General features: G+C 46.4%; 2 protein-coding genes and 1 long non-coding RNA gene across 16 annotated transcripts in view; 2 read left to right on the top strand and 1 right to left on the bottom strand.

The window, feature by feature from the left end:
- DGKD (diacylglycerol kinase delta) overlaps positions 1 to 55875 on the top strand; it is a 131665-nt gene extending 75790 nt beyond the window's left edge. For 2 of the 5 annotated variants that reach the window (XM_035006826.1, XM_035006828.1), the window contains 24 exons: positions 16155 to 16259; positions 16518 to 16650; positions 17876 to 17982; positions 18363 to 18488; positions 18618 to 18720; positions 19341 to 19503; positions 22294 to 22402; positions 25391 to 25530; positions 26699 to 26783; positions 27954 to 28048; positions 28154 to 28253; positions 28330 to 28603; positions 29915 to 30064; positions 30914 to 31042; positions 32457 to 32553; positions 34994 to 35104; positions 37283 to 37379; positions 37621 to 37728; positions 38740 to 38853; positions 39912 to 40046; positions 40369 to 40520; positions 42162 to 42273; positions 42358 to 42450; positions 43428 to 44296. In XM_035006826.1, the coding sequence (XP_034862717.1) occupies positions 16155 to 16259; positions 16518 to 16650; positions 17876 to 17982; positions 18363 to 18488; positions 18618 to 18720; positions 19341 to 19503; positions 22294 to 22402; positions 25391 to 25530; positions 26699 to 26783; positions 27954 to 28048; positions 28154 to 28253; positions 28330 to 28603; positions 29915 to 30064; positions 30914 to 31042; positions 32457 to 32553; positions 34994 to 35104; positions 37283 to 37379; positions 37621 to 37728; positions 38740 to 38853; positions 39912 to 40046; positions 40369 to 40520; positions 42162 to 42273; positions 42358 to 42450; positions 43428 to 43997 (3408 nt within the window). In that variant the 3' untranslated portion in view covers positions 43998 to 44296. Of the gene's footprint in view, positions 1 to 12927; positions 13024 to 14487; positions 14621 to 16154; positions 16260 to 16517; positions 16651 to 17875; positions 17983 to 18362; positions 18489 to 18617; positions 18721 to 19340; positions 19504 to 22293; positions 22403 to 25390; positions 25531 to 26698; positions 26784 to 27953; positions 28049 to 28153; positions 28254 to 28329; positions 28604 to 29914; positions 30065 to 30913; positions 31043 to 32456; positions 32554 to 34993; positions 35105 to 37282; positions 37380 to 37620; positions 37729 to 38739; positions 38854 to 39911; positions 40047 to 40368; positions 40521 to 42161; positions 42274 to 42357; positions 42451 to 43427; positions 44297 to 51322; positions 51441 to 52481; positions 52613 to 53784 lie in introns of those variants that run through there. The other 3 variants (XM_035006827.1, XM_035006829.1, XM_035006830.1) reach the window with 3 other exon arrangements.
- Positions 55876 to 61436: 5561 nt separating this feature from the next.
- On the bottom strand, positions 61437 to 136982 carry USP40 (ubiquitin specific peptidase 40). Of its 10 annotated transcripts, none has more exons than XM_035006815.1 (31): positions 136762 to 136982; positions 134169 to 134236; positions 132692 to 132805; positions 129947 to 130111; positions 128171 to 128317; positions 125784 to 125927; positions 123233 to 123361; positions 116415 to 116510; positions 114004 to 114111; positions 105988 to 106288; positions 102632 to 102713; positions 100926 to 101097; positions 98425 to 98509; positions 96409 to 96479; positions 95172 to 95488; positions 92291 to 92414; positions 90816 to 90873; positions 85378 to 85431; positions 84555 to 84643; positions 83047 to 83133; positions 78910 to 78946; positions 77067 to 77131; positions 75303 to 75377; positions 73097 to 73223; positions 71870 to 71964; positions 70507 to 70625; positions 67400 to 67465; positions 65659 to 65869; positions 65430 to 65525; positions 63388 to 63449; positions 61437 to 62002 (listed from the first exon to the last, which is right to left on the bottom strand). In XM_035006815.1, the coding sequence occupies exons 1-31, from the start codon at positions 136958 to 136960 to the stop codon at positions 61891 to 61893; spliced, it is 3675 nt and encodes a 1224-aa protein (XP_034862706.1). In that variant the 5' UTR covers positions 136961 to 136982; the 3' UTR covers positions 61437 to 61890. The 10 variants fall into 10 exon arrangements, with proteins under 10 accessions (XP_034862706.1, XP_034862707.1, XP_034862708.1 ...); XM_035006816.1 differs by having other exon boundaries at positions 125784 to 125855; XM_035006817.1 differs by lacking the exon at positions 125784 to 125927.
- On the top strand, positions 65864 to 93771 carry LOC118011920. Its single transcript, XR_004679566.1, has 5 exons — positions 65864 to 65890; positions 83586 to 83723; positions 86902 to 86976; positions 87784 to 87948; positions 93760 to 93771. It is a non-coding gene; the product is annotated as an uncharacterized LOC118011920 (long non-coding RNA).
- Positions 136983 to 138142: the final 1160 nt, after the last annotated feature.

Raw genomic sequence — 138142 nt, 5'->3', positions numbered from 1 at the left:
TCTTTCTTTCTTTCTTTCTTTCTTTCTTTCTTTCTTTCTTTCTTTCTCTTTCAGAGAGAGAGAGAGCGAGAAAGGGGGTGGGGAGGGGCAGAGGGAGAGAGAGAATCTTAGGCAGGTTCCACACTCAGGGTGGAGCCCGATGTGGGACTTGATCTCACAACCCTGAGATCATGAGCTGAGCCGAAATCAAGAGACGCTCAACCAACTGAGACACCCAGGCGTGCCTCTCGTTTCTTTTTTTAATGCAGTCAGGCTGATGGCAAGGTGAAGTTCCTCATGGATGGGATAAGGCATTGGACATGGTCAAGATTTTGATAGACACTTGAACCTCAGCATGTCCAAAATTGAGCTACAGACCCCTCCCGCAACTGCAAGTCCTGTTCACAGCCTTCTTCATCCCAGGATGGCAGCTCCATCTCTCCAGCTGTTCAGGGGGTAGTTGTTGGCTCCTCTTTGTCCCATACCCCATCCAGTCTGTCCCGAAACCCTGTTGCCTTCAGGACACTTGAGAGTGCAGCAAACCGTTCCCCTTCCCTTCTCTCTCGATGGGATTGCTGAGCATCCTCCCCAAAGGGTACTGATTTCTGCCCTGACGCTTATGTTCTGTTTTCAATAAAGTAACCAGAATGATGCTTTTTATTTTTATTTTTGTTTTTTTAAAAAAGATTTTATATTTGTCAGAGCGAGAGAGAGAGTGAGCACAATCAGGGGGAGCGGCAGGCAGAGGGAGAAGCAGGCTCCCCGCAGAGCAGGGAGCCCAATGCAGGGCTCCATCCCAGGACCCCGGGATCACGACCCGAGCCGAAGGCAGACGCTAACCGACTGAGCCACCCAAGTGTCCCAAGAATGATGCTTTTTAAACCTAAATCAGATGTCGGCCTTCTGCTCAAAAGCACCACAGCTCCCCGTTTCACTTGGCAGAAAGGGCAAAGTTCTTAGCGGTGCCTGCATGGTACCGTGTGGCCTGTTGCTTCCCCGGGTTCATCCCAGGCGCCTCTCCCCTGGGTCACTTGGCTCCAGTCACCGGCTGTGCTCCTGCTTCAGGCTGTGGCCCGTCCCTTCCTTTCCATGTCCTTCCAGTCTTTTCCAATGAGGAAAAGGGTATGTTGACCCTGACCTCCTTTTTCTGATCTTTTTTCCATAGATTTGTCACCAGTCACTACTCTCCATACTATGTAATTTACTTTATGGTAGTATTTAGTATTCATTTCCTGTCTACATTTGAATGAAAGCTCCACGGGAGCAGGGGGCTTGTCTGTTCAAGTGAAAGCTGCTTGAATTTACTTCTGAGAAGAAAGGAAGAATTTGGAGCCCAAACGTGAGGGTTGAGCGTGGGAGAGGAGGTGAAGCTGGCCTGTGGGGGGACCGTTCGCAGAAGGACACATCTAAATGTGGGAGTGGGACCCGAAGGGGCCTGTCTGGTTGGCAGCGGGATCTGTGGGTCTGGAGCTGGGGGGCGGCTTGTCTTGCACGTGTTTCGGGTCTATCCTGAGTGCACCTGCAGTTGGGGCAGGGCTGCTGGGGTCGGCCCACCCAGAAAGGGTGGTGCCGTGTGAGGGCAGGACCTGTGGTTCTGACATCCTCCCTTCTCGTGGCTGACAAGAAACGCAGCTTTATTGATTTTTCAAGCACTGTTGTGTGTAGAAATGAGTCCTGCCATTTCTGGTGCTCTCTCGTGCAGGCTCGAGTACCAGGCCACGTGTCACAGCCGGATAACAGAGCTCTGTGACCCTCATGTGTGCTTGCTTGGACTCAGGCGTATGGAGAGGACTTGATTGGGATTTCTTAGGGAATGTGCACCAGAGGTGTGTCCACATATTTCCTTGGCAGGCCAAATGTTTAATGAGTTTGCACTACCTACAAATGATTTTAACAAGATAAGATTACACTTTTAATTTGTGCCAAGGGAGACCATAGATGCCCTTGTTCTTAAGAAATACCACATTGTTCTGGAGTTACTCCCTATTTTCCCAGTTTAAACATATAAGATATAGAAAGTTGATTGTGGTTACTTATTTTTAATTAAGCCTTCTGAGATCATTGTAGATTCACATGGAGTTGAAATAATACAGAGATCCTTTGTGTTCTCTACCGAGTCTCCACCAGTGGTAATGTTTTGGGAAACTGTGGTACAACATCACAACCAGGATGTTGACATTGATACAGTCAAGAACCAGAATGTTTCCATCTGGACAGGGATCCCTGGGTTGCTTTTTATACCACACCCACTCCCTTCTTTAACCCCGGCAACCGTGGATCTGTTCATTTCTGTAATTTCATCATCTCAAGAATGCTGTATAAATGGGAACATACAGTATATAACCTCTGGGGATGGGCTTTTTTCATTCAACATAACTCCCTGGAGCTCCACCCAGGTTGTTGTTATATGTGTGATAGTTGTTGCCTTTTCTTCCTTGAGTAATATTCCATGGAATGGGTGTGCCATGGTGTGTTCAGTCATTTACCACTAAAGGACACCTGGGTTGTTTCCAGTTTTTGGCGATTGCAGGTAAAGCTGCTATGAACATTCATGGACAGGTTTTTGTGTGAACACAAGTCTTCATTTCTTTGGGATAAATGCCCAGGAATGGAATTGCTGGGTCTTACGGTAGCTGCATGTTTGGTTCTTCAAGAAATTGCCCAACAAACTGTTTGGCAGAGTGGCTGTATGATTTTACATGCCCACCAACAATGTGAGCTAGTTTCTCCACATCCTCTCCAGCATTTGGTGGTGTCACTGTTTCTTATTTTAAGCCATTTAGTAGGTGTATAGTTAATAGCGCATTGTGATTTAATCAGCATTTCCGTACTGGCTAATGAGGTGGAATGCCTCTCGCTGTGCTTAGTTGTTCCGTACATCCATCCTCTGACACCACTGGGGTGTGGCCTGCAGGGATGGACGTTTCTATTTGGTCTTCTCTGGACACTATGCACTGGGGTGCTGGAGTGCCTCATTTCTGCCTGGCACAGTGGGGGTGAGGGCCACAGTGTTTTCTGTGGTATTTGGCTGGAGTAGGGTGGTTATTGGCAACTCTACTATTGATTTTCTGCCTTGTTAGGCTGCCCCTTTCCTGGTCCCATGGCTAGAGAGAGCAGGCTTTTGGTGGACTTTTTAAGCCTTTCTGGCTGCTGGCTTCCTCAGCTCTGCTGTAGGATGCCTGAGGCCAACAGAGACCCCAGGAGCTCTGCTGCATGTCATTCTGAGACCCCGAGGCCTGTAGTTGGTCTGCCCTCTTCTCTCCACCTTCCAGAGTCTTCTCATATTTTTAAAATATCTAGTGTCCAGGGTGTTAGTTGTACTTAGAGGAATAGGAAAAAAATATGTCTAAGCTTCTTCCTGGAAGCAGAAGTCTGCTTGTTACTTTTATTATTTTTTGGACCAGCAAATCTGACAAGAGTGTCTGAGCGGCCCTCAGTCCGAGCTGCGTGTCTGTCCCCCTGCTCGTCGTGGCTTTCAGACCATCTCAAGCCCAGAACTTCGTGTTTATTACTATTCAGGTTGTTTGGTTTGGCCTGTGGTTCCAGCACGACAGAGTTTGCAGGATCTTGATCTTTTTGTCATTTAAGGTCACATTTACGAATGAGAGGCACATCCAGATAAATCTGTGATTAGGAATTGCTGGACAGGATGTGGCTGGTGAGTCAGGGACTGCCCTCGTCATCATCCTCCAGACCTACTTTCTCTACCCTCTGGTTGAACACTCGTGGGGAACCTGGTCAGAGTGGGCGGGGCAGCGGGCAGATGACTCAGTGAACTGTCCCTGTCGTCCTTGCCCCGATGCTCCAGTCCAATGCCCCTGCCAAAAAGGAAATGCACTGTGCCAGACACTGCATGTTCTGAGAGCCCGGGAGGACTCTTGGCGAGTGCCGGTTCCTCCCCTACCTCAGGCCCTCCGTGCCTGGCCGGGAATCCAGGTGGGACGCTGCTCTTGGGTAGAGGTCAGGAGCCAGCCTGCCTGGTGTCTCGACCCCTGCTTCCTTAACCCCAGGATGTAGGGCCTCAGTTTCTTCTCCCAACACCTGCTTTACAAGGTTCTGGAGAAGATGTAGTGTGCAAATATCTGTAAACACGCAGCAGATTTCTTGAGACTACTAAGTGCCCGACTGGTGGCTGCCACTGTCCTCTGGCACTCTGTTGCTGTCCCTGTCATAGCTAGTGCGTATATACTTCAAGTCCACGTTCTTCATTAAGCATCACTTCTGTATGTGTCTGGCACGTCGCCCTTTTCACCTTGGTCTCTCAAAGATCATTGCTTGTAGTTTAATGACCTCCTTGGTTAATTCTTCCCAGGCCACTGGAAGGTATATGTCTGGCTAGGGTGTCTTAGACTTGTTTGGAGAAGCTAAGTGTTTTCTCCTATTTCCTGGAAGATCATTTGTATGAAAGCAAGAGTTCTCATTTCAAATAAAACTTCTAAAGCTTTGTTTTGGAGCCTTTAGCATATATTATAAACTTAAGGTTTTATTTTATTTTATTCTTCATCATGATGAATGTACTTTTTAATCCGCATCACCTATTTCCCCCATCCTCCCATCCCCTTCCACCTCCCCTCTAGTAATCAGTTTATTCTCTGTAGTTAAGACTCTGTTTCTTAGTTTGTTTCTCTCTTTTTTTCCTTTGCTCATCTGTTTTGTTTCTTAAATTCCACACGAGTGAAATCATACAGTATGTGTCTTTCTGTCTGACTTAGGTCGCTTATTAGCATTATATTCTCTAGCTCCATCCATGTTATTGCAAATGGCAAGATTTCATTCTTTTCTCTGGCTGAATAATATTCCATTGTGTGTGTACACCCCCCCCCCACACCCCCCCCCCATCTTCTTTATCCATTCATCTTTCATTGGACACTTGGACTGCTTCCATAGTTTGGCTATTGTAAATAATGCTGCAGTAAACATAGGGGTGCATGTATCCCTTTGAATTAATGTTCTGTATTTTTTTGGTAAATACCCAATAGTGTGATTACTGGGTCTTAGGGTAATTCTATTTTTTTTTTTTTAATTTTTTATTCTTATGTTAATCCCCATACATTACATCATTAGTTTTAGAAGGGTAATTCTATTTTTAATTTTTTGAGGAACCTCCATAGTATTTTCTATAGTGGCTGCACCAGTGTGCATTCCCGCCAACAGTGCATGAAGGGTTCCCCTTTCTCCTCATCCTTGCCAACACCTGTTGTTTCTTATGTTGTTGATTTTAGCTATCCTAACAGGTGTGAGGTGTGATATCTCATTGTGGTTTTAACTTGCATTTCCCTGATGCTGAGTGATGTCAAGCATCTTTTCATGTGTCTGTGGGCCATCTGTATGTCTTCTTTGGAGAAATGTCTGTCTGGATCTTCTGCCTATTTTTAAATTGGATTATTTGGGGTTTTTTTTTGTTAAGTTGTATCAGTTCTTTATATATCTTGGATACTAACCCTTTATTGGAAATGTCATTTGCAGATATCTTCTCCTGTTCAGTAGGTTGCCTTTTAGTTTTGTTGATTGTTTCCTTCACTGTGCAGGACTTTTTTATTTTGATGTAGTCCTAATAGTTTATTTTTGCTCTTATTTCCCTTGCCTCAAGAAATCTAAAAAATGTTGCTACGGCCGATGTCAGAGAAATTACTGCCTGTGCTCTCTTCAAGAATTTTTATGGTTTCAAGTCTCACATTTAGATCTAATCCATTTTGAGTTTATTTTTGTATATGGTGAAAGGAATGGTCCACTTTCATTCTTTTGCATGTAGCTGTGTCCAGTTTTCCCAGCACCGTCTGTTGAAGAGAGTCTTTTTTGCATTGCATATTCTTGCCTCCTTTGTTGAAGATTAATTGACTATATAATTGTGGGTTTATTTTGGGGTTTTCTATTCTATTCAATTGATCTATGTGTCTATTTTATGCCAGTACATACTGTTTTGATCACTACTGTTTTTTTTTTTTTTTTTTAAGATTTTATTTATTTATTTGACAGAGAGAGAGAGAGAGAGAGCACACAGGTATTTGTGGCAGGCAGGGGGAGAGGGAGAAGCAGGCTTCCCGCTGAACAGGGAGCCCGATGTGGGGCTTGATCCCAGGAGCCGAAGGCAAACGCTTCACTGGCTGAGCCACCCAGGCGCCCTTGATCACTAGTGCTTGTAATATAACTTGAAGTCTGGAGTTGTGATACCTCCATTTTAGTTTTCAAGATTGCTATGGCTATTTGAGGTCTTTTGTGGTTCCATACAAATTTTAGCATTAGTCGGTTCTAGTTCTGTTAAAAATGCCATTGGTATTTTAATGGGGATTGCATTCATTCATTCATTCATTCATTCATTCATTCATTTTTTAAAGATTTTATTTATTTATTTGACAGAGAGAGACACAGTGAGAGAGGGGACACAAGCAGGGGGAGTGGGAGAAGGAGAAGCAGGTTTCCCGCTAAGCAGGGAGCCCGACACGGGACTTGATCCCAGGACCCTGGGATCATGACCTGAGCCGAAGGCAGACGCCCAACGACTGAGCCACCCAGGCGCCCATGGGGACTGCATTTAATCTGTAGATTGCTTTGAGTAGTATAGACATTTTAAAAATATTTGTTCTTCCAACTCATGACCCATGGAATGTCTTTCCATTTCTTTGCATTGTCTTAAATTTCTTTCATCACTGTTTCATAGTTTTCAGAGTACAGGTCTTTCACCTCTTTGGTTAAGCTGATTCCTAGATACTTTATTGTTTTTTGATGCCATTGTAAATGGGACTGTTTTCTTTCTTTTTTTTTTAAAACATTATATTTGTCAGAGAGACAGACAGAGCACAAGCAGGGGGAGTGGCAGGCAGAGGGAGAAGCAGGCTTTCTGCTGAGCAGGGAGCCTGATGTGGGACTCATTCCCAGGACTCTGGGATCATGACCTGAGCCGAAGGCACACACTTAACCAACTGAGCCACCCAGGCGTCCCATGGGACTGTTCTCTTAATTTCACTTTCTGCTGCTTCATTATTAGTGTATAGGAATGCAACAGATTTCTGTATGTTGATTTTGTATTCTGCGCCTTTACTGAATTCATTGATCAGTTCTGGTAGTTGTTTGTAGAGTCTTTAGGGTTTTCTATATATGGTATCATGTCGTCTGCACATAGTGAGAGCTTTCTTCTTCCTTACCAATTTAGATGCCCTCTATTTCCTTATATTGTCTGATTTTTGTGGCTAGGACTTCCAGTACTATGTTGAATAAAAGTGGGAGTGGACATCCTTTTCTTGCTCCTGACCTTAGGAGGAAAGCTCTTGTATTTTTCACCATTGAGGATAATGTTGGCTGTGGGTTTTTCATATATGGACTTTATTATGTTAAGTTATGTTCCCTCTAGACCTACTTTGCAGAGGGTTTTTATTATGAATGGTTGTTGTACTTTTATCAGATGCTTTTTCTGCATCTGTTGAATTGATCATACGGTTTTTATCCTTTCTCTTACTGATGTGACATATCACATTGATTGTTTTGCAAATATTGAACCACCTTGCATCCTGAGAATAAATCCCGCTTGATGGTGGTGTATGACTTTTTTTTTAATGTATTGTTGGATTAGGTTTGCTAATATTTTGTTGAGGATTTTTGCATCTTTATTCATGAGAAATATTGGCTTGTTCTCTTTTTTTTTGTGGTGTCTTTATCTGGTTTTGGTATCAGGGTGATACTGGCCTCATAGAATAAATTTGGAAGCTTTGAGAGTTTGAGAAGAATAGGTATTAACTCTTCTTTAAACATTTGGTAGAATTTGCTTGTGAAGCCATCTGGTCCTGGACTTTTGTTTTTTGGGAGAGGTTTTTTTTTTTTTTAAGATTTTATTTATTTATTTGACAGAGAGGGAGACAGCAAGGAGTGGGAGAGGGAGAAGCAGGCTTCCCGCTGAGCAGAGAGCCCGATGCGGGGCTCAATCCCAGGACCCTGGGATCATAACCTGAGTTGAAGGCAGATGCTTAATGCCTGAGTCACCCAGGCACCCCTTGGGGAGTTTTTTGATTACTGATTCAGTTTCATTGCTGGTAATTGGTCTGCTCAAGTTTTCTATTTCTTCCTACTTTATTTGTGGTAGTTTATATGTTTCTAGGAATTTATCCATTTCTTCTAAGTTGTCCAATTTGTTGGCATATAGGTTTTCATAATATTCTGTTATAATTGTATTTCTGTGGTTTGGCTGTTATTTCTCCTCTTTCAATAGTGATTTTGTTTGCGTCCTCTTTTCCTCTCTTTCTCTCTCTCTTTTGATGAATCTGGTGAGAGGTTTTTCAATATTGCTGATCTTTTCAAAGAATCAGCTCCTGGTTTCATTGCTTTGTTTTTTGTTTTTTGTTTTTTTGTTTCCATATCATTTATTTCTGCTCTAATCTTTATTAATTCCTTCCTTTTGCAGGGTTTTGGTTTTAATTGTTCTTTTTCTGTCTCCTTTAGGTGTAAGGTTGGGTTGTTTATTTGAGATTTTTCTTGCTTTTTGAGATAGGCCTGTATTGCTATAGACTTCACTCTTAGAACCCACTTTTGCTGCATCCCAAAGATTTTGGACTCTTGTGTTTTCATTTTCATTTGTTTACATGTAATTTTTGATTTCTTGGTTGACCCATTCATTGTTTAGTAGCATGTTGTTTAACTTCCATGTATTTGTGGTCTTTCCAAATTTCTGCACTGGACCCAGTGGATTTAATAGACATATTCAGAACATTCCATCCTAAAACAGCAGAATACACATTCTTTCAAGTGCACATGGGACATTCTCCAGAATAGATGAGATATTAGGCCACAAAATAAGTCTCAACAAATGCAAAAAAAAAAAATCAAAGTCATACCATGCATCTTTTCTGACCACAATGTTATGGAACTAGAAATCAATCACAAGGCTTTATTTGTTTTAATAATTATTTTTTTTAAATGAATAATTTACATACGTGGTACAGAAATTTAAAGGATAAAAGGTTTATAAAGGAGGTTCCCCGGCTCTGAGTGGTCCCCTCATTAGAGGCAACTAGTCTTTTTCCTTCTTCACCCACATTGTTCCTGCAGTTTGCATCGAGCACTTGACAATACATCTGAGAGGTTGTTCGCTGTAAGTGCATGAAGAAGTAGCTTCAGTCTCTTTAGTGGCTGTGTAGTATTCCATTGTATGAGTGCACCACAATTTATGTAGCCAGTCTCTACCAGGCTTACCTTGATCAGTATTTATTTCCACTCTTACTGTCTTTACAATGAGTGCTGCCATGAATAACCCCGTATATACTGTATATGGAAGTTCTCATGAAGACGTATTTGTAGAAGCACTATTCTAAGACAAAGATATATATTTTAAAGTTTGCTAGATTGGGGCGCCTGGGTGGCTTAGTCGGTTAAGCGTCAGACTCTTGGTTTTGGCTCAGGTAATGATCTCATGGGTCAGGAGATTGAGCCCCATGTTGGGCTCTGTGCTCAGGGAGGAGTCTGCTTGAAGATTCTCTCCCTCTGCCCCTCCCCCTCCTCACATGTGCACATGTGGATGCTCTCTCTCTCAAATAAATCTTTAAAAAAATAAAGTTTGCTTGATTTCACCAATGTTCCTCATAGGGGTTGTACTAATTTATACTATAACATATGAGAGTCAACAGGGCATGTTATCAAACTTTTGATCTCTATGAATCGGTAGGTTAAAAAGAAAAGTATTTAGTAATTTTAATTTGCATTTATCTTATGAGTAAGACTAAACATTTTCCCCTGTGTTTGGGTCCATTTTTTTTTTTTTTAAGATTTATTTGAGAGAGCGTTTGCCGGGGGAGGGGCAGAAGGGGAGGGAGAGGGACAAGCAGACTCTGCACTAAGCATAGAGCTGGTCACAGGGCTTGATCTCATGACCCTGAGATCATGACTTGAGCCAAAATCAAGAGTCAGATGGTTAACTGAGTCACTCAGGTGCCCCTGGATCTCTTTTCTTCCCCCCCCCCCTTTTTTTTTTTTAAGATTTTATTTATTTATTTGACAGAGAGAGACACAGTGAGAGAGGGAACACAAGCAGGGGGAGTGGGAAAGGGAGAAGCAGGCTCCCCGCTGAGCAGGGAGCCCGATGCAGGGCTCGATCCCAGGACCCCGGGATCATGACCTGAGCCAAAGGCAGATGCTTAACGACTGAGCCACCCAGGCGCCCCATCCCTGGATCTATTTCTAACACTATTTTAGAGTAGCTCTGCTAGTCTCTTGTGTTGATTCACACATTTCCATCTTCTTTTGCCTATTTCTTGTACACTTGGCTTTCTAACCAGACTTTATTTAAGAGTCTGGGCAGCTGTGCCATTTTTCTTTTGATTCAGTTATATGGTTGGTTTTATTCCAAATTCTGTATCCTTTTTACTGAAATAGAGCATACGTATGGAAAAGTACACTTACTACAAGTGCACAGCTTGATGGATGTTCCAGATAAAGGAGCAGAGCATTAGCAGCCTCCAGTAGTTCTCCCATGTACCCTTGTTCCCAAAAGCAAGCACTGGAAGCAGCTAGCTTCCAACACCATCAGTTAGTTTTGCCTGGTTTATCTTAACTTTATATATGCGTATGCAATTGTATAAACAGTAAATGTTCTTTTGTGTCTGGCTTCTTTCTTTCAGTATTATAAAATACATTGTGTTATTAGCAGTAGATGGTTTGTTCTCATTGTTCCGTGGTTTTCCGTTATATAAATATATTACAGTATATTTGTCTAGTCTACCAGTGCTGGGTGTTTGGGTTGTGTTCATTGTAGGCCTCTTACCAGTACTGATGCCATAAACGTTTGTGTGTGTTTTGATGAGGAGTGTTTAGGTGGAATTGCTGGGCCATAGGGTGTACATGAGTTCAGCTTTACTGTTTTCCAAAGTCATTGCACCAAATTGCCTTCCTACTAGCCTTGTATGGTTGTTCTAGTTGATGTACGTCCTTACCGATACTTGACGTTGTCCACATTTTTCAGTTCAGCCACCGTGAAAGGTACACCATGCTGGGATTTTAATGTCCAGTTCCTAGATTACTAACAAGGTTGAGTGCATTCTCATGTGCCTTATTGGTTGTGAAATAACTGTTTGAGTCTTTTGTCCATTTTTCTGTTAGTTGGCCTATTTTCTTACTGATTGTTTTTATTTTTCAATTTTTTGAAAAGATTTTATTCATTAGAGAGAGAACAAGCGGGGGGAAGGGCAGAGGGAGAGAGAGAGTGTCTCTCTCTTTTAAGATTTTATTTATTTTTGTGAGAGACAGAGACAGAGAGCGGGTGAGCACAAGCAGGGGGAGGGGTAGAGGCAAACTCCCCACAGACCGGGGAGCCCAATGTGGGACTCGATCCCAGGACCCTGGGATCATGACCTGAGCTGAAGGCAGACGCTTAACTGACTAAGCCACCCAGGTGCCTGAGAGAGAGAGAATCTCAAGGAGACTCCACGCTGAGCTGGGAGCCCGATGCGGGGTTCCATCCCACTACCCTGAGACCATGACCTGAGCCAAAACCAAGAGTCAGACAGTTAACTGACTGAGCTACCCAGATGCCCCTTTTCTTACTGATTTTTAAGTTCTCTTACCCTCAGGAGAATTTCGGTAAGTGTCTGAAGATTCACCTTGGTTTACTGCTTTCCTGGCCTGCCTCCTCAGATTAGGAGAGAAATGCTTCCACCATTTTCTCTGTGATATCCTTTCTCTTTCAGTCTCTCTTGTCTTGCTAGCTTCAAGGTCCACAGTGTGCTTTCACTCTCCAGTTAAGTGGGTTTCCATGACGTGGTCTGTCACCTTCCTCTGTAGTATTACTCTGTCCCCTCCCTCGGTACCAAGTCTGCTTATCATCACTGACTCTCTGTGATGTCACTGGTCCTGTCAAGTTCATGTATGACCCTACTTTTAATTTGCGTTTACCATTTCAGTTGATTTAGTTATGTGAGCCATTTCTTTGCTTGAAAAATAGAGAGCATTTTTGGTCTCTAAAGCCTTTTCTGTGTGAAGGCTAGATTTTGGGAATAGTGGGTATAGTTTCACCTTTTTTGCACCATTCCTTGGTTTCTAAGAGTTGTGGTCTTGGCCGCAATCCAAACAGAGGGACAGTTCAATTATTTCTAGGAACATCTCTTCCTGCCTTCTTCCTGTCCTGTGAGCGGGGTGAGCAGCCAGGAGAGGTCTCATCCAGCACCTGCTTCTCTCTTGGGGCCTGTCCTGCCCACTCTGTCTCCCAAATCAAGGAACTGAATAAGAAACCCTGTCCAGGACAGCTCTTTTATTAGCAGCTGCTCATTTTCCTTTTCTTCTGAGGAGACCCTTCCATCTCCACCTTTCTTGTGCACTGGCCCCAGGCTGGTGTTAGGGAAGCAAAGAGGGACAGGCAGGAGCCTTTGTTGGGGTATTCGACACTGCCAGTTGGTGTTTGGGAAGCTTCCTCAGGGCCAGAAGGCTGTTGAGGACCTTGCCAGGAGACCAGGGTGAGGAGGAATCTTTCAAGGCGATGGAGTCATGACCAGTCTTGTGGACCACTAAGAAATACGGATTCTGTCTCAAAGGTGACAGGACGTGACGGGAGAGAAGCGGAGATGGACTTTTATTTGGTGGGAGTCTTCTGTGACGATTCTCATGATCTGAGACATGGACTGTTGGTACTAGACCGGTCTCAGGAGGGTGGTGTCACATGGTCCTATCAAACAGGTAATGCCCTCAGATCAGGCCCTAGAGCCTGAAGCAGCACTGGTGTGTATGTGTGAGAGCGTGCTTCCACCCTCGGACAACACTGGGGTGTGACATTGACATGACAGCCCCCGCATTCAGAGGGGTGTGTGGAGGCACAGGGAGGGGAGGTAGATGCTCCGGGTTACACAGCTCATCAGGACTTCAGACCTGGAAGAGTGTCCTAAAGCCACGTGTCGGGTCCCGTGTAAGTCCTGTGCACATGGGTCCCTTTCAGTCCCATAACAACCCAGGTAGCTAACTTTTCTCCTCCTTTTCCAGAATAGAAACGATGACAGTCTACCCATGTTTCCTGGCCTGTCAGTGGCTGGGTAGGGTTCAAATCTGTCTGTCTGAGGCTTCTTCAAACCTGCACAAGTAAGAGTTTTTTAAAAAGGCTGAGGGGCGCCTGGGTGGCTCAGTCGGCGAAGCGTCTGCCTTCGGATCGGGTCATGATCCCAGGGTCCTGCGATGGAGCTGCGCATCAGGCTCCCTGCTCGGCGGGAAGCCTGCTTCTCCCTCTCCCACTCCCCCTGCTGGTGTTCCCTCTCTCGCTGTGCCTCTCTCTGTCAAATAAATAAATAAAATCTTAAAAAAAATAAAAAATAAAAAGGCTGAAACCAGGTTCTTGGACATTTATCTGTCAGTGTTTACTCACTGTAAACAACCACACAGATTGAGGAAGTGATGTCATCTATCATTTGTTTCATCTTAACTCCCTGTCTTTAAACACAACAGTTTTGTCTATAACTTGCTGCCCCGTGGTGCCCAGTACTCACAAAGCTATTCCACAGTCGTTCCCCGCCCCCCCCTTCGGCTTGTGGAAGATGCTGGGCCCAAAGATCTATCTTCTCAGACGATACAGCTGAGTTCTGGAATAATGTGAGCACTTCATCTTGTAAAGGTTGTCACAGGAGTAGCAGATGCAAGACCTAAAATAGAATGGACATAAAAAATGTCATTGTTCTCTTCCGTAACTCTTCTGTCATATTGTATAACTCTTAATATAATCTCTGACTTACGCAAAATATATTCTCTTTCTCTAACTATATTTATTACACGGATAAAAATTTTTAAGTATTAGGACTCATCCCAGAATGGATAATAAAGAAATGCTTGCTGAGATTTATAGACAGACCATGAAAATTCCTTAAAGCACCGACCCCAGGCCATTGGCAGTTGCCAGCTCGCCCATGGCCTTCCCTGACCACCCTGTCCGTACAAAGCGCCCACCAGCCGCATTCCCACGACTACTTCGTCTTCAGGGCCTGTGTCTGAAATTGCTTCCTTGTTTTTCTGTCTCTCTGCAGGGTCAGTGCTCTGTGAGTGGGAACCTGGCCTGTCATAGTCTTGGAATCTCAGGTCTAAAGCAGACACTCGGCATGTGCTTTGCTGGGCAGATCCTGGGATATGGGCTGGCTATTCATGGTGCTCTCCACATGTAGAGCACAGCAGCTGCCACCCCCATCCTCGGGAGGGGCACCCAGCTTCTCCAGTCCTCTGTTTTCTCTGTCCTCCAGCGCCGCACCTCCCCCCCCGCCCTGCAGCTTTCCCAGTCTGGCCTCTGTGTAGTTATCCCCGTGACATGGGAGAATGGACCATGCATTTGTGACCCAGTTCTAATTATCCCCTTCTGTGATTAAACCTTACAGGTGGTTCTAGAAATCACCAAAGAGATAATTTACAAAATACCATTTCTAAATTTCCCGAACCAAAAACATGATCATCTAATAATTTGAGTGTTGCTAATATAAATTAAAGCTAAAAGATGGGCCCAAATCCAAAAGTTAAGTAGCATGATTTATGGGTGAATCCTTGGGGACACAGGCATTTTCCTAACACTGCTGGTGGGAATGCAGATGGCACCAGCCCCAGGGAGGGAATTTGGCAGGAAAATTACATATGCGCTTATTCTTCGTCAGGGCAGTTCTGCTTCTAGGAACTTCTCCCCCAAATACACCAGGAAACATATGAGGTCAGTGAAAAAGCTATTCATTGCAGCACTATTTGAGCTAGGAAAGGGTTTTCAACAACGTAAGATTTCTATTAATAGGGAGCTGATTGAATAGACTCCGGGGCTTCTGTCCAGTGGAGCTCTGTGCAGCTGTAAGAGAGAGTAAGGAAACACCCCATGTTGCTAAGGAGAGGTAGGCAGGATAGATATGAAATGAAAAAGCAAAGGTGGAGAAAAGTATGTGTGTGATACTACTTTTTTAAAAAGAGGGAAATTCGAATAGATATGTGTTTGCATCTGTCTTAAAAAGGAAGGATAAACCATACTCGTACTTATTTATTTTTTTAAGATTTATTTATTTATTTATTTGACAGAGAGAGAGAGAGAGAGAGACAGCAAGAGAGGGAACACAAGCAGGGCGAGTGGGAGAGGGAGAAGCAGGCTTCCTGCAGAGCAGGGAGCCCGATGCGGGACTCGATCCCAGGACCCTGGGATCATGACCTGAGCCGAAGGCAGACGCTTTAACGACTGAGCCACCCAGGCGCCCCTCGTACTTATTTTTTTGAAGCTGCCTGTGGGGAAAGGAGGGAACCAGGCTGTGGGGGACACAAGTTGAAGCTGGACTTCTGACTGTACCTATTTTGTAGATTTGACTTTGGAACCATGTAGATATTGTACATCAGTACAAAACAAAATATGTAAAATGTTACGACTTTTTAAAATTTTGGTAGACATTGTCAAATTCTTCCCTCAAAAGTTTATACTCTTTTCTCCCATACTTCTGCCAACACTGGATCACCATCTTTCAAAACTTTGCCAGTCTGATAGGTAAAAAATAGATGGCCGTTTTCATCTGTGTTCCCCAATGACTAGAGCATTTAAGCATCTTTTTATTCATTTATTAGCCCTTTGTATTTCTTCTCTGAGATGCAAGTCCATAGCTTTTTTTTGGTAAGAAAGATCTTTCTATTGATTTGTAAAAACTCTTTATATGTTGTGGATACAGTTTTCATTTATTGATTATTACAGGTTCCTGACCTCATTTCCAGTTAAGTTGTTCAGGCCCTTGAGTGTAGTAGCTGGTTGTTTTTCTCTTGTCACATAGTACAGGTTTTGTACAAGGACATTACGTATGATACATTTGAAATGCTTATATTTCACGTAACTTGGACCAACTTTCCCTAAACTGTTCAGGTGCTGGACCTCAATTTGTGAGCTCTTTGGAGTGATAGCAACTGTGTTTTCTTTCCTTTTTAAAATTTTCCTGTGGCTTATTACCTTGTCTGAGTGGTAGTTGGTCGGTGAATGTCCACTTGAGTTGATTTTTAGTGAACGTATAAACTAAATTTGATTGTTTCTTGGGTTTGAGACTTTTCTTGATTTTTAATGACCCATGATGGTCATTTTTATGTTCTGTTCAATTGAGAATCTGAACGAGTCTGTCATTTTTCATTAAAAAAATATAGTGAAAGTAGATTTTGAAAAAGTTTGTAGAGTTGTTGGCATTTGTCCTTTGTTCATTGCTCTATCGCCTGTATTTCTTGTTTCCTTCTAGGTCATCACTCCATGTAGGAAGCTCATCTTGTGTGCCGATAACAGGAAAGAAATGGAAGAGTGGATCGCAGCACTGAAGACCGTCCAGAACAGGGAGCACTTTGAGGTCCGGAAAGAGAAACATCCCTTCTTGTTACCCGCCCATTAATATTCTGCCATCCAGCATCAACCATGTGTGGACTGAGCAGTCTGGCAGTCACTTTCTCAGCATGTTCCTTGTAAAATTAAGGCTCATCGCTCGTCCTTTTGGCTGACCCTTTCTCTTCTCCTCTCTTGGAAGCTTTATTGAATCCCATTCAAGTTACCACATTCAGGGATGTCAAAGGGACACCTTATCTTTGCCATCCCTCTTTTCTTCTTCCAGCCTACCCAGTACAGCATGGACCATTTCTCAGGGATGCACAATTGGTACGCCTGCTCCCATGCGAGGCCGACCTACTGCAATGTGTGCCGGGAGGCTCTGTCCGGGGTCACGTCACATGGGCTGTCCTGTGAAGGTACGAGTGGCGTGTTAGTCTGCTGGGAAACGTGGCCTGAGGTTTGACTTGACGAAGCCTTAGAAACCCTTGAATAGTCCCCACAAATCAGTCAGATGTGTTTATTTTACCTACTAAGGAGTCTGATAAATTATTTTGTGTAGTAACGGAAAAGTAAAAAGGGAAGTGGTGGTGATAAGGAGGCATGAAGAGGAAACGTGAAAGACACAGAGGGAAAGAGGTTGAAAATCAGTCCTCCCCGAGGTAGTTAGACCCCCTTGGAAAACTGAGCTGTGGATAAACAGATTAAACATGGTCTTCCAGGTCTGGAGGGTGGGTTGTAGTGGTTGCACAAGGGCAGAGGTCAGGAGCAGAAGCCGACAAGCTCTGGACCCTGGGCCAGTTCCCACCTGCTGCCTGTGTTTGTACGACCTGTGAGGTTAAGACTGGTTTGTACATTTTAAATGGTTGCAGGGCGCCTGGGTGGCTCAGTTGGTTAAGCATCCAACTCTTGATTTTGGCTCAGGTTATGATCTCAGGGTTGTGAGATCGAGCCCCATGTTGGGCTCCATGCTCAGCGCAGTCTGCTTGTCCCTCTCCCTCCCCCTCTGTCCATGCCACCCCCCACCCCCCCACCCCCGAGCACTCACATGCTCTCAAATAAAAAAAAAATTTTTTTTTTTAAGATTTACTTGTTAGAGAGAGAGTGTAAGCGGGGGGTGGGGCAGAGGGAGAGGGAGAAACAGACTCCCCACTGAGCGTGGAGCCAACACAGGGCTTGATCTCAGGACCCTGAGATCATGACCGGAGCTGAAATCAAGAGTTGGATACATAACCAACTCAGCCACTCAGGTGCCCCAAAATAAATAAAATCTTAATAAAAGTGGGGGGGAGACAATTTTGTGACCTAGAAATCCTGTGATTTCTAAATTTCGGTGACCGTGCATGTGGCATGGTTCGCAGTGGTGCTTGTGTTGCTGGGCAGGGCTGAGGAGTCGGGTCAGAGCCTGTGTGCAGCCCCCCGAAACGGACTCCCGCTGTCCCGGCTGCTGGTCTCACTGCTCAAACTCTGTGCATAGCCCCGCTGTGTAGTTTACAACACGGGGAGCGCTCCGTGTTCATTCCCAGCCATCCTAGAGGAGCAGGGCAGGTCCTGCGGGACCACCTCCTCAAGCATGGGAAGCACCGTGCTGGATGAGGCTTGAAAAAGTTGAGGCTTGAGGGTCCCGTGTCTGTTCTCTCTCAGTGTGCAAATTTAAGGCCCACAAACGGTGTGCCGTGCGTGCAACCAACAACTGCAAGTGGACCACGCTGGCCTCCATTGGGAAGGACATCATTGAGGACGAGGACGGGGTATGCATGGGGGGAACCGCCCACAGGGCCCTGTGCTGGGGCCGCCAACCCTGCATCGACCTTCTCCACGTCATGCTGGCATCGGGGCCAGGTCCCCCCCCCCACTGGCCTGTGCTCACTTCTCTTGCTCGCACTGGGTGTGAGGGGCTCTGCACGGTCTGCTGTGCCTCTCAGCCTGGCCAGCCCTTGTGAGTCGTGCTGTGCTCACCGGCAGCAGGAGTGGGGTGCCGGGCAGCTCGCTGCAGACCCTGCCTTCCCCCTGCTTGTGTCGAGCAGCAGGTCTTGGTTGAGTTTGTTTCAGAGCATTTTTGTGTGAACGCTTCCTCGCCTGTGTGTGGGGCTCTGGGGACGTCCCTGGTGCACACGTCTCTGGTTTGCAGATCGCCATGCCGCACCAGTGGCTGGAAGGAAACCTGCCCGTGAGTGCCAAGTGCACGGTGTGCGACAAGACGTGTGGCAGCGTGCTGCGCCTGCAGGACTGGCGCTGCCTCTGGTGCAAGGCCATGGTGAGTGGGCGTGGCCACGCAGGCTGGTACCCGCTCCCTGTACGTTCTCAGCCGGCCCCCAGGTGCCCACTGCCGCAGTGGCAGGGAGGGTTCTGGGGCATGCCGGTGACCCCTTGTGATGTGTTTCAGGTGCACACGTCATGTAAAGAGTCCTTACAGACCAAGTGCCCGCTGGGCCTGTGCAAGGTGTCGGTCATCCCGCCCACTGCGCTCAACAGCATCGATTCTGATGGTGGGTACCTCGTGCTCTCCTGGCTCACCCGCGTTCTCCCCTCCCCCGTGCCGGAATGGGTGACCCTGGTGATCTGGGGATGTGGTCGGGAAGTGGTCAGGCCAGGCAGCTGGGGAGAGAAGACGTGCATAGAGGTGGTAAACGGAGTCCTGTGGCTGTTGGGCACACTGGGACGGGAGCCGTGCGCTGTGCTTTCCGTCTGCTGGCTTCCATCTGGCCGCAGATGTGGATCAGTGTTCACCCGCACCTGCTCACCTGTCCAGATGGTAGATGACGATGTGTGTTAACAGGCCTTGGTAGAAGGTAGGAAACTGGGGTGCGGATCTTAGGAACTAGCTCCTCCAGATTGAGAGCAAGAGGGAAGGACAGCAGTGAAGTGAATGGTCTTTTTGAAACCGAGTCATGTAAGCACAAGGTCAAACTGCATGGGAGCACTGTCCTTCTCCGTGGGGAATGGGGATGGGGAAGAATGTTTATTGATCCCTGGCTGGTGACTGAGTGTGCACGTGGAAGTTACAGGTCTCTTGCAGGTGTTGGCTGCTTTTTATATGGTGGAGCCCCCGCCGGGATCTTGAATAGCTTTCTCATTTTCTCCTCTCCCTTTCCATCCTCACATCCAGGCTTCTGGAAGGCCACGTGCCCTCCGTCCTGCACAAGCCCATTGTTGGTCTTTGTCAATTCCAAAAGTGGGGACAACCAGGGTGTGAAGTTCCTCAGAAGATTCAAACAGCTGCTGAACCCCGCCCAAGTCTTTGACCTCATGAACGGAGGACCACACCTCGGGTAGGAAGGTTATAAAATAGAACTTTCTTGGAGTTTTAAAAATGTTTGAAGATAATGCATTGCTCATGAACAAAATGATTCAAAAATACAGACAAATTTAAACAGGAAATAAAAATAGTCTTTGTTGGACAGCGAATAGAGCTGCGTGTTTTTCTAGCTCTCCTGTGTGTAGGTCACTTGTGCAGACGCCCTTCTAAGTCGGGTTCCCTGCCGTTACCCGTTACCTCCCGTTGCACTACCTGCTCTTGGCATCTGTCAGCATGGGCGTGTTCTTATGTCCGTGATTGCAGGTCTGCCCCGTTCTTTGTAGTGCTGCCTGGTGCTGAGGAGGACGTTTTTCTCCAGTGGGGCCGCCAGGGCGAGTCTTCATTTTGGGAGGGCACAGGAGGTCTCTTACCTCACAGGTACACTGTACTTTCAGGTCCCGTGACACGTGCAGACACGTGAAGCCCAGTGTATGGGGCAAAGGAATTACGGCTTTTATTTGTTAGCTGGAGATCTGAGGTGTGTTCTTTCTACTTTTGTACATTGTGTAGTTTGTGGAGAACATTCGCTGCTGTGAGTTGTGTCATTTGAATGAACTCTTAGCTTCCTTGCTTGGCAGCACCAGTTCAAGGTAGGAACTCTAAGAGGCCGCCTTGCCTGGAAGGGAGATTGTCCAGGATATTTGTTGTGGAAGGAGCTTGCAGAACGTGTTCTCTGGTGTGTATTTGCCTTGGAGGCTCCTAGGAGTGTGTTGTTTTGGAGTCAGGTGTTGCTGGAACAGGAGCCTGGGCACCTGGCAGGGCAGAGGAGCATGCCCGCCGGCACCCTGGGGGTCTGGCGTGTCGCTTGTCCCCACAGGCAGCAAGGCACTGTTGGGGAGCGTCACTGGCGGCAGCCTGCCGGCCTGGCCCTCAGAGGCTGTCCTCCACGCATTTCTCCAGGTGGACTGATGAACTGTTGGTCTGTGTGTGGGAGCACATTCACTCTCGGCTTGATAGTCTTTAAAAAAAAAAGAAAAAAAAAGTCATTTTAGTTAAAAAATGGGGCCAGTGGCGGGATCATCAAAAGCCCTCGTATCCCGAGCAAGTCCGGGCCTTTACCCAGCAGGGCACTGGGGTCACTGGGTGGGGGCTGAGGAATGGGCGGGGCCGGCTGGCCGCACAGCACGACCTGAGAACAGCCGAGTGCGCGTCTTGGTGTGCGTGCAAAGCCCCGCAGTCGGCCGTAAAGTCGCGGGGGACCAGCCGGCTTCAGAAGCGCCCACAGAGGTGCTGTGGGTGCTAGTTTAGTAAGTTCCCATTTCTGGGAATCAGCCTTGACCTCCGGCAGTCACCTCAAAACTGGAGATACTGCTTCATTTTCCCGATTCCCAGCCTGGACGTGTCGCATCTCCTTCAGAGAAGGAAGGCCTGAGAGAGGCCAGTGTTCGCAAGGGAACACACGTGGCCATTTTTCTCACAACCTGAGGTGCAGCCTTGCTGCTTCAGGCCCTCAGCCCTGTTGGTAGCCTGAGTCTCGTGCTGTGTCACTCATTCCAGTTTGTTCTCTGAGGACTTCCTCTGGCTGGGACTCTGCCAGATGCAAGGCCAAGTAAGGTGGGGTCCTTGTGTTCAGGGTGCACAGCACGCAAACCGGTAGTCAAGGTCACGAGACAGGGCGATGTACAGATTCTTTAGGAACCCAGGGAAGGAGCATACAAATGAGACTGGAGAGTGTCTCAGTTTCTCTGCTGAGCTGGTGTTGGAGATGAGTGGCAGAGAGGAGGCGGGCAGCCTGCTAGGCAGAGGGGCTGTGTGTGCAGGGAGGTGAGGACGTGGTGGTGCGGCTGGGCGAGCCGTGGGGCTGGGGCAGGTGGCAGGCAGCTCCTGGCCGAGAGTTTTGAACCTTTCCTGGAAACAAGTGGCAGCTTCTAAAGCTAGACACTCAGGGTGCCTGGGTGGCTCAGTCAGTTAGGCATCATACTCTTGATCTCAGCCAGGTCTTGATCTCAGGGTTGTGAGTTCAAGCTCCATGTTGGGCTCCATGCCGGGTATGAAGCCTACTTGAAAGAATAAAGCTAGACACTCAATGAGACTTTTGGGAAGGTCCTGCCGGTGGCATGAATTGGAGGTATCCCGAAGGAGACATGAGGTAGGTAGGAGGCTCTTGGAGGGATTATGAGAGAAGCTATGGTGGCCTGCACTCCGAGGGGATGATGAGGTCTGGCCCTGTAACTGGGTTCATGGTGGTGTCATTCTCCGAGTAAGGAAGCTTAGGACGAGGAGGTGCCCGTGGGATATGGAGTGACGCGTTCTGGTAGAGGGTGAAGTGTTGCCCTTCAGGAAGATCTAGAGGTCATCATGCAAGGTCATTGGTGTCTGTGTGGTCCCTGAAGCCACAAACCTGGATAAGGAGGGTAAGGAATGAGCAGAAGGCTATGGGTGTTCTGAAGGGACATTGTGTGTAGCAAGATGACCAAGAGGAGGAGCACAGGAGGGAGATGGAGATAGATTTGAGGGGAGCTTGGTGGGTCTCACACTTGCGATGGAGGGGCGTGGACAGATTCCTGCAGCCTAGGGCTCCTGAGCTATGTGAGTGAGGGGCAGTGGGTGCAGAGGCAGGGGTGGGTGGCTCAGCGGCGTGGGTGGGTGGCTCAGTGGGCTGAGCCTGAGCACACCTGGGCTCTGGCTCCCAGAGGCCTATTCACAGCAGGGGCACAGGTCAGCCGAGAGGAGTGCAGATGGGGCCTTTTGGCTCAGGACTCATTGGCCATCATTTGTCTTTTAGAATGAACCTCATTTCTTTGACATTCTCTTTTCTCTGCAGCTTACGCTTATTCCAGAAGTTTGATACATTCCGGATTCTGGTTTGTGGTGGGGATGGCAGTGTTGGCTGGGTTCTCTCTGAAATCGACAGCCTCAATCTTCATAAACAGGTACGTGGGTGTGGAGGGGCCCAGCCAGGGGATAGCGATGCTGCGGTTCCGTGATGCTCCTTGTCCCCTCGGCAGGGTGTGGCGAAGGTCTCGGAGGGAAGAGCAGGCAGCCTAATGGTGCCATGGGGCTCAGGAGCTGTGTTGTAGGAATGGGAACTTCACAGGTAGAAGTGAAGGGAGCTACGAAAGAACATTCTAGTCCCTGGAGGTCCCAGGCAGGAGCAAGTTGGCTGGGACTGCCATCCCATGGCACCCCAACAGCTTTCATTGGGTAGTGATAGAATCTGCTGCCTGGGGCCTCCTGCTTGTGGGGAGGGGGCAGAAGTAGACTTGAATGTCAGGTCACAGTTAGGGTTCATTGGACTTAATCTCTCGCGCGTTTTTTTCTTCTTCTTTTCTTTTTTTTTGCTATTAAAAATAGATTTTCCTGATTGGAAAACAAAAAAGTATTCATTTATTTTCCATTCTGCTCTATCGTCTTCATTCCCCACCCCCCAACGTTAACCACTGCCGCTAACATTTTGGTGACTGTCTTTCAGACCTCCTGTCGACATATATATATATAATATATATATATATATATATATTATATATATATCGTATAAGATATGTTGTGGTCTTAATTGAAACCGACCCACATTACCCATGCTGTCCTGTTTCTGCATTTTGTCTTGTGATGCTCATCAGTAGAGAGTCTTGTGATGGTTTTCCATAGGCGGAGCCGTGTGGCCAAGGTCGGCTTGCCTCCCTGCTCCGTGGATGTTTAGGTTGCTCTCGGTAGGGGCTGTGCCAGCTTATCTTCCTGATGCTGCAAAAGCTGCCCCTTCCCCTTCGCTGTCCGTTGCTCATCTTCTTAGTTTTCCCAACTAAGTAGACAGAAAAGGTATGCTTGATTTTTATTTCTTCAATACTGATGAAGGCAAACATCTCAGTTAACTATGAATTTTTAGATGAATTAGATGTTCATGTTTTTTGCCTAGTTTTCTATTAGGGCATTTACCTTTTTTTTTTTTTTTTTTAAAGATTCTATTTATTTATTTGAGAGAGAGAGCACATGAGAGGGGGAAGGGTCAGAGGGAGAAGCAGACTCCCTGCCGAGCAGGGAGCCTGATGTGGGACTCGATCCAGGGACTCCAGGATCATGACCTGAGCTGAAGGCAGTCGCTTAACCAACTGAGCCACCCAGGCGCCCAAGGGCATTTACCTTTTTAAAACATTTGATGTCTAAGGATTATTGTTATATTAGGGATATAAATTCCTTGTTGGTCATATTTTTCCTAGTTTGTCATTTGCTTTCAACATACGTTTTTCAAATCTTCGACCTGACTTGAGCATATTTTTCAGACTTAGCCTTCTCTCCCGACTGTTAGTGTTGGTGGTTTTACTAGGTGGATGGACTTTTGTTGTCTGTGGTTAGCCCTGGACTCGCGGATAATGTTGAGAGGCGGCCCACCTGAACCCGGCCTATGCAGGTGAACTGCTCAGCTCAGGCACGTACTGCCCCCTAGTGGTGAAGGTGGACTAGTACACGTGGGTCCAGGATTATCACTAGTCAGGAAGCCAGGGAGGCCAGTCATTTGTTTACATCCATTCAGCTGAGTTCAGTGAGCATCCATCTCCTTCGGCTTCTCTGTGGCACTTGGTCCTGGTCACTTCCTCACTTGCCTAGCTTCCCTGAGACCCCACCCCCACCCTCTCTCTGTTTCTCTTTTTCCTGGCTGCCCTCCAGCCTGCCTACCTGCCTCATAGTGCCTCAAGCCTGGATTTTTAGCACTGAGCCCACCGCTCAGCCCCACTCACCGTGCATTTCTTCCCTTGGAGCCTGAAAATATTGTTCACCAGACATCCAAGCCAGAAATCTGAGTCGTTCTGGATTCTTCCCTCACCCTCCCTCATTTCTAGTTAATGACTGGAGTTCACTGCCACCCCGGAGTGTCGACACGGGGTGTCAACACACAGTACTGCTGGGTACACCTCAGCTGACCCTGGGCCTCTGTCCGTCCACTTCTCACCGGGGGGTCTTCCCCACGGACAGTTTTGCTCACTCACCTGCTCTGCCGAGTGTTCTTTGGTGGCTCCTTGGTTTTAGGATAAAGTCCAGGCTCTAACATAGTTCATCGGAGCCCCCGATGCGGCTCCTTCTTCATCTCTGCTTCTTTGACTTCCTCTCTCCTGACTTGGCAGGTGGTTCACCTCTCCACCTGGAACACCACTGTGTCTTCAATGCGCTGCCTGCTCCTTTTCTTTAAGGCTCTGGCACCCAGTCCTCTCTGCGTGGTGTGCTGGGCTTCCTAGTCCTTGTGAAGGACCGACTGCTTCCACACGCTGCATGTGGAGCTGGAGGCCGAGTTCTTGGGCATCCAGCGTCTAGGGAGCTCCCTGAGCCCGAACTGGCCCGATGAGAGTTCCAGCTAGAGGGCCGGGCCTGAGCAGTGCACACCGTCACTCTGGGGAGGGTCAGGTGGAAGGCTGTGGGCTGAGCGTGGGGGCATGCTCAGGTTTGGTGACCAGACTGTGGATGTCCTGGCTCCTGTTTTTGATAGGACTTAAAAGCCAGGAGTGAAACGACACTAGTAATGTTTTTGGAAGATGGTCCTGGCATTAGTGAGTAAGACATAGTGGATGGAGAAACGGCGGGGGGCGTGGGGGGCTCCGAATGATTCTCGATAGGAGTTCAAGGATACTCACAGGAAGGGACAGGATTGTGGTCGTAGCAGTGAAAATGGGAAGGAAGGGGATTTTGAAAATCTACATCAGAGAGGACGTAGAGGATTAAGTGTCAAGATGAGAAATGGGCATGGGAGAGGGTGGGTCAGATGGTTCTGTAATCTTCTCTTGGATTAGAAGATCCTCGGTCTTGTCTAGTGGGTTCTGCCTAGACTATGAGAGCCAACGCGTCTTAGAGGAGACCTCTCGCTGAACCTAGCCACCGTTGTAGGTAACAAGGAGGGTGTTTAATGCCGTGTCTTCCCCTCTGTGTCCTGCCAGTGTCAGCTGGGAGTGCTGCCCCTCGGCACAGGGAACGACCTGGCTCGAGTGTTAGGCTGGGGCTCAGCCTGTGACGATGACACCCAGCTCCCACAGATCTTGGAAAAGCTGGAACGAGCCAGCACCAAGATGCTGGACCGGTGAGTGGAGGGCGTTCTCGTGCCACACAAGGCAGGTCACCTTGACCAGGTGTTCTCAGCCTGGACTCCCCGGAGAACATAGGTCCCGTGCAACTGTTTGTAGAAATTGGACCTGAATGAGAATTATTGAATCAGTGTGTTGTATGCCTGAAACTAACATAAACACTGGATGTGAATTACACTTCAATAAGAAACATGAAAGAGTCAGACCGATCTGGGATATAAATCCCTGCCCTGTCACTGAGAGTTGCATGAACTTGAGCATTTTACTCAGTCTCACTGTGTCTTAGATTCCTTGTCAGGAAAAGAAAAATAATTCTAGCTGCCATGCGGGGGTGGTTGAGAGATGAGTTCATTCATTTGGTCAATTCAACTAGAGTTTGTTGGAAAAAACAAATTAGACCTGAGCAGGAATTCTTTTTTTCTGGTAGTTTCTAACTTTTCATCAGATTATGCAGAAGGTAAAAACAACCAGAAGAGGTGAGGAACCATGCCCTTGAGTGGTCGGGATGGGGTGAGGCCTTGGGGGTGTTGGAGAGGGCGGCTCTCTGCCCCCTGCGGACACCTATCAGCAGAGTCGTCCTTACCATAAGGCTGAGTGATCCCATGTCCCCGCATTCTGTTCCCAGAAGAATCTAAGTTCTGGGTAATTGTCCTGGGTAGGTTTAAAAATACTTTGGCATCCTTTTCGAGTGAGCTACTTTTAGTTCTGAGCTAGATGTAGGAAATCCCACTAACCACGTGCCTGTGGTAAATTGGTTTCATTGCAAATGCTTCATGGTCTCGGGAAGGGTCCTGCAGTTGTGATTGGCGGTGTGATTCTGAGCACACTCTGGCCGCCCCTGCCATGTCTTCTCTCTTTAAGGGAGGTGTACGTGCCTTGGTGCCCGTGAAATGCTCACACCCGGGGAGCTGGCTGCTGGCTGGGGGTGCTCATGCTCCGCAGAGGGGGAACCCGTCTTGCAGAAGCAGATGTTCCTTCGTGGGATCCCTTTCCCCTGCTTCGGGGGGGTTGCATGCCCTCCTGGTTGTGATGTTGGTTCTCAGCTCAGTGAGGAGCCAAATTATGGGCCGCAGAGTGGAGATAAAGGGCCTACAGATGAAGTGAGGTTGTCAGCCTTGCCGGGGGGCTGGGCCAACCTGCTGAGAGCTGCCTTTGTATGCACAGGTGGAGCGTCATGGCTTATGAGACCAAACTCCCTCGGCAGGCCTCCTCTTCCATGGGCACTGAGGACTTCAGTGAGGGCTCTGAGGTATTTGCACCATCTCACCAGCCCACTCACAGTTCAGGCTGCGTCCCCCGCCCTCCAGTGATGAGCCATGAGCCACTCCTTAAATGTCCTGCCCGAGGTCGGCCCCGCAGAGGTGCAGGCTCATCCCCGGGGTCTTGCTGGAGCTGAGCGAATTCTGACTACCTTGTGGGCTTTGGGGTCATCTGGGGGTTTCCTGGGGTTACCCCAGGATTGGGGGTTCCTTGTGACGACAGTCTCCTAGGACTTCCTGCTCTCACAGCATACACTGCGCCCCTGCTGCCACTGTCCCCTCCAGGCCCTGGGCTCCCTCTCTGATCCCACCCTTTCTAGAACCCCCTCCATCCTGCCGCCCTTGTGGTTAGCCTATCCTAGTTCAGAATTCAGCTCTTCTCTTCCTTTTACGGTTGCTTCTGTGACTTAATTGTCCCCTCAGGGCCTAGACTTTGCCCAGACTAGTGCAGTGCCAGGCACATAGCCGTGCTCATCCCCACTGGGCAAGCTGGCTGCTGGTTGAGCAGAGAGAATGCTCTGCCAAGGGCTGTCTCTCCGCCAGGAGGGTCAAGGACAATGGGCTAGGGCAGTGGTCAGCAAACGATGACCCCCCAGCTCCAATCTGCCCGGGCCTGCTCTGACCTGGCTTACGAGCAAAGAATGGTTTGTACGTTTTGAGAGAGGAAGAATACAGAGTGTAAAGCCTGAAATATTTCCAGTCTGGCTGGCCCTGGGCTCGGGCCTAGAGGGATTGTCACATGGTAATCCCGTTATCAGCAGGTGGAGGTGAGTGGTGAGGGGGTCATTTACACCGAGAGGAGAGGGGCCAGGGCCAGGTCCCAACCAGAAAGAGAAATGTGTTGTCTGCTGTGAGGAGGCCTGCCTGTCGGCCTTGCTGCCGTAAGGTACCAGGATTAAAGACTGCACCTCCTAGCACAGGGTGGGGTGTGCAGTCAGACTAAAGTAGTGCGAGCTGTCTGCAAGATTGGATCCACGTGGTCTTTTTTGTTAAGATCCGTCTGTCCACAGCTTGATGAAGCTTTTGAAATCTTTCCGCCAGCACTGGCAAATCTGAGATTGGTGTGTGAAGTGAGTGGAGGTCCCAGGCTAGCAGGGGAAGTGGGTGAGGAGTTCACTGGGAGCTTCCAGTCACCCCACCCTGTCTTGGGATAACTGTAGGTGCAACAAATTCTCTTCTATGAAGATTCAGTCGCGGCCCATCTTTCTAAAATCCTGACCTCCGACCAGCACTCGGTGGTGATCTCATCGGCCAAGTGAGTGCCTGGCGGCTTTGGGGGAGCCAGGGGTCGACCTTGCAGGGGGCCCGGTTCCCAGGCAGAACTTTCTCTGGAAGTGTCTTTCCACGTTTCCTCCCATAGAGTGCTCTGCGAGACGGTGAAGGACTTTGTGGCTCGGGTGGGGAAGGCCTACGAGAAGACCACCGAGAGCTCGGAGGAGTCAGAGGTCATGGCCAAGAAGGTCCGTCCCTGGGCCCCTGGGCGGGAGGGCGTAGGACGGAGAAGCACTCTGCCCCATTCCGTTCGTTTTCCGCCAGTGCTCTGTCCTGAAAGAGAAGCTGGACTCTCTCCTCAAGACCCTGGATGATGAGTCCCAGGCCTCATCCTCCCTGCCCACCCCACCCCCCACCATCGCGGAGGAGGCGGAAGATGGAGACGGGACGGGCAGCGGCTGCGGCTCCACGGGGGAGCGCTCGCTGGGGTCGGCGTGCCCCGGCCGGCCGCAGATATTCCGTCCACGGGAGCAACTCATGCTCAGAGCCAACAGCCTAAAGAAAGCCATCCGTCAGATCATAGAACACACAGAAAAAGGTAGCGGGTCTCTTAATGATGAAGTAGCGTTCTTCAACCAGCACTGGGCACTCCGTTTTCCCCCAAATATGGTGACAAACAGGAATCCACTGTGTGGGCCACAGCCAGGACCCAAGTTCACTTGCACCCTATGTAGTGGCAGCGCCTTGTATCCGAGCGCCCTGGGGCACACTCTCCCTCCTCACCACACTTGTGTCTGACGGAAGGACTGGAGGGAGCAGAAGTGGAGGGCAGAGCAGGATGGTGCCCCCAGCAGGAGAGGATGTAAATGGGTCCTTGGGTGGGGGACCCCTCCCTGGAAGGGGCCTGGCCTGCGCTAACTGCCAGACCTCGGGTGCAGCTTGGCACAAACAGGCGGTAGCTGCGGATGTGGAGGGAGCCTCTCGGGGTGGGGGTGGGGGGCCTTGTTCCTGGGGTGGGGGGCATTCCGAGAAGAGCCTCACACTTGGTTGGAACCAAGGAGCTCTGAGGACGTCCCGAGAGGGGGGCCCTGTGAGAGGCGGGCCTGGCCTGGGGTGGTGGGTGAGGCCGTCAGCTGAGGGCTGGAAAGAGAGGCTCGCACGGGGCACTGCTGCATCGAGGGGTGGGAGGCCGGGTGAGCTGGAGGTGGTCAGAGCAGTGGGGGGCACTGCGGGGTCCCAGGCGGGGCCAGCTGTGAAGCAGAGGGTGCTCGGGGCCTGGTGGCCAGGCTGCCGACTCTCCATGATGAGCCTGGGGGTGGTGGGTAGGTGGACTGTGTTGGATTAAAGACTCGCTGGCTGGTCGCTCCCTTTTTCTAGCCTTGGTTTCTAAGCTTTGAAGGGAACACTACAAATACATGGTGACCTGTGGACTTCTTGCATCCAGCCTCCCTCGAGCTGTGTTGTCCTTGATCTGTGTGCTCTCTCATTACCCTCAGAAACCGTTTCACCCCGCTGCCGCTCACCCCAGACCCTTCCCAGCAGACCATCTTCCTCGTCCTTCAGTGAGAAGCATGGGTTGTGACCCCCGCCCCCCTCTGGTGTGTTCACGCCAGCCCTGCTCCTGGCTGACAGTCAGGTGGAGGCCCCGTGTGCCCTCACTCTTCTCACCTTTCCCACGTCTTCCAGCCGCTCGGCTCTCTCCCTTCTCCCCAGCCCGTCCACACGGATGCCCAGTGCCCCGCGTTCTTGCAGGGCTGGTTGGACAGTGGGGACGGGGTGGCCGCTTCCGGCTGTGAGCCTTCAGCTGAGAGCACGTCTGAAGAGAGTTGGCGGAGAGGAGGAGGGAGCCCGCGTTGAGCGGGCCCTCTGCCGTTGCACGCTCAGCTGCAGGTGTTCTTCCCTTGCACAGCTGTTGACGAGCAGAACGCCCAGACCCAGGAACAGCAGGGGTTTGCCTTAGGACTCTCTGAGTCAGAGGAGAAAAAAGACCCGAAGTTGGATGACAGAGTGTGTCCCACCGAGAGCTACGGGGTTACCAAGGGCAGGAGCCTCCGCAAAGGTACCGGCCAGTCCTGAAGACCCCATCACTGTGATTGGGCCCCTGGGGTTGGCCATAGTCAGAACGCTTGCCCTGGGAAGTTTTAGGTTGTGTAAAAAGTCACGAACACGCAGCCTGTTTCCATGCACCACCTCCCTTGTCTGGGGAAGGCCCAGCAGGACCCCCACAGGAAGGAGTGTGCTTTCCTCAGAACCTGCCATGCACCCCAGACCCCAGGGCTCAGGCCTGTGGGTCTTCCTGGTGCACGAGGGGTCCCCCCCCGGGGCTCAGGCACCCCTGGCTGCAGCCAGCCAGACACTGTGCACTTAGGCAAGTTGCTCCGGGCCGGGCTGCCTGGCATTTTGGCCAGGGTGCCACCTAGCCCTATGGGCTGTCCGCCTGGGGGCCTTCCTCCCTCCCTGAGCAGCCCCCCAGCCCAGGCACCGCCTCCCCCACTGACTGTGTGTAGCCCCCTCCCTCGTAGCCTATACACCCGCTGCGAGGTGTCTGTCTCAGCATTTCCTCCGTGATCACTACTGCTCTGAGCTCCACTCTGCACATGCAGGGACGCCCGCAGCCCAGACTGACCGGGACGCAGCCCGGCCTCCCCAGCCCAGTCTCGGCAGCGCCTGTGTCACCCTCTAGAGGGCGTCCAGACCCTCCTGCCTCTGCGGCCCCTTCCCATTTCCCCTCCTCTCTCCTGGGCCCCTTGATGTGTCTCGCACACTCTGCCCGGGGCTGGCCGGGGGTTGACGACCCTTCCTCACTCCCCTCAGTCCTTACAACGGTTGTTGCTCTCATGACCTCTCCCAGTGCTTCAGTAATGTTCTATTTTAGATGGTTTTATGGCTTTCTGTTCTGTTTTTGTAGTGTCCAAATCCCCATGTGAGAAGCTGATAAGCAAAGGAAGTTTGTCACTGGGCAGTTCTGCCTCTCTTCCTCCCCAGTCAGGAAACCGGGATGGCCTGCCAGCCCTGAACACCAAGATCCTGTTCTCGAGTGAGTGTCCCCTGTAGGTTGGCCATGCGTGTCTGTGGGCCGGTGCGGGTGGGGCGCTAACCTGCCAGCTAGCGAGATCAAGGGCCTGTCGCTTTGCCTGGCACTGAGTCTGTGGGAACGATTGAGACCACGTCCTTGCCCTTCAAGAGCTTATATATAGGTCTGTGGGAAACAGAGATTGGGTTTCAAAGTTATGTCATGGCATGGAAAGTGCCTTTATTTATTTTAAAGGACAGACAGCACGCAAATCGCTGCCAGAGGCTCCAGGAAGATGTCATTGAGGAGACGATAACTTGAGCTGGGTCCTGAAGGATGAATAGGAGTTATCCTGAGTGAAAAGGGAGGGGCGGGCAGGGTGTGATTGGGCGCCAGGCGAGTCATCCTGTCGTTTCTAGCGTGATTGTAGACACCACCAGGAAAGTGGTGTCTCTGTCTCTGCTTTCACTTTGCCCAAGTTAGGGTCGAGGTAATCTTCCCTCCAGAGGGACTGTGGCAGCTCTGTGTCTGCAGGAGGAAGGAATAGCATGGGGGGTTGAGGGTGCCGGTAAGAGCCCCCTAACCTCCTTCAGGTGACTTCTTGAGGCCTCCGGCAGAGCGCACGCCACACCATCTGTGATTTGGCAATTTCTAGGTGAATCTCAACTGAATAGAAAAAAAATTCCAGAAGTCCTTGGGAGATGAGGCTAATGAGATGTATTTGGTTAATCAGAGACATGATTGTCACCAGAAGGGGTTAATTGGCAGAATGTTTCAAAGCAGAGCTCCATCTCTGCCTTAATGTTTATGACTTAAAATTTGTAAGTTGGGGATGCCTGGGTGGCTCAGTTGGTTAAGCGGCTGCCTTCGGCCCGGGTCATGATCCCAGGGTCCTGGGATCGAGTCCCACGTCGGGCTCCTTGCTCAGCAGGGAGCCTGCTTCTCCCTCTCTCTCCCTCTGCTTGTGCTCTCTCTGTCAAATAAATAAAATCTTAAAAAAAAAAAAAAAAATTGTAAGTTGGTGCAGGTTCCTTGGGGATTCTGGTCGCTTGGGCTGTTCCCTGTTTACGACTCCGGAATGTAGCCTTACAAAGCTGTACAACTGAATGTTAGGATTACTCGTACTGAGAGATCATTTCAGTGGAGCTTCTTATGTGTAATGAGAACAGTCTTTATAAACTGTTCTTTACTGTGTCTTTAGGTGGTGGTTTCTGCCACTCAGTGTGTTTGTTTTTGCTCCATGAATAGGGATTTATGATGGTGATTTTTGACCTGAAACACTTAAATTGTCAAAATTTGCATCTGTTTATACGTTATTTAGAAATAATTTAATTGCAGTAATGTTTTGAAGAATACATGTCCCTCGGCCTGGAAGACACAAGCTTCTCTTAATTCAGTGAATCCCGACCTGCTGTCTCTTCCTGTTTCCTCCTTACAGACGTTCGGGCTGGGATGTCTGGTTCCTTGCCTGGAGGTTCTGTCATCAGTCGCCTATTAATTAATGCTGATCCCTTTAACTCGGAACCAGAAAACCTGTGAGTATGGCGGTAAACCAGGAGAGCATGTTGTTAAAAGAATGTTGGAGCCCAGAAAACAGATGTGGAATTGGCCACAGGAATTCACGTACAGTTGACTAGGTGATCCTTTTCCAGCTTCGTTAGCTGATAAGGAAAACTTAGAAATTGTGACGCCTCAGCTAAGCGTCTCCCAGCTTCCCGCACAGGTCCCGCGTCAGTGGTTCCTGAACATCCCCCAGGGTCTGCGGTTTTCTGTAGGTTCAGGAGCTTCTCCTGGGAGCTGACTTGGCCCTTGTTCTCCATGGTCGCCCCCCCAGGACCCCGGCTGGCCTTGCATTGGCGCCTCGCCCTGACACCCTTCCTTCCCCCGCTTCCCCCTGTGGGTGCTGCAGGGGCCTAGGTTCTGGGGCCGAATCTAGGAGATACAGTCCTGGGTTTGGGATCGCAGGGAAGAAGCCTCCCAGGCTGCTCTGTGGGCTGGCGCTGTGTCCTCTGCCCTGTTTCTCAGGCATCGAGGACTCTGACACAGCAGTTCTGTGTGTGTGGAGGCCATTGGAGACAAACGGTGTTTGAAAGCCTGGTCTTCTAGATTTTCCCTTCTGCTGGCTGATAGCAAGGTCTGGGGGGCGTGGCTGGTGGTAGTGGGTTGACACACTAGCCACGTGTGTTAGGGGTGGTGGAAGGGTGACAGGAATGTGCAGCTTTGCACAGACTCGGGGGTTCTGGAGAGCGGAGCCAGAAGTGTGCAGAGTGGCCTCGGTTCAGACACCTGCTGCCCGATGCTGGCCTGCCCAGACATACCAGCGTCCTCGTCCCGGACCTGACACTGCTGAGTGCCCGCCCCTCACCCCGCCGCCCCGCTCTGATCCTGACCCTCCCCACACCTTTCCTCAGTAAGGCCAGAGCCGTGGCCTTCCATGAGCAGTACCCACACGGCCTCCTGAGCTAGATACTTTGTTCCCTTCGCCTGAGACCACTGAAGTCCCACACCTGGAAGCTTAGGCAACATGTCTTTTCCCCCTGTCGTCTTCCATAGGGCGAGACTCACCTGGGGAGACAGGCTGCTCTCCTCCCTTCATGCGGGGCGGCGTGCCAGGGTCGTGGCTCGGGGGGCCCCCCCGATTTGTGGTCATTCTGCCTTTGCCTGCAGTAGCCTCCGGGGCCTGGCCGCCTCCCACTTCCCGGGTCCCTGTGCCCTGTCTCTCCATTCTCCTTCCCTTGTCCCCATGCTGTTTTTCTGGATCAGCTCCCTCCCTTTTCCCAGGACCTGTAAATACTGGTCAGCACGTGGTCTTTTGCTCAGAAAACGGTTCTGTCCTGAGCTTTGCTCTCGATTAGCTGTTAGGCACTTGGATTAGATGTGTCATAAAAACACATCCATGTGGTGATTGCGTCTCAAATCAGGCTTCAAATGCCTGTTAACCTAAAAGGTGGCAGGGTTCTGACCCAGGCGGTGTTCCCTGGGGTTTTTGTGGGAACTGCCATCAGGAATGCCAGGCATGCACTTTTCTCCTTGCTGCTCTTTCCAGATGGAGGGTCAGGGACTCCTCCTTTTAGCCAGCTGCCCTAGAGGGAAAGGAGGGTCCACAGAGCCCCTTTGTGACCCCTGTAGTCAACGATGATTGCTGGGGGGAGGGGGAGGCTGAGAAGCTGGAGTGAAAGGAGTCTCATCAGCGGTGGACACAGGGAAGGGAGGTGCTGCCATGGGGGCTGGGATGAACGTTTCCATGTTTAGAGACGGCTATGATTGGGTCTAGGGATGTTTGAGGCACGTTCTGAGACCCACAGTTGAAGATGTGTGGATATGTGTGCTGTAGACACCGTCAGGTTTCACATCGCTGTGGGGGTGGGAGATGGCGCAGCCGCCCTGGGAAACAGTCTAGCAGTACCTCAAAACCCAGTTTCCCCGTGGCCCAGACTGCATCTCCCGGGGCCACGCCCAAGAGGAGGGAGAACGTGTCCACCCCAGCATGGGTATCGGTGCTCCCACATCTCCAGGGGCATGCTGCTCAGCCGTTGGAAGGGACGAGGCCCGGGGCACGAAAGGGCCCTGAAAACATTATGTTCAATGAAAGAAGCCAGATGCAAAGGGCCACACACCGCGGGTTCCACTTACATGAAACTTGCAGAGTAGGCACACCATGGAGACAGAAAGCAGATTCGTGGTTGCCAGGGCTAGGGAGGGTTTGGGGGCTGATGGCTAAGGGGGGGCAGCTTGCTTTTGGGGTGATGAGATGTCCTAAAATGGATAGTAGTGATGGTTACATGACCGAGTACGTTACAAATCACCGAGTCCTACACTCTAAATGGGTACGTTGGGTGGTCTGTGAGTTCTAGGTCAGTAAAGCTGCTCCTGAAGGACAAGGCATGAGTTTTGCCCTCAGGGAGAAATGCTTGCAGGTTGGGAGGCTGTGAAGTGACCCGGGTGGTTCTCACTGGTCTGAAACCCCCTTTGCAGAGAGTATTACACAGAGAAGTGCGTCATGAACAATTACTTTGGCATCGGCCTGGATGCGAAGATATCGCTGGATTTCAACAACAAGCGTGATGAGCACCCAGAGAAGTGCAGGTAGGCAGCGGCTTGTGTGCATACCTGTCCTTTGCATCGTCCTTGCTTCTCGTTCCCGGGAGTGAGGTGACTTCAGGAGTCAGCGACGCAAAGGGTGCACAGAGTGCCAAGGCAGAAGGCACATGTAAAGCCCGAATGCCTTGTTGTCAGGAAGGGAGGTGCTCTTAGAAGATGTGGGTGGAACCAGGTCAGAGTCCAGGAGGCCAGCCTGGAGGAGGCGTCCCCCCCCCTCAGGGTTGGCGTGGTCACAGCAGATTCCACATGAGAAATGAGTGAGTGCGGTCCGTCAGAAGGGTCTGAGTCTGCAGAGTCGGAAGTCCCCGGTGCTGCTGTAAAGGGCTAGGTGACAGAGTGTGCTAAGAAGTGACTGCTCAACACATGAGTCCCTGGCAGCATTGGTGGTGGCTCTGTGTGTTCCTCACCATGGGGCAGAGCTGGGCGGCCCTGTCGGCTCCCCACAAAGCCTCTGAGAGGATGCCCCTCCACAGAAAGATAGCCACATGAGAGGCCCGAGGGGTGTCCCTGGAGATGTTCAGTTTCTTCCCCTAAGTGACCTCTGCTCACCTCTGCCGGCCTAGGGAGGGGATGGAGAGAAATGGGCAGTTTCCTCCTGGGTTGAAGTGGAGATCCCATCTCCTCCATGGGAACACGAGAAGTGAAGCAGGGAGTTAACATCTCCCACCTCACCCCTCAGTAATCCCCTGGAGGAGGAGACTGTTGAGCTTTGACATTCTAGAACGAGCGAGGGAGAAGCTGCCATGAGTTTGGGCAGAGACAGCCAATGACGTTGGAGTCGGGGGGGGGGGGTGCGGTCCCTTGCCGGAGAGCCTGCACACTCGCTCCGTGTGCCCCCTGCTCATTTGGTGACATTATCACTTGGAGGGGTGACACTGGGGGGCCTGGGTGGGAGGGGCTCATACACCTAAGGACTTGCTCTGGTGATCACCCAAGTTCTGTGTAGTTGGAAATTTCTCGGAAAACAAAATCAAGCATAAGAATTCAAGAAACCTTTGAGCGGGGCGCCTGGGTGGCTCAGTTGGTTAAGCGACTGCCTTCAGCTCAGGTCATGATCCTGGAGTCCCGGGATCGAGTCCCGCATCGGGCTCCCTGCTCGGCAGGGAGTCTGCTTCTCCCTCTGACCCTCCTCCCTCTCATGCTCTCTGTCTCTCATTCTCTCTGTCTCAAATAAATAAATAAAATCTTTAAAAAAAAAAAAATATTAAGAAACCTTTGAGCTCTGGGGCTCGTGAGTGGTGGAGACTGTCTCCGAAGCCCCCAGGGACATCTCTGTTCTACGGTTTATGGTGGTGAGCCCGAATCATTTAAAAATACCCCTGTTAGTTCAAAAATAACTGAAAAGGCAGTGCACATAGTTTAACAGTAAAATAGGTGAACAGGGCCATGCATGATACATTTTTAGAACCGTGGGACTCTGATAGGATACTCCTTGAGTTTGTAGCAAGAGCTTTGTAAAGGTCTAAGAGGAATTCCATTTCTAGGAGTCTGTCTTAAAGAAGGAACTGGAAACGTTTGTAAAGAGGTGTGTGCGAAGGGACGACTGCCACATGATTGACAGAGCCCGGGAATGGGAAGTGGCTGGGTCCAGTCGGAGGGCTTAAGTTGTCCGGCGATGGCGGGGAGGTTCCCCACTGGGGTCAGTCCCGCCTCGAGACACAGGCTGCGGGGCCAAGGGAACAGAGTCAGTCAGGAGACTGGAGACTGGCTCTTTCACCTGTAAGTCACATACCTCGGAAAGACTGAGGAAGTACACTGAAGTTTTTTTTATTATCAATACGTACAGAGGTGGGGATTGTGAGGATTATTTGCTCCTTTGTGCTTTTCTGCACTTCCCAAATTTTCCATGGTAAGCATAATTTCATAGCTAGAAAAAATCATTATCGATTTTTTTGTGAGGTTCTGTAATGTCTGTAAGTTACTTTCTTGGGAGTGTTATTTTTCAGCAGCATTTTACATCAACAGATGTGTTTCTTTATGCATAGCTTACGCAGACCTATAACGAGGAAATGTCCTTCCTTCCCTTGAGGTGTCTGTGTTGAGAGTGCCTGCTGCATCTGACCGCCGTGTGATCAGATGCGCTCCTGCAGCTCGCGGCGATGACTGCAGCTCACTGTATAAAGAGAGCTGAGATCCTGTCAGTTCTTTGCTTTCTACCTGCAGGAGTCGGACCAAGAATATGATGTGGTACGGAGTTCTTGGAACCAAAGAGTTGCTGCACAGAACCTACAAGAACCTGGAGCAGAAGGTCCTGTTGGAGGTGAGCGGGAGGGCTCTCCTGCAATTGCAGGCAGTCAGGGGCCCGTCTGGTCTCCTCTTAGCCCTTCTCCTAGCTGGGTGGGGACTCCCTCTGCCCTTTTGGGCCCTCGGTGAGAGCTCAGCTGTGGCCGTGGCCTCCTCAGCCCGGGATGGGGGTGGGAGGGGGATTGCTAGTGAAGAAGGACCAGGTCGATGCTGTGCATCTTTCTTTTTTTTCTTTTTCTGGCATTTCTGCTGCACAGTGTGATGGGCGACCCATCCCACTCCCCAGCCTCCAGGGGATTGCTGTCCTCAACATTCCCAGCTATGCTGGAGGGACAAACTTCTGGGGGGGCACCAAGGAAGATGATGTACGTACTGGGGTCCTGGGTGGCATGGGCCCATGGTGGGTGTGGGTAATCTCTTCAAGGAGTATCCACCACTTCAGGCCCCAGTGGAGCATTCTGCCTCTTAGGGCTCAGTTAGTGGTGCAGAGGTAGGGACGGAACTCCTCGCCTGTGCTGGCAGTCGGGATACAGTGGAGAACAAGACAGATAGGGTCCCCCTGCCCATGAGAAGAGAAGCCGAGCAGGACAGATGTGGTCAGGGGTATAGGCGTGATGCAGAAGCCAGGCCCAACTCCCAGTTTGGGGCAGTCTGGGAAGGCTTCTCAGAGGAGGGGATATCTACACTGAGACCTGAAAGAAGACTTGGGGTTGGCCAGGTCAGGTGGGGGTAGGGTACGGGGTGGGGAGGCTGTTCCAGGGAGTTGCTGGAACAGCGTACGTGAAGGCTTAGTGGTGAGACAGGATGTGGCATGGAGAAAGTTCCTTGACGATGTGCAGTGGGTGAAATGCAGACAGGTTTGAGACCATGTGGGGTTGTGTCATCCAGGGAAGAAGTTTGGAATTTCTGCTAAGAACTGTGGGAGGCCTTGATGGTCCTTAACCAGGGGTGTGGTTTCCTTCATACATAATAGCTAACAGAAATAGTGAACGTGAACTGCACATTTGAGATGTTCTGGTAGCTGTTGAAAGCACTGGGCATGCGTTACGTCGGTCCTCATAAGAGCACACCAGTGTTAGCCTTGGTTCACAGATGATGGGACCGAGGACAAAAGATTACGTTAAGTGACTTGCTCAAGGTCACACTGCTAGTCAGTGGCAGCTCAGAGATTTGATTCCCACAGCTGGTTTTGGGGTTTCTCCTAGAAACCCCCTCAGTAACGCATTCGCCCCACAGCTGCTTCTCAGTTAGGACACACCGCACCCTGGTAGTGCCCCTGTCTGTCTCTGACCAGAGCAGCAGTCCAGAGAGGGAGCACCGAGGGGTGTGCGGGGAAGTTCGGAGCAGAGGTCAGCTCTTAACACTGGTCCTTGCAGACTTTTGCAGCTCCGTCATTTGATGATAAGATCCTGGAGGTGGTCGCTGTGTTTGGCAGCATGCAGATGGCTGTGTCTCGTGTCATTAAGCTGCAGCATCACCGAATCGCCCAGGTACCGGCCATGGTCCTGCAGGTGGGAGGGACCTGGGAGGCAGTCTGGCCCCCGCGAGTTTGGAGAGGCAGGGCCTGGCCCAGAACCAGTCTCCTGCATCAGTGCACTCCTTGCACAGAGCCCAGGAGAGTGGGTGCGTTTCCAGGACCACCCATGGCCCTGTCTCCTGGTCCAGAGCCCTTCCTCCCCTGCTGTATTTGACAGTTGGATGACACTCGTTCAGAATTGGGGCCCCCTTGAATCCTGCCTGAGCTCCCTGCCCTGGCTTTCTCTGTGGGTGCCCACTGTACCTGCCGCCTTCTGTTGAGGTGGGATGAGATGAGACAGGCCCGACCGGACTCGGCACGTGCCTGTGGCTTTCAGCAGCCGCATCCTGAGTTTGGGAACGGAGGCTGAGCAGTGAGCAGTGGAAAAAGCGGGGTCTCACCTGCTGCTCTAGGGCCCAGCTGGAGAGGGGAGACGGGGAGGGGGGCTTATTTCTGGTGATGCGTTGGGGTGGGCAGTGTTTTTATGCATAATGAAGCGGGGACGCTGATAACTTAGCCCACCTGAGGCCCATGCAGTGGCTTTCCAGTCCTTCCAGCCTCAGTCTGCCCCCATGTAGGGTAGGGTGTTTGAGTTTTATGATATTAACTCTTGGGCAGTGTTTTTTGTTGAAAAGAGAAACAGTGCATCGTTAACCACTTGTTGGAGGGGTTTACCCTGTTTGGGGAGTGTTTGCACGTGCGCAGGGCCCGATGGCTCGTGCTGGTCACGAGGGTCCACCCTGGGCCCGGTGCTTGTGTCTGACCCCTGAGGTCTCCTCGCTGTGCTTTCAGGTGCAGTAGCGGGTGAGGGGACGGGAGGGTGGGACAGACCCGTGGGCTTCATGAACTGTGTCCCAGACGAGGATGCTCTAACTGCAGAGGTGGTCGGCAGCGGGCGTGGTATGCCCCCCAGACGTCAGCTGACGTGTGCCAGAGCACGCAGCACAGGAAGGCTCCTGCAGCGCTGAGATACAGCCCCTTAGCTCCTTGCTTCCGCGCAGTGCACAAGTAACAGCTGTGATGTTTGCTCAGTGTCGTACCGTGAAGATTTCCATCCTGGGGGATGAGGGCGTACCCGTGCAGGTGGACGGAGAGGCCTGGATCCAGCCTCCAGGATACATTCGGATTATCCACAAGAACCGGGCACAGACGCTCACCAGAGATAGGGTAAGAAAGGCTGCCTTCGGGGACCCGGAGAGAACACACCGGTCCCAGGGCTCACCTCGGGCACACCTGTGCACCTTCTCGGAGAAGGCCCAGAGTTTCTAGTGTTCCGTTCTAGGAGTTTACTTTAAGTAGTTAGACACAGAGCTTAAGTGAACAGGGCTGTAATTTCCAGGACCATTCCCACTCCTCAGTGTGAAACAGAATTGTGTCTCTCCCTTTCTGGCTGCTGTCCAGCGAGTATCCCAGCAGTGTTTGCTGTTGGACACGTGCCTGCCTCTCGAGAGAGCGGTGCACCATCTGATACTGCCGTCCTTTGCCCTAGGCCTTTGAGAACACGCTCAAGTCCTGGGAAGACAAGCAGAAGTGTGAACTTCCTCGCCCTCCATCTTTCTCTCTGCACCCGGAGATCCTGTCTGAGGAAGAGGCCACCCAGATGGACCAGTTCGGGCAGGCGGCGGGAGCCCTCATCCACAGGTGGGCCCTCGCCTTCCCTGGGCAGTTAGCCGCCTCCCGGCTGGAGCCCCTGGGCCTCTGACGGCCCCCGTTCACCGCTGGGCTGCCAGCGTGCCGTCCCTCCTCCCAGGGCTCATGTGCCAGTCTGCCTCCTTCACCAGGGCCCAGCTGGGGTTTCTGCGGGCCCTTGGCTTTGGTTCATCTCTGCTAACTGACTTTCAGAGATTGCTCGGAGTTCATGTAGAGGGAAGCTTAAAATCCACAGGTGTTTTCAGAGCCAGTTCACAGATGTAAAAACCTATCTTGGATTCTTACTGCCACTTCTGCTTTATCCCAGAGAGCAGGTTTGTTATTAAAAAACAAACCTTGTAGTTATAAGAAAGCAAATACCCCACCAGTACCCAAAGGCGTTTCCTTCTTTTACTCTGCCTTTGAGAAGTGCCTTCTGGAGCCACTGGGGACGACCTTCTGGCATGGTGGTCCCACTCCGCCACTGTCCATTCTCCCCGCCCGCCCGGGCGCCGGCTGCCGTCGTGCCTTGCTCTGGAAGGGTCGTTCAGCTTGTGACCTATGCCCTCTTAGTTGACAGATCCTGTGACCCTCTTCGGCTGCTGTCTGGTTCTGGTTTTCAACGTATTTCCCCTCCCTGGTCACCCCCTGAGGCCGCACGCTGGCCTGGTGCTCCTTGACTTCGCCTCTGTGCTGCCCTGTGGCTTCCTCCTCCTCTGCTCCCGCCGGGAGCACTGCCGCCCTGCGGGCTCTAGGCTCTGCCTGCCCTTCCGGGCGGTTCTTCTCCTCTTTCCCCTCCCCCCGGCATCAGGCTCTCAGCCTGTGGGTTGGTAGCTCTCCCAGAATTCCTGAAGGCACTTCTGGTTCCATGGCTCCTTCTGGGTCCACACCCCTGAGAGCATGGCCTGCGCTGTGTCCTCTGTCTCAAGTAGCCGGCACCACTTCTGCCACCGTCATCCCCCCCTGCCCCGCCCCCCGTGGCCAAATCAGTATCTGGGCTTGATGACTTCACTTCTTACGTTCTTTCTCAGTTCCTGGCTGTATAACAGGCTTCTAGCTTCCTTCTATCTTCATTCTTGTCCCCTCAAGGCCTGTGGCAGCCCAGCAGCTGCCCCTGGTTTTCCCCAGGGTAGGACAAGTGGCTCCTCATCCAGCTCCCCTGACTTGTGTGTCCCCTCTGTCTGCTCTGGTGCTCTTGCTGTGTCTGACTCTGTCACCACCCTATTTCTGTGTGGGTCCCTTGGGCAAGGGGCTCTTGCCTGGGGCCGTGTCCTGGGGTCTGAGCCTTTTGAATCAGGATCGTCCCCATAGAGAAGGGTCCTGTCATCCTCATTTATAGAGTGGGGAGGCAAAGTCCCCTTTCAGGAACGATCAGCTGTCCCCACAAAGCAGGCCTGCAAACCATGTTTCCTGTCAGCTTGCCATTTTATAGGGTGTGAGTCTCATTTTGGGTATTTTCCTCCCTCATTGAGTTTCTGGAAAAACTTGGATTTTGGTGTCACATTTCCCCTTTAAGACCTGCTCTGTTTGCCATTGGCTGAGCTGTGTCTGTGTTGGCCCCCTGGGCTGGACCTGGGCCTGTCTTTGAGCGGGGTGATGTTATAGGCTGCCCCTTCCTCTGGTCTGATGAGTGCTGTGTTTCTTTCTCTCTAGTATCCGGGAGATAGCTCAGTCCCATCAAGACATGGAGCAGGAACTTGCCCACGCCGTCAATGCCAGTTCCAAGTCCATGGACCGAGTGTACGGCAAGCCCAGAACCACAGAGGTGCCTGTGCTTTTCAGGTTTTGCTCCTCTGAAGTCCTCTAGCCCTTGGGCCTTCTACATGGGTGTCATTCTGGTTCCTCTCAGGGGCTGAACTGCAGCTTTGTCCTGGAAATGGTGAATAACATCAAAGCTCTGCGCAGTGAGACGGAACTGCTGCTGGCTGGGAAGGTGGCTCTGGTAAGCCGAGAGGCCGGCCCTCACTCTGCATGTAGTGACCTTTGTGCAGAGGGCAGCAGATCTTAGCCTGGCGTTCCTGGCCTTAAGAATTCTAGACTCAGTGTTGGAAGGGGCTGTGGAGGTCATCTGATCTGGCCATATGGCTGGTTCTCCAATCCTCTGGCCACATCTCAACCACATCATCTCTAGCATGTTAGACTCCTATGGACAGAACCACCTTTGTCATTGCACATGAAATTCTACCTTAGAAATCTGCAGGCATGGAGCCATCTGCCTGTGACCAGGCAGGCAGGCTCCGTTCTCAGACGTGCAGTCACCCTTCCTCACTCAGCCCTGCCAACCTGGCTGAGGAGTCAGCCCTGGGCAAGTGCACAGGTCGGGTTTCACCGAATTGCAGAAGCCAAAATAGGGAAGACCCGAGGGATGGCCTGGCCAACCTTCTTGTTTAAAAAAATGAGGACGTGGAGGTCAAAGGAGGTAGAGTGATTTGCTGAAGATCACTCATCTGGAGAACCACCCCAAAAAGCTAGTTTCCATGTCCTCTATTCTTCATTTCAAAATCGTCTGGTCTTCTGAATGTGACGACTGCTTCTTTGCTGCCTCAGCATTTCCTGCACTCTGGTGCAGGCGATCTGGTCCTGTCCTCTTTCTGACACAGGGGTCTCAGGGTAAACCGAAGTTGGTGAAGTGTCAGCGCCGCTCATTCAGTTTTCAGACGAGCTTGGTTTATTCCAGTACTTATGAAAGAAGAGTTTTAATTCCCTCACCTGATCCTACTTAGAAGGGGAGGTTCTGAATTTGGCCCCTTAGCCAGTGCTGTATGACTTAGTTTCCTTAGGAATTTTTATAAGAACTGTCTGAGAAACAGATCACTTTCCCTGGTGCAGACTGCATGCCTGCATGGGGGCTTTGCTGTGGCCCCAGCTCCTCACTGCTAATAACCAGCTGTGTCTCTCTTTCCTTCCTGCCTGGAGCAGCAGCTGGATCCCCCTCAGAAAGAGCGGCTTGGGGCTGCTCTCACAGAGATGGACCAGCAACTGAGGAAGCTGGCAGACACCCCCTGGCTGTGCCAGCCCATGGAGCCTGGTGATGAAGAGGTATGTGGGTCACAGGGCTTCAGCTTGGGCACCCCTGGATGCAGTGGCTCTCCCTTCAGTACCTGTAATCACTGTGATCTGTGCAGCTTTGAGGTTAAGATGGTGTCCATTTTGCAGCCCCTGATAGGGCTTCTTAAGACTTCTCTATTAAAATGCCTTGGAGGTATAGAAAAAGACTGGCAGGTAGGAAGGAGTTGGGAGTTAGTATTGATGACTGGGCACTTGTTGCCTTCGGAAACAGATGGCAGGGGTGGCCAGGAAGTTGATAGAAGACTGAGCCTAGCCCCACTGTTTGTCCCTGGTGTGAAGACACATTGGTTGGATAAATGGCAGCTTCTTGAGTTTGTTGTTGACAGGGACAGAGTTGGTGTGTTCCACTCATTCACACTTTTCTTTTGCATGTGTTTCGAGACTCCAGCTTGCCATACTCCCTATAGCTGGGACAGATAGGATCCTGGGCATATTGCACCCTGGGATGTTGTTGCAAAAGCCCAGGAGAGGTGCTTGTTGGATGGTCAGTTTTGTGGGCAGCATCTTGATAAAGGCGAACTGTAGATTGTCTTTTTTATCAGGGATAGAACAGAAGTGGGCCAGGAGAAAAGTTCATCCTAGGGTAGAGTACTACAGTCTTGAAAGAGAAAGAACTGTTAGACATTACACATCTGGCACCCCTACCGCCAGTTTTGTTTGTTAGAACCTGTTGGCAGCAGTTAAGGTGAGGGTACAGAGGAAGGCTACATCAGTCTGTCCTAGTCTTCTCTGAAAATGAAGGCATTTGTTGACAAGTGCAAACCCTGCATGGAAAACTGACTCTGAGACCTTCCAGTGAAACAACAAAACTCAGTAACTTAAAATATGAGGACATTTTCGTTTAAAAGGACTGGCCAAGCTCATCAAAATTAAATTGTTAACTATAAATATAAAATTTTCATTTAAAAGAAAATTACTAAGATAATAACATATAGAATGTTTGATAGATATAACAATAATATAGCTCAGGATTTCCAGATTAAGTTATTATAAAGCCTGTGAAGTGGACAGGGAGTGGGGAGGCTGGGAAGAAGACATGGACAGAGGAATGAAGGCACATTAAGGTGGAAGGTTTAAAAAAAAAGGTTCTTGACTGATAATTAGGGAAATGCAGAGTTAGTAATATCTTTAAAAAAACTTAAAGGTAGTTTCTAGTAGAATTGAAAAGATTTATGTTTTTCCAAATCAGTTTTCTAAAAACAAAAAGTATAATCCACACTATAAAAGAAAATAAGGGACTTAAAAAAAAAAAGAGAGGTAAGCAAACCATAACAGACTTTTAACTACAGAGAACAAACTGAGGGTTGATGGAGGGAGGTGGGCAGGGGATGAGCTAGATGGTTGATAGGTATTAAGGAGGGCACTAGTTGTGGTGAGCACTGGGTGTTATATGTAATAAGTGATGAATCACTAAATTCTACTCCTGAGACCAATATTGCATGATATGTTAACTAACTGGAATTTAAATAAAAATCTAAGGAGAAAAAAAAAAAAAGAAGGGACTAAAGGTATAGCTAACAGCATATAAGTAAGATAATAGAAAATGATGTAGCTTTTCCTCTTAAAAACAAATTATTATAAGATTGTGTTTAAATCTAACCACATACCAATCACAATAGTCCAGTTTTCTCTCCCATCCCCAGTAAAAACTTATGACACAGAAAGATTAAAACAATTTTAAGAAAACATACAAAATGTGAAGTAAATTTTAATATAAAAAGGATTATAATAAGTGATAAAAAGATCACTTGATATTGGTAAAATATTTTATAATCAGAAGATTTATTTTTGTCTTTTTATCTATCAATTACTATTGAAGTCTCTCATCATGAATGTAGATATCTCCATTTACATTTGTGGTTTTATTTTTGCTTTCTGTGTTTTGAGGTTATGTTATTGGGTGCGTATAGGTTTTATTGTTATGTAAAGACATTTAGTAATTCTTTTTAAGTTTGTTTGGTATTTTCATTTTCATACTTTTACTCTCAAGCTTTATTTGGAGTGTCTTGCTTATAAATAGCATATTGTCAAATTGAGGTTTTATTCAGTCTGGTACCCTGCATTTTAACTGAAGAGTTCAGTCTATTTATATTCGTTGTGATTACTGATGTATTTATCTGTATATTTTCCCATATTTTGTGCTTTGTATTCCACTTTTTTGCTTCTTTTAATTTCTCCTTTTTGATTGATAAGTCTCTCCTCCCACACAACTCTCTTTGTCCCCTCTAGTAGTTTGGAAATACAAGCTATCTGTCTATTCTTTTAGTGACTACCCCCCAAATTTTAATTTTAATTTACATAAAATTGTAAAGCAAAAACTTCTTGAAATGAGAGAAAGTGACAGAAACCAAATTGTAGTGTGAACCATCACTATCAGTCCATGAGTAATGAAATAAACTGTATCACAGCATACAAACAGAAGAAAATTGAAAAAATATGTATGTGTGTGTGTGTATCATGTTTCTCCATAGAGAGAATTTTATACTCTGTAAAGAGGGAATATGTTTTTTTTTCCCTCTTGCCCATAGGACAGTTTCAAAATTGGATCATATTCTAGATAGCACTACTGACAGTGGAAAACTCTTTGTTATTATATACATTGAGAAGAAGAGTTTAGAAACTTCTAAGCAATTAACAAAAATTTTATTTCTGTTGAAAATTAATAAAAAATTGAGGCTTATACTTTGTCCCTTTTTGGTTTCCTTTTTTTTTTAGTGGTTTATTTTACTGTATTTCATTAAATTATCAGTCCACTATGGATTGGAAATTGTTAAAGTTGGTTCCTTTCCAGGAATGGTTTGAGCAGCACAGTGCTGGGCCACAGGAAACCTCAGATACCAACTCAAAGTAGGAGTGGTACCAGCTGTCAGCGGTGGGCCCTGTGCCCCCATGCCTTGCCCACGGTGGGCAGCTTCCTCCTGTAGCAGATTCCCTCTGAGGACAGGAGGGCTAGGATTTTCCTCCGCTCATGGGCAGTGTAGCAGCTGCTGCAGTGGGAGGCTCGCAGCCCAGTGTCTGGTTGCAGGGTGACCACAGTCAACTTGGTTTGTTTGGGACTTTCAGGTCTTAGTACTAAAAGCCTCTGTTTCAGGGATTGTGGTTCCAGAGCTGTACGCCTAAAAATATTTTCAAAACGAATATCACCAAATGTAGAGCCACTGCAGAAACAAACCAGCACAAGTTTCCCCTGGATGTCTGACCTCATGAATCCTTTAAGCCATGTCTATAGTGGCCCTGGTTTCTAGGGTTCCTAATTGTGGGCTGGTGAGACGGTGCAGGGTAACAGGTGGGAAGTTGTACAGATGGGGCCAGGGGCAGGTTAGTTGCAAAACCAGAAACACTCTGGAGCCAGTTTGGGCAGAGCAGGGTGGGGCTGGGGTAGAGTTATTGCTGGCATTCATCCCATGGAACCTAAGGCCAGAAACTGTAGCCAGGGGTCCTGGGAGGGAAAGGCAAACCACACTTGCTCTTGGGGCCTTCTGGGCTTCCCAGGGCTCCTGACTTCTCCACCCTTCTCTGCTGGCTGCCTCACAGCTCAGCACTCGCAGCCTCTGGGACTCTGGCTCAGTTTCACCCATGCAAGGGGAGAGATGGGGGTGAAGTACAGTGGGCAAAGGGAAACTTGGGAGGGCATGGTGCCACATTTCTACTAGCATAAAAATAGGACAATTATTTCTTTGAAAGCAAAAAAAAAAAAATTGACAAATCTTCAAGTTAGTTCTTTGAAAGTACAGTTGACTTTTGAACAATACAGTTTGGACTGCGTAGGTCCACTTATATATAGGCTTTTTTCTGATAAATATAGTGCAGTACTTTAAATGTATCTTCTCTTAGGATTTTTTTAACATTTTCTTTTCTGTAGCTTTTTTGTAAGAATACAGTATATGATATACATGCAAATATGTGTTAATTGACTGTTTATGTTACTTAGTAAGACTCTTTGGGGAGTTAGAAGTTATTCATGATTTTCAACTTCATGAGTGGGGTTTGGCACCCCTGACTTTTACGTTGTTCAGAGCTTAACTGTAAAGTACAAGAAATTAAATCACTCTGTGGCACCTATAATCAAGACAAGTTTGGACAGTATGAAGTGATAAAGGTTATGTAACAATAGATAAGAGAATAAATCAAGTTATACTATTTTCAAAGAAATGCTAATTTTAAAATCTTGCTGAAACCATTGAAACTTCAGGAAAAATTTAAACTATACAAATTGAAATCTAAAGACATTTTAAAAAGAATGGCCACAGGACAACTTGAAAAAATTATTATCTCTGAAGGGAAAATGTCAAGGAATATGTAATTTCCTATATAAAAAACTTCATCAGAGCTAGGAAAAGATGGACATTGACCCAGTTTGTGTTTTAAATTGTGATAAGAAACACAAAATTTACCGTATTTGTTGTTTTTAAGTGTACAGTTAAAGTAGTGTTAAGCATATTCACATATTGTGAAGCAAATCTCCTGAACTTTTTTTTTTTTTAAAGATTTTATTTATTTATTTGACAGAGAGAGAGGGAACACAAGCAGGAGGAGTGTGAAAGGGAAAAGCAGGCTTCCCACCGAGCAGGGAGCCCGATGCGGGGCTCGATCCCAGGACCCTGGGATCATGACCTGAGCCGAAGGCCCACGCTCAACGACTGAGCCACCCAGGCGCCCCAAACTTTCAAACGGTTCATTTTTTTAAAAACTAGCGCATCTGATTTCAAAATTCTGTATTACCAGTAGATCCGTAAAAACAGTGTATTTATTTTTTATTTTTTTAATCTTTTTTTAAAATAGATTTTATTCATGAGAGAGAGAGCACGAGCAGTGGGAGGGGCAGAGGGAGAAGCAGACTCCCCACTGAGCAGGGAGCCCAATGAGGGGCTCCATCCCAGGACCTGGAGATCATGACCTGAGCCGAAGGCAGACGTTCAACTGACTGAGCCACCCAGGTGCCCCAAAAGTGTTTCTTTAAAAGATTTTATTTACTTATTTGACAGAGAGAGACACAGTGAGAGAGGGAACACAAGCAGAGGAAGTGAGAGAGGGAGAAACAGGCTTCTTGAGGAGCAGGGAGGTCGATGCGGGGCTCGATCCCAGGGCCCTGGGATCACGACCCGAGCCGAAGGCAGACACTTAACGACTGAGCCACCCAGGCGCCCCCAAAAGTGTTTCTTTAAATCAAATAATTGAAAGCAATTTTTTATAAAAGATTCCGGGTGGAAAGTGCAGAGGGATTGAAAGGCCATTTTGCCGCCCCCCCCCCCCCGAGGAAATGCTCGATTTCCGGCGGGTCATGCATGGGTGGCGGCACCTGTGGTGGAAGAAGCCGCTGACCCCAGAAAGAGGACAGCAGGCCTCGCCTGTTGGGAGGCAGTCGCAAGCCTGTGGCACCGCTCGCGACAGCGTCCTGTCTGGAGGCAGGAATCTGGATCCGATCAGCGGCTCCACGCGGGCATGGGGTCGGGCCTTCCGCTCCCGGGGAGCCGCCTGTGGTCAGTCAGAATGGGAGCCGGCTTACGGGGCGGACAGCTGCTTTCTCTGCGGGCGAAGGTCGAAACGGGAGAGCGCCTGAGCCACAGGGCTGAGTGTCCCTCGTGGCCCTCATCAGGGTCCTGATGCACACACACCCGCCGTGAGGATAGACCTTCGGAACGGGCGGGGAGATTCGATATTATCAGATACATACGAATTTTTGCTGGTGTCCGTGTGGTGCTAGTGCTGTGGGGTGATGTAGGGGTTGCATTACTGAAGTATCTGTGGGGGGCGTAGTTTGAGGTCTGAAATGTTCTTAGGGGCGACTAAGGTCACATTGATAATCAGCCTCATTCTGCTGGTCTCCCCATTTTATGAATGGATGAAAATACCCATATTAAAAGTTAGAAGTAGGGGCTCCTGGGTGGCTCAGTCAGTTAAGCAAGTGTCTGCCTTTGGCTCAGGTCATGATCCCGGGGTCCTGGGATCGAGCCCCGCGTCGGGCTCATGCTTCTCCCTCTCCCTCTGCTGCTCCCCCTGCTTGTGTGCGCTCTCTCTTTCTGACAAATAAAATCTTTAAAAAAATAATAAAAGGTAGAAAAAAATGTAATCCTCATATTGCATTAAAAAAAAAAAGAACTTGTAAAGTCAGGCGTAGGATTCTGTTTGGGCTGCGTGGGAGAGCAGCTGCGGGTCCCTGCGGTGTCCCCTCCTGTGGGAGCACGGAGGAGCGAGGTGCCTGCCAGTCTCAGCGTAGAAGAGCCTGGTCGCCCGGGCGCTAATGGTCTTCAGTGGAGCAGCTGTTAGAATCGAGGGTTGATAATTTTGCCAAGTTAAGAAATTTGTTGGGGCGCCTGGGTGGCTCAGTCGTTAAGCATCTGCCTTCAGCTCAGGTCATGGTCTCAGGGCCCTGGGATCGAGCCCCACATCGGGCTCCCTGCTCCACGGGAAGCCTGCTTCTCCCTCCCCCACTCTCCCTGCTGTGTTCCCTCTCTCGCTGTGTCTCTTTCCGTCAAATAAAATCTTTAAAAAAAAAATTGTAAAAATAAGTTCCTAGAGCGCTACAGTCCTCGGTTAGAAATACCATTGTGAGAAGTCTCTTTTCTCGTAGAAAAGCTGAAGCCGGAAACGCTTCCGATCAGAAATCCACGAAGGGGAGGACCTTCAGGGGCACCAGGAGGGTTGGGGGCACCACAGAGCATGTTCCCAGACGTGCGGACCCGTATTCTTCCCCCACTCTAGACTTGGTGTGATTCTTTTTTTTTTTTTTAAAGATTTTATTTATTTATTTGAGAGAGAGAATGAGAGACAGAGAGCACGAGAGGGAAGAGGGTCAGACGGAGAAGCAGACCCCCTGCTGAATAGGGAGCCCGATGCGGGACTCGATCCCGGGACTCCAGGACCATGACCTGAGCCGAAGGCAGTCGCTTAACCGACTGAGCCACCCAGGCGCCTAGACTTGGTGTGATTCTAATGAAAATCCCTGTGCTGTTTTCAGCGGGACCACGTGTCCCTTTCAGATCTGAAAGTGTCCTAAAGCTGCCAAGTCTGACCGTGTGGGTCAGTGTGGGGACGTCGGTGGACAGAGCCCTAGGGCAGAGTCCAGGCCCTTGGGGCGCACCTGGGACATGGGAAATTCTGCTTTATTTGTGAACACAGGGGTAGGACGTGTACGCGCGTAAATCCAGGCTCGTGTATTGTGTGTGCGGAGCATTCTTTACGGCAGAGGCCCCTGCGCCAGCTTCTGTGCTGGGAAGGGGCAGCGTGAGCTCCGCCCGTTTGCTGGGCAGCCCTGTGGGGCCAGGGGGTGGGGCGTGGAAGGGACCCCGTGCCCTGTCCCCCGTCCCTCCACGATGCTGCTTCAGGAAGTAGGTCCCAAGGAAAGAGCGCAAAGTGCTGGAAACGCTTTGTTTAGAAAGACACACACACACACCCTGCTAGTCCCAGCCTGCTCGTGCAGCTCTGGAAGATCGGCTGTGACCTACTGGATCATCTTGGTAGAATGTACTGGTATTTAGGTAATATTCACAAAGCTTTTTAATCACATGAGAAACACATGTTATAAAATGAAGGAAATTGAATGTGAAATTAGACACTGTGTGATCACTGTGGAACCGCCTTTAAAAGGCATTACAAACCAGTCACTGCAAGCCTAGAGACCAAGGGGGACACCAGAGTAAGTAAAGCAGGGACCGAGCCCCGCCCCCTGCCCTGCCGCTCGGCCTGCCGTGGCCCAGGCCTGGCTGCATCAGGCTCTGACTCCCTGTCTCTCGCCTCCCCCACAGAATGTGATGCTGGAGCTTTCCAAGCGCAGCCGCAGCGGCAAGTTCCGCCTGGTGACGAAGTTTAAGAAAGAGAAAAACAGCAAGAACAGAGAAGCTCGCAGTAGCCTGGGAGCCCCGGGTACCTGCCTTCCTGCTGTCCTTGTGGCTGGCCACGCCGGCTGTGGGGACCTTGTGGTCTCTGCTTTCTCCCGTGGCCTCGCGGCTCTTCTCCGTGGTCCCCGACCATGACCCCTTAGCGGCCTGCGCCGTGGTGTCTGTCTTTGGCTAGGGAACTGCCCCTGCGCTTCCGGCCCTGTGTTGTCGCTCCTGCCCGGGGTCGCCCCCGGTGCGGACTCCGCTGACTGACACCACGCTGCCTGCCTGCCCTGGACTGGGGGTGCGAGGGGGGAGGCGGACAGCAGAGGTGACCTGACACTCAGAGACACAGAGCTCACACTCCAGTCTTGTGCGGGGCTGCTGGTCCCCAGCGACGACTGGTGGCTTCCCCAGGCCACCAGCACTTGCGCCTGGGGAAGTCAATAGAAAATGGCACTCGAGGACGTTTTTGGGGGGAGTCCATAAACTGGGGCTCTGAGCATGGCTGTTTCCAGTGCTCTCAGGTGCTGGGCAGCTCCGGGTTTGGATTGGTGGGTAGTGGTCGCTCCCTCTGATTTTTCTTCTTCGCATGTTTGTCCAGCAGTTGGGTTTCTTTTAGTGACGGTGGGTCTTACTACGTGAAATCTCTGCCTGTTTCCCTTCCTGCCGTGGACCGGAAGGGACATGAACCCTCTGGGGAGGAGGGCGGCCTGGCCCTGGCAGCAGAGTCACATTGGTGTTTCGTACTTGGCGGGGTCCGGTCCCTCCTGGGACCTGGGGCAAACGGCCAGGCTGCTGGCCGGCCTGGCAGGAACAGAGCGCAGCTCATTGCCCTGGAGAGCGGGTGGCTCCTCGCTGCTTTCTGCGTGGCTCTGGGTGGCGCGAGTGGCTGGGCGGCGGGTGCCGGCTGCTGGGGGCGCGTGGGGGTCCCTGCTGCTGGGGCACCTGCTGCTGGGCCGTGTGGGTGCTGGCTTCTGGGGCGTCTTGGGATGCCTGCTGCTGGGGCGCCTCAGGCGCCGGCTGCCACCTGCCTCGCGCTGGGCTCTGGGCACTCACTGCGTTCGTGCTTTTCCGTCTCTGACAGTTCACCTCTGGGGGACAGAGGAGGTTGCTGCCTGGCTGGAGCACCTCAGTCTCTGTGAGTATAAGGACATCTTCACGCGACACGACATCCGGGGCTCCGAGCTCCTGCACCTAGAGCGGAGGGACCTCAAGGTACTTCCACAGCGTCTCCTGGGAACCCGCCCCGGGCTTCCCTGTGCTCCCTTCTCTGTCCCCTCCCTCTGACCCGGCCACGTCCCAGCATCAGGGCTCTCCTCATGGTTCTCTTGCGCACGGCTCGGGTGATGCATGGCGGTGGCCGAGAGACCACCTCTGCCCCGGCAGTCATGTCGCCACCCGCCGCAGCCAGACAAGGCCAAAGCGGACGTGATGGGGGGAACCTTGCTTTTCCTAAGCTAATTGGACAAATGAACTATTTTAACATTAAAAATCCTGTTGAGGGGGGCGCCTGGCTGGCCCAGCGGGTAGAGCGTGTGACTCTTGGTCTCAGGGTTGTGGGTTCAAGCCCCACATTGGGTGTGGAGCCCACTTAAAAATAAAAAATCTCTATTGGGGGACACAGCTCTGTGCTAATGAGTCAGCCGAAGAGCTCTGTGTGACGTCGGCCCCCAGCACACGGGGGTCCCTCTCCCTTTGGAGCTGATGCAGGCACCCCACGGAGATGCTGCAGGGTGCGTCCCAGACCCTGCGAGGAAGCGAGTCTGAGCTGTTGGGTTTCCCAGTGCACACGACAGTCACGGTTAGGATACTCTGGCGTCTGTTAAGTGTGCAAGAACAGGACACCTCAAAACTGTGCCTACCGTAGCGAAAAAATCCTAGATTGCTAAAAACCGCTAACGGTCATCTGCGCTTTCAGTGAGTCCTGACCACTGGCCACAGATGACCGCAACAAATTTAATAGCAAAACTGTCTGAAATATGGCGGGAGCCCCCAGTACGTGACCCAGGCTCGAACGAGCGCTGTTGGAGAACCGGCACCGACAGACCTGCTTGGCGCAGGCCGCCAGGGCCCCGAGCGCCGGAGGCGCGGGGTGCGCGCCCGGGCCAGCCTGAGCCCGGGGCTTCCGGAGCCGCGTCCGGAGAGGGCAAGGGCTCCCCGGGGACGCCCCGGACAGCAGCTTCGTCCCGGCCCTGCCTCCACCCGCCGCCGCCGGGCCAGCGTCCCGGGTCTGTCCTGCACGACGGCGGGGCGCTGTGCTCGCGGGGGAGCTGTGGGCGTCTGCACGGCCGGTCTCGCGTGGGCCATCTCCGTCTGGTGTCACTGTCTTCACCTCCCCCGCACGCTGGTGTTCGGAAAGCGGCGTCAGGGCTGTCCTCTCGTTGCAGGACCTCGGCGTGACCAAGGTGGGCCACGTGAAGAGGATCCTGTGCGGCATCAAGGAGCTGAGCCGGAGCGCCCCCGCCCCCGAGGCCTAGCCCTGGCCCTGGCGGCCCGCGCCCCCCGCGCCCCCCGCGCCCCCGCGGCTGAGGCCGGGCCCCGCGCCGGCCCCTTCTCATGGTGCTACTCCCTTCGCTCCACACGGGAGGCCTCGCAGGTGCCCTTTCTGTGACCGCTCCGGGGTCTCGGACCCACAACACAGCTACCTTTGAAATAGCACCCGGCCCCGCCGGCGGCGTGGGGGCGGCCGCGCCACCTCTCCGTTCTCGCTGACCTCGCCCCGGGCCGGGCCGGCCTCCTGGGCCCCGGGCAGCCCGCGTTCGCCGAGCGGCTTCCTCGCCGCGAGCCCCGTGCTCGCGCACCGTGTGGCATCTCCGGGGCGCGCAGACCCTGGCCCAGCCGGCAGCCTCCTGCCCGGGAAAGGTTGTGCCCGCCAGCCACCCTGGCTCTTGGCAGCAGCCCCGCGGGGCCCCCGCGGCTGTCGTCCCGTTTACCGACCGTCGGTCACAGCGACCCTGCCCCTCCTGGCTTGGGAGCGCCGGGACGCGTCGCTAGGCCCGTCCCTTTTCACTTGACCCGGAGAGGAGGCGAACCCGCTCCTCCTCAAGCCAAGTGACCGGGTGGCTGTGATCTTGGGCTGACACATCCCCTGCCCGTTCGCCTGTGGTCCCTTGTCCCGGCTGGTACCCTCTCAAGCTGCTGACGTGGGACGTCTGTCCCCGAGACGCCGTAGCCTCTCCTGTCTCTCCACAGACAGAGGACGTGTTTGCGTGAGCTTGCTGTTGGGGGGAGAGCGCGCTTCCTGGGCGCCGGGGAGACTCCCCTCCCCGTTCTGGGGGAGCCCGGGCTTGGTCCCGGGCCAGCGTCCCGACGGTCTCTGACCACGTGGATGGCTCTGTCTCATGACGCTCTGGCCCACGTCCCCAGCCCTCCTGGGCCCGGGCGGGGGAACGGCGTCCGGCTGCCAGCCAGGGCCCTATGCCCCAAAGTGGGGGTGGGTGGGGGCGGAGCTGAGCGTCCGCAGGCCGTGCCACCCCCCGCCGGAGCTCGCTTCACCCCTTGTTCGTGCGAGGGGACTGGGCTGCCGGCGCCATCCGGTCACCCTTGGGGGCCCTGGGGAACTCACCGCTGAACAGCCTCTACTTGCCACTTGCTTTGCAGGCCCCTGTGCCCCCCCCTTACTGGTGTGCACGGTGGGCCCCTCCGTGAGCCCAGCCGGGCCCATGCCTCTGGTTTGGAGGTGCTCCTGCTGCTGGCCTTCCGGGCGCCCGGCCCGCTCCTGTCCCGAGGGCGGAGTGGCTGCACTGGGCTTGGGGTGAAGAGGCCCGTGCTCCGCAGGGCCACTGTGTGTGGCCTTCCCACCCCGAGTTCCGGTGCCCGTTCGGGACATGGAAGGCAGAGAGGGATCATCTGGCCACCTGCAATCACTGGCTTTCCAGGTAGAACAGGCTGAGGAAGGAGACTGTGGGGACCCGACCCTGCGGTACCAGAATGGCACGTGTGCTGTCCTCTCTGGCAGGGACCAGGGACAAGCACGCACGCGGCGAGGGGGGTGGCGGCGGCGGCGGCTGGGGCTGAAGCTGGGGCTGAAGCTGCGGGGCCACCCCAGGCCCTCCCGGCCCTCTCTCGGGAAAGCCTGAGGGTTGGGTCAAGCATGGTGTTGAAAATTAATGTGTTGTCAGTGATGAAAACAACACTGTTTACGTAAAAACCATTTTTCTGATTCTAGTAAGTTAGAGGTGAATGGAGTAAAAGTGAGTGTCGCGTGGAAGTGCATCGCTGTGGGGCCGGCGCCGTGTCGCCCTCTGTAGGGCTGCTTCTCTGCCTGGCCCGACCCGTCCCCGCTGTGGCTGGGGGTGGGGGGGAATCTTGGAGAAAAGGTTTTGTGCCCTCGGGTGGGGCTTACCCCTCATATTTATGATCTTAATTTATACAGTGCCCGCCGTGGAAGCAAATGTCTCCTGTATCGCTGTGTACATACCCGATCTGGGGGTGTAAATAGGCTGTTCTGTGTATAAATAAAATCTTCCGTTGTCAGATTTCTTGTTGTCATTCCTTGTACTTTGACATAAAACATTAGTTGCCCAAATCTTTCCAAACTGGATTCAGGATTATGGTTTTTACTCTAAAAATAAGGTGAATTGGTGTGGCTAAAGAACAAAATGGAAAGCCATTGTGTTTCTTAGGGTGTGAGTTCTTGGGTCTGTTGAATTAAAAGCTCAGCGAGGAGGTAGGGCACTGGGTAGGGCTGAGGTTCAGACTCTGTCACATGCAGCCTGGACCAGCCTACTGAGGGCACGTGATGTAAGCAAATACTCTAATCCTCCTAAGTCTTTCCTATAAAACTGCAGACTAGAAGTTCTCTGACCTCTCTGCTTAACTCATAGTACCTTTATGCCAAGCGAGCAGCCTCTCCAAGCTCAAGGTCACTCTGTCATCTCCCAGTTCTCTGGGGTGAGGAATGGCGACTGGTATCACAGAACTGAGAATGAGGCTGATGGGGTACAAAAGGGGTGCGTGGGCTTTGAATGCATTGGTTGCCTCCAGCAGCTCGCTCTCCCTCCCTCCTTGCTCATCGGAGCCCCAGGTGTGGTGTATGCCCTCCTCCCATGTGGCTATCCAGGATCAGGCCTCATGGTTGCAAGATGGCTGCCACCACTCCAAGCATCACACCCAAATATGAGCCAAGTACAGGGTAAGGTGTATGTGAGCAGGTGGTTGTCTCTTCTGCATCTCTTTTTAACATAAAAGGAACCAGTTCAGAAGCCCTGGCTTCTGCTGACCTCCCCTTGTGTCTCATTGTCTAGAATTGCACACAAACCCACGTGGAAGGAGTGGGGCCATGCTGCTGAGGACTAATCATGCATGATACCAGTGGCTAACACACTGAGGGTATTTTACGCCAGATGCTGGCCTCAGTGCTTTGCTCATATTAACTCCTTGATTTCTCCTAACAGTCCTGCCTCTTACAGATGAGGAACAGGCTCAGAGAGGTTCCCAACTTGTTGCACGTCACATGGCTAGCAGGTGGCGACGGTGGGAGTCACGGGGCAGGTGGGTACCTGAGGTCATACCTCGAGTGCTGTCCTGTGTCCCAGGCCTGACACCAAGCTCAGCGCACACGACAGGTGAGAAGATCGGGTCCGAACTACCCCACACGGGCGTCCTGGCCCGGAAGCCTGGCTCCGGACGGCTCGCCGGGGGTGGGGGTGGGGGTGGGGGCGCACTGCGCGTCTGAGCCGTGGGTCTGGGGGGCGCTGCTGTGGGCTCCGCTCGCTGCCGGCCTCCACCCTGCCGGGCCACAGAGCACGCAGGGGCTTCCAGGAGACCGTGTTGGGCAGGGGGAGGCCAGACGCCAGCCCAGAGGGTAATGCGACTGCCAGACTGGCCCAGACGGCGTGTGCAGAAAGGGGAGCAGCCTCTCTAAACCGATGCCGCTTGCTGCTCAGTCATCCTCCAGAGAACCCCAGGCGCCCTACGCGGCTGGCTCGACCTGGCCCAGCGACGGAAGTCGTCCCAAGTGGGGAAGGCCAGGCTGCTGGACCGAAGGGTACTTTCTGTTCCGGGGCTGACAGCCTCGGGGCTGTCACTCGGGGATTGGGCCGTCGTGGCCAAGGTGGCTCTGGCCATCACCCTCCCGCTGGGGTGGGGTGGGGTGGGGGGTGCGCGTGAGGCTTCCCGAGCCCCCCTGGACGTAGGTGGTTGGAAATGCAAACACGTGGGGGCCCGCCCGCCCCCGCCATGCCCGGCTGCCGTGTGCGAGCGGGGGGCCACGCACGGACTCTGCTCATCACTAGCCGTCTCTGCTCTGGGGCCCCTCTGCTTTCAGGGCCCCTCGGGGGGAAGGTCCCTCAGTCAACGCACACCTTGCCCTGCATTCCTCCTCCAGGGGCTTCCAGGTATTTTGAAGGAGGGGGGCGCGTATCCCTGAGGGGACGGGCAGGGTGTCCTCGAGCCTCAAGCTGTCAGCAGTGTTCCGCCTGCGGCCTGGGAGGCTCCCCTTGCACCTGGAGGCTGACGTCTGTGACCCAGGGACTGTCCTCGGCCCCAAGCAGCGTTCCTGGTGGTGCTCTCGGGTGGGGGGGTGGCCTCCATCTCCTGAACTCTGGCCTCTGCCGCGGGCCCTGAGGCTACTCTGCTGGCTCCCAGCTGAGCGTCTACACTGCATGATGGCCAAGGGGGGCTTGGGGAAGTTCAGCCTGGGGGCGAGGGGGCTAGAGACGAAACTGAGACACGTCTGGACGCTGTCTCCTCCTCCTTACCCCTCTCTTTGTCCCGCACTCCTTTATGAAATGAGGAACTATGATTCTTGGTGTTTCTCCTTCTGACCCCAACTCAGTGTTTCTTCGCCTGCCGAGGGAGAGCCCTGGGAATGCAGCTGGTTGCGGACGTGCTTGCAGAATGCAAGGACTTAGATTTTTTCCTAAAGATAGTATCTAGGCTTGCATGACTTTTAAGAGCGTGAGTGAGGGGGATGGGGTGAGTGGGGGCAGAGAGAGGGAGAGAGAACCTCAAGCAGGCTTCATGCCCAGTGCAGAGCCCAATGAAGGGCTCAATCTCATGACCCTGAGCCGAAATCAAGAGTCAGGCACTTAACCAGATAAGCCACCCAGGCGCCCGTAGACGTGCAGGACTTTTAACTTGTACTGATCCTGTGTTTAACGTTTTAATGTTTTGTTCATTGTGGATTTTTCTGCATTAATTTTGATTTCTAAAAGTGCTGTTACTAGAAAGTGATCTGTTGACTACTCAGTTTTTTGAGCACCTTCAAATTTTATGCCCAAGGCCCCCACTTCCTGGAGTCCTGGCCCACTGTTGCATAATCTAGTTGTGAATATTAGAAGCTCAGACTCTGGCACTTGTGGAAGCCACTGCCTGATGCCTATAAACATCAGTTTTCTATCTCCTGCACCACTAACGGACGCCCACATCATCTGGGTCATGCACTGTGCCCAAATACACCCCCTGCGAATGTGACCACATTCTCCAGTCTCCTCTGCAGTCAAATCTCCTCTGAGGTCACTTAGTGATGTGACCAAGTCATGGACAAAAAAATCTAAGTATTGAGATTTCCAGAAAGTTTCCTTTAAAACATGGAGATGCCTTTCTTTTTCCTCTTGCTGCTAGGCTGGAGGGTAGACATGATGGGTGGCGCTCCAGCAGCCAGCCTGGGCCATGGGAGGGTGGTGAGCATGGAAACACATGTTGAGGGTGGCAGTGACAGAAGCCCGGTCTCCACGAAGTTCCCGGCCCCCTCCCTGCTCCCGCCCACCACCCTTCTTTTCTATTGAGTGTCTTGTTTTGTCTCTGAGTTAAACCTAATCCCTGTAGCAGTCCTTCCACAAAGATCTTGTACTTGGGAAGGCCAGAGTGAAAGCATGTGGAGACACCAGTTATACCTATTATTCAGGTGTGAGGCCAAAAAAAGGGGCCAGGGCCCTAAGGGGATGGGTGAACCGGTACAAAGAAAACTTCGGGGCAGACGGGTGCACACGTGGGGCAGGTGTTTGTGGTGCGCGGAGGCCTCCCTGAAGCTGTGGTCTGAGAGCACCAGCGTGGGCCTGGCCGGAGGAGCTGCTCACACCAGGGGTGGCAGCTCTGAACCCATCAGCTCAGCCCGAGGTCCTGACCTTAGAACGTGCATCTGTATGGAGCAGGACGTAGGGCACGGCAAAAGCAAACCGGGTTTGCAAAACACGTAGAAGAAAGCCAGCTGGCTGGGAGTTAAAGGCTTTGTTGCTCACGCTGTTGATGGAAACAGATCAACCACGAGCTTCCTGAGCACTCCCAGAAATCGTGTCGCCAAGTCCCACGCTGGTCACTCAGCCCCTAGGGTCATCCATCCCAGGCCTCCAGGACGTGCACACTCAGGAAGACAGAGTCCAAGGGGTGCTACCCCAAAGGGGAGTCCTCTCAACGCCCACGCCGGGACACCAGACATCGAGGTCCTCTGGAGGGCGGCAGGGTGACCTGAGGGGTAAGCGAGGGTTTGCCTCTGGGGCAGGACCGGGAGCCCGGGGGTCTGGCTGCGTGGGTCCTGACCGCGGCCCCTGTGCGCTCGTTCTCCAGAAGAGAGGTTTTGTTGCGGTCCTCCTCATGCCCTTTGTACGCTGGTTCCGGGTCTGATTTACCCTTGTCTTTCAGGCGCTGCTTGCTGAACTGTGAGGACAGACGTCCGCTGGACCCGACCCAGAGCAGTGTGGCCCGGAGACCTCAGACCTGAGCTGGGCACACGAGGGTGGCCAGGCTGTAGGTAGAACAGCGGCCGCAATTACGGTGGGTGCTGTCCTCTTTGAGGCGTCGGAACGGGAGGAGCCCGGCAGGGGGCTGGGCAGCCAGGGTGCAGGACCTGGGGCCGCCGCCCCCCCCGGGGCGACCACGCCCCGCCCCCTCCCAGCTCCAGGGCACGGGGCCCGCGGGCGACAGCCCCCCGTGGGCCTGAGTGCAGCTCTGCTTGTGGGCGCTTGAGGGGCCCCTGGAAGTGAAGGGTCCTGGCCATTACACTGCAGCGAGTGACACAGGGCAACCGTGGCGAGTGGCTGCCCCCGCACGGATGCAGGGCAGGGCAGGCGGGGGAGGGGACAGAGGGCAGTGGGGCAACCGCAGGGGCCAGAAGCCTCTCCTCCTGTGTGTGGGGCTCTCCTCGCTTGACGGCGCCTCGGGAGGTGAGTGAAGCTGGGGGCTCGCTCACTGGCCGGGCTTTGCGCGGTTGCGGCGGAGCACAGGCCGGGAGGAGCGGGGCGCGCGCTCTGGTCCTTCACGGCCGAGTGCCTTCCAGAGAGACACGGGCATCTGCGGAGCCATGGTTTGCGATCATCCGGAAAGTCTTGTGCTCCCCCCGCTTTTTTTGCCAGAAAAAGGTCCTAGTGGAAGAAAGGTTTTCGGTAATGAACTACCCCGCCACTGCTCTTTCCCTAGAAGGAACAGAAAACCAGGTCCCTTCCAGTGTCTTCCGCTACAGTTTCCCGCGGAGTCTGAATTCACCCAAACATACTTGTTATTTCTGAGGCAGCGCCAATACGGTATTTCGGAAGAATAAACGTTTATTTAGCATCTGAAGTGCACTTGGGGGCGGGGGGGGGAGCCAAGGAGAACGTGCAACAGTTGGTGCAGAAACGGGGAGGCCACGACCCGAGAAACTAAGGTGTAACAAACTTAGAGCCCCCCGAGCCCCCCCCCCCCCCCCCCCAGCGAAGGCGCGCAGAGCCGCCCGAGGCTCCCGGCCGGGTCCTTGGAGGCGCGGCCTCCGTAAGGCGAAGGGGCAGACCGAGGGGCTTCGCTCAGAGCAAAGGCACCGGGCGGCTTGCACCCCAGTGCATGGCCCTCGGAAGCCTCGCCCGGCCTAGGAGAGCGAAGGCTCCCCGCCAGGAGCCCTGCTTGCGGCCCGGCCGGACTCTGAGGCCGCGAGCCCCCCCCCGCCGCCCCGGCGCCGTCGGCCGGCCCGGGAACAGGCGCGGGCCGTGCTTGGGGGGAGGAACACCGTCCGGTGTACGTCTTGCCTCCGGCGCGGAGGCGACTCAGGCCGCGCTGGCTCGGCCGCCCCCACCGGGCCTCCAGGCACCGAGAGGCCGCGGCGTGTGCAGGCGGCCAGAACGTTGCGGTCACGGCCGCCGGCCGCGCAGCTGCAGCCGAGGACGCGCCGAGCCGCGCGTCCCCGTCCTTCAGCGGGAAAGGCGGCGGGGGCTTCAGAGCCCGTCTCCACCCAGACCGCAGGGGGCTGGCGCGCCGAGGGGCCGCAAACAGCCCGCCCGCCGGGAGCCGTCGTCCGCTCAGGCCCCCAGGCCTCCCGCGAGCAGGGTAAGGCCGGAAGGGGCAACGTGGGGGCTTCACGCGGCAGACGGGTCCGGGCTCAGCGCTGTGCCATTTTATCCGTGCCCGCGGTTAATGCAAAACTAGCGAGTTTTCCTCTACGAACGGCGGCCGGGGTCGGGGTCAGCCCCCGGATAACGTGCACTTGGGGAGGCCCCTGCTGGTGACCAAGGGCAGCACTCGAGTCCGTGTCTGCAGAAGGCAGAAAACCGCCACGCCTGCCCGCCTGCCCCCCGCCCCCCGCGCTATCTGAAACTCCCCACGTGGATGGAGAGAGAAGCTTCTGGGGCACGGGGCCGGCCGGGCGTCCTGGCATTGGAGGAAAGGTCACTGCTCTGCACACGAAGGGCTTCCTGGCTGTGGGAGACACAAGAGGGGGTCACCGACTCAAACCTGGCCACTGCGGGCCTCACCTGGCCAAGGGCTTTGGAAGGACTCCCGTCAAGTTAGAACAGGCCACAGGGACGTGTTTGCAGCTGACAGGCACTTCCAGACTGTTCAGTCGGAAGACCTCAATTTATACCTCGCCCCCCCGGCCACCCCAAGTCAGGAGTGGGTTCCTGCACCCTGTCCACATGGCGGGTCAGACTTGGGGTCCTTTCCGACCTGCTAGGTGAAAAGGTCTCAAAGCAGAGCATACCTTCACCTCTTATTTTTTTGAGAGACAGTGAAGGGGGGGGACAGAGGGAGAATCTCCAGCAGGCCCCCCACTGAGTGCAGAGCCCGACATGGGGCTCGATCCCACGACCCTGAGATCAGGACCTGAGCCAAAGCCAAGAGTCGGATGCTTAACCGACTGAGCCACCCAGGCGCCGCGTACCTTTTGAATCACAACAGAATGTGCACACGCACGCGCACACACGAAACGTCCAGCCCCATGACTGGCTACGGCTGTGCTCGCCCGAGTGACCCTCCTTCCCCCTTGGCCCGCTCTTCCTCAGGCCCTTTTCTGTGGCCCCGCTGGACTGAGGCAGCGGAGGGGTGAGGAGGGGCGAGGTCCGGCAGGTGCGCATACCAGGGGCTACTGCAGTAACTCAGGGAAGAAGACCCCCCGCCCCCACCAGAAGCTGACTGAGGACTAAGATTTCAGGAGACTGGAGGCAGGGAGCAGGTAAGGAGAACAGGGGCAGCCCTAGTGTGGCCTGCGGTGGGGGGTACGTAGATACAGGGGTGAGAGCCAGGTCCAGGCACGTGGAGTTCGAAGGACTGATAGAGGTGGAATGTTCTGGCAGATTCTGGCAGGTGGATGTGGCCCGCAGCCAGGGGAGAGGGCTGGGCTATGTGCCGAAGAGGAAGGAGGGAGTCCCCACAGGCAGAGTGAGGAGGGAGCCGAAGGACGGGCCGTGGGCTGGGCGTGCCTGTGGAGGACCCCCGGCTGGACGGAGGGTGGCGGGCGGGCGGGCAGAGGAGGGAGCGGCTGGGCACGAGTGATCGCAAGTGCTCGTTCGTTCAGGTGACGGACAGCGGAGGGCGCTGGGGTCCGAAGAAGACCCAGCAGGTGGTGAGGGGCTGAGAGGGCAGGAAGGAAGCTCCCAAGACTGGGGTCGGGGGGCTTCCTCACAGTGAGCGGTCACCCCGTGTCCTGTCCAGGTTCCCTGAAAGCCCGGTAACTTAGGGGGTGACCGAATCCCCCCACGCTGCATTTCTTTCCAGCGCGTCTGGAAAGCAGCGCTCCGAGCGGCCATCAAGGGCGTCCCGGGGGCTTCCAGAAGCAGCTGCGTGCGTGAGAGCCGGGACAGTACCTTTTCTTTCCCAGGTCATCTGCGACTGTACTGAAGTCTTCGTCATCCTCAACCAGGAGATTCTACATTTCAAAACAACGAATGAACGGTGTTTTCAGACATCCTTTCAGTCTACATTTAAGATATACGTAAAAAAGACCTCATCCTGAGGCTGTCCGAATTTACCTAAACAACCGACACCGATGAGCCCAGTGCCGGGAACCAGCTCAGCAGAGGGCACGAAGAGCCGGCACCGGAATGTTCTGCCAGCCCTCGGATCTCTGCCTCCGGCCACCAAGGCCACATGGAGAGCCGGCACGGGGCCACCCCTGGCGGAGCACTGTCACCGTGTCCACAGCTACCCCGTGAGCCTGGGCTGCTAACCCCCTGGCCTCCCCTGCCGTTGTCGCCACGGGACTCTGCAGATGCAGGCCACCCCCACGGTCTCCTGAGGGGCTCGTAGTCGGTTTCATACACGATGTCATCCCCCATCAACACGGGCCGCCCCCAGGCCTGCCTCAGCCAGCGGCGCCCCCGAGCGGCGCCCTAGGAAGGACTCATCACCTCCCTCGGGTGCCTCTGGGAGAGGCGACCGGCTCCCGCGCAGCCGCGGGAGGGTCTTGCTGCGTCCACACGTGGCTCCCAGGGGAGAAGAACGTAACAACCGTGCGGACCTCTATTCCAATCAAAGGTGCGTATGTTTGTATTCCAGCAGCCGTGTGTGCTGTGCTTTCTAAAAAGCGTCGAACGCTACGAAGTAAGAACGTAGAGGTAACGGGACAGACACCCGGGTCCTCAGCGTGGCACGTCACCTCCCCATCCCGAGACAGCCGCCCCTCCCACCGTTGTCCTGGGAGTTCGATGGAGCTACGCGTGTGGATGCGCGTGGTGCTCCGTACAGGAAAAAAACGCTCAGTGGAAGTTCGCTATTAACAGTATTAAGCTTCGACCCTACTTGCTTCATTTTTCAAGGAAAACCCACAGATTCAGCCGCTGGCCTTCTGCCATTCCGCAGGGGTGAGCACTCTCGTTCCCGTCCTCCCCGGGCCTTGACGACTACCCGGGAGCATGACCCTCCGTGACACTCAGCATGTTACAGGCTTTACGTTCGCGGTGAGGGGCCCCGCTGTTTTCGACTGTTTTCAACACTCAGTCACACGCGGTCTGCACGCTCCCACGGAGCTCCAGCGTACTGACCGTGACTGCCCCCGTCCCGAGGGCCACCGTTCTTCCCAGTTGGTGCTGTCACGCCCGGTGCTCCAGAGACGCCCCCACCCGTCCCCTTCCCCGGCTGTGCGCGCCGCACCCTGGGTCTTACGGACGGGGGGACACCGGTGCCAGGCTGTCCGTACGGTCTCCTGCACAGAGAACGGCTTTACGCTTTCCTTTGAGAATCTCCTCTATTTCTCTCTCAACGTTTATTTACTTTTCTTTGGGGGGAGGAGGCTCACGCCACCCGGTTTAGCACAGTGCTGAAGTGATGGTTAAGGGAATGCTTATTCCTTGGTGTGAAAATATCGATTAGCAATTTAATCCTTAAATCAAGGATTAAACTTATTAATTCTTGATATACAAATACCGCTATGTGACAAAGTAGGCTTACCTACGGCAGGCAAGGACGGCTCTGTCACCTTATGTAACAGACACCACACTAAAGACGGACAGCCAGAGAACTCATCCAACAGGTGTAGAAACAGCGGGAATTTTATATGGCAAGTGCTCACTCAGGATTGGAAGAAAAAAAAAACAACTTAAGAGCAAACTAGGCAGGGAAGGAAAGTCTTAGCCTGATGCAAGGACCTACCCCAAACCTACAGCAATGCACTTTGGGATAAAACTTCAAAAGCATTTTCATGCAAGTCCAACCCAAGATTAAGGTTTTGATACTGAGGTTCTACTGGCCTCATGAAATGAGCGGTCTGGCTTTCCCTCGTTTTCCGTTCTCTGAAACAATGTACGGAAGACAGGATTATCTGAACCTTGAAGATTTGATACAACTTCTCTGTAAAGTCAGTGATCCTGGTGTTTTACTGAAGTGGTAAATTTGCTGTTAAATAACTTACCTTAATACCAATTGTGTCTCCGTCTTTCAAGTAATAAGGCGCCCCCTGCAAATTATCTTGCTTTTTCTTCTTTTTTCTCTTGGTAAGTTGCTGGTTCTATAGAAAAATCAAGCATCTTGAATAAAGAAAACTCACATTCTTACTAAGTTCCCTATGTGTGAAAAATGGCCCTTAACCCATTCACTATGCCAGGAAGGCCCAGTGTCCCGGAGAAAGCCTGCAACTTTACCCAGCTCGATATCGGAAGCCACTCAAACTTTTCGGGGAAGTACTTGGCAATTTCAATCTTCTCCACGGGAAGAGAGCAGAAGTGGGCGACTCGCTGCCTCAGGGAGCCAGCCGTCCAGCCTCGGGCCGTGTCCCACACCAGGTCCACGCACGGGGCGTAGGCCCTCTCGCCGGGGAGGCGCATCTGCGTCCTTAGCACCACGTCCTGGGGGCTGTGCCGGGAAACAAACAGAGTAAGTTCGCAGTAACCATGGGGGAACGTGATGGGCGAAGCTTCCCCTCGACTCCGACTCTTCTGGTTTTTAGAAGGACAGATTTGTCCCCAGACCCGCTAACCCTCTTCTCTACTTTGCTTTCCTTCTGCCCTGACCCACAGCTGCGCCCCAGGAGAGGCTGCTTTCAGAACCAAAAGCTCCGTTAGCTGCGGTGGGGTGGCCAAGGAGAAGCAAGCGAGGGCTCAGTGCTGGAAGGGGGGGCCCGGCAGAAAGTCAGATGTATGGAGCCGGTTACAGGACAGGAGGCGCCGGCCGGAAGGTGGGGAGGGAGAAGGGAAAGCGTGTATGTGCGTCTAGGCTGCTGAGACCGTGTGCGATTTTACATGCTGGATTTCAGTTATATTTTGGTTACAGGGGTGCTTTTACCAAAAGAAAGGGTGACACCGATGGGAGAAAAGGAACCACCGGAGGCAACGGCCCCAGGGAGAGAGCAGGCCTGGCTGGGCGGGAGCGGGCCAAACAAGTGCCCTGCATGGTCTTCAAAGGGACACTGCTTACAAGAACGGGACAAAGGGTCAATGTCATTGTTTCAGAAAGCTCTCACAAATTCGACTTTTCTGAGACCCCTTTACAAAAAATGATAAGCTTTTGAGAAAAATGCCCGCTCTTGCTAGCAATCAAAGCACCGAAGCAAATGAGACAACATAACCATTTCCTCATTGATCAATTTAGCAAACAATTAAACAATGAAAATATTCAGTGTTGGTTTGAGGGTGAAGTAAATACTCAGGAACACTGCTTGTGCGAACATAAACTGGAATAACGTACCTGGAAAGGAACCGAGCAGTTTTAAGACGTTTAAAATGTCCATACCAGTTTGATCCAGAAATCCCCCTCCAGGAAACAATTCCTGGTAATACAGTTTCCTGTGAGAACGCACTTTTATAAAAGCAGTGGGGTTAAGTGAGGGTTAGACGTGGCTGAAGGAGAGCTCCTGGTTCCTACACAGCAGCAGGAATGGTATTTCCGTCACATCAGGTAGAGGCAACCTTACTGTTTGGTGATGCTGACAGAAGGTCTTATACAAGAGTTTCGTATAATGAAAAAAGAAATAGGAAGGCTTGACTACGACACAGGTAGTGGGGACAGAGCAGCGAGTGCAGAACTTACGTCACACACGGCTATCTCTGACGTCAGGTGGTGTGACGAGAAGCAGGGTAAGGGGGCGGGGACAGGTGCTGAGAACAGACTGTCTCGGGCACAGATAAGGGCTGGGAAGGAGCATCTTGCTTACACTTTGAGATCATTATGGAGTCAATATGCATTTGTGACTCACGGTTTTCATGGAAAGATGAGCTCCAACTCCCAGATGCCAGACGCACAAACGCATTTGTAGAACAGTCTGGTTTAAGTTGCCGTGCAGCTCAGGCAGTGGGGACGAACCCTTTACTACTGAGCATACTGTTAGGTTTTTCAAGAAACTACCCACCATGATAAGACAAGGACACAGAAGCGGGTCTGACTTACCCCAAATTTTCTTCTTTCTGAAGGAGCTCTAAGCAGATCTCAGTTTTCCTTCCCAGTTTGTATTCCCTGATAAAAGAAATGAAACAAAATAATACTGAGTGATATATTTAATTTTTTAGATTTTTTGGGAAAAATACTAAGCTTTCTTTTTTAAGCAAAAGATTATAGTGAGTAAGAACACTCAAAATCTGAGAGACTACTATGAACAAGTAGATGCTGACAAGCTGGGTGAAATGGATAGATCTTGGAAGGCACTAAGTCATAAATAGAAAATCTGAACAGACTAATTACTAGTAAGGGAACTGAGTAAGTAATCAAATACCTCCCAACAAAGAGAAGTCCAGGACCAGATGGTTTCACTGGTGAATTCTAACAAACATTTCAAGAATTAATACCAATCCTTCCCCAGCTCTTCCAGAAGACAGAAGAGCCATCACAAGGCCAGGGTTATCCTGATACCAAAACCAGACAAGGGTACTACAAGAAAAGTTACAGACCAATATCCCCGCTGAGTATAGATGGAAAAACACTCAACAAAATATTCGCAAACCAAATCCAACTCCTACATCACGATCAAGTAGGATTTATTCCGGGGACTCAAGGGTGGTTCAATGTCTGCAAATCAATCACTGTGATACAGTAACAAAGTGAAGGACTAAAAAAAAAAAAATCATCTCAACAGATGAAGGAAAAGCATTTGACAAAATTCTACATCCTCTCATGACAACTACACTGAACAAACCGGGTAGAGAAGAAACCTAACTGGACACAATAAAGGCCAGACACCAGCAGCTAATCCACTGAGCGCTGCAAGTCTGCACGCCTGTCCCCACCACAGGGAGAAGGCAGGGATGCCCGCTCTCGCCACTCTTTAACGCGCTACTGAAGTCCTACCCAGAGCAATTCGACAAGGAAAATAAAAGGCATCAAATTATAAAGGAAAATGTAAAACTACCTCTACTTACAGATGACATGATAGTCCATGTAGAAAACCCTAAACACCAAAGAACTAAATAAATTCTGTAAAGTTGCAGGATACAAAATCACGATACAAAAATCACTTAATATTTTATACACTAACAGTGAACTATGAGGAAAACAAATTAAGAAAACAGTCCTATTTATAAGCACATCAAAAAAAAAAAATATGCAGAAATAAATTTAACCCAGGAGGTGAAAGATCTACATGCTGTAAGACATTGATGAAAGAAACTGAAGACACAAAGAAATGGAAAGATAGTCCATGTTCATGAACTGGAATATTATTAAAATGCCCACATTACCCAGAGTGATCTCCAGATTCAATGCGATCTTCATCAAAATTTCAATGGCATTTTTCACTGAAATAGGAAACCAATCCTATTGTATTGGTTTGTATGGAACCACAAAAGATCCCAAAGAGCCAAAGCAATCTTGAGAAAGTAGAACAAAGCTGGAGGCATCACTCTTCTTGATTTCAGACTACAGTAATCAACACAGTATGGTATTGGCGTAAAAGTAGACACAAAGATCAATGAAAAGAACAGAGCTCAAAAATAAACATGCACATATGGCCGATGAATTTACAACAAAGGAGCCAAGAGCACACAACGGGGAACAGACAGTCTCAGTCTCTTCGGTAGATGGTGCTGGAAAACTGGTCAGCCACATGGGACAGAATGAAGCTGGACTGCTAGTTTACGCCATACCCAAAAATCAGCTCAAACGGATTAAAGACTAGACTGTAAGGCCCCAAACCATGAAACGCCTAGAAGAAAACACAGGAGGTAAGCTCCTTGACACTGGCCCTGGCAATGATTTTTTGGAGTTGATACCAAACGGAAAGACAAGAAAAGGAAAAATAAGCAAGTGGGACTGCATCAAATTAAAAAGCCTTTGCACGGCAAAGGAAACCATCAACAAAATGAAAAAGCAACCTATGAGATGGGTGAAGAAATCTGCAAATCATGTGATAGAGGATTAGTAAAGAACCCATGCAGCTCAAGAGCAAAAAAACCCCAAACAGTACCATTAAAAAAGTGGGCAGAGGAACTGACACTTTTCCAAAGAAGATCTACAGATGGCCCCCAGGTACATGACCGTCACTCATCATCAAAGAAGTGCAAATCACAACCACAGTGAGAGACCTCCTCCCCCTTGTCAGAATGGTTAGCACCAAAAAGACGAGATCAATGTTGGCAGGGACATGGAGGAAAGGGGAACCCTTGTGCACTGCTGGTAGGAATGTGAATTGGTGAAGCCAATTTTTTGGAGGTTCCTCAAAAATTTAAAAATAGAACTACCCATATGACCTAGCACTTCTGGGTTTGTATCTGAAGGAAATGAAAACAATTTCAAAAGCGCTATCTGCGCTCCCATGTTCATAGCAGCACTGTTCACAACAGCCAAGACATGGAAACAACCCAAGCACCGTCCGTCAATGGATGGATGGATGGATGGACAGGCAGGTGGGGGGAGTATCATTCAGCCACGAGAAAGGGAGACATCCTGTCATTTGTGACAACATGGCTGACCTTGAGGGCATTAGACTAATAGTGAAGTGTGAAGAGGAGGACCAATCCTGTATGATCTCACATACATGTAGAATCTAAAAAGGCCAAACTCATAGAAACAGAGAGTACATGGTGGTTTCTAGGAGCTGTGAGGTGGGGGAAAGGAGATGCTGGTCAGAGAGGCCAGACTTCCAATTACATGAGAAGTAAGTTCAGAGCCTCTCATGTCCAGCATGGTGCTTACAGTTAACAACACCGTGTTACAGATTGGAAAGTTGTTCAGAGAGTAGATCTTGAATGTTCTTATGACAACAAAGGAACGGTAATTACGTGACGCTACCCAGGGGCTGGCTAGCACCACGGCGGCAATCATTTTAAACATACGCAGCGCTGTACGTCAGTTATATCCCAATAAAGCTCAAAAAACTCAACATTTCGTTCATGGTATCTGAAGCATAGTAAAAATACACGGAGCTACATTTATGCTTAATATGGAAAATGAAAGGCCCAGAGTGTGTGACTGGAAGAGTCATCCAGCCGACAGCAGGCCGCCCGACTCCCCCCTGCCGGGCCCTCGCGGCGGAGGAAAGACGGCGCTTCCCGCGAGGAACCTACTTGAGCTGCTGCCGGTTGGTTCGTAAAAGCCTGCCGGGGCGCTGGCTCTCCACGGTCCAGGCTCTGAGGAAGGCTGGGGAGGGGATGACGAACTCCAAGGAGGAGGACAAGGTCATGGCCTAGAAAGGAAACGACATTTCTCCAATGGTTTAAGAAGCTCTCTGAACACACACACTGCTTTAGGAAGACACGAAGCACTACACAGGGACGTCAGAGGGAGGAGTGCCTCGAGGAATGATAAACTCTATTAAAAAAAACATCCCAGGGCTGTCTCTTAAATGAAATCCATCCAGTCACTTCTGTCTTCCTCTCTGGGGAAGGCAGCTTGAGGGATAAGTGGATTTCCCAATGAGCCAAAAGCTCCTTTTAAATCCTATTTCAGAAAGTGAAACTTAGAAATTAATTTCTATGTGAGTATAACTCGCAAGAGCTCTAACGAAAAACGGGGGTTCACCTTCCACTTTCTTTAGTGCTAGTATAGTTCTTCAAAGTTGGCTCTGTCAGTGAAAGAACTTCCATTTGAAGTGTCCCGGAATCTTTGGACGCGACTGCTGTGCCTAAACTTCTGTACTCGGTGTGCAGGGCAGGTAGCTATTTATAGATTGAGGTTGTAATATATAAAATGGCCAATATTCATTTTTTATCCGAAAACAGCAATTTTGTATTTCTCAATCCAATACAAAAAAAAATTTGTTTTTTTAATTGCCATTGTCTCATGGCAACCATTTGCTTCTTTCGAGGAAGGTTATCTCAAACGCTGTGCACACACAGGAAAATCCAATATCGACGGCTGATAACTCGCGTTGTGCGCCCCGACGACAGTAAGATGCTTCTGAAGCATTCTGTGTCCTACGCAGCTCAGCCTTTCCATTTGGACCTAACACTCTCTCTCACTAGGAATGTGAATATGTAAGAAAAGGATATAGTATCTTGTTACACATCCTAGGACACATCTTTAAACTGAAAACATTTAACACATGGATCACAATGATACAAAAACAATGTAAATAAAGGGGTAAAGTGAATGCTTTACGGATGTGTCAATACATCATGTTTCCCGTAGAAATCAAAATGAACATAAGCTGCAAGTCACCGAGGAGGAATTCAAATGAAAGCGCACAGCATGCCCGTCTGAGTGGGGACACATGACAGCCACAGGACGAGTGGCAGAAACAAGCACCAGGGCTGTGTGAGCCGAATGCGGGCGTGCCTGCCGGGTACTTACCACTGAACGTGGCACAGAACACATGCCCTATCAGAACAGACTGCAAGTGAGGGAAAAGGAAATAGAAGAAGGTATTATTAATATCTCACTGGAAGAAGCCGGGCCACCACTACCATGTGCCACAGGAAGAAGCCTGACCTGGGACTTCAGCTCTGCCACGGTGGCATCTTCGGAGATCTCGAGGTCCCCCAAGTAGCGGAGGGAAACCTCCCCGTGCAGGTCACCAGGAGCGCCTACAGAGGACAGAGGCAGGTGTCAGAAAGGAGTGTGGACTGTATTGACTTCCTACTTCTGAAACACACACCGTGTTTTGGGTGTTACAGTTTTAGCACAGCCCCATTCAAGAAACGGGATCTATCCTGTTTGTCTCTCCAGTGCTTGGGATGGTGGCTGCCACACAGTAAACGGCCAATAAATGTTTACGACCGAAAGAATCATTGACAATAAGAAGGACTTTCTACATTTACTTTTAAAAGGTGAAAACAAAATGTTCTCTTATCTAAAATTCTAGATATAAAAATTGGTAACCAAATTTAAAATTCAGAATAACTTCACTCATTTTTGCTCTGTTGATTGCTAGGCACACTGCTAATCCATAACTAAGAAATTAGATGAAGTAAATCAAGTGAAAAAGCTCTCTTCCTGAGTGGTTCTTCTGTCTCAAGGACACCATGAGCTGGCACCACCTGGAAGATACTTTTAGGAAACTCAGGAATGAAAGACTACTTCCCAGATGTTGTGATATAGAAGGACTATCAAAAAATGAACTGTTTACTTTCATGGAGAAAGACACTGCTTTTTAAGTTTATATGCAATTGTACATGTAATTATTATTCTACCACCAAAGTATTTTTAGAATTAGTGCCTGTCTCATGTAACCCAAACAAACAAAAAAACTTAATGCCAATTTCACAGGTAATTGCTCTACACAGATAACCCTAGCTTGACAGTAAAGGGATAAAAATGTGACTCACTTATGTTAATTTCAGTACTGAGGTTTAAAAGGTAGAAAGAAATATTAAGTGTATGTTACTTCAAGGCACTAAAAAGGCTAATTAAGTGAAACATAATAAACAGAAAAAAATATATAAAGTCGGTCCTACCATAAATATATTCTGTTCATTTAGTTAGGAAGGAAATTAATTTGTGTTCTTTTCCTTTTTTTTTTTTAAAGATTTTATTTATTTATTTGACAGAGAGAGAGAGAGCACAAGCAGGGGGAGCGGCAGGGAGAAGCATTCTATGGTTTTAATAGGTTTTGATTTTTCAACCTTACACTTAAGACACAAACTTCATCGGCCTCTCAGAGTGGAAGCAGCCATTCTATTCTTTAAGACATGCCGGCTGCTACAATTCTGTTCTCACCTTGGGTGGAAGCAGCCCTCCAGACCCCACCTGGAGAAGGGGTACCGGTCCTCTGGTCCGGATGACTCTTCCAGTGACCCGTGGGCCCCCAAGGCTGGTACCACCAGACGGGCACCTTCAGGAAACCCTGAAGAATGGAGCATTTCTAACTGTTGTGAGGTACACGGATTAACTGAATTTCTACTTTCACAGAGAGAGAAATATCTTGGTAACAGCAAATGTTCCTGAATTTATTATTTCTCCTTTTAGATGTATTAACTGCCATGTACTATACCTGCTTATTGTTTTTACAATCAAAAATTTAAGGTCATAAAAATTAGTCTTTGGGATGATTGGGACTCAGGGTTCTTTGCTTAGAAGTATCTTCGTAAATATACTAGTTTGTAGGATCTTACTACAATCAGTGAAAAGTCTAAACGAAGTATCAAAACACCGGACAGAACAAACTATACAAATAATTTCAGGCCTGGTAAGGGCACCACCAGCACAATGCTCCAGTCAGCGGCAGTTTTCACTCATTAAAGTTCCTACAGGAACTTTATAAAGAAGCAGGAACCTATTGCTCTAAGTTGGATTCCTGTATAGAAACTACATGAAATAAACCTGATCTACTAGCCCCCACACACAAAACCATAAATGCACACTGTTTATGGTAGCAAAACCCACGAACCAACCTCAAGGTCCCTCTTTAGAAGACTAGTTACATTACGGGAGGCCAGGACTTTTGACAAAGTGGTTTCAGTTCTAGAACTTACCCTATAGATACATACATGCCAAATGGCATATATATATTTTTTGCAGTGTGATTTGTATCAACAAAAGACTGGAAACCACCTAAATCCTTGAAGAGACTGGCTGAAAAAATTATGGTGCCTCCATACAATGGAATATTCCACAGCCACCCAACAGAATGAAATAGCTGTATGTGTACTAACACGACATACATATGGAGATAAATATTAATGGAAAAAGCGAGGTACAGAGTAGGATGTCTAGCAAATAATCTGTGTAAAAAAAATATGTACGTATACAAACGTATATACGTTCTATGTACACGCACATACACACAGGTACCCTGCAAGGTATGTACTTCTGGAAGGATGCAGTGGAAACTGGCTGCCTACAGAGGGAGGACACTGAGGGGCTGAAGGGCGGGGGGATACTTACTTTTCCTGGCCCAGCTTTTGATACACTCCAAATTTCGTATTATGAATATTACCAATTAGTAAGTCAATTTTAAACATCACAGAATAAAATGTAATTCTATGAAGTGATGCAAAAGAATAAGGTAGGCCTGTGTGTGCGGATGTGGGGAGATCCTCAAGATACATGAAGTGAATAAAAACAGGTGTAAAACAACATACAGAATACGATCCCCTGTGTGTGAACTTTAAAAGGGATATGCACGTATTTACATTCTGCATACAAACGCGTCACTTTTCTTGGAAGGATATACAAAGGAAAGTAAGTTAATTCTGACTCACTCTGGAGAGAAAAAAAACGGGAAAAACTCTTCATTTTATAGCCTGCCATGTCTTTTGAATTTCCTAATCCTAAGCCAGTGGTTATCTAAGTGCTGGAATCTGGGGTCATTTTTTAAACTTTCATCTTTACGTGTGTCCGCCTTAAAAATAACCTAATAACGAACGGTCTTAAAAAGTGGTTATCCGCAGTGTTTATTTAAGAGCAGTGAAATGAGTGTTCTCATGTGCAGCTCACAGCGCTATCGGTTTGGTGTGGCTTTGGGAAAACAATGTGGCAACACAGAGCTAGCATCTCGTCTTTAAAAAGTTCATACCTCTGACCTGTTAATTTTGCCTTTGGAACAGTCTTGAGGAGGATTTCTATTTAGGTATGATGCGTAAAAACAAAAGATTTAAAACAAGCTAGATTTCTCACCGGGGGTATGTGAATTAAACTGTGGTAAGTCACACCCTGGATACAATGACTGGTTTTGGATTCTGCAGTCAGGTTTAAAAATGAAATACGAAAAGCAGGAAATAAAACGGTATATACAACTGATTTTAAAAGAAGAAAATCTATAAAGATGTGAAATATGGCAGCTGTCTGATTAGAGAACTCACCCCACATCCTAGCGCTACTCTCCATGCCTGGCTGTATTTCCCCACAAGGAGAATATATCATCTTTGTCATCAGGAAGCACTAACTGTTATTTACAAAATGTCAATCAGAAACAAAACCTTACCGGAGGGGGAAGTTTTCCTTCAATTAAAAGCAAAGTATCTCCAGAGCATATCATAAGTTCTCTCAGGGTTGCGTCCTGGGGAAACAGAAATTCCTTTATGACTTCTGACAGGAAGAAACAAGACCCCTGGATCTTTTCTTTAAACCTCTATAACCTCTATAACCCTTTCAAGAAAGAAAAAATAAAGCAGGTATCAAGGAGACAGGAAATAAACTGACACTACATAACACTATCTCATTCTGTATTAAGTTATAGGGTATGAACCGGAAGTATCATAAAGGCTCTGCAGAGAGGGAGATGGATGGGATGAGAAAAGTAGGATGGAGCTACAGAGGACGAAATATTAGTTAAGCCTGAAGGCTGGGTTGGAGATGGAAAGCTGGAGGAAACGACAAGGAATTCTGATGAAAAGAAGAGCAGGGTTAAGGTGAAGTCCAGAATAAGGGGGAGAGTTAAGAGACGAGACAGACCAGAGTACGAGCTGGAGAGTAACAAGACAGGAAGCTAGATCGGAGGGGTGGTCACAGATGGAAGGGCTGTGAACTAAAGGAATTTTTAGCTGCTTTTTAAAAAAGCCACTCAAGTTTTCTGAGAAGGGGTTTTTAAAGACCAGTCTGGCTGCTGCATGCACGATATACTGAAGTGGGGAACACCAGACCTGGGGAAGCCACTTGGGTGTAATTTAGGTAGAGGCCAAAAAAAGAAAAGATGAAAAAAGCTGGGCCAGGGAGGAGTGGAAAAGCCAAGAGCAAATATAAAGGACCACAGGTGAGCAGGGGAAGCGGCACTGCAGCCTGAAAACACCAGGCCGGGGAACAGCATCATCTCTGCAAAGAGGAGCCAGTTTTGAGGATAGTAAGTTTGGTTTTAGGTGAATTGTTTGATTCCAATTTGGGAATTAGAAGAGAAGAAAATGTAGAAACCACACGACTAGACACATACTCTGACCTCCAAACCTTATGTCTTGGGGATTGTCTGAGGTCTGCGTCTTACTCTGGGCAGTCAGCTTCCCGGCCGAGCCTCAGAGGTGCCTCTCGGCGCGGACTCACTGGGCCCCAGACAACAGAGCGGTTGCGGGGGAAGGCCCAGTCCTCCTGCCTAGATCAGCCTTCTGCTGACGCTCAATGCCACCAGCCGTTACTGGACGGCAGGCACAACAGGACTCGGGGGAGTGCGGCCGACCGCAAGTACCTAAGCTTGCTTTCTCCCTGAGCTTCATCTTAGGACCACTTCTAAGCCCCCGGGTTTGGACCGGTAGGTGTGACGCTATCTGGATCAGTAATAAGATGGTTAACCAGAGTCCAACTATCCTGTGATAATACTGTTCCTAAGGCTACCCGGAGAGTCCGGCTGGATCTAGAGACGCAGTTTCGATCTGAGCCTAAGTGACTGGCTGGTAAGATGAATTCTGCCATCATTAACTTACAGAGATGAAAATATTCAGGTTTCAAAATTCAGAGTGTATCTTCACATTGTTTCCAAATGTCTTTTGTTCTCTGAAGTTCTCTGCCTTCTCATGAGCAACTACTGTTTCTAGGGACATACTCAAGTCAAAAGAGGACTTAACACAGACATGAGAAACGTTCCCATTAGGCTAAGACTTTCCCTCTGACTTCAGCAAAGACCTACCAGGTACAGACTTTTGTATCCTAAAAAAAATTAAAGTTTTCTCTAGAATTTATTCACCAGTGGGGTGAGGGTGAGTATCATGCATGAAACACAAACAGTCATTTCTAAGAGCAAAATGTGTAACAATAATCTTACTTCTTCACATAAAGGCTCTCCAGCTTCGTAACACCAATCCATTTTTCGTAAATGCCACGTGTCTCCTGTGAAAGAATCAAAATCAGGATAAAAAAAATTAAGAATATATTTTTAAGAGTTTGTCAGTAATGACCCTTCTGGATGAACGAGTATCAAATGGGATTTGAGCAAGTAACTATTAACTAATTTTTAAAGCGAATTCTCTCTTCCAGGCATGAAAAAAATTAGGTGGTTCCTCCAGTTTGGTTAATTTCCTCTCTATTCCACCAAGATCTGCTACTTGCAAACAGGTTAACACTTGCTACTATTACATAACGTTTACATTATACTTCTATCATTTACACGTGCACACACATCACACAGAATACAGATATCTGTATGTCTAGGCACAGAATCTCTTCTAAAATCATCATGAAGTTGTTTTATTTCATGGTCTTGGTTGAAAGTATAGGCTCATATGTCTTAGCAACTGATAATGTGCACAACCAAACTGTTCCTATCCACTTATCAGTTAATCTAGCAAAAATAGTGTTTTTGAAATAGCATTTTAATGAAGTTGGTATAAATGAACATTTATGAATGTTAAACAGTCTTTAATTAGACTTCTCTCAATATGCTTGCTATACTGATGAAATGGGAAAGAAATTTTTTGAAGCGGTGACAGAAGCTGAATAGAGGAAAAGTTGGAAACCCTGGTTATTGGGGAAAAAAAAAGCAATGTCTTATAAACAGCCACCCCACCTGCTACAGCTACAGCCAAAAGAGTAAACACAGATCTAATACTGATCCCGCCCAGACCACACAGATCTGAAATCCTTACCATACTGTTCTTTGCAGGCCCTCTCTTACCATTAGTTCTAGTTTTAAATGCAGTAAGAACTGTATTAATATTTAACTTAATCTAAGTGTTTTTGTAAGACTTTATTTATTTGAGAGAGAGAAAGCACGAGCAGGGGGAGAGGCAGAGGGAGAAGGAGAAGCAGGCTCCCAGCTGAGCAGGCAGCCTGACATGGGGCTCGACCCGAGGACCCTGAGATCACGACCTGAGCCGAAGGCAGACGCTTTAACCAACTAAGCCACCCAGGTGCCCCTGTAAGTGTGTTTAAAACACAAAACAAAACCCCACCAATAAGTTAAAGGTGAACACCGTTCCTCCTTCGCAGCATAACGTGGAAGGAAGAACGCGGGTCCTGAAAGCAGAGGCTTAGCTACTCGCTGTACAACTCTGGGTAAACCCTGAACCATTCTCGGCCTCTGTCTTGTCATCTGTGGGACGGGGATGGGTGGTCCCCGCACGGAGGCCTGCTGGCTCCTAGAAGGGTGCCCTGTGTGCAAGGCCTGCAACCTCCCTTCCAGTAGTGGCGCCTCAGGTTTCAGCTCAGCGCAGTCTGCTGACAGCCAACACTCTAAGGAGCGCGGCGGGACGCCCCTGGGAGCCCTCTCGCATGATTCCCCCCCGGGGAGCCACTTCAAATACAACCTGGATTTTCCCTATTACATTCCCTAATGTACACCACAGAAACACTGGCACAAAACACAATGCACTGAAATTCTGAATCAATGAGCTTAAAAAGAAAAAATCAGCGAAGGGCCTGGAAATTCCAGAGGGCAGAAATCCTGGCTTCGTCTCTTCTGAGCCTGTGCTGGAGCCTGTCTAGGTTCTCTGTACTCACAGCAGCTCATGCATGGCGAGCTTTCTGTTCGCTCGCACACAGGAACCAGGAGAATGCACCGTGTGTGTGCAGACAAACCTGAAGGGCTGTCATCAGGCCCTTATTATAAAGACATAACTTATAACTTATTAGGACAGAGAGAAGTGACATCGTCATGGTCTGGAACTTACCCGGTAGGCCAGACTTCTCCAGCATGAGCTTCAAACACTGTTCAAAAAAAAAGAAAAACCACATTCATTAATTCTCTGTTTCTGAGGTACAGTATTGGGAGAGATGCCCCCTTTAGACCCTGAGCCTATCTGTCTTATTATATTTAATAATTCCTGCAGGGATAAGGATGTACACAGTTAAGATGATTTGAGGAAGCTCAGCTTCCTAAGAGCTAAAAGGGCCAACCCAGGAGGGGGAAGAAGTTGCAGGTGTCTGCATCCGAGACATAGATGCGGCTCACCCACATCCAGGTCAGCCTTCTGCTCATGAGGACCAACACTGCGGTTTGGACCGGATAGGACTGATTAGGCTGGTTTCATAGATCTATATTAACCTCTGAATCCTACAAAAGGAGATTAGCCTTTACACAGCACCCAAGAGATACAACTGGCTGCCTATAAACTCAGGGAGAGACCCGTGCGGCGGTGATCCCACGGCAGAAAGCAACAGTGACACACGACTAACCGAAGTTTAAATAACAATAGTAAAAATCAGAAACTCCCAACTTCCTTGGGGGGAAAACCTACTCTTTTGCCTACCTATAAATCTACGGCAAGAGTAAATATAACTTGAATTGTACTACACTAGCACAGAAGGAAGCAAGAATAAGGAAGATTACTACTGTACTGCTTGGAGTAAGAAAAAGAGCAAAGGATCAAAATACCCACGAACAGAGGAACACTTTATAAACTATGAGAGGTCTTAAAAGATAGAATGGATTTATACGTACTCTTTTTTTCTTTTTAGAATTTATTTATTTATTTGACAGAGGCACAGCGAGAGAGAGAACACAAGCAGGGGGTGTGGGAGAGGGAGAAGCAGGCTTCCCGCCGAGCAAGGAGCCTGATGCGGGGCTTGATCCCAGGACCCCGGGATCATGACCTGAGCCGAAGGCAGATGCTTAACGACTGAGCCACCCAGGCACCCCTATAGTCTTAAAAGACCTCTCTAAATTTGCAGTGAAACAAAGTTCTAGTACACATGCAGTGTGATCCCATTTATGATTTAAAAGAAAGCATACGAACAAGTCCAGCTCATTTGTCCCCGAGCCAGTATGAGTGCGTCAAAGGTCTGGAAGGACACACGCTCGCTGGTGTGGTCAGATCTCACCATCCCGAGACCATGTAGACGTCTGGCTGAGGGGCTAGGGTAGGCTGGGGATCAAGAGGATTTTTAGCTATAACCCACCCCACTGGAGTTTAAAGAATAAGTCCATGATTACTTGTATGATTAAGAATAGAAAAGACTTCAATATATACCTACAGGTTGTTTAGAAAAGGCCAGCAACGAGAGCACAATCCAGTAAAACACAGGGCATGGGAGCAAGGCTGCAGCCGAGGACAGCTTCCGTTACTTAAGAAAACGACCAGGTGGGCATTCACCTCAGCTGTGTGCTGGGGAGGACCAGAGCATGGAGGCCGATGTGGCTCAGCAGAGCACGCGCTCGGGGCCTCTGGCTGGGACCCCGAGACACAGGGGGAAGCACACAAGGGCTGTGAGAACAGGAAGGGAAGGGACCACTCAATGTCTCTGTAAGAACAGACCCTGGGGAAATGCCAGGCTGGAAAGAAAAAGATCCGTCAGGAAGCTGCTGGAATAATCCAGAGGAGAGGTGACCAGGGTGTGGCAGTGGAGGGAATGAGATGTGGTCAGATCCTAGAGGAACTGTGATGGGAGGTTTCCTGAAAACCTGGATGTGAAACAGAAAAGAATCGAGGATGACTCCCTGGTGGTCTGGCCCGAGCGAGCAGAGAAATGGAGCTGCCACCAGCGACTGACGAGGGAGACGTGAGGTGCGCGCGAGCCAGGACGGGGGTCACACAGCAGGGGGAGGGCGATCAGACAACCAGGAGCAGCTGGTCACACAGGCACAGAGTGCAGGGCCGGGGTCCAGTCTAAGGGAGACAGAAGAGCACAAACTGTGGAGGGCTGGGCCTGTGACGTGGGGGGACCGTGAGGAGCTGGGGTCTTCCTGAGCCAAGTGACAGAAGCGTTTCAAGGCCCAGAGAGGCATCGATCGCGTCAGAGGACAACGGAGAACTGCTCACGGGGCGCAGCCACGTGGAGGGGAGTGAGTCTGCCCGCAGTGGGCTCGAGAGCAGACAGACAGACACTTTGCTCCTCTGAAACGTTCTGCGGCCTCCTGTCTTTGACATGAAAAGCACCAAAAAGTTAAAAGCTAAATGAAAAGCTAGGAAAATATTTACAGCAGGTAACAAAAAGTAGAAAAAAAATTTTTTTTAATGTTTTATTGTGGACAATTTCAAACACATGCAGAGAGAGTGGTAAACGTGAGCCGTCGGAAGCCACCACCCAACATCCGTGACTGCCGTGGCCCGTCTTGTGCGCCACGCTCCCACCCACTTCCTGTCCCGCCCCCTGCCCCCAGGTGCTTTGAGACAAGAATGTCAACTATCATATCATTTATTAATATTTAGCACTCATCTCAAAAAGATCAACATTCTTTTAAAAAACATAAGCCTGAAACAATTACGACATCTAAAAAACTTAAGAATTCCTTAATAACAAATACCCAGTTGGTGTTCATATTCCCCTACCTTTTTTCAGTAATCTCTATGCCTGACATGGAGCTCCAACTCACAACCCCAAGATCAAGAGTCACACGTTCCACCGACTGAGTCAGCCAGTTGCCCTCAGCCCCCCTTTCCCTTAGTCTCTCTTACACTGTAACTAAGGTTTTCCTGGTTTGTACCAAGAGCCAAATAAAAGTGCACACACTGCACCTGCCCCTCTTGTCTCCCGAGTCCCTTCAGGACTGTGCAGACGGTGGCCCTGGGCTGCGGTAACACGTCCCCTCTGTCCCCCTGTACTTCTTAGAAACGGACCCTCAGACCTAGGAGGTCAGGTCCACTTCGTTTTGTTTTATTTTGGCAAGAAGAGCATGGGTATCATTTTGAACTACTGTAATGTGTGTGTGTTACTCTTTTTGGATCGTTAGCAGTCTTTCCGGATCATTGTTTAGACACATTAATTCATTAGGAGTTAAAATAACCGCAATAGTTTAAAATTCTTTCATCTTATTTATTAGCTGAGATATGTTTATCAAAACACCTTCTCATTATCTATCTGGTTACCCTGCAGTATAGCTTCCAAAAGAAAGACCCTTCTCCTTATGGTTCCCCAGCATCCACTCTGCGTAACCAGTGAAGATGGTCTTTTTAGGATCACTTATGAACTCGTGGATTTTAAGTATGCATAGTAATCAGTTTTATTATTATTCCCACGAAGGCTCAAACTGTCTCATCTGTGACTAGCAGGAGCCTCTTCAAGTTGGCTCCTGAGTTTCTCCGCAGATCCCAGCAATCTTGGCTAGCGTTACTGCTTCTGTCAGGATAAGATGTTCCAGGCTCACCTGACACGTTCCTGACCTAGATACAGACCCAGCCGCTACTCCAAGAAGCCCTGATTCCTTCCAGTAGGAGGCTGTATTTAGCAACCACAATCTGGGTGCTGGGGTGCTTGCTCCCACCAGGTTGGTCACTGTGTCTAAGCTGTTTTAGGGGAAAGAGCTAGAAAAAATTTTGAAAAACAAACATCAAGTTCATTCTGACTCTTCTGATTCAAATTCAGGAGTACAGGCTCTACTCAACTACCCCAATGCTATGTGTCTCTCCATTTTCCAAGACTGAAAGTCCTAGTTCTCCATGATGCTACCATAATTATTACCCCATACATACACACACACACATTCACGCCCGGGGGTGTGATTACGTATGTGTATCCCTAAAAACACCAGTAGGAAATATGCCAAAATGTTAATATTAGTGGGATAAAGGATAATGAGGGGTTTTAATTTTTTCTTTTACTCCATTTCTGTGTAGCCCAAATTCCTATAATAAACAAGTATTACTGATAATCAGAAAAAAGAAAGATAATAATCTTATTTTAAAAATTTGGGCTGTTCACCAATTTTCAAGTTCCCAAAACTACTCATTTAGTGAATGCACAGAATTCTCTAAAGTATATTATGTGAACCCTAGCCTCAGGACCTCAAAATCCAAACACGGGTTACCATGGCTCCCCATACCAAATGCCCACAGACCTCTCCCCAGACCAGAAAAAGTAAAATTACTCACATCTCTCACAGATATTGTTTCTTCTACTATGATCTCCATCTCTGTACCAGGCTGAACATCACTCCCCACAGTGAAAAACAGGAACAGCTAAGATCAATGAATGCAATTTAATCTAAATTTTAAAATTCTATAAATGTATTACCTGCTTCCAAAAAAGAAAAGCTAATGGTCCATGAAATTTTAATAAAAATCTTATCATATAAAAATAAAGATGCTGGGTAATTTAATGTTGCAATTTAAACAATAATCTCGACGACCCAGAAACGTAAGATGCTTCACACGTGTTTCCACTCCCACAGGTGTTACATCATTGTTTCTCTCTCCCAGATATTATTTATCCCACCATGATCTTCATTTCTTTCTTGGTCACTCCTCAAAGGGATCGGCCACATGCTGTAAGCATTAACTGGGTTTTCTCTGTCATTTGGCTGTGATCTTATTTTCTGTCCAGGGAATCTGATTGCCTGTCAGTTCAGCTCCTTACGGCCCTCCCTTTCCTTTCGAACTCCATTTCACCTGTCACGTTTCCCTCCTCCCAGCTTGTCATACATTCCTACGTGGCCAAGTTCAGGGGAAGAACAAATTAAAGAGGCGGTAGCTGGGAAACTAAAGAAGTGCATCTGGGAACCACAGGGATCCTGACAGGAGTCCAGCTCCGGCGAAACAGAGTCTTACCGGTAAGGACCCTGTGAATTTTGGACTGTAATGAAACTTTACTGAACACATAGGGCTTCTGGCAGACCTAATACTTTATACAGAAAACGAGGACCGATTGAAAACAAAGCTGCTATGAGACAATTGTATTACTGCAGAGAGTAATTCAGTCCAAAATCCATATGCTCTATTTCGTTACATCTAAGATGCCGCTGGTTGTCCCTCAGCACTTCCTGCGCCACTAAGGAGGAGAAACAGTGCAGCTGCTGCAATCAGAGGCCACTGACTGTAATATGGGTCCTAACCTTGCAGATGGCGAAATGTGGGGAAAAGGGGTGCTGCTTAGAATTTCTGAAACAGGGTGGTTCGAACAGGTGGCCAACTTTAAAAGTCCCCCTTAACCACAAAATTCTCACAGAAAAAGAACCTATGAATATGCTCTGACATTGATATTTTTGATTGTTTTTTTCTTAAAGATTTTATTTATTTGACAGAGCACAAGCAGAGGGAGAGAGAAGGAGAAGCAGGCTCCCTGCTGAGCAAGGAGCCTGATGTGGGACTTGATCCCAGGACCCTGGGATCATGACCCGGGCCGAAGGCAGTTGCTTAACCGACTGAGCCACCCAGTCGTCCTTTTTTTTTTTTTTTAAGATTTTATTTATTGATATTTTTGATTTAAACACAAAGAACTAGATGGTTCTTTGTATGCCTAACATACAAGGTATCGTTTAAGAAAGAAAAAACTTGTAAGAAAAATGATTACTGGGTGCAGTAGTTAAGGTAAGAATCACGAAATTAAGAACTTCTGATTCTGGGAAGCTTGATCTCGTTCTGTCAGGTAGACCCCATGTTACCTGAGAGGAAGTTGGCGCTTTTCCAGGACACAGTCCCAGTGAACTCCCCATCTTCAGTTCTGCTTCCTTCAAAGTGTAACTGTCTGGCACTACAAAGAATTTGGAGAACAGGATGAATGTTATTAATTCCTACCTCTCTGGGCAAAATAATATACTGAAATCAGCCTTCCTTTGAAAATCAAGAATGTCAAGAAAGAAAAAATATGAGATGTACTCCATGCAAAAGGATGACCTGTATTACAGTTATGTTTGATTTTCAATTTCCACACTCTAGGATATATCTTCCTATGTGTAAAACAATGCTAAGAAATAAGAGGCAGCTATTTAGATTCATACTTAATAAGAATCAAAGAGCCATTGTTTACTTGGATTAAAAGCTAGCTATTCCGAATTGATTCATGAACAATGGACCAGCCTCTTCCACATTCAAAGCTGCTGTGGTGACCATCAGTTAAATTAAGTCTAATGACAGGATGCAGAGGTGAGAACAAAGTCTATTCTACAACTCTTATCACAGTAACATGAGCAATACAAACACTTTGACAGTGAATCTAGAAAAGATACAACTCGATCAAAACAATTGCCTAAAATGAGGAGCAGCTCATCAGAAAGATAGGTGTTTTCCTTTAGAAAACAGAAGTGTTTGAATTTCTGGTTACGATTTTCTATAATGCATGAAGACAGCACTGGGACAATAGTATGTCTAGTAAGTTAGTTTCTAAAAGGTAATTTAAGGATATTAGGTACTGGAAGCCACCACTTAAATAAGGAAGATCGATGGTGTGAGCGTGAGTCCGTACTGAAGGCTACCCCAAAGATTTACCTGGACAAAGCAGCTTCCCATTTCTATCAATAGGTCTCAAACAGCTGTTCTCAGCTACAAATAAAAAGAAGCTGGTTAGTGCACCAAAAAAACTAGAGATGCTCTACTGTTGCAATTAGCAGAAAGCTATAATAAGCTACAAAACAAAAAACCCCCATCAAAAACAAAACAAAACAAAAAAACCCCAAGTACAGGCAGTCTTCAGTTCGCACAGGGCCACGAGAAGGCCTGCCATGCCGAAACCACGCAAGGCCAGCTCAGTCACCGTGAGGACACCGCAGCTGTCCTGGGACCTCTCAACACTGTTGTTATAACAGTTAAATCTCCATCCGTTACACAGGTACAGTCAAATTTAAAAAATAGCAAAATTAGTATTTACACTGCAAGTTAAAACACTAGAAACATTTGAGAATTTTTTTTTTTTTTTTTGTAAAAAACATCAAGTCTAGTTTACACAGGGCTCGCTTCTTGCCGTAGAGCTTACAATACGAAGTGAGCATCTTTTCTATCCCCGAGCGGACCGTCATCCTCTAAGTTTGCTCTGCTTCCCAAATTTCCTGTTTTGTGCTTTCAACCTCATGAAGGGTCTGCAGGAGGCTCCTTGGACATGAGGGTTTTTGCCAGCATCACCTCCTCAAGGATCTCATCGTCCTGTCACAACCACTTTCCTCACATCCCTTCGTGTCCCCTGGCTGCGTATCTAGTCTCCGGAGAGACAGCAGTGCCAACATTCCCCCGGCCAGCTATTTCTTCTAGGCCTCTGCAGCCCTTCCCAGCTGCACCTTCATCTCTGCGAAGCGAGTCGCTTAGCCATGAGTGCAAGACGTCACGTGGCCTTACGGTGGGAGAAAGGGGACAACAGGCCACACCCTTGGCTGTGGTGCAATGACTACCAGACACTCCAGAGGGAGGTAATCGGTCACCGATCCTGATGCACATCTGCTATTTACGTAGCGACCTGTGGAATGAAGAGCTAGTAGCAAAGTTTGCACTTCATGCAATTACTCTGTTCACGTGCAGCGTAGCAGACATTGGAGCCTCGCTGTTGGGCGGCTGACGTTATGTAATGAGCCATGGTAACTGAAATTCGTGCAGACTGCCTCTATGTAAAATTTGTTGGGTGATTTTTATGCTTATTAAACGGATTAGGGCCAGTGGGCCCTATTTTTGCAGGGGTGAAGATTCTGGCTTTGTGGGAAGGAGCGCTCCAGGTTTTGAGTCCAAACGGAATCCTTACAAAGCCGGATAGGAGTGGGGGCCTGGGAGGAGGGGTAAGGCCTCCCGGGAGGACAAGGATGAGGGGGGCCTTCTGAGTCTGCACTCTTATCAGACCACAACAAATCGCTGAGATTCCAGAGGTCTACATGTTACGCAGCAGTACCGTGCAGCTAGCAAACCATTCTAATACACATTTCCCAACCACTGGAACAGCTTACGAAGAGTTCTTCAATTTAAAAAATGCATCTCAACACTGCCTCCTTAAAGTATTCTTTCAGTTCACAAACTGTGTCTTCCATGTGCCAGGCGCCGACCAGAAGCGGATAGCAGAGCAGTGAGGGGAGACAGCCACGGACTCTGCCGTCTCGTCTGACGGAGGAGGTGGGCCTTCGCCACACGAGGCACCGGGGCAGTGAGGCGCGAGCGTACGAGGTACCAGGAGAAAACCGATGTTAGCTGAGATTGAGCACTCAGGGACGACAGCAAGTAACATTTTAGCTCAGGGCAAGTGGGTGGCTGAAGTCAGCAGAGAGGAGGGAAGAGACGGTTCAGGGAGAGGACCCCACTGAGAAGTGGGGCGCCGAGGGGTGCGGCGGGAGCACTGGCACACTAGAACCTCTGAGAGCCAGCGTGGGAAGTGTGTGAAGCAGGAGAGGGGACCACAGGAGGCCGCGAGGCCGTGGTCAGACGAGGCCGGTTCTTGAAGGCTGGGTTGAGGAAGGAGCCTGCGTGCTATGGACAAGCACTACAGGGCATGAAGCAGAGGGGTGATATGCTCTCATTCGCCTCCATTTAAGAAGATCACTTGCTAGAAGGAGAACGGCTCAGAGGGGGGCAAGAGTGAAAGAAGGGAGACCTGTCTCACGGGAAGATGATAAACTCTTCATTTTAATAAACCATACGCTTTTCATCCATTTGAGGTGTAAGTTACAATAAAACATGTCCTGTTTAAGTGTACAGAGTCTGATCTAAACACTCAGCAACAACCAGTAAACCGAGATAGGATTTGCATCATCCCCCAAAATTCCCTCATGCCACTCTGCAGTCAACCTCCCCCCACAATCCAATTTTCTGCCCCATCACTAAAGCATGGGTTTTTTGTTCTGAAAATTTCACATAAGTGGAGTCATAAGAGTATGTGCTCTTTTGTGTCCGGCTTCTGCTTTGAGAGTCACCCGTGTTTTGCAGGTGGTGGTAGCTCGAAGCTCGTGCTGATGAACAACCTCCTGTTGTTACGCTACAACACAATTTGCTCACCCATTCACTGCCTTATGGACTTTTGGACTGTATCCACCTTTCAATTATGAACATTTACATAGAGTATTTGTAAGGATATGGTTTCATTTTTCTTGAGTAAGGCACCTAGGACGGGTAAGTGAATGTTTAAATTCCTAAGAAGCAAGCTAACTCTTTACCATTTTGCACTCACGCCGCAGTATGTGGGAGCTGCTCCACATCTTCGCTAACGCTTGGTTTTGCTGGGCCTTTAATTCTAACCATTCCACTGGGTGTGCAGTGGTGTATCATTGCGGTTTCAGTCTGACAGCTAATCAGCTTCATGGCTAACGACACTAAGCATCCTTCCTGTGCTTACTGGTCATCCACAGGAAGGTGTTCTTCTGTCAAGTGTCTTCCCCATGTGGGCTGAGTTGTCTTCTGATTAAGTTACAAGTATTTTTTTTATACAACCTGGATGCAAGTCTATGTCAAACGTGCTACAAACTTTTTTTCTCCCAATTTGTGGCTTGCCTTTTTAAATGCCTTTTGAAGTACAGAAGTTTTAAATTTTGATAGTGCCGAATTTATTGTTTTTTTTTTCTTTTATGGTTTGTGCTGGACTCCTAACTAAAAAAAAAAAAAAGCCTTTTCCTTATGATAAAAGTAACAAAGATTTTCTTATAAATTCTCTCCTAGAAATTTTATGGAAATGGTTTTAACATTTAGGTCTATGGTCCATTTTGAATTAGTATTTTACATGATGTAAGGCAAAGCTAGAGGTTCATCTTTGCATCCATGGATAGCCAATCGGTCCAGCACCTTATGTTGAAAATACACTATTTTTCCCCATGGGAATACCTTAGTACTTTTGTTGAAAGTCAAGGGACTTTCATTTATTTGCACCTATTTCTGGATTCTCAATGTAGTTCCAATGTAAATATTTTAGGCTCAAAAACCACATACAATCTCTATTGCAGAAAAGGAGTCCTTTAGAAGTGTGAAACTATTCTTAGCTCACCGACTGCACAGGAACAGGTTTTGGCCTAGAGAGCTTGCTGACCCCTGCACTAGGTCTGCTCCTATGCTAGGACCCACTGTCTTGACGCCTACAGCTTTAGCGTGAATCCCAAAATCAGATAGTGTGACTCTTCCGATCTCTTCTCCCCTCAAGTTGTTAGGATACTCTAGGTTCTTTGCATTTCCATGTAAAGTGAATCAGCTTGTCAATTTCTCTCTCTCACACACACACACACACACACACACACACAACCTGCTAGGATTCTGAGTGAGGATGCGCTGAATCTACAAATTGATTTTGGGAGAATTTACTTCTTAACAATGTCATGTTTTCTGATCCAGGAACATGGTGCATCGTTCCACTTACTTACATGTTCTCTGACTTTTCACAGGGATATTTTCTTGTCAGTGTATATGTCCTGCACATATTTCAATAAATTTATCCCCAAATATTTCATGGTATCTTATGCTATTAAAATGTTTTCCTAATTTCATTTCCCATTTTTTTCTGTTGCTAGTGAACATACAATGGATTTTTTGTATTAATTTTGACTTCTCGTTAAACTTCCTAGTTCTAGTAGCTTAAGAGAATCCTTTAGATATATAGACAGTAAGCACATCAACAGTGCTCACCACCACCGCATTAGGAAAACCAATTAAAGACACAATGAGATTAATTCATACCCACCAGCGTGGTTACAATCAAGAAGACAGATACAAATACTGGCAAGGATGTGGAGAAACCGCAATGCTAGCACATGGCTAGCGGGGACGTAGATGGTTCATCCACTCAGGAAAGTAGAATGGCAGTTTCTTATAAAGTTAAACACAAATGTGCCATATGACCCAGCAACTACAATCCTGCAGATCTACCTGAGAGAACCGAAAACATGTCCACACAAAGAATTACATGCAAATGTGTATAACAGCATTATTCATAAAACCTCCAAACTCGAAACAATCCAAATGTCTATCAAGAGGTGGATGAATAAACAAAATGTGATACATCCATACGATGGAACACTGGTCAGCAATAAAAAGGAACACATTTCTGATACACACGAAATCATGGATGAACCTCAAAACTGGTATGCTAAGTGAAAGAAGTCAGACATGAGGGAGTTCATGTTATATGGTTCCATTTACTTAAAATGTCCAGAAAAGTAAGTCTAGAGAGACAGAAAGTAGATGAGTGGCTGTCGGGGCTTGGAAAGCAAAAGGGGCACGAGGAATCTTTTTGGAGCAATGGAATGTTCTAAAACTGGATTGTGTTCATGGCTGTACAACTCTGTACGTTTACTAATCATCACTGACTTATCCACAGAATGGGTGTTTGATGGTATGTGAGTTATTATACCTCAGTAAAGCTGTTAAAGAAAACCTACTGCCGAGTGAAGAGTGAGTTTCAGAATGTTATATTCTGTATGACAGAATTTAAATGTGAAAGTACAATATACACATATCTATACACCTATATATGGAAGCATAATGTGAACAGAACAGTCGAATGCATACGGAACACACCCAAATCAGATATACTGACTGCATTGGGGGAGGGAGAGAGAAGAGGTCTGAGGAGGAGAACACAGAGAATTTTAACTTTATTTGCAATGTTTCAGACAACAATAACGACATGATAAAATGTTAACATTTGTCCATGTGGGGTGGTAGGGCATGGACTTTCCCTAAATTATTTTTTGTACTCCCATATTTCTTTTTAAATATTTTATTTATTTATTTGAGAGAGTGGGAGGGAGGGAGCACAAGCAGAGGAGAGGCAGAGGGAGAAGCACACTCCCCACTGAGCAGGGAGCCCAACGCGGGCCTCGAGCCCAGGACCCTGAGATTACGACCTGAGCCGAAGGCAGTCGCTTAACCAACTGAGCCACCCAGGCGCCCCTGTACTGCCATATTTTTTTTTTAACCAAAATCAAAACAAAACTAAATTAAACCAAAAAAACCCAAGAGCAAACGTAAGTGATTACCTAGTTCCTTCATTAATTTTAGTTCCTTTATGGCTTTAATTCGAAGATCAAACACCACCTACAACAGAGAAATAAACTAGTGACTGTGTGCATGAGACCAACGGGAGGGGAGGGCGCCGAGGCCGTCAGTGAACGCGTACACAGCTCAGCTGACTTACCGGTTACTGGACAGAAGTTTCTGCCTACTTGAAAAAAGATTTTTTTCCATCTCTGACATTCATTTCCTCTCTTCTACCAAGTTAAAACCAAAAACTGGATCTTAATAGTTAAGCCTTAAACCGATGGTAACCAGAACAGAAAGACGGAAAGCTAAAGAAACAATCCTAGCTACAAAGGCAAAAAGCTGAAAACCCACACTAACTTTTCTAACGAGAGCAAACAAAAGAAAATGCAGTTCATCGTATTTCTTTAGGTTAAGAATAATGAATTTAGGGCCATTGAGCATAAAAAAATATAAAGATGGGCAACACTAATCCAAGGGCACTATTTAACATTTTTGTTTAAATTACTTTTAGGTTGTTTTCTTTCTTTTCTTTTTAGTTTAGGCTAACTGCCTCTAGGGCATGGGAAATTTAGGGCTAAAAGTGATGTCAGCAATCACGGACTGGACCCTCCCAGCAGCGCCCCATACAGCACCAAGAAGGAACGGAGACTGGAGTAACCGGACTTCACCAAAGCCTCCCACTTAGGGTCAGGGTGGCAGATCTGCCATACCAACCAATCCTAATGCACCCTAAGAAATTAGAATATTTATAGAAAACATTCTAATAGGTTTCTTTTGATGTTCTAGAAAAAAAAAAAAACTTTAATGACTTGAGAGACCACATGAATGTAAAGAGATGTTTCCCAGAATGATGTTTAAGGAAACCAGGTCACAGTCTTCCAGTGGAAAACTGAAGGACTCCCTTTTAAGAGCAGCTGACTTTAGAGTGCACAGAGTACGACGCAGAATAATTTAAGATAAGCTTAAAAAAACAAGCACCAAAAAACAACACAACACAAAACCAAAACATATTTGCCTGGTTTAAAAAATAGAGAAAAGATTGTGGGAAAATGGCATTTTATATTTATCAAAGCTAGGGGATTCCATGAACTAATTAAATAGGTAAAAGCCTACATTCTAATTGTAGCCTTGGATGGAAAAAAGGCACATATTTTCTTGAAACATGCCAAGGGCTAATACAGGTAAATGAGCGGTAATCAAATGTTAACAATAAAATGTTGATTTCCTCCCCCCACATTTTTTAAAAAAGTAAGCTCTACGTAGGCCCAACGTGGGGCCTGAACTCATGACCTTGAGATCAAGAGCTGTGTGCTCTACCGACTGAGCCAACCAGGTGCCCCAAAAAGTTGATTTCTTAAGTTCTAGAAGCCCACTGAGACAAGCGTTCTGGAAGATTTCACGTACTGCTTTTTAAATCAAACACTGTTAAACTAGAAAACTGTCCACCAGACGTGAACTGTAATCTACTCACTGTGTTCACAGTTGCTGATATTTTAACTTGCTTCTCTTCGGATTCTAATTCACATAAATTTTGAACTTGGAGCCAGTTGATCTCATTCATACCAGCGAACCATTTCCCTTGTTTGAGCAACAAACTGTAGGAATAGGGACATTTTAAAACATGTGTCTTTACACAGTGCTTCTATGGATCAGAAAGGATCAGAAAATTAACACTTTTCCTTAGGTACCACTTCCAAAATTCTGCATGGGTGCTTTGATGTGACTAATTAAAGGTGACCAAGGTCTACTGAGCTGGCTTTAAGAAAGCTATCTTTCTAGGGCAGTGCCAGGCAGCTGTGCATGGAGTCTATTTCAGGACTCCCAAGTATGCTCAGACTTATACGAATAATTTGTTACCACATTTTTTGTTTTGGTTTTTGCGTTGCCACATTTTTCAAAGAGAAGTGTTGTCACGGAGTAATCCGCGGCTGACTTCGGCCTGCGCACTGGAATCACATGGTGAGCTTTCAGAGTACTGATGCCAGGATCTAGATTCAGCTTAGTAACAGGACAGTCATGCACAGCTGTAGAGACAGACGCTACATAAAAGTGCCTTATATAAGGGGTATATCATTCCCGTCGTACCCGTCGTATATTTCTAGGTTTATTACAGTTTTCTTTTTTTTAAAAGATTTTATTTATTTGAGAGAGAGAGAGAGAGAAAGCATGAGAGGGGAGAGGGTCAGAAGGAGAAGCAGACTCCCCGCTGAGCCAGGAGCCTGATGTGGGACTCGATCCTGGGACTCCGGGATCATGACCTGAGCTGAAGGCAGTCGCTTAACCCACTGAGCCACCCAGGCACCCTATTACAGTTTTCTTTTACGACAGCAGATGGCCTACGAGAACAAGTAGGGTGTCTCGCTCTAACAAAATTTTCCTCCACATAGTGGTACAGGGTCTGGAGGAAGGAGTGGCTTTCTAATTCACACAGACGCGCTCAATGCGTGGGCAGAGAAGTCCTCTTGGGAGTGTGTATCAGAGTCCCGAAACACAACGCTACTCTGTATTTCAGCTGTTCCACCCAGGGCTACATCCTAAAGACAGCAAAGTTTTTGGTTTTTTGTTTTTTTAAAAGATTTTATTTGACAGAGAGAGACACAGCGGGAGAGGGAACACAAGCAGGGGGAGTGGGAGAGGGAGAAGCAGGCTTCCCGCGGAGCAGAGAGCCCGATGCGGGGCTCGATCCCAGGACCCCGGGATCATGACCCGAGCCGAAGGCAGACGCTTAATGACTGAGCCACCCAGGCGGCCCGAGACAGCAAAGTTTTAAGCACAAAGATGTTCCCTGAAGACTACCCTGAAGTGGTGGACAACTGGATGAGGACAGTGAGGATGACACGGCCACCTTTTACCAAAAGCGTGCAAACTCTCCATAAGCACTGAACGCCCACACCCTCCGGTTCTAGGAAGCTGGGACTCATTTCTATCCTCATTTTGCAGAAGAAGAAACTGAGCAGAGGGAGATGAGGTGACTTGCACAGGGTCGCACTGTCAGGACGTGATCAAGCTGGAAACAAGCCCCGGCGGCTCGTCCTCACCCCTGCACAGACTGCCTGGCGCGGGAGCATGGGTAGGTAACATCAACACCGACTGCTCCGTAGCCGCGCCACGAGTCTACAGACACTGGGGGGAAGCAGGATATAACCATCCATGAAATAATCATTAGTAAGCTTCAAAAGAAAAAAACCTTCAAAAAACAACAACAAAAAACAATTATTTGTCCTCAGGGCAGAAGGAAAGCTAACAGTGACTGCCCCTGCACAGGGGACACTGTTTTGGGCCTCCTGTCATCACTTCTGTATTTCCCAGTCCTAATACATACTATATTACTTTTTTTTAAATTTAATTTTGGGGGGGGCAGAGGGAGACAGAGAACCTTAAGTAGGCTCCACACCCAGGATAGAGCCCAATGCAGGGCTCGCTCTTACAACCCCAAGATCGTGACCTGAGCCGAAATCAAGAGTCCAACACTTAACGGACTGAGCCACCCAGGCGACCCACATGTAGTACTTTTTATAAAGGAACATATAATAAACTTTTAAATTAAATAAACAAAGTGCAGAAATAAATGCCCAGAAAATACTTGTCTGAAAAGAGTGATAAATACAAAATAAAGACTGTTCCAAGCGCTCTGCCTCTGGGTCACAGCCACTATGAATGATAAAATGGAGACTCCCGACTGATCATGCAGGGAACGATTTGTCAAGTCTTTAATATATGGAAACCGGGAGGTTACAGGGCAGGACACACTGACCACAGAAATGTAGCATAACAGACGTGGACGACAAAATGGAGACAAGCAGCACTTCTGAGCTTCCAGTGTGACTCACAGGAATCAAGAGCGTGATCCCCCATGTACCTGCCCTCTCTGGGCAGCTGGGAGGGTCTCAAGACTCAGAAAAAGGATTATAATGAAAAACTCAATTGCCTTATGGGAGACTTGTGACAAAACAGACAAATCTAGCTAGATCTTAATATCCTCCTCATGAAAAGATTCAGGAACTTTCTTTGTGAATGTGCCTTCAGTTTTGTAGGAAGTGCTAATCGGAATTCATTTGACAAGATTCTGCTTTATAAACAACTAATCTAGATTGTATCTCCTATACCTACATTATTTAGTTACCTCATTTACCAACAAATAAAAATTTAAAAAAATCACATTATAATATCATCTTCCTCCAAGCTGCCTAACCCAGAACACTCCTGTATACAATATCCAGGACACAATGTTTAGAAACAAAAGGAAAATACTGAACTATTATCAGTATTAAAATAAAGCTTTCGAGTTCTAAGCGACAAAACTATCATAAAAATAACTTAAAAAGGAATTCTCTTACATTTCAGCAGGTTACCTGTTATCTCTAGAATCCTGAACGAGAACCGAGCTCTTGTTCCCGAGGCCCTGCTCTCTGAACGTCTTCTTCAGGTCTTCCTTGGGAACAGCGACCCAGTTCTCTTCCCCGGCAGGGTCCGTGGCGCTGACGAAGAGGACACCCACGGGCACTGCCAGGGCAGTGAGCACAGCACCCACTTCTGCATTGGATGGAAAGACGTGTGGAGACTCTACCAACTGCTGACACTTTTCCCCCTCGCTGCTTGTTGCTAAATGAAGAACATTTAAGAGCAGAGGTTCACAGTCACTCCCGGTTGGAATCTGGATGCCACCAACCTACAATAATACCAAGACAACCATTAGTATAGTTTCTATTTGCCAAAATCAGGTCAATGTAATCACACAGTAAAAGACTACTCTTAGAGGGCGCCTGGGTGGCTCAGTTGGTTGAGCGACTGCTTTCGGCTCAGGTCATGATCCTGGAGTCCCAGGATCGAGTCCCACATCGGGCTCCCTGCTCAGCAGGGAGTCTGCTTCTCCCTCTGACCCTCCCCCCTCTCATGCTCTCTCTCTCTTGCGCACGTGCTCTCAAATTAAATAAAATCTTAAAAAAAAATACTGCTCTCAGAGAATTCTCTTTTTTTCTTTTTAAGTGAAATGTCTTAGATGTATCAGAACTTTAGATTTTTCCTTTGAAACTTTCTCTTAGCCTTCTTTTATCTTCTAGGAGAGCAATGTGGAGTGGAGACAGAGATGTATGTGTCCTCAGCAGTGGTAATAAAGCCTTAGCAGAAAAGGAAAGAAGAAAAAAGCCTTGGAAATACAAGAGATGGACCAAGGGCAGACCACAGCGTGGGTGAGATGCTGCTCGCCCCTTTCCTGACTTGGAGAACCCCCTCCGCTCCTGTAGGTCACCGCCCTAACTCAGGGTAGCTACCTGCCCCCTCCTGAACTCCCTCAGGGAGCATGCGCAGAACCCTCCTGCAGGAGCTGTGCTGGTGGGGTTAGGCACACAGGCCCGCCTGAAGGACAGACTGATTACACACCTTCGGAGGGAGCTTCTGGCACTGCAGACACACTCGACAACCATCTCCTTAGCATACGACTAACACTGACTGTACCTAAAATTTGTCAGACGTTTCAGATGTTTTCTAGCATCTAGTTGCCTTCACAGACGCTGAATAAAGTTTTCTTACAATGACACTTAAAAAAAAAAATCAAAAACCATCATGCATACCTCTTCAATCCGTTCTTACCTCCACCCCATTCCATACAAAGAGGTCTTCCCCGTCTGCAATCTCCATTTCACACAGCATCAGGTCATCCCCTAGAAGATGAGCTCATCAGTGAGACCATTCATCACAATCACCAAAACAACTACAGAAGGAGCTGAGACACTTAAGTATTTGTTTGCAGCAGCAGCCTCATCAAGGAAAATTAAGAAAAAGGCAGTAATTGCATTTATTGTGTTGGCATTATTTGAGATTATTTTTATCTTTATGCTTTTCGTTACACTCTTTAGTTTTTTGTTTTTGTTTTTTCACTTTACGTAAGTATCTCCCCGTGTTAACATGTTACGGAAGCTCTGTGAGCACGAGAGCAGGGGAGGTGCTGACCAAACCGGACACTGTGCGGGAAGGAGGCTCAGGCAGCCTGGGGCCGCAGCCCCAGCACTAACCAGCTGTCTGGCCTGCGTACTGCGGCCCCACGCTCCAGTCTTCTTGTTTAGGAAATGCAGGTAAAAGAATTTTGTGAAAATCAAATGAGATAATTTATATAAAACTTATCTCTGGATTTGGTACAGTGAAGTCCAAAATAAATGTATGTCACCGCAGCTGCTACTAATATTACTGTTTTGTTGTTATTCACGGGTAGTAAAAACGTTTAAGCTCTCCAAGTACTCTGGGAGAAAAAAAAAAATCAAGCCCTATAAATAAGATGTTAACGGTTTGAAACCATTTTGCTAAAAAAAATTCTGTGGTAATACAAGAAAAATTCCACAGCCTTTTATTATTTTTTTAAAAATTTGTTTGTGAAGGGGCACGTGCACCCCAATGTTTATAGCAGCAATGTCCACAACAGCCAAACTGTGGAAAGAGCCAAGATGTCCATCGACAGATGAATGGATAAATAACATGTGGTATATATGCATACAATGGAATACTACTCATCCATCAAAAAGAATGAAATCTTGCCATTTGCAACAATGTGGATGGAACTAGAGGGTATTATGCTAAGCGAAATAAGTCAATCAGAGAAAGACAATTATCATATGCTCTCACTGATATGTGGAATTTGAGAAACAAGGCAGAGGATCATAGGGGAAGAAAGAAAAAAATGAAACAAGATGAAACCAGAGAGCGGAGAAAAACCATAAGAGACTTTTTTTTTTTAAAAAGATTTTATTTATTTATTTGAGAGAGAGAATGAGATAGAGAGAGAGAGCATGAGACGGGGGAGGGTCAGAGGGAGAAGCAGACTCCCCGCTGAGCAGGGAGCCTGATGCGGGACTCAATCCCAGGACTCCAGGATCATGACCTGAGCCGAAGGCAGTCACTTAACCAACTGAGCCACCCAGGCGCCCCATAAGAGACTCTTAATCTCAGGAAACAAACTGAGGGTTGCTGGAGGGGAGGGGGGTGGGAGGGATGGGGTGGCTGGGTGATGGACATTGGGGAGGGTATGTGTTGGGGTGAGCTGTGTGTTGTGTAAGAGTGATGAATCACAGTCCTGTACCCCTGAAACAAATAATACATTATATGTTAATAATAAAAAAAATCTTTTAAATTAAAAAAAATTTTTTTTGAAGATTTGTTTGAGAGAGAGAGAGAAAGAGAGAGAAGAGGGGCAGGGGCAGAGGGAGGGGGAGAGAGAGTCTTAAGCAGACTCCTTGTTGAGCTTGGAGCCTGACATGGGGCTCAATTTCACGATCCCGAGATTATGACCCGAGCCAAAACCAAGAGTTGGATGCTTAACCAACAGCGCCACCCAGGTGCCCCCACAGCCTTTTAAAAAATTGTTTTCGTGGAGAGGTAGCTTTAATTTCAAAAAAAAGGAAAATATTTCTGTGTTCGCAAAATTCACACATCACAGAAATCAGATAAATTATTTGTTTGAAAACCGACCATGTGATGACAGCCTAGGTAAGAAAGTAGTAGGTAGTGGGAAAGATTGGCTAAGAGCAGAAAATCCACAAAGTACAAATATAGGAAATGAACCCCACAAAATACAAATATAGGAAATGAGTCACAGTGTTTTAATTTTTATCTTACCATCAAGCATCTGGTAAACATGAAGTCCTGCTGGTACAAACTTTGCCACGTTAAGAATCATATCTCCTTCCCAAAAATCTAACAGCTACAGAATATTAATGGAAGAAAAGAGAACAATGAGAAGTAACATAAGTATCACATTTCCAGGTAAAAGAACACCACCGAACTATTTCTCATATGTTTAGATGATACGGGAAGCTAGCAAACGAGTATGCCCATCCCACCCAACACCAAAAGTGTGGCAAGAAGACATCACTCGTTGCTAAATTAGCCAAATCCAAAGATGGTCAAGTTCATCCATTAATGACTGGAGAATGCTGGCATACACCACGAACAACTGTACTTAATTTATGGGAAGACCACTTTTATCAGAAGGCAAACTGATCAACATGCCAGCCCAGAAATCTTTGTCCAAAAGAGCAAAAATCATTTGTTTAATTAGTACCATTCAGGGAAAAGCAGCATGGACTCTAGCACATTAAAATTCTCAATAATCTGAAAGGAAGTTTTGCACCATAAATTAAAAAAGTGGCATTACCAGTTTCTATGGGACCATGGATTTGTTTTTTTAAGTTTCTAGATCCAAGACTCTGGGGGGACTGGTCATCTCACCAGAATAATATCGCCCATAAAGTCAGTCCTATTTCGCCTCTCTCCACAATAGCACAAGGTAGTTCTCTCAAAAAGACATTTCCTGGGGCACCTGGGTGGCTCAGTTGGTTAAGTGTCTGCCTTCTGCTCAGGTCATGATCTCAGGGTCCTGGGATCGAGCCCCACATGGGGCTCCCTGCTCAGTAGGGAGCCTGCTTCCCTCTCTGCCCTTGCCCCGGCTCATGCGCTCCTTCTCTCTCAAATAAATAAATAAAATCTTAAAAAAAAAAAAATTTCCTCTTTACACATGATTAGTTAACTGCACTATTCTTGTAGCCTCCCGCCTGGGGCTTACTTTTAAGATAACAGAGATGTGCACTTCACACACCAGAAAGCAAACTGGAGCGAATCTAAAACCTATGAAAGTGAACAGGTCTGTTCCATATGAAAGGCCCCCTAGACAGGGTCAGCTCCCCACGTCCACTTACACCAACACTGCGGGACTGGCTCAGGGATGAATTTTTAATGCAAAAATTTGGAAACATGAGGAAATTTTAGAAATCCTGATACTAATCCAAAACTGAAATATCATTCAAATCAACTAAGGTTAACAAAGAAACTGGCTTGCTTTGCTTTGTACAAGAGAAAAATAGAAAAAAAGAGCTAATAATTTTGGGGATTGATGAGTTTGCCAGAAAATTCATTAATGTCTGCAAAAAATAAAAGCCTACATTTTTTTTTTTTAAGATTTATTTATTTTAGAGAGAGAGAGAGCACGAGTGAACGTGCACATGCTAGGGGGAGGGGCAGAGGGAGAGAGAGAGAGAATCTCAAACTGACTCCCTGTTAAGTGCGGAGCCCAACTCAGGGCTCAATCTCACAACCCTGAGATCATGACCTGAGCTGAAATCAAGAGTCAGATGCTTAACTGACTGAGCCACTCAGGTGCCCCAAAGCCTACATTTTCTATTTTCCTTTTCCTTGATCAGGAAGTAGTGAGAGGTGAGGAAGTATGATCAAAAGGACAGAAAGAGTAAGGAGACCAGGGCTGAGGCCTAGTTCTACCACAACCAGAAGTCTGACTGCAAGCCACTAGATCTCTAAATTACAAGTTTTTCACCTTTAAAATGGGATTAGCTTGCCTTTAGGTTACCCTGAGATTAAAGAACCAAAGGACATAATTTATATGAAAACACACTTGGGTCGATTACTTGGATGTAAGGATTTACAACAATGCTTGTTTTTACTGCACAACAGAAGGTATTTTCATCCCCTGAAAAATTTTAGTAATAAATGCTATCCTATACTTCGGAAAGGGAGAAACGTTAGTTGCTTGTTTGTTTAGTTCTTGTTTTTAGGCAACATGCTTATTTATTTACTTATGTTTTTAAGATTTTATTTATTTGAGAGAGAGGGGGAGATCGTGCATGAGTGGAGGGGCAGAGGGAGAAGCAGACTCCCCACTGAGCTGGGAGCCAGACTTGGGGCTTGATCCTAAGACCCTGGGATCATGACCTGAGAGGGCAGACACTTAACCAACTGAGCCAGCCAGGTGCTCCAGCAACACGCTTATCTTTTTACTGCTTCCAAAAAATAATTTTCTTTTACTTTCCAAAAAAGAAACAGCCTTATACTTTTTCTCTCCCCAAAATACACGTACCAGCCTTGATTCCCCCCCCGAAAGCCTGCTGGCAGGACAGTGCGGGTCCCACTTGTGCAGAAGAGCCTCTCTAAAAGACGTACAAGTGAGGAGAGAACATGTGGGTCAACCCTCAGGAGTGGGAGATGGAGGATTTTCTTAAGTGCTTTGAAAAATAAACAGTTGAATCCTAAACAGGATTTCTGAAAAGGAGAATCCAGCCTGAGATGGACCTTAATGTCTAAATTAAGAGGAAGCAAGGCTAAATTACCTGAAATATTGACTGTCGAAGATCTCCTAAAGTTTTCCTTTTATCAAAGGTTAAATCCCACACACTTTCTGCTTGAGAGACAATTGGGTGCAGAGCCCCATTGAAGAAATGATAATGAGGGCCCAGGTGGAGATGCAACTCAAAATTATTGTTTGTAGAATCCCATTCTGCCCTTTAAAGATGCATAAAAAATACATAAATGCTCTGTTTTTGTAACACACGGTTTCATCCCAAACCAAAAATACTTGATTTACAATATAAATAATCTATTCTACCTAAGTAATTATTACTAATGTCCTTTTCTTCCATGCTCCAAAATTTTCATTTTAGTTTCTCAATGAATAGCAAAATTTCAGCTCTGCCACCACGAATTCCAAGGAAAATGAATTTTAATATACACCATGCAACATTTCTCTAAGGATCGAAACTCAAAATCTTCCAACAATGGGAATATAGTTATAAATATGCTAGAAACCTTTCCTCCTGTAATTGTGGTAAGTGCCAAATTCACAAACTTCTAGTTCCTCCTTACCTCCACCAGAGCCCCCTGACTCTCCTGTAGAGTATTTAAAGTGGGTCTCACGATCCTCCAGTCTACCCTCCCCAGGTCGAACATCCTCAGTGGCGGCCCAGAGCTGGCGGCTCGTCTCTGAATCCGCTCGGCTGCCCTGGAGCTGCTGCCCGGCATTCCGCTCGAGGCAGTGTGGCCCCGGGAGAGCTGGATGAGGCCACGGCCACTGCTCGGATACTCCCGACACAATTCTATTCATGTGGTCAGAGAGAGCGCTAGCTTTTCCGATGGCCGCATTAAAAAGCTTAGTGCTGGCTGGCGAAACCCCTTTGGTTGTGGCTGTGAACACCCACTGCTAGTCCGCACCCACTCACGAGGTTTGGCCTGTTTAAGATATTTTATCCTAATTTTTATATTTTTTGTGTCTTGATTTCCTTTGATAGTGGTTTGCCATTCAATCTACCTGCTCCTTTTTTTCCCCAGTTTTGAGCCAATGATAAAAATGTTGAACACATCCTGGCTACATAATCAACCAGCCACGTGGGTCCACAAGGAAGCCACGTGGGTCCACAAGGAGGTCACGAGAACATCCACTTCCCTAACCCAATACCCCACTGACCCTGGCAGAGAGCAAATAAAGATACAGTTCCTCGGGGTCCAAGGTGAGACCTCAAAAGAGAAGATGAGATGAGCAACTCCTCACAAACCATGCCTGTGATAACCTATTACAGGTTTCTGCCCGGACTGACATGAAGCCTGGCAGTTTGCAGAATCCACATTCTTTCCTCTTGCCCGCCTCTGGTCTTGTATCACTATGGGCCGGGTCCCCACGACGACTTAACTTATGAGGGGTGACTTTCACCCAGGCTCTCTCTGCACCTCGGGAATCACCTGACGGTCTAGGATACAATTCACTTAACGTCCTAGGTGTTCACTGATTTCTCCAGGCTTCTGAGGCTTCATCCCTACTCAGCAGTGGCCATTTATGTGACATTGTTTCATTCACTCTCACAGATAAGGATGATTTCAAAGTAAGATACTCTGCCTATAAATATTCAGCAGCTACACAGACACAGGCATTGATTAGTTGGTTTTTTTTCCTTTTTAATTTTCCTGACTGAAGACTTAAGACCTAAATGAGATCCTTGTTCTCCAGAAAAAAACCATTCAAACTCTAAAAGTAAGTTAAAATTACCTTTTTGTTTGCAGTTCAATGTTGGCTGCGTCCATTTCATTCAGCAAATGACATGGAACCCCGTATCTTGGATTAGCTCGAGCTGTGAACAGAACGCTTCATTAACTTGGGCGGACGAAATGGAATCTGGCTGCTGGGGATCTGGAAAGTATGTGCTGGGAGCTAGGAAGCCTCTAACTATCTTTGTGAATGCTAACTTCCTGTGGATCTCAGTTTTCCCATCTGAAATATGAAAACATTAGAACAAATGGAAGATAAACAGTTCTTTATGCCACGCTAGAAGGATTCCATTTCTTCAATTCTCTTTAAATATACTTTTTAAAAAGAACACCCACTATTTTCTTCCTGATAACAAATGTAGTAATTGCCACCATAAAAATTCTAGAATATAAAAGATATTCTATATCTTTTATATAGAATATATAAAAGGATATAAAAGCTATTACCTATAATCCCATTCCCAAGAGATACTGCTAAAACGTGTTACATGTACTTCTGGTCTTTCTTCTGTACCTACACAACGTGTCTGTATGCGTACATTTACCCACACACACGCACGTACATGCACATACACACACCCACGCACACACTTAAAGCGACTGGGATTGTATTTAATAAATCTGTAACGCGCTTTTTCACTTCATATTTGTATTTCTCCAAAGTTTTAAATGATTGCATACTAGTTCATTCTATAAATAGCATAATTAAACTAACCAATCTTTTTCTGATAGGTATTTCTAGTCATTATTATAAAATAATGGGAGTACCAAACATCTTTGAACATGAATATTTATACACAGCTCTGATTATTTCAAGACAGATTTGCAGAAGTAGAATTACCAGTTTAAGGTTTTTAAATACATATAACCAAACTGGTTATAGGACTTTATATACCTACCAGCTGTAGAGGAAGTGCCAACTGTCGAGAACAAGATTAACAAAAACATTTAACTTGGTAGGAAAAAGTGGCATATCTCATTGCTGTTTCAATCCCTATTTTTTTATTATGATTGTTTTTCTTTAATAAAGATTTTTTTTTTTCTTTTTTGAGAGAGAGAGAACGTAAGCAGGTGGAGGGGGCAGAGAAAGAGGGACAAGCAGACTCCCCGCTGAGGAGGGAGCCTGCCTCAGGGCTTGATCCCAGAACCCTGGGATCGTGACCTAAGCCAAATGCAGACACTTACTCAGACTGAGCCATCCAGGCGCCCCTCATTTTTTTTTTTCCAGTTTATTGGTTGTTCCTATTTCTTCTTTTGTACATTGCTTATTTATATCCTTTTCCCAATTTTCTACTAAGCACAATGAAATATCTGTAAAAGCACTCTGCAGATGGGAAATAAACTTGTCATATATTTAGCTGTTTCCCACTAGGCTTGTCATTTGCCTTTTATATTGTTTAAGGTTTGTAACACTTTTCCTTAACTTTTCTTTCTTTGTTTTTAAGTTTAGAAAAGTCTCCCCTACCTTTGTATCAGAAATATATATTTTATACATTTTAAGGTTCCTTTTTAACATAAACATTAAAGGAACTCAAATTTCATTCAAGTGATGATTACAGTCACTTGACTACACTGATTGCTAATTCAAGGGACTGGCTGCTAACCAACTTCCTGCTCTATTTCTTGAGTAATTCACTCTCCTCCCGTTTATCTGAAAAATCACCTTACCACGGATTAAAACCTTTTTTTTTTTTTAAAGATTTTATTTATTTATTTGACACAGAGAGAGAGACAGCTAGAGAGGGAACACAAGCAGGGGGAGTGGGAGAGGGAGAAGCAGGCTTCCCATTGAGCAGGGAGCCCAATGCGGGGCTCGATCCCAGGACCCTGAGATCATAACCTGAGCCGAAGGCAGACACTTAACAACTGAGCCACCCAGGCGCCCCTAAAATTTTAAAAATACTTGGGTGGACTTCTGGGCTGACTCTCCTCCATCCAGTGATGTGTCCACCTCTCTGCATGAGCACAGCACTGTCTGAATGGCTGAAGCTCTACAAAGAGGTTTTACTGATAGAGTCAATTCCCTTTGGCAGGCCCTTCTTCAGTTTTCATGAACGTTTACCTCTCTAGATGGATTTTAGAATCATTTTGCCAAGTTCCGTCCCTTTATCCCCACAAAAAGTCCATCAAGATTTTCGCCAGACCTTTATTCAATTCCTAAGCTAAATGGAAAACTACCATTCAGTACACAGTCAAAACATGCGTGTACTAAAATCCAATTCAGGGAAAAAGACAATACCCTACCTGAACATATTCTTTTTTTGTTAATATATATTTCTATAACTGTGAATTCTGCTTCAGAATATTTTTTATCAGAGCCATGACTACATTTTTCCCCCGTCAGAAAAATAAAGCCTAGAATTTCTGGTTAAACAGAATAATTATGTAATTGTTTTAGAACCAGAAAGTTAATTTCCTTTGACTCACATGCAAATTAGTAACTTCTTTTTTCTTATGCTTTTAAAAATGATTACTATTCTCATTTTCTGAGAACAGTGTCCTCATTTGTCACTACAGATACGCCTCTATCTAAGGAACTTTCCTGGTTAGGATTTTTTACTTTTGAGTAGACTTTGGGAAGCGACCAAAGTCTTACACACTGATTCATGTTAGTGATCTCAATTAATAAATTTATCATTGTGGGTCTCAGTGTTTAGCCAGCCTGGTACGAGCTGTCTTAGAAGGTTTAACAAAGAACGCTTTGAAGATACTTCAGCTGCTCATAAAACACATTAATTACCTTGAGGGAAAGAAAAAAAGAGGGCAATAAAAGGGCACACATGAAAACAAAACCAAGGCCACTTACAACTCAAAGGCGACAAACACATGGCCAAATGACAGAGCCAAGCCTAAGCATAGGGCAATCGTACGCAGGTTTGTCCACACAAGAAACCATTATGCAATCCAAGAAAAACCAAACCTGAAACACTAACTATGGCCTTATATCATTAGAAGGGGAAAAAATAAAATAGAAATATAAAATGATAGATTGTTGGATTTCTTTTGGCATAATGTATTTTTTTTTTTTTAAAGATTTATTTATTTGACAGACAGAGACACAGCGAGAGAGGGAACACAAGCAGGGGGAGTGGGAGAGGGAGAAGCAGGCTTCCCGTGGAGCAGGGAGCCCGATGTGGGGCTCGATCCCAGGACCCTGGGATCATGGCCTGAGCCGAAGGCAGATGCTTAACAACTGAGCCACCCAGGCATAATGTATTTCTTACTGTTAGCCTGAAAATATTTAAAAATGTTCCAAGAGTATACTTTCTTTTAAAAGGGTAAAAATTCAAATAGCATTCAATATTTATCTTCTGACATCATCAACTTGAACAAATAGGAATATTTCTCTTTCCATACCTTCTGGGGGTCTCTGCAACTGGTATTTCCGATAAAACAACATGTAGGCACTTTCTTTACCCTGAAACTGCCGTTCAATATCTTTTTCCTTGATTGGTTGGACTTTGGAATCATTTATGTCAAACCAGTGGGGACAGGAGGTTCTATCATTTAATCCTGGGGATTCTGAAGTAAGTGTCTTGAAAATATGTTGATCATTCCTTTGGAAATCAGACTCAGCCTGGAGAGAACCGTTCTTCAATAGACTAACTGTACTTTCATCTGAACTGAGTAGAAATACCTGGGAATGAAGCTGTAAGAACTATACAGAGACAAAAAACAAATACTAGGTTAATAAAAAAATTTTTTTAATTGGACACAATAAAAAAATCTACATCCTCCTTTCTGCGACTAGATATTTGAACTTCACCTTTATTTTTGCCCTAGCCAGCTAGGAGGAAAAAAAAATCCATTTGGGTCATGGTAGAACATTAAATAAAAATCAGAGTGCTCTCTGTTAAACAGTCTAACAGTCACATCAAGGGACAAAGCTGCCACGCTGCAATCTGAAAAATATGTTAACTCTACCTCAGTAACACCATTTTTGAAAAAAGAACTTTACTAAAACAGATTAGGTAGAACAAACACTTCTGAGATGTTTAAAGCAATCTAAACAAACAAAGCACAAACAAAGGCAATCACACAGTAAAGCACCACAGAAGGGAATTTTCAAACTAGTAACTCATACAAACTCTGATGGAATAAAGTCATAATTATAAGCCTACATTGTCACGTAACATTAACTCAACCGAATGTTGTCTGTCCAGGGAACTGACAGGTTAGCTCAGGAAATCAAAGCACAGAAAGCTTATGTCTTAATCCCAAAGACAATTTCTCAAGTTCTAACTGAAGGATTAAGAAGAAAAAAGCATTTTTCCTCACTGCCCATCCCCCCTTTCCATCTCTACTCTTTTTCTCCTCCCACTCCCTGATTGCTGTGTGGCCTTGCGTCTCCTCTTCTCTCAGCACAAACTTACTTTGTACAGAAAATCACTTGGGAGGCCTATGCAACGTCTGCTTAGCCCACTGATCAATACGGAAAGGTGACTTTCTCATTTCCACTTGGACGGGAATAATGTGCAGCGGCGCCAATCCTCCAATCAAAGTGCTCTTTTATCACAAACCAAAGGAAATAGGTCTATGACGCAAAGACAATACTGTTCATACTGTGTGTAAAAGATAGTAAAACAGTGTTGCAGCTAATTTGTTTAGGTACAGTCAAATAACGATAATCAGAGGGTAGCCATTTTTTCCCTTTGTTTGAGAAGTGAGGATTAATTCTTTTCAGCCTCAAACTTCAGCAGAGTCTGGTTCCAGTAATGGTAGAGAACTTTTACTGGACTAACTTTTCTGATAAGAAATGATAAACTCTCGACAAAATAATGAAAACAAGTATTTGGAGAAAAACCAGAAACAGGCTTAAGCACAGGGGACATAATTCTTCAAGAGGGACGCAAACTAGGTGAGTTTTACATGAAGCCACTGGTTCCCACTTTATGGCGGTGCAGGGTGGGAGAGTTCAAGCAAAGGACAGGAGTCTTACTGAGCTGAGGAAACAGAATTTGAAAATGCCAGAGGGGCTGGAAAGCGAAAGAGAAGGAGTTGCATTAAGGAGCCCCGAATCTATACCAAATCCCCCTCAAATCCTGACTGACTCCTGATTGGTACATGGACAGCCCAAGACGCAAGAAACCCCACAGAAAGCAACAGCTGATAGATTCACGATTTGAACAGAGATTTTAGCAGAGACTTCTGGGTAGAAAGAACAGGGAACTGAAGTTCTGACAAGACAGAGGCATATGACAAACATCTGAGGCTTTCTGTTGAAATCCTAGAAGGGCCATGCCTTAGGCCAAGGGCTGGTAAGCTTGTAAAGGGCCAGACAGTAACTATTTTAGGCTTTGTGAGCTTAAGAGGCAAACTAGAGCACGTTACGTAAGTACCTATTATAACTTAAAAAAAAATAACCATTTAAAAATGTAAAGATAGTTCTTAGCTCAGGGCTGTACAAAAACAGGCAGCAGGCCATATTCTGCCCCCAGGCCACCATTTTCTAACCTCTGCCTTAAGAGGAAGGACCATGCATTCCCCCAGGACTAAGACCAAAACTACGACAGACCCACGCTACAAAGCCTAAAATGAAGCTTCCATAGGATCAAGGAGATTTAGCAGCCTGTTAGAGCATAATGCAAAACTCTTTAAAGAACAATGATATAATCCACAATGTCTGGTAGACAATATAAGATTAAATGACACACAAACAGGACAGTGTGATTCATAATCAAGAGAGGACACAGTCAATTTATAAGGGAAATAAAAGTTAATAGAAAGAGCCCCAGAAATAATCCAGATATTATGATAGTAAATAGCTATTAAAAATATTTAATTTATATGACTTAATAAAGCCAATTAGATCTTCAAAAATTTATAGGAAAGGATGAACAGAGTGGGTTCAGATAGGGAATTTCAGCAGAGAAATGGATACTCTCAATCAGAGCTAAGTGGAAATTCTAAAGCTGGAAACTACAATATCTAAATAAAAAGTTCACTAAGCTGGGCTTAATGGAAGGAAGACTGGATATAGCCGAAGAAAAAAACAATGAACTTGAAGATGGAACAATGTAAATTATCCATGTTGAAGGAGAGGTAAAAATAAGAAAAAGAAGAAAACCTCAGTTCTTTAAGATCTGTGAGGAAATCCTGAATGGTCTAATTTCTATGTAACTGTAGTCCTAGAAGGAGAAGAAAGAAATAATGGGGCAGACAACCAAATTGAAAGTATAATGGTCAAAATTAAAGAAAGACTTCAAGCTATACATATAAAAAACTTAATACAAAGCAAATAAACACAAAGAATACCACACTGGGACACATTATTGTTAAGAAGCTAGAAAACAAAGAAAAAAAGAAAAAATCTTAAAAGCAGGCAGAGAAAAAGACACATTATGTTCAAGTGACACTAGCCTTCTGAGCCAAAATAATGGAAGCCAAGACATAATGGAACGACATCTTTTAAGTTGCTGAAAGCAAAAAATAAAAACTATTAAACTAGAATTTTATATCCAGCAAAAATATCCTTTAAAAAAACTGAAGACAAAATAAAGATTTCAATCAAAATTGAAATTATACTAGATGCACAGCTGAATGTGTGAAAAGCAGCAATGAACACCAGAATGGATAAATATAAAACACTATTTTTCCATTAATTTCTTTAAAAGTTGCCTAAGTGTTTAAAGCAGAAATAATATTAATAAAAATAAGTAACATAGAGTAGAATTTACATGTCATGGTTCAATAAAAGGCAACAGCAGATAGGATGGGAGTGGGGAAACGCAGTTATACCACCGCGAGCATCTTACACTGTTCAGGAAATGGTATACTATTAATCCGTAGTTGGTAATGTTGATTTATGTACACTATAATCCCTAGAATAAAAATATTAAAGAAATATTGCAATATATTAGCCAACAGAGGAGATAAAGATGAAAGACTAAAAATCACTTGATTAACCTAAAGGGTGAGGAAGAATGAAGGAGCAAAAAACAGAGGAGGCAAATAAAAAACAAATACCTCGATGGTAAATTCAAACTCAATCATATTAATTACTGCATTAAAACCAAACGGACTAAACATTCTAATTAAAAGAAACTATCAAACTATCATCTGATAGGAAACAGATGAACAGAGAAAAGTAGAGAAGAATCAACAAATACATAGCTGCTTTTTTGAAGAGTTTAACAGATGTGATAAACCCCTAGGCAAGACTGATGAAAAAGAAAGCTAAAACGCACAAATGATCAATATCAGAAATGAAACAGGGAACATAACATCTGCTCTTATGGACTTCATAAGGATAATATGGTGATATTTCAAACAACTTTATGCTAACAAACTTTATTTTTTAAAAAAGATTTTATTTATTTATTTAGACAGAGAGAGAGTGAGAGAGAGAGAGAGCACAAGCCAGGGGAGGGACAAAGAAGCAGACTCCCCGCTGAGCAAGGAGCCCGACGTGGGACTCGATCCCAGGACCCTGAGATCATGACCTGAGCTGAAGGCAGACACTTCACCAGCTGAGCCACCCAGGCACCCCAACAAATTTTACTTTAAATAGAAAAATAAATTACTTAAAAATCACAACTGTCCAAAATAAATAAGAACCAACTTCATACTGTTTGCAAGAGACACACTTGTATAAAAAAGCTTGCAGGGTTACATTAATATCAGACAAGATATATTTTAAGGCAAGGAATACTAGCAGAGATAAAGGAAGGGCAGTGTACATCAGGATGCCATAAAAATCCAAAAGGTGTATGCATCTAATACTATCAATTCAGGGTACATGAAATAAAACTGTCCAAAGTAAAAGGGGGAAAGGACGAATTCTCGATTACAGTTGGAGATTTAAACTACTCCCTTAGTGGGCGCCTGGGTGGCTCAGTTGGTTAAGCGACTGCCTTCGGCTCAGGTCATGATCCTGGAGTCCCGGGATCGAGTCCCGCATCGGGCTCCCTGCTCAGCAAGGAACCTGCTTCTCCCTCTGACCCTCCCCCCTCTCATGTGCTCTCTCTCTCGTTCTCTCTGTCTCAAAAAAAAAAAAAAAAAAAAATCTTAAAAAAATAAATAAATAAACTACTCCCTTAGTAACTGATAAAAGCAAAAGAGAAAAATTAGTAAAGACAGAAAAGAAACACAAATGCTATTAACCAATTTGACATAGTTGACATTTATAAAACAACATACCCAACAACTGCAAAAAATAACTTTTCTGGTGAATACAGAATTTTCAGCAACACAGACCATATTCTGAAGTGTGAAACAAGTCTCAATAAATTCAAAAGAACTAAAATCATGGAGAGCATGTTCTCAGAGTACAATGGAATTAACTAGAAATCAACTTCTAGATAAAACAAAAAAATAAAAAGAAATCCCCAAATATTTGGAAATTAAGCAACACAGTTCCAAAAAAAATCATGAGGGAAATTACAAAATATTTTGAATGGAATGATAATGAAAACATGTCAGACTTGTCTGCAGCTAAATTAGTCCTTACAAGGAAATTTATAGCTTTAAAAGCTTGTATTAAAAGGAAGGTTTAAAAACAACTGAGATACCAAGCTAGAAAAAAGTTGATCAAATTAGATCCCAGAAGAAAAAGGAAGGAAATAATTAAAAACAAGAGCAGAAATCTATGATAGAAAACAGATGAGCAAGAGAGAAAACCAACAGAAGCAAAAGTTTGTTTTTTAAAAAGTTTAATAAACTTGATAGATCCCAAGCAAGACTGATGAAAAAAAGGTGAAAAAATACAAATTACTAATATTAGGAATGAAAAAGAAGAAATAACTTCAGGTACTGCAGACACTACAGAGAATACGGGATACTGTGAATAACTTTATGCCAATAAATCTGACATCATAGATAAAAGAACAAAATCCTTAAAAAACACAATTTTCCAAAATAATGCAAGAACAGAAAATCTAAATAACACTACAATCAAAGAAATTTAAACTATAATTAAAAAACCTCACTCCAAAAAAAATTTCAGGTCTCAACAGAACAGAAAGCCTAGAAATAAACCCACAATTACATGGTCAACTAATCTTCGACAAAGGAGGCAAGAATATGCAATGGGAGAAAGACAGCCTCTTCAACAAATAAGTGCTGGGAAAACTGGACAGTGACATACAAAAGAATGAAACTGGATCGCTTTCTTACACCACACACAAAAATAAACTCAAAATGGATTAAGGACCTAATTGTGAGACCTGAAATCATAAAAATCCTAGAAGAGAGCACAAGCACCGTAATTTCTCTGACACTGATCGTAGCAACATCCTTCTAGATAGGTCTCCTAAGGCAAGGGAAACAAGCAAAAATAAACTATTGGGACTACCTCAAAATAAAAAGCTTCTGCACAGCAAAGGAAACAACCAACAAAAATAAAAGACAACCTACTGAATAGGAGAAGATATTTGCAAATGACATACCCAATAAAGGTTCAGTATCTAAAACATACAAAGAACTATATAATGAAACACCAAAAAAAATCAAACAATCCAATTATAACATGGACAGAAGACATGAACAGACATTTCCCTAAAGACATCCAGATGGCCAAGAGACATGAAAAGATGCTCAAAATCACTCATCACCAGGGAAATGCAAATCAAAACTACAATGAGGTATCACCTCACACCTGTCAGAATGGCTAAAATAAAAACCACAAAGAAACAACAGGTGTTGGCAAGGACGTGGAGGAAAAGGCACCCTGGTGCACTGTTGGTGGGAATGCACACTGGTGCAGCCACTGTGGAAAACAGTATGGAGGGTCCTCAAAAAGTTAAAAACAGAACTACCCTACGATCCAGTAATCACACTACTGTATTTACCCAGAGAACACAAAAACACTAATTTGAAGGGATGCATGCAGCCCTGTGTTTATTGCAGCATTATTTACAATAGCCAAGATATGGAAGCAGCCCAAGCGTCCGTCAACAGATGAATGGATCAAGATATGGTATTTACATACAATGGATATCACTCAGCCATTAAAAAAAAATGAAATCTTGCCATTTGCAACAATATGGATGGAGCTGCTGTGTATTATGGTAAGAGAGATAAGCCACTCAGATAAAGACAAATACCATGATTTCACTCATATGTGGAACTTAAACAAAACAAACGAAGGAAAAAAAAAGAGACAAACCAAGAAATAGACTCTTAACTAGAGAGAACAAACTAATGGTCACCAGAAGGGAGGTGGGTAGGGGGAGAGGGGAAACAGATGAAGGGGATGAAGAGGATACTTATCATGATCAATACTGAGTAACCTACGGAACTGTTGAGTCCCTATGTTGTACAACTGAAACTAATAGAACACTGTATGTTAACTACACTGGAATTAAAATAAAATAAAAAAATTTTCAGGTCTCAGTAGCTTCACCAAACATTTAAGAAAAAAAAAAATCAGTCTTAGAGAATTCTTTCCAAGAATATAAAGGAGTGTTTCCCGACTTCTGAGTCCTATATAACCCTGACACTAAAATCTGACAAAGACATTACAAAAAAAGAAAACCAAAGACTAATATCTCTGGCAAATGTAGAAACAAAAATCCTAAATACAGGCCAAATGAATGTAGCAATACATTAAAATTTCATGACCAAGTGGGATTTATCTCAGAAATATGAGTTGCTCAACATTAAAAAGGTCAATGGAATTCACCACATTAACAGAATAAAGGGTATAAAAACAGTCAGCATTTGATAAAATCCAACCTCTATTGAAGATGAAACTATCAGTCAGCAATTAAAAAAAGCTAACTCTCTCAAACTTATAAAGGGTATTTATATTTTTAAAAAACCTGCACAACTAATATCACGCTTAAGAGTAAAATACTGAGACAGTGACCCAATCATTTTAAATGAAAACCTTAAAACTTATGCTATGGACTCAGAGTCATTAAGCCAACATTCATTTCTGAAGTGTGGTCTAATTAAAAGATGCACTTAAATACTTACTGAAGTGTGTAAGCTCCTTGCTTCCATAAGTAAATAAAAATATTTACTAAGTGTTGCTATGTTTGTTTTCAGTCAAGTTGTCTGACCTGTGTTCAGTTTTTGCATCTAATCTCACAGCCCAGGAAACCTGATCACCAAATTTAACAGGATTATGTGTAAAAGAAAGATCAAGGGAAAATTACGGGAACGCCTTAAAACATTTCTGTAAGTAAAATGATGAGCTTTATGGTATGAACTTCATGACATTTTTTGCTGTTGTATTACAAGCCTTTCCCCTCTTCTCTTTCTACTTCTTGATTCTATGATAAATTACTTAATAACATTTAATAAGTAACTTAATTGAACTTTAACCATTAAATAAAAATACTGATTTTATTTTCACCTAAATTTTCATTGCAAAGGGATCATAATAAAATTTCCTGGCACAGGACCTCCTGTATGGATGTCATGTATTACCTTTCGCAGTGGTCCATACTGTTTTTTGTACTTCTTGTTCCAAGACGTTCCTATCTTTTTCAAGAGTTTCTGGCCCAGGTGATCAACAGGAATTACATTATTCTCCTCCTTTTGAAAGAAACAATCATTTAAGAAAATGTGATGAGATTTAACTGAAACATTTATGAGTTCAAAGGGACCAACAGGATTAAATCTAACTAAATGGGCCTAAGACAGCGAACACTTAAGTGGATTAACCATAATTGTTTCAAAATAAAAAATTTTTTTAAAAAGTAGATTAAGCCTCAGCGTAGAAAACTTGAATTGTGCTTTCCTGCACCAAAGCTTAAACGTTTATTTATTTTTAACAATTTACTTATTTTTTTTTGAGAAAGAGAGAGAGAGAGCATGCGCACACATGAGTGGGAGGAGGGGCAGAGGCAGAGGCAGAGAGAGAATCCTAAGCAGACTCCCTGCTAAAGGCAGAGACCGATGTGGAGCTCGATCTCACAACCCTAAGATCATGGCCTGAGCCAAAATGAAGAGCTGGACGCTCAACGACTAAGCCACCCAGGCGCCCCAAGTTTAAACATTTAAAGAGTATCCAAAGAATATTCTGAGATTGGGTAAATTCCTGATATTTTGTGGGATTTTTACAAGAAATATTTAAGTGCGCCTGGGTGGCTCAGTCGTTAAGCACCTGCTTTCGGCTCAGGTCATGATCCCAGGGTCCTGGGATCGAGCCCCGTATCGCGCTCCCTGCTCCACGGGAAGACTGCTTCTCCCTCTCCCACTCCCCCTGCTTGTGTTTCCTCTCTTGCTGTCTCTGTCAAATAAATAAAATCTTAAAAAAAAAAAAAAAGAAATATTTAAGTGCAAAAAAGGATTATCAATATCTCTTCTGTTTCCAAATATAAACAAGTTTTAAAAGGGAGTAAGAAGGGGCGCCTGGGTGGCTCAGTTGGTTGAGCGACTGCCTTCGGCTCGGGTCATGATCCTGGAGTCCCTGGATCGAGTCCCGCATCGGGCTCCCTGCTCAGCAGGGAGTCTGCTTCTCCCTCTGACCCTCCCCCCTCTCATGTGCTCTCTGTCTCTCTCATTCTCTCTGTCTCAAATAAATAAATAAAATCTTTAAAAAAAAAAAATAAATAAAAGGGAGTAAGAAGAGGGGCGCCTGAGTGGCTCAGATGGTTAAGCGTCTGCCTTCGGCTCAGGTCATGATCTCAGGGTCCTGGGATCAAGCCCCGCATCGGGCTCCCTGCTTGGCGGGGAGCCTGCTTCTCCCTCTTCCTCTACTGTTCTCCCTGCTTGTGCTCTCTTGCTCTCTCTGTCAAATAAATAAATAAAATCTTTAAAAAGAAAAAAAGAAAAAAAAAATAAAAGGGAGAAAGAAGTGACTATTTTGGGCTGAAATGTGTCCATCCCCCACCCCCCTGCCAATTCATATGTTGACTCCTTAACCCTCAAGATTTCAACTTTGACTTTATTTGGTTAGGGCCTTTAAAGAAGTGTTGATGTTAAAAATGAGGTCATTAGGGTGGGTCCTAGTCTAATCTGATTGGAGTCAGAAGAAGAAGAAATAGACAGAGATCCTTGAGATGCGTAGGTACAGAGGAAAGGCCATGTGAGCACACAGCGAGGAGGTGGCCATCTGCCAGCCATGGAGAGGCCTCAGGAGAGAATAAACCTGCTGGCACCTTGATCTTGGACTCCAAGCCTCCACGACTGTGAGAAAATAAATTTCTGTTGTTTAAGCCCCCCAGTCTGTGGTCCTTTGTTACGGCAGCCCCAGCAGACTGATACAGTGGCCACAGACCAAGGTGGTTAAAGGACTCAGCGAGGTCCATGGTAAAGAGTTAAGAAAGCCTTTTTAAGAATGGATAAATACATGCAAGGAACTTAACCACCTTTACAACACAGCGCTAAGGAAACGTTAAAAAGTCATATACTTGAGGCATTATCAGTGTATCAATATTAGGAATGAAAAAGGGGGCATAACCTCAGGAACTACAGAGAGCAGAAGGATAACATGGGACGATAGCAAATTCCAAAAACAATACGTACGGTAAATCCCAACTCTATTTAAAAGAACAGTAATACCCCAAACCCTATAACCCAATCCCAATATATGTATATAAACACAAAGAAGACAGAATGCAAAGAATATACATCAAAGTGTTAACAATTACTGGGTACTTGGTTTATTTATACTTTTAACATATTTCCTAGTTTTTTTCTCTCAAATTTTCTACCACAAACATGAATTTTTCAGTAACTAGAAAGTCTCCAATAAACAAACTGTAAAAATAGACACAGAGAATGTCCCAAAGGAATAAGACTATGAATAGTACTGATATCAGTTCTATCCATGAATTCTCACACATATGTGTGCATATCTGAAACACACACACAAATATAAACTCTCTCTCTACCTGTAGTAAGATCACTTTCAGAATTATCAGTGGATCGTCAATCTCTTGTTCATTCTGGAGATCTTTTAAATTCACATCTGGTTTGCTTTTTTCCTCCTAGAAAGGAAAACAATAAAAATTTATCCCTTAAAAGGTAATTAACAAAATAGAAATGTTCGTGTTGTGGAAGTTTCAAAATGGAGAAATGACGATAAAAACATCGTTATAACTTATGTATACTTTGGAATTCGGCAGACCTGGCTTTGATTTCCAGTTCTGGCTGACTAATCCCCGATACGTCATTTAACCTCTCTGGCATTCTCTGTGAACGGGACCGTGAGATAACTCCCAGCACAACACACACGTGGTAGGTCCCGACAGGTTCCCGGTAGGCACCACTTCAGCTGCACCCTACGAATCCTGACATGTTGTGTGTCACTGGCAAGAGCAGCTCAGTGCTCGCTTCTACTTCCTGATCGTCCAAATTTGCACCCCACTCTATGAAGTTATTAGGGAACATGTCAAAACAAGGTATTTTTATTCACTGATTTTTTTTTATACACGCCATCTTGCAAAAATATTTTCATTTGACTTAAAACCATAAATCAAATAGACCTAATAACAAGAGACAAAAGTAATAAAGAGACAGCAAAACAAAATGGTAGACTAAATACAACTATTCTACTAAAAGATTGCTAAAAATGCTAAAACACACACTGAATTACCAAGAGAGTATCAGGGAAATCCTCAGAGAACAAGTGAAATGGGAACCCAGGGAGGAAATCCAGGGTAGAGGCCTCCAGCTGTCCCACCTTGCTGACACAGCTTCTACTCTGATGCTCATACAGGATGAGGTATGGGAGACAAAGTCTAAGGACCCCCCAAAGTATGGAGTTGAATGATTGGTTTTCCAAACAACCAGTTCTGTGGTCCTCTGACACCATCTGGGTCTCACAATTCAGTTCAGTTTTGATACTAACTTCATTTAGTCCTGCAAGACTGCCCCCACTTCAGACAATAGCCACAAATGGGGTCCCAGGCCATCTGCACTTCTGCCTGGCTGATTACAAATTCTAGGGTTCCTACAATTCCCACTTCAGGTTTGATAATTTCTTGGAATGGCTCACAGAACTCAGGACCTTATACACAGGACTACAGTTTAGTACAAAAGATACAAATGAACAGCCAGATGAAGAGGTACATAGGGTGAGGTCAGGAAGGGCCCTGAGAGTAGGAGCTTCTGTCCCCATGGAGTCAGGGTGGCCACCCTCCCTGCATGTGGATGTGTTCACCATCCAGAAGCTCCCTTAGCCTCCTGGTTTGAATTGTTTTTTTTTTTTTTTTTTTAAGATTTTATTTATTTATTTGAGAGAGAGCGCGCGAGCTCGCGCACGAGCAGGGGTAGGGGGAGAGGTTCTGAGAAGCAGACTCCCTGCTGAGCAGGGAGCCCGATGTGGGGCTCGATCCCAGGACCTTGAGATCATGACCTGAGCTGAAGGCAGATGCTTAACTAACTGAGCCACCCAGGCGTACCTTGCTTCAGAGTTTTAATCGAAGTTTCAACATTCAGGCATGACTGACTGACTGAACTCAATCACTAGCTCCTCTTCCCTCCACGGGTCAGGAGCTGGGGCTAAAAACACCAATGCTCTATTCATGTGGTTGTTCCTCTAGTGACCAGCCCTCACTCTGAAGATATCTACGCCCCACCAAGAGTCATCCCATTAGCATGAACTCAGGTGTGGTCGAAAGGGGTTCATTATGAACAACAAAAGACATGCCTATCACTCATGCAATTTCAAGGACCTCTATTCCAAGAACCAAGTATATACTTTTTTCTTTCTTTCTTTCTTTCTTTTTTTTTTTTAAAGATTTACTTATTTGAGAGAAAGAGAGAGACTGAAAGAGTACACATGAGCTGGGTTCAGAGGGGCAGAGGGAGACGGAGAGAAAGAATCTCAAGTCTCACGACCCACGACCCACGACATCATGACCTAAGCTGAAATCATGAGTCGGACACTTAACCAACTTAGCCACCCCAAGCGCCCCAAGTATATACTTTTTAAAAATTATACCACAAAGATAAATTTCAGCAGGCAGCTAGAAAGAAAGAGGTACCTACCTTCTCAGTACAAACTCGACCTAGAAAAAATCCACCCCACAACAAAGGACAATGAGGAACTGGCTTGCTTTGACCTCGATACTGGATAAAGGTAGAAAAACATTTCTAATACTTTGTCATCACAAGTAGGTCCCCATGTGGGTTCCTGGTCCAAATTTACATTAGCTGCATGGCTCTAAAACCAGTAAGTCAAGACCTGATTTTAAAGTAGGGTTGGAAGTGACCCCAAGCACGTGATAGAGGTAAACACTTTTTTCGGAGGAAGGCACTTTCAACTCAGTCCTCAAGTTACTCCAGTAAATCACATTCTTAAAAAACCAACCAAACAAGGCTATAGTCTAAAATAACAAGATCATAAGGAAGTAGGATCAGCAGATATCCAGGGGCGCCTGGGTGGCTCAGATGGTTAAGCATCTGCCTTCGGCTCAGGTCATGATCCCAGGGTCCTGGGATCGAACCCTACATCGGGCTCCCTGCTCAGCGGGAAGCCTGCTTCTCTCTCTCTTCCTCTGCCTCTCTCCCTGCTCATGCTCTCTTTCTCTGTGTCTCAGAGGAATAAATAAAATCTTAAAAAAAAGAATCAGCAGATACCCAAATCAGACCTACAAAGCCTTCAGATACTGCAATTATCAGACCAATAAAATAGCATGTTTAATATGTTTAAGATGTGATTAAGGAAAGAGATTTAAAAATGGCAGAAGGGGAGAGACAGGCCAGCACTGCCCCCTATCTGACCAGCACAGGTGACAAACAGGCCCAGTCCTCCTCCACTTCGCCAGTGTCCAACCCTGGCCTTGCTGGGACAGTAGGAACTGCTTCGGGGCTGCCTACTGGGAGCTGTTGTGAAGCCTTCTCTGACCCACTTCCTCAAATGTGCAAGAAAATGTCACTCAACCATCGATGAAGCAAAAGGTCTCTAAAGAAGCAGAAAGCAAAGATCAGGCTCCTTTTCACAGCCAGATCTAGTCACATTTTGAATAGTTAATGGCCTCCATACTAGAAGAAAGGGATCATCTTCTAGAAAAAAAGAGACAGAAATGTTGCCTTTATTATTTTTATTGTCTTTTAAAATAAATTTTACACCCAACACGGGGCTCAAACTTACGACCCTGAGATCAAGAGTTGCACATTCTATCAACTGAGCCAGCCAGGAGCCTCTGAAATGTTGCCTTAAAAGCAGGGAAAATTATGTCCGATTGGTCACGTAAGTTATTTCTTTGCAGACAGTTCCTACTAAAGAACTCCATGAATGCAGGGAACAGCTCCTTGAAAGGGAAGAAGAAATTGCCAAACTATAAGAAGAAAGAACAATACCAGGCTATGATTAGAACATATGGAATCCTATGTCTCTGGGCGCAAGAAATCTCTCAGAATAATGGTAATAAAAAGACAGGCAGGGTCCAGCAGGTATATGTACTGAAGTTGAAATTCTTAAAGCACTACTCATTATTTGAACACCATAGAGCTCTGGATGAAAAAGTAGTGATTCTGGAAGAACAGAATAAGGAAAAAATTTAACAAACGGGATGCTTCACAGAAGGCATGAATAAGGAGAAATACTAAGCACAAATGGAAAGCGATCTTCCGATTGTTCTTCAAGCCTAGAGGAAGACCTTGCTAATGTAACAAAGCTTCAGGAACAGAGAAGCAGTGCGGAGAGCAAAACCAAATGACAGAGTGCCTGTGTGCCCTCTCGAGTCACACAGCAGACCCAGGAGAAAAGCCCGACAATGACAGAAAAGAGCAAAGTGATTCTGAGGAAGTGAACATGTAAGCATGGAGCTGTCCAAGGAAGCACAACCCAGAACGAAGACACCGAAGAGAGAATCACCGCTCGAGACACGTGACCTCACCGCTGTACGAGGCTATCTCTGTGTGTGACCTCAATGATGAACTGGAAAATGAAACTGCAAATAAGTATTTGATGGGTCAAAGACTGACGCTAAACCTCAGCACCTCTAAAAGTGCCGGCAATCAGACGGTGGCTGAACAAAAGCTGGAGTGGTGCTGAGGAGAGCAGAGGTGCATGCCCTGAGCTGGAAGCTGAACCAGGGCAGAAAGTGGGAGTCCTTTCTCAGACTGAAGAGACAGGGCAACACTGGAAAAAAAGGTTACACAGATGAAGGCATACCTGGAAAAAAAAAGCCAAGACTACAGTGGGCAAGGCGAAGAAATGAACCACATAATATTTATTAGACCTGTTTACAAGCTTATATCGGCATCTGAGAAAAACCTTCAACATCATTTTTTAGGGAAAGTGAAATGAAGCTCAAATAATTGTCTGAGAAGGGCGGGGAGAAGGCTGCTCTAGAGAACCCGAACTCTCTACTACAGGACCCTGGAAATAGGAAAGCAGCGAAGACAGGCAGCCTGAGAGGAATCAGCTCCAACTAAGCACAGAAACCTTGAGGGCCAAATGAGACCAGATGAGGGTAGGAGACCTTCCCTTGGTCTGAATGGGAATGTGTCCCACAAACCAGCGTCTTGGCAAACGTGGCACAAGCATTTGGGAGTGAGGTGTGTACGGCATTCTCGGCCGAACGAAATGGAAGGTAAAGGACTGGGAAGGGTGAAACAAAACAGTCTTTCTCCAAAGATGTCTGCAGCGTAAGAAGGTTTAGCAAGATGGCTGATTTGTAAAATCAATAAACGAACGGTAACTGCATTTCATACACCAGCCACAAATAGTCCAAAAAATATAAAGTTGAGACACAGCCCCACAGAACGTCTCCCTGGTAAATACCAAACAAAAAGTTTGACTTTTTAAATATCCATATACTTTTTAATACCAAAGTACAATGGACGGAGCATGAGAAATGCAAACGGATGTTCTGAAAAGCAAACAATGCCAACGAAGAGAAGATGCATCTAGAACACTGTTGTCACCCAGAGAAGCTATATTACTATATGTGGTGCAACTACTGTTAACAAGAGCACCTGACAGTCGGGAAGATGTCATAAGCATTCTACATCCTCCCACCATGGTCTGTAACGTACAGACGGAAATTTCACTGTGTTTTAGGTACATGTTAGACAACTGGTTGAGAGTTTGGGGTTGGTGTGTAACACACTTTGATTCTTCCCATTGCAAATAATTGGAACTAGACGTTCAGGTAGCGCTCTACCTCAGAACATCTGCAAATTCTTAAGAGAATTGCAAAGCTTTTTCAATAAGAAGCTCTAAAATATGAAAAGATTTATCTGACTTATAGATATAGGTTCAAAATTCTACTTCTGAGAATGGGTGTTGTGTGTTTGTGAATACTGACAAGCTGACTCTAGAAACGGTCACAGAAGAATAAAAGGCCAAGACACTCCTGAAGAATAACATCACATAGGGACACTTGCCCTACCAGATATCATGACTGCTATAATGCTACAGAAATTAACAATGTCGGGGCGGGTGCCTGGGTGGCTCAGTTGGTTAAGCGACTGCCTTCGGCTCAGGTCATGATCCTGGAGTCCCGGGATCGAGTCCCACATCGGGCTCCCTGCTCGGCAGGGAGTCTGCTTCTCCCTCTGCCCTCTTCCCTCTTGTGCTCTCTGTCTCTCATTCTCTCTCTCTCAAATAAATAAATAAAATCTTTAAAAAAAAAACCCAAAAAACAAAAAACAAAAAAAAACCCAATGTCGGGGTGTCTGGGTGGCTCGGTCGTTAAGCGTCTGCCTTCGGCTCAGGTCATGATCCCAGGGTCCTGGGATTGAGCCCCGCATCGGGCTCCCTGCCCAGCGGGAAGCCTGCTTCTCCCTCTCCCACTCCCCCTGCTTGTGTTCCTGCTCTCGCTGTGTCTCTCTCTGTCAAATAAATAAATAAAAAATCTTAAAAAAACAAGAAACAATGTGGTATTGGCCTAGGAATAGAAAAAAGGAACAATGAAACAGAATAGAGGGGCCCCAAAGGACTCATACATAAATAAACAATTGATATAACAGAACTGGCACTGTGGATTGGTGGGGAAAGAATGGATTATTCAGTAAATGGTAATGGGCAACCAGGTTAAAAAAAAAAAGAAATCATACCCCATTCACAGGAAACCATTCCAGAAAGACTGAGAAGTTTAAAATGTAAAAGGCAAAACTATAAAACTTTTAGAAGACAGTATAGGAGGAAAATCTTCATCATCTTTGGCTGGTGCCACGAAGGACAAAGAGAAGCCGAGGAACGGTTATTGATTACAGGAGATCTAAGAGATATGCTAACTAAATATAATGCAGGACCCTGCACTTGGCACTAGGGTGGGGAAGAAAATGCTGTAAAGGATCTGATGAGACAACTGGTGGAGTCGGAGTATAAACTCTTTATTAGAGAGTAGTATTTCAATGCAGGAGTTTCCGATTTTGATCTACGCTTACGTAAGGGAACACCCTTATTCTCAGGAGATAAACACGGAAGTATTTAGGGGTAGAGGGACCTGATGTCTTCAGCTTAATTTCAGATGGTTTAGTACTCATAAGATAACATTAACTGTGTGTGTGTGTGTTTGCACAAACTTGGCAAATCGTTAACAACTGAAGGATGCAGGTGAAGAGTATCCATAGAAGGTGTTCCTACGCTGCCGGTTATTTTTCTGTAAGTATGAAACTATTTAGAAATAAAAACTTAAAACTAACTGTATCGACTTTCCATGCCTATAAAAATTTCTGAGGGTAAATACACATAACTATGGCAAAAGATGATCCTCACCAAAGTAAGACCAGAACTAATTTCTATGCTTACCTGGGATTGCCAGTTTCCCAGATGATCGACATCTTTAACATACACGTGGTAATGTCCTCCATAGCAACCACCTTTATGTACAATAACTGAGAAAAGGTCATAGACATACTCCAAGTCGTCCGAGTCACTCTGTGAAAAAAAGAGCATAGACAGTGAGAGTTTACGTAAAATGGGAAGATACATGACCAAAGAGAAGGAAGAATTTCAACTATGAAAATGTTTATTATCATTATTTAGGGGTAAATTAAGATAAATTTGAGTAACTGGCTTTAAATTTAAAAATTTTCAATTCTTAGATTGAAAACTATCATTCATCTAATACCAATCACACAACAACCAAGCGAATTCTGCCTCTTAAATATGAAAACACACAAAATGTTATTTTTATGTACTTTGGCTAAGATCGTGTACACCAAAGGGCTAATAAAACACACTCCCCAATGCGTCTGCGATAGTTTTAGCAAGAGAAAACCATCTTTGTATTATACCTACTATGCTGCTTTAGAAACGTGTTCTTTAGCTGTTGAATTTGTCCCATACTCCAACATGGGCCTCAGAGTCAGAGCCACATCCACTCTCACCCCCCTGACACTGCACTCCACAGCACAGGAATTAAGCAATTGTGAATACTAGCCGTTTGTTTAGAGGCAGTTTAGTGGGATGAACAGGTTTCTTCTATGATCAATCTTTTCTATAATTAACGTGCTCTATAATTATGACTGACCCAACTAATGAACACTTATACTGGCATTAAAAAAAAATCTACTTTAGGTTAAGAGATACTTTGCATGTGAACATGCTACTTGAAGGGTGCCAATTATCGAAGAAACTTATTTCCCTGAAACACTGTACTTTTATTTTTTTGTACTTTTAAAGTAAGTAGTATTTTTAAAATGTCTGGTTCAGGCAAAAGAGAGATGAACAAAGGTGCAAAGTGACAATTTTTTTCATGAATACAGAAATCAAAAAGTAAAATTATGGTCAATTTCTTAGCTAGTGGCTCAATGGTTCACCTATTTCAATTTTGTAATTTCAAAGTATGTTAAGATAATGTGACAAACTACTTCTTTTTATTTTTTATTTTTTTTAAAGATTTTATTTATTTATTTGACAGAGAGAGAGACAGCGAGAGAGGGAACACAAGCAGGGGGAGTGGGAGAGGGAGAAGCAGGCTTTCCGCGGAGCAGGGAGCCCCATGCGGGGCTCGATCCCAGGACCCCAGGATCATGACCTGAGCTGAAGGCAGACGCTTAACGACTGAGCCACCCAGGTGCCCCAAAACTACTTTTTTTTTTAAAAAAGCTAAAATTTTTCCATACGAGATGATACATGTTAACTAAATCTAGTGTGGTCATTTTGCAATATATGTAAATCAAACCATCATCCTGTACATCCTAAATGTACAGTGATGTCTGTCAATTATTTCTCAACAAAACTGGAAAATTATAAAAGAATTAACTCAGTTATCCTGAAAAAAAATTTTTGTTGTTGTTGTTTTTAAGTAGGCTTCACGCCCAGCATGGAGCCCAATGCAAGGGCTCACAACCCTGAGATCAAGACCTGAGCTGAGATCAAGAGTTGGATGCTTAATCGACTGAGCCACCCAGGCGCCCCCAAAAACTGTTTTATTCAGGCAGTAAATGGGGGAGGGTATATTAACTTACTCTGGAAAAACTGCTCATTCTTTATGTGTCAATCAAACAAAACCCAAAAAGCTCAGCTATCAGGCTTGAAGGAGAAGGCGGCCCATCCAAACGGAAGAATAAAGAAAATATAATTTTTATACAAAGAAACTCAATAGCTACTTAATAAATGTTCTTTCTGGTCTTGATAAACATACAAATAACGATTTGTAGTAAGAAATGCAGGAGTCTCATGACTCTGATCTTGGCATGTATAGCGATTGTGTAGAAAATATTTTAAAATGGCTTATGAAGGACATTGCATAATTAATGTGTTTTCAAAACTTTCCTTCCTGTATCTCAAAGATTATAAATTCTAGCAAAATTCCAATCACCTATTCACTTTCTAGATGTGTAATTCATTATTGCATCTCATGTAAACTAAATCCAAATAATAAGGTACTAATTAATGGTCATTTCTCCTAATGTTGGGTCATTTCTAATTTTGTTCTTAAGTTTCTTTTCAAAGATTTTTCAAGGAGAGTTTAATAAAAAGAACTGAGAACAAATGTGTACTTTGGAAACTCAAAAGGACTGTAATAAACCGGCAGTTCTCAGCTGGGACTGATTTTATCCACACTCTCCCCCAGGAGACACGGACACTTGGTAAGGTCTGGACATTTTTGTCACTACTGGGGGTGGGGTGGGAGGGTGGGATGCTATTGTCATCTAGCGGGCAGAGGCCAGGGATGCAGCTTACAACCCTACAATGCATGGGATACAGCACCCACAACAAAGAATTACCCAACTCAAAATATTAACTGTGCCAGGTTGAAAGATTCTGCAATAAGCCAACCGAAAATGAGGCCAATAAAAGACCCTATCTTGAGAGGAGAAAAGAAAGAATTTCACAATAAAATAATTCAAACCTGTTCACAAAAAGGCTTGAGATTGATCCGGAGAGGGAACGTGTAACAGCTAGTTTCCTTGTATCGTTCACGCTTCACAAAATCAAAATTAAATCTTAATAATGAAACAGTAAGAAAGGGAGGCAGCTTACGTAATTTGGCCGACTGTTGAAAGAAAAATTTTTACAGTTGTTTTAAAAGCAGAGTTATAGAAAAGAATACATAATGTTTCTTAAGATATGAAAAAGCAACCTGTGATGCAGTTTTAAGAGAAACGTATCCTTCAATCACATAAATTCATCATCTTGGATTCAAGTCCGCTCTTGATATGAATTCATCTCTTTTATGGGACTAAAAGTGATATTGCTCATTTATGTTAACAACTAAAAATTTACAACCCAAGTTCATGTTTTTAGTGTTGATATCCTATCATCAAAGCTATCCGACAAGCGTGTTGTAACTGGTGCTCCCCCTTTTAACACTGCTCCTTCCCTGTGTGAGTCCTGGCCTCCTCGGGGCCTCCACTTGGCCTAGCACACGGTCCTTTTATTTACTGAAGGACTGGAGCTCTTCACCTGGGACCTATGGACCTATTTCAGTGGATCTGAACCCTTGAAATTACATGGTCTGCGTACTTGTATTTTTATGGGGAGAAGATCCACAGTTTTCATTAGACTTTCAAAAGGCTCTTACTCCCCAAATGTTAAGACCCATTGATTGGGGTTTTATAATGACTGTCCTTAAAAGCAGGTAAAAAAGGTTTTTTTTATTTCCCTGCTTTAAAACAAAATGCTAGATGATGCTGCGTTTTATTTAAAAGTCATCAGCTTCCCAACCCCTTAACACTAATGGTATGTTGGGTATGGAGTGGCAAAAAAATCCTTTCCATCTATAAAATTGTCCTTAATTATAATATTATCCTTACATATAAATATCTAACATTCCTAAAAAGGAATTTAAAACAATTCCACAAATTGGGGGTTAAAAAAAAGTTAAGTGAAAAAACAGCAATGTAACACGGCAGATTGTCCAATATGTTGACAATATGAGATACCCAAGTATCTCATCTATACTACAGCTGAGAAAAGTCTGCTCAGAGTAAGAAAACCTACATTAATTTAGGTAGCACAACAAATGGAAATTTAGGATGCAATTTTAAAAGTATTGAGATGAAAAAATTTCCACTGAAAAAGAATTAAACCAATAACATAAAAAGTACATGCCAAGAACTGCTTTCGTTGAGCTAAAGGTTCTTGTTTTACTAATGTGCAAATAAGTTCAACCAAAATTAAGAATGTATTTAAGTATCCTTCCAAGACTTTTCATCTTCTGAATTTTATATTTATTAGATTGCAGTTTTAACACCAAAGGTGAAATGCAAAATCGATAAGCGAAAGATAAACCTATTTGCGTGTCACAAAAAGGCAAAGGTTGGATGGAAATACACATTAAACAGTGTAAAATTACCCTGGTTTCCAATCCTATTGTGAAAGCTACAGGCATGGAGTTTTTTTTTAACATTCTCCCCTACAACCTGCAGGATCTAAATCGATATGGTATGTTCTATGAATCAGTCCTCATTCTGTTTGTTGGAAAATTCAGTAACTGTCAACTCTAGGAATGGTGCTCTCTGTTACAGGTAACTACAAAGACCCATCTTTTGTGGGAGCTCTACAAGCCGGTGCCCACTAACCACCAACTGGAGAGCCCATCACATCATCCAGCAGCAGTGGAATAGTTAAGTTACTAAGGCCTGCCTTCCTCTCATCCCTGAGTAAGAAACCCACAGGTACCCTATCAGGCCCTTTAATCGGCAAGATGAGAATCCCCACTGGGGGAGGCAGAAGGGGCGTATTAGACTTGCTAGTCAGGGAGGGTGTACCTGTCAGTATTGTAAAGTAACTCCATGTGCAGAAAACGAAGCTGTTTTCGCAGTACTAAGCAAAGAAAGGAAAGCTCAATGAGCTTCTTGGCAGAAATAAAAATCCATTGCCTTCTTCCTTATGTTAGTTTGCAAAAAGCAAACCAAGTTGCGAACCAACTTTTTTGCAAACCAAGTTTGCAAAACCAAGTTTGCAAACAACTTGGTTACTTGTTCCTAGAGCAGAACAGGGGAGTTTATTTTTAAAAAAGGCACATTTAAGAAACACTGAAGTACACATAAATTTTTCCTGGGACAGGAAGAAGTTGAGAGACCTGTTGGGTTGAAAGTTTAAAAACATTCTTGATTGCAAAAAATTAAAATACAGATATATGTAGAAAGTTAACTGTCTTTTCAATCCTTAGCTGCAATTAAGAGGTTCATGTGTATCTTCCAGACTTTCTCATACAAGCGGACTTCACCTGGCAAACCTTCATGCTACCAAGTACTGAGTGGGCCCCTGGGAGAAGGCAGGTATCTGTCTTACCTTCGCAGCTTTAACCAGCCTGTCACAAGTCCCACAGTGGTATAAGTTGTCACAGTCAAACATTTCCTCTTCTACATACATGGTCCAGAGGGCATCTTCCAAACCTGACACATTTTTGACTGCTACTGTTAGATCTAAGAAGTCTTCCTGAAATACACATGAATATAATATTGAAAAAACAATTCCACAGTGGTTCACGAACACATCACCAACTCCCACATATACTGGGAATAACAGTAACTTTTCCTTAAAACACCGTATGTGTGAAGGTATAGACCTCCCAATCAGATACTGTGAAATTGATCACACATAATTACCCTAAAACAAATTATAATTTGGCTTAAGAATACATCAGGATTTTCTTAAGTTCGTTGTAGCTATAATCAAACCTATTTTAGCAGGAACTAAAACAAACCACCGAACACACATCTGAACTGGTAAGTGTGTGGTGCTTATCAGTTCTGTCTTAGTCATGGGCAGGGCTGGAGTCTCTAGTGTAAACCCCACTTCCTCCTCCTCTTCTGCTAGGGCTGGCTTAAGATATACTAAGGAAGTTGTAAGAAAAAAATTGTTTTGAGCCAGGATTAAAAGGTATTTTTATAAAAATTAAGAGGAGAGCATTTTGCAAACAGGAGTCTATCGACTCTAACTACATTTGAATTATAATTTACTTATAGTAATAAACACTTAAAATCTGACAAGTTTAAACCATTCAGTTTTGTGTGTGTGTGCATTAGCATTACTCTAAAGGGTTATTACAGGGACTGTAAAATAATGAGTTCTAACTAGTTCGTGGTGGAAATCTAAATACAAGCAACACATACAGTTTATAATATGTATGTATGAAAAGTTAAAGTTGATAATTATGTGCCTTCATATACATTATTTCTTGAAATTTCTTTGTGATTATTACAGTATAGTTAAGTCAATCATATGGTAATCCAAAGACACACAACGTCTTAATATTTCCAAACTAGGCTGACCAAACTCTCTAGTAGCACAGGCAGAAGGACCAAAAAGTATTTTTTATTCCCAAGTCTTTCATAAAAAGCAGAAAAAGAATATATATATTTGTATCCAAAAAAGCAATTAATGCAAAATTTAGAAAATGGCATTTGATTTTTTACCCATAGTCAATCACAGCAATTTTCTATAACTCTTGCGATAACAAAAGGAGATTTTCATTAAGGGACAACTGTTCAGTGATGCAATCATGTGCTGTACAAGATTTATAGAGCATGTGGAGATTATTCTATTTCGTCAGTAAATTTCCGATTTCTAATTTCCAATGAGATTAAATGGACAACATAACCTCACACATGTACAAATGAACTTTCTGAAGGACATTAATAAACGAAATCCAGTATTTAATTATAGATGTTTATCAATGTAAACATTCCTTAGTATGCTCTATTTTTATTACTTCTTTAATTAACTTTTGTTGCAATACTCCCACCAACCATGATACTGGCTTTTCTCATGAGGGCACAGACCTCTACCTATAAACATCCCCCAAATTTATTTTCTGAATATCAGAGAACTGAATAAAAGATTAAAGCTATGCTTTAAGACATTTGCTTCTTTCAGTTTATATGAAGAAATCTGGATTATAAATTTAGGATTGAAGTGTAGTTAGAGTAAAAGAAAAAAAACCTGATAAGGTTATTTCTAGTAATAAACACCTTGCTCCTCACATGGTGTTACAGATCACAGATTTAATTATGTGCGTTATAACTTACGATATAACTTATTACTACAACACACTTGCATATTCACCTGCTTTTCACTGACATTCTTACACTCTTTACAAACAACCTGGTTAACAACGGTTCCATGATACAGACGATTGATGAGGTCATGGCCGGAGGTCCCGACTAAAGAAGTTTCCAAAGCACTAAAGAGAATTCGATTCAGTTCCTGCACATCATGTTGCCTCATTTCCTATAAAACAGGTAACTTTTAAATGTAATTTTGTGCTTCAGATTCTTAAAAACAGATTTTTAAAATGGTATTGGTTACAAAACACAAGATTTATCTAGAAATCCAAAGGTAAGCCTTGATCAAATATTAAGGATGACTAAGCTAAACAAACCGAGATCAGGTTAAGAGATCACCACTGCTCTTAGTTTCGCTCCAAAATGAAATATGAACAGGTGGTGTTCAGGGTGCACATATAACTCAACTCACTTGCAACAGGAAAGTGCTTTTATTCGTGTGGGAAACCACACACATGGCCACACCACAGAAGCAGAGGAGTGAAGAACACAACAGGCACAGAGCAGTCTCTCAGAGCTGGCAACATCTCACTTACATCAGGGGATCTGAATTATCAGCATTTGAAAAGAACCAGAATTTACTCCTTACAGATATAAACCAAGTAACACAGAGATGAGAAAAATTCTGATGGCACTCGCTTCACTCCACCACGAGTCATGCGACTGTGTGAGAACACACTGAATGCCTTAAGAACGACTGATAAACCAGAGCCAAGGGGGACACCAACACTCAGAAGTGGAGCAGAGGAGGAAGAGCAGTGGGGGGTTGGGAGGGGACTGGGAGATGAGGTCACGAACAAGTGCTGACTTGTACCTTGAAGAGTGAATCTCATGGCATGTGAATTGTATCTCAACAGAGAGGCCATTTTTAAAACAAAGAAGGAACAAGTGGAAGCTGGTGCTTTGATGGGGTGGGGGGTGGGGAGGGGTGGTGAGTGCCCCTGCGAGCCCGCTGAGAGCACAGAAGTCTCTCCTAGAACTTGGCACATGGATGTCATGAGTGACTTTGACAAGAAAGGCAGAAAGGAGGTACATGAACAAATGAAAGGTGCAGAAGTAGAGACCATGAGGGAAGACAATTTTAAAGAAAAGTGTCATGTGAAAAGAAGCTGATAAAGTGGATGAAAGCTGGAGCAAGAAGTGGGCCTCAGGATCTTTTTTCTTGTTTTTCAACATACAAGACTTAGACTAAATTTCTCCTGTATCACTGCCTCTGAAGGGAACCTGTGCAAGTTTTCAAGCTCTGTTTCTGAACAATTCTAAGTTTGGCAAAGGTGTCTCTGAGTCCCTCTCTACCAATCCTAGCAGGTTTCCTGAGAGATTTTATTTAGAGATTAATAAATAAGGTTTTCACTGCTTTAAGAGTATGAAATCAGCAACTCAGTGGAAGCTCATGATCAAAACTGAAAATCCATCAGCTGATGACGAGATTAAAAAAAATGTGGCCTATCCCTCCAGCAGGATGTTACTTGGCAATAAAAAGGGATGGAGTGCTGATTCATACTACAACATGCTTGAATCTTGAAAACATGATTTTAAGTGAAAGAAGCTAGTTTAAAAAGATCTCATATCGTATAATTCTATTTCTATTTCTGTGAAATTCACAAAAAAGGAAAATCTGGGAAGGTAGAAAGGTGGTGAGTGGTTGCCAGGGTCTGGGGGGGGCGGGGGAGAGTGACTGCTAATGGGTATGGGGTTTCTTTCTGGGGTGATGAAAATGTTCTAAATTGACTGTTATGATGGTTGTACAACTCTGTGAATATACTGAACAAATGCTGACTTGTACCCTGAAGAGTGAATCTTATGGCATGTGAATTGTATCTCAACAGAGAGGCCATTTTTAAAACAAGGAAGGAACAAGGAATTAACCCTAAGCACCTGCCCTACACCAGAAATTCAACTGTGTGATACCCCATTTTCTTCAAAGCTTAAGCCCTACCTCTTCGACCTTGTCTGGTTTAGGAGTGTTCCTCATTAGAAGACCACACTGTAAAGTTTACTTTGAAAGCAATATAACATTATTCTGGTCATTGCCTCTTTAAATTCTGTGATAGTCTCCCACACCTTTCTCTTTCAAGAATACATGTAGTCCATAAAAAAAAATCGCAGCTCATCAATATTGACAACAAGCACCTTTACTCACTGTTGACATGTTTAGTGTTTGCATATAGTGAAGTACTCTTTAGAAACTCCAACAGAAAATCAGAGAACGTCCACACACAGGAAGATACAGGAAGAAAATGAAGAGAGTCTGGAGAAAAGCAGGACAGGGAAAATGCAAAGACCTGCCAAGAATGTTTTTACCCTTTTGCTTGAAGCGAGTGTTCCAATGAGAATACCCAGACCCAAACACAAAAGCACGTCATAAAGGCAGACAGAATTATTGCCAGTCGGCTTTCTGAGCTGATTAGCAGTTTGTTATATAAATGGTAATTTGCATGTAGTAGATGTTGTATCCCAACTAGACTATATAAAGGGTAGAAATCGTAAAAACCAGTTCTTCTACTTCTCCCTCTATCTACAACCCTCTCTCCCATGCCAAATCATACCCATTCATAAAATCCTGCACAGGGCAAGTGTCTAGAAATATACCTCTGGCTTGTAGTTATTGAACATGAGAAGTAAATATTTAAACTATTTCTTCAGACCCTAAGACAAAATTAACGGAAGTTAGATAATGTTATTAAACCAGTGTTTACTCTTTATTGCTGGTAACTTTGTTCCTTGGAGAAGCTGATCTTCGTACCTCATTGCTGGTCCACCCGAAGCTGTCAGTGAGGTCTGCTGTGGATGCTGCATCCTGGTCTAAGAGCAGAAGCTGGGCAAACAACCGTTGTAACTGTAAAGGTATGATCCGAACCTGATCGAGAAGCAGATGCATTTCTAAATGAAATCTGTTCACATCAGTTGGAGTGTTTTATTTATTTATTTATTTATTTATTTATTTTTTAGTTGGAGTGTTTTAAAAGAACTGCCGACTAGTTTTCTCCTCTTTCCTAGTTCATTCAGTTCAATCTGGAGGAAGTTTAAAACTACTACACAGGATGAAGTAAGATTCACTTTTCTTCTAAAATTCTAATTCAATCCAAAAAGTTTTAGCTATCTGGAGTTTTCTACCTTGACACAGTACAGATCAATATGAACACCCCCGTAGGCCCTAAGAAACCACCCGACTGATTGCTGCCAACCATTTCAGTCTCTGCTAGTTCACTCCTTCTCTGAAACCTCTCAGAGACCCACTCCCTGTGAGGAAAATTCCAGTCACGACTCTCACTTGCTGTGGAGTCTGGAAACCTCAGAGAGCTGGATGCACCTGCCTCACGGTCTTCCTGCTTTATCTGGTGTGGGGAGGGTTAGAGCAGGCAGAGAAGGGTGCTCAGAGCCTTGTGGGCAGACCGGACTTTCATATATAAAGCAAGAATAAGACTTTAGACACTTCTATGGCAATTTGACATTAGAGTATGATCTGCAAGAGACTGGGAAGAAAAGGAAATACACAAAAATTGGCTCTTTGCAGCACAGGTGGTTTGAGAAGAGCTGGGCCAGATTACAGAAGACTTTTTTAAAAAGATTTTATTTATTTATTTGACACAGAGAGAGAGATCACAAGTAGGCAGACAGGCAGGCAGGCAGAGGGAGAAGCAGGCTCCCCACTGAGCAGGGAGCCCGATGTGGGGCCCGATCCCAGGACCCTGGGATCATGACCTGAGACAAAGGCAGATGCTTAACCGACTGAGCCACCCACCCACCCCACAGAAGACTCCTATTAAGAAACGCAGATTTTAGCCTGAAAGCAATAAACTTCTGAATGGTATTTAAAGCCAGGAAGAAGATTAGATATGTACTTATAATAAACCAATTCCTCACTCAGCTTATTTCCAGAATATCAAACTGAAAGAACACCAGTCTCTACTTTTAGTTGTTGTTACAAATCTGTGCATTAAGTAGATTTCCTGGTAGGCTAGTGTGGGCCAGTTGCAAATACCTTCTTGACCAAGCTAGGTCTATAAAGCAGTACCAGCACTATATTTGAAGTAATTCTTTTTTGAAAAGAAGATTCCATTCAGTCCCGCATATAGGCCAAGTCACTTCTTGAAAATAAAGATTAATATTTGGTAATTAATCAAATTATGAATTTCTATGAATAAGGAACTCAGTTCCTTCCTTAAAAGACATTTCTTTAATACTCCAAAAAAAGACCCTGTAAATCATAGATTTAATACCTTTGCATCAGGTTTATCCTTATCCTCGAATGAACCAAGCTCTTCTGGGCCAAGGGAAAATAAAGCTTCTAAACAAAACGTAGAATCAGAGATATAAATGATGTTATTTCATTTTAACAAAGTGTTTTAGAAAGCCAAAGCCTCCAGTAAATAAAATCAGTTAAAGATTCAGAAGCATGACTGTGGCAGTATTTATACTGTTACTCTACCCATTTTACTTCCTGATAACATTACTTTTAACCACCGACTCAATATAAAGTGGCATGCTAAGGTTTCAGTACAGAAGATCTATAAAAGGAAAACTATGCTTATAAAAGTAAAAACAGTAACATCAGAAATCTTTGATGGCTTCCTATTGCCTACGACAGTGGGTCCCAAAAGCCACATGGGGAAATATACAATATGAAATAGTGTCATGTGTGTTCATTCACAAGCCACATGTGAGGCTTCCAACCATCCTTTCGAGAGAAAGGTCACCTTTAACTCTCAACGCCCTTACTTTTTTCGGTATAAGAATGTCTTTTCTGTGTTAAGGGTAATAACAGATGGTAGTGACCTTACCTGGAACAATAAGTTGGTAACCCAGGGCCAGTCTCCACAATTGTTTTATACTCCCAAGTCTACGCATGCCACTCACTAGGGCGTATCAGAATCTTACGGGAAGTCTGTATTCAAACCAGCTGTGAACTCCTACTACGAAACTTTGATCTACTCTAGGGAGAGAAGGGATGGGATGGGTACTGTGTCCCTCTGAAAACCCCGCTGCCCTGCTTATGAATGTTATATTCCTCCTAAGCTCCTGGCAGGAACTGAGAAGAAATGAACTACAAACATAAAGCTTAAAGCATAAAACCATACAAGGACTTTTACAATTATTACCCAGTGCTCTCAGCCACCCTGACTAGTACAGTGGAACCCAATCCAGCCCTACTCAAGATACCATCCCAAAAAGTTCCAGAATTCTTCTCCCCACCAGTACTCTGCCAATTCTTACCCCTTCTAAATTATATCTCCCCTTCAATAAGCATCAGGATTCCTACGAAGCCTTATATGGAATGCACAGCCCACATTAAGATACAAGCCCACGTGCTTGGCCAGCGATCTCCTTTGCTGAGAGTAAGATGGCCTGGGCTCTTGCTCGGTAGCCTTCTCCATTCAGCCCTAACCTTGCTCAGTGGCCCTCTGTATAACCTGGACCGCTTGCCCACCAATCACCTTTCTCAGTCTCTTTTAAGGCTAATTTGCTACTTCAACTATATTAAAACTTGGAAAAATTTAACTCTCCCTAGTAATCTGTTGAAACGTATGTTGAAAATTTCTAACAGTGGAATAACTGAATACGTTAGGGAGAGATTTTTACGGAGAGGATGGCGTCAAGGACAAATGCCACCATTCTGAAATTCCACATGCAGCTTAATCCATTAGAATGGCCCCGGGGAGGGGATAATGGTAAATATTTACTAAATCTCTGGAGGCAGGAAGTCTTTCTAAACTTAGAAGCAAACAGAAAATGTCAAAAAATTTGCCAAATTTCGTAGTGATGGGAAGACGGATGAGATACTGGATACAGGATGAGCCAAGTTGTCTGTCCTCAGTATAAGGAGACACTGTGGAGAGCTGAGCCAGTCATGCAGCTTTGTGGCTGAAGGCCCCAGTCAGGGCCATGTAAAGGTAATGTTCATACTGAAATCAAGGGATCAAAGAGACTAAGACCCTTGTGGAGGAAGCTAGTTTGCAGAGACGGGAATGGGACAAACAGAAAAACAGGGGCAAGAAATCAAGGCTCCAATGAGGTCAGGCTGGCTTCCTGTAGTGGTCTCAAGGAGATTCCCCTATATTCTTACAGTAAATCCCCCTTTTAATTGAGCTGATACAAGTGGGTTTCTGTTTCTTATACATAGTCCCTTATCTGACATCTTGGGCCTTCGGACTTTGCAGATTTTAGAAAGGTAATATGAAGAAAGGGTCACAGTATGTTAACATTACATTCCCAGCAGGGTTTGGGATAAACAGTATCCATTAATCAAGGAGTTAATATTCCTGTAATAAATAAATATCCACCCCAGTGAGAGAACTAAGACTATAAACAGCCTCATATCAGGTCAGGTTCTGATGCCAAACCAGTTCAGATCAGGTGTCGGAACATTCTGGATTTCAGAATTGCAGATAAATGATTGTGGACTGTATAAATAATGTGACGCCCCGTCCCCACTCCAAAAGGCAGGACAGAATTGTTTTGGGTAACTCTGGCTGGAGTGTTTATTACTTTAGAGAAATTTTAAAACTAAAAAAAAAAAAATAGCATAACAATAACGAAGGCTGGCAAAAATCTTTATGTTGTATTTTAAATTACAGGAATTAGAAAAGAAATCGATTGCCTTATTTTTTGTTACTAAAAATTACTATGCTTGCACAGTATATATTTAATTCAAGCTTCACATTTCCCTACAGAGAAAATGAGCATTTCTTACATTAGCAACAATAAACGCATACTGGGGAATACGCCTTTAAGATAATTTGTAATTTTGCCTAATTGATTACATGTAGAGATAAGGGTACATATTACTAATCAAAAGCACGTAACACAGCATACCTCTGAATTCAGGTGTGAAATGAAGAGTCTGAAGAAGGGAATTGAGGTAACAGGTTCCACCCTGATTTCTAATTCCGCTTAAATTGGTGAATTCTCTAGGAGCCGGTGGCTCCACAGCTTTGGTCTTTAATTTCTTCTCTTTTCCATACTGATAACTTGACACACTGGAATAATCTTCTTCAAAGAGATCCCCAAACATTGTGAAAATTTGAGCCTACCCTTAAAAAAAAGAGATCCCCAAACATTGTGAAAATTTGAGCCTACCCTTAAAAAAAAAATGACATGTTATACAAATGCTTTTATTTTTAAAACAAAGTTTCCACACATCTCCCAATCTTATACTTGGGATTACCTATTAGAAAGTTTATCCAGTAGTTTGGGTTTTGGAGACTGCAAGACCTGGATTTTCTCCTCCTTGCTCCACAGCACCTGGGTGACCTCAGGCAAGTTACCCAACCTGTGTTCTTATATGTAAAATGGGATACCGACTACCATGCAGGGTCATTTAAACCAAATGAGAGACTTTTAAGAAAGGCACTTGGTGCACAGCGCTTGGCTCACAATAAGTAATAGCTGCTTTTAAATAAAGGCATGGTGAAAAAAGAAAGAAAACCCCTCATTACACCTCATCTCTTGCCGGGGTGGCAAAGCCAATCCTAGATTCTGAGCGCTGACAAGGGCCTGGGGACCATCAACCACTTCCTGAAATCTCAGCTTCTCACACTTCTTGTACCAGATCAGGACACTCAAAGGAATTAAATGGACCAAATTAATCTTTACAGCAGTTTAGTACATGGTCCCAAAGCTAAAGAGCCAGAAAGAGGTTCACTGGGGAAAAAAGACTGCCATTCAAACCAACCTAAGGCCCTCCACTACGTATCCAGCGATGCCAACATTAGCGGTGGGGACCTACAGGACCCGCTCAAGGTCTCACCTCGAGTGTGGAGGAGGGTCACCCGGAGATGAGAAACGCAAAGCGCCTAGCTCAGTTCCTGAGAGACAGGAAGCGCCGAGATGCAATATATTCCTTTCCAACCCGTTCCTCGGGGAACAAAAGCACCAAAAAATGGAACTGGGAAGTCCGGCCTCAAGTTCGTGGTCTGGATTTCGGTCTCCCCGACGCCGCGGCCGAGGCCGGGGCCTCCAGCCCTCCACGCCACTACGGGGCCCAGGGGCGCGAAAAAACAGAGGGTCCCCGCGGCCCCGCACCGCCGACCCGACGCCAGAAAAGCGCGGCGGAAGCCCCTCGCCTCGCAGTCCTCAGGCGCGCCGCCCACAGCTTCGCTGCGCCTCCCACGTCCCCACCCCGAGAACCCCAGCGGCCAGCCCCACTTACTGCCTAAAGCCCAGCCCCACGAGCCGGCCCAGGCCCACATTCGAA

Source organism: Mirounga leonina, unplaced genomic scaffold, assembly GCF_011800145.1.
Source record: "Mirounga leonina isolate KUSES-001 unplaced genomic scaffold, KU_Mleo_1.0 Mir_151, whole genome shotgun sequence".
In the NCBI taxonomy this organism is placed as follows: Eukaryota; Metazoa; Chordata; class Mammalia; order Carnivora; family Phocidae; genus Mirounga; species Mirounga leonina.
The sequence above is the reverse complement of the archived record's forward strand: the minus strand, read 5'-3'. Positions and strand labels throughout refer to the sequence as shown.

Bases quoted from the DNA above. Each gene is read 5' to 3' on its own strand.
- USP40 (XM_035006815.1), bottom strand. From the start codon at position 136,960: ATGTTTGGGGATCTCTTTGAAGAAGATTATTCCAGTGTGTCAAGTTAT. The intron at 101,098-102,631 runs GTAATTTTAACT...GCATCTTTAAAG, and splicing joins ATTGAACTGCAAACAAAAAG to GGCAGAATGGGATTCTACAA. The intron at 62,003-63,387 runs GTACTGTCCCGG...TGTCTCCCACAG, and splicing joins GATGACCTGGGAAAGAAAAG to CCAGGAAGCCCTTCGTGTGC.